The 107731-nt window shown below is 40.7% G+C and overlaps 11 protein-coding genes across 28 annotated transcripts; 5 read left to right on the top strand and 6 right to left on the bottom strand.

The window, feature by feature from the left end:
* Positions 1–2643: 2643 nt before the first annotated feature.
* Positions 2644–16605, bottom strand: kdm1a (lysine (K)-specific demethylase 1a). Of its 7 annotated transcripts, none has more exons than XM_086274359.1 (22): positions 16336–16403; positions 15606–15657; positions 14752–15036; positions 14256–14424; positions 13984–14117; positions 13828–13906; positions 13642–13734; positions 13416–13522; positions 13193–13274; positions 12784–12878; positions 11223–11240; positions 10229–10371; positions 10057–10147; positions 9831–9965; positions 8378–8451; positions 7161–7272; positions 6845–6977; positions 6554–6741; positions 5453–5567; positions 5148–5275; positions 4580–4726; positions 2644–4167 (listed from the first exon to the last, which is right to left on the bottom strand). In XM_086274359.1, exons 2-22 carry the CDS (start codon positions 15648–15650, stop codon positions 3967–3969), a joined length of 2574 nt encoding a protein of 857 aa, XP_086130485.1. In that variant the 5' UTR covers positions 15651–15657; positions 16336–16403; the 3' UTR covers positions 2644–3966. The 7 variants fall into 7 exon arrangements, with proteins under 7 accessions (XP_086130485.1, XP_086130486.1, XP_086130487.1 ...); XM_086274360.1 differs by having other exon boundaries at positions 14256–14421; XM_086274361.1 differs by having other exon boundaries at positions 15621–15657; positions 16336–16401.
* A 454-nt stretch (positions 16606–17059) lies between these two features.
* tmem30b (transmembrane protein 30B) lies at positions 17060–21468 on the top strand. The gene is made up of 8 exons (XM_086274367.1): positions 17060–17189; positions 17576–17774; positions 18923–19030; positions 19154–19261; positions 19420–19510; positions 19591–19728; positions 19841–20050; positions 20660–21468. Exons 2-8 carry the CDS (start codon positions 17586–17588, stop codon positions 20836–20838), a joined length of 1023 nt encoding a protein of 340 aa, XP_086130493.1. The 5' UTR covers positions 17060–17189; positions 17576–17585; the 3' UTR covers positions 20839–21468.
* A 6029-nt stretch (positions 21469–27497) lies between these two features.
* On the top strand, positions 27498–53848 carry dync1h1 (dynein, cytoplasmic 1, heavy chain 1). 3 transcript variants are annotated; one of them, XM_086275672.1, is made up of 78 exons: positions 27498–27878; positions 28964–29051; positions 29153–29326; positions 29451–29706; positions 29859–30045; positions 30147–30418; positions 30543–30770; positions 30877–31530; positions 31658–32080; positions 32189–32368; positions 32509–32658; positions 32791–32937; positions 33120–33260; positions 33430–33606; positions 33773–33883; positions 33982–34101; positions 34191–34430; positions 34603–34758; positions 34918–35031; positions 35137–35247; positions 35342–35551; positions 35656–35802; positions 35930–36096; positions 36290–36463; positions 36610–36964; positions 37066–37260; positions 37352–37634; positions 37724–37824; positions 37941–38100; positions 38333–38573; positions 38653–38836; positions 38981–39193; positions 39303–39541; positions 39646–39802; positions 39911–40135; positions 40224–40454; positions 40570–40710; positions 40805–41038; positions 41182–41388; positions 41493–41614; positions 41719–41884; positions 41985–42148; positions 42260–42389; positions 42577–42710; positions 42819–42933; positions 43013–43174; positions 43332–43546; positions 43642–43846; positions 43981–44154; positions 44264–44383; positions 44507–44627; positions 45224–45419; positions 45756–45873; positions 45961–46176; positions 46286–46498; positions 46657–46784; positions 46873–47026; positions 47220–47366; positions 47495–47645; positions 47756–48009; positions 48144–48278; positions 48368–48462; positions 48557–48731; positions 48817–48892; positions 49008–49168; positions 49251–49362; positions 49471–49531; positions 49616–49739; positions 49841–49954; positions 50045–50215; positions 50365–50582; positions 50666–50769; positions 51749–51957; positions 52222–52375; positions 52467–52609; positions 52736–52904; positions 53192–53316; positions 53435–53848. In XM_086275672.1, the coding sequence occupies exons 1-78, from the start codon at positions 27629–27631 to the stop codon at positions 53561–53563; spliced, it is 13923 nt and encodes a 4640-aa protein (XP_086131798.1). In that variant the 5' UTR covers positions 27498–27628; the 3' UTR covers positions 53564–53848. The 3 variants fall into 3 exon arrangements, with proteins under 3 accessions (XP_086131798.1, XP_086131797.1, XP_086131799.1); XM_086275671.1 differs by lacking the exon at positions 45224–45419 and adding an exon at positions 44848–45043; XM_086275673.1 differs by lacking the exon at positions 45224–45419 and adding an exon at positions 44848–45043 and having other exon boundaries at positions 53192–53321; positions 53440–53848.
* An 84-nt stretch (positions 53849–53932) lies between these two features.
* On the bottom strand, positions 53933–56647 carry LOC147307136 (uncharacterized). 4 transcript variants are annotated; one of them, XM_086275675.1, is made up of 5 exons: positions 56392–56647; positions 56132–56187; positions 55960–56031; positions 55660–55752; positions 53934–55570 (listed from the first exon to the last, which is right to left on the bottom strand). In XM_086275675.1, exons 1-5 carry the CDS (start codon positions 56429–56431, stop codon positions 54929–54931), a joined length of 903 nt encoding a protein of 300 aa, XP_086131801.1. In that variant the 5' UTR covers positions 56432–56647; the 3' UTR covers positions 53934–54928. The 4 variants fall into 4 exon arrangements, with proteins under 4 accessions (XP_086131803.1, XP_086131801.1, XP_086131802.1 ...); XM_086275676.1 differs by having other exon boundaries at positions 53935–55570; positions 55960–56034; positions 56132–56201; XM_086275674.1 differs by having other exon boundaries at positions 53938–55570; positions 55960–56034; positions 56392–56646.
* Positions 56648–57688: 1041 nt separating this feature from the next.
* wdr20a (WD repeat domain 20a) lies at positions 57689–64605 on the top strand. The gene is made up of 4 exons (XM_086274644.1): positions 57689–58038; positions 59959–60141; positions 60575–61918; positions 63480–64605. Exons 1-4 carry the CDS (start codon positions 57775–57777, stop codon positions 63531–63533), a joined length of 1845 nt encoding a protein of 614 aa, XP_086130770.1. The 5' UTR covers positions 57689–57774; the 3' UTR covers positions 63534–64605.
* On the bottom strand, positions 63643–71313 carry mok (MOK protein kinase). 3 transcript variants are annotated; one of them, XM_086274647.1, is made up of 12 exons: positions 70968–71313; positions 69159–69273; positions 68727–68816; positions 68586–68656; positions 68419–68497; positions 68286–68334; positions 68010–68188; positions 67679–67780; positions 67120–67293; positions 66812–66971; positions 66542–66739; positions 63643–66306 (listed from the first exon to the last, which is right to left on the bottom strand). In XM_086274647.1, the coding sequence occupies exons 1-12, from the start codon at positions 71149–71151 to the stop codon at positions 66229–66231; spliced, it is 1479 nt and encodes a 492-aa protein (XP_086130773.1). In that variant the 5' UTR covers positions 71152–71313; the 3' UTR covers positions 63643–66228. The 3 variants fall into 3 exon arrangements, with proteins under 3 accessions (XP_086130773.1, XP_086130774.1, XP_086130775.1); XM_086274648.1 differs by lacking the exon at positions 70968–71313 and adding an exon at positions 70542–70678; XM_086274649.1 differs by lacking the exon at positions 70968–71313 and adding an exon at positions 70504–70629.
* Positions 70788–80909, top strand: nemf (nuclear export mediator factor). Its single transcript, XM_086274643.1, has 32 exons — positions 70788–71542; positions 71654–71722; positions 72552–72654; positions 72955–73080; positions 73198–73346; positions 73465–73532; positions 73628–73717; positions 73806–73879; positions 73951–74021; positions 74115–74190; positions 74285–74425; positions 74536–74744; positions 74837–75010; positions 75089–75152; positions 76051–76139; positions 76225–76328; positions 76409–76471; positions 76585–76697; positions 77616–77673; positions 77760–77818; positions 77904–78024; positions 78107–78350; positions 78441–78483; positions 78571–78620; positions 78727–78874; positions 79053–79130; positions 79241–79456; positions 79685–79720; positions 79849–79955; positions 80032–80075; positions 80161–80240; positions 80650–80909. Exons 1-32 carry the CDS (start codon positions 71484–71486, stop codon positions 80725–80727), a joined length of 3204 nt encoding a protein of 1067 aa, XP_086130769.1. The 5' UTR covers positions 70788–71483; the 3' UTR covers positions 80728–80909.
* klhdc2 (kelch domain containing 2) lies at positions 80906–86593 on the bottom strand. Of its 3 annotated transcripts, none has more exons than XM_086274651.1 (14): positions 86367–86593; positions 85477–85758; positions 85303–85382; positions 85082–85199; positions 84829–84941; positions 83627–83711; positions 83353–83436; positions 83063–83143; positions 82853–82911; positions 82549–82658; positions 82387–82459; positions 82206–82293; positions 82068–82120; positions 80906–81989 (listed from the first exon to the last, which is right to left on the bottom strand). In XM_086274651.1, the coding sequence occupies exons 2-14, from the start codon at positions 85738–85740 to the stop codon at positions 81866–81868; spliced, it is 1332 nt and encodes a 443-aa protein (XP_086130777.1). In that variant the 5' UTR covers positions 85741–85758; positions 86367–86593; the 3' UTR covers positions 80906–81865. The 3 variants fall into 3 exon arrangements, with proteins under 3 accessions (XP_086130777.1, XP_086130778.1, XP_086130779.1); XM_086274652.1 differs by lacking the exon at positions 86367–86593 and adding an exon at positions 86133–86253; XM_086274653.1 differs by lacking the exon at positions 86367–86593 and adding an exon at positions 85894–85974.
* A 591-nt stretch (positions 86594–87184) lies between these two features.
* pole2 (polymerase (DNA directed), epsilon 2) lies at positions 87185–94422 on the bottom strand. 2 transcript variants are annotated; one of them, XM_086274645.1, is made up of 20 exons: positions 94264–94419; positions 92900–93061; positions 92488–92588; positions 92323–92398; positions 91982–92059; positions 91733–91826; positions 91564–91638; positions 91361–91444; positions 91146–91202; positions 91012–91060; positions 90844–90916; positions 90089–90261; positions 89918–90007; positions 88538–88592; positions 88390–88449; positions 88222–88299; positions 87964–88072; positions 87611–87787; positions 87444–87511; positions 87185–87336 (listed from the first exon to the last, which is right to left on the bottom strand). In XM_086274645.1, the coding sequence occupies exons 2-20, from the start codon at positions 92968–92970 to the stop codon at positions 87318–87320; spliced, it is 1587 nt and encodes a 528-aa protein (XP_086130771.1). In that variant the 5' UTR covers positions 92971–93061; positions 94264–94419; the 3' UTR covers positions 87185–87317. The 2 variants fall into 2 exon arrangements, with proteins under 2 accessions (XP_086130771.1, XP_086130772.1); XM_086274646.1 differs by lacking the exon at positions 92900–93061 and having other exon boundaries at positions 94264–94422.
* LOC147307130 (kelch domain-containing protein 1) lies at positions 93961–101699 on the top strand. 2 transcript variants are annotated; one of them, XM_086274654.1, is made up of 14 exons: positions 93961–94077; positions 94354–94508; positions 94976–95046; positions 95284–95401; positions 95811–95923; positions 96518–96605; positions 96722–96805; positions 98438–98518; positions 98609–98667; positions 98783–98892; positions 98998–99070; positions 99172–99256; positions 101000–101052; positions 101419–101699. In XM_086274654.1, the coding sequence occupies exons 2-14, from the start codon at positions 94401–94403 to the stop codon at positions 101561–101563; spliced, it is 1188 nt and encodes a 395-aa protein (XP_086130780.1). In that variant the 5' UTR covers positions 93961–94077; positions 94354–94400; the 3' UTR covers positions 101564–101699. The 2 variants fall into 2 exon arrangements, with proteins under 2 accessions (XP_086130780.1, XP_086130781.1); XM_086274655.1 differs by lacking the exon at positions 101000–101052 and having other exon boundaries at positions 101419–101561.
* A 103-nt stretch (positions 101700–101802) lies between these two features.
* Positions 101803–104312, bottom strand: LOC147307129 (uncharacterized). The gene is made up of 3 exons (XM_086274657.1): positions 103362–104312; positions 103142–103209; positions 101803–102775 (listed from the first exon to the last, which is right to left on the bottom strand). Exons 1-3 carry the CDS (start codon positions 103869–103871, stop codon positions 102673–102675), a joined length of 681 nt encoding a protein of 226 aa, XP_086130783.1. The 5' UTR covers positions 103872–104312; the 3' UTR covers positions 101803–102672.
* Between the last annotated feature and the right edge of the window lie 3419 nt (positions 104313–107731).

The raw sequence follows: 107731 nt of genomic DNA, 5'->3' as shown, positions 1-107731 counted from the left end.
ACATCTTTCTCTTAAACAGCTACGCCTTGCTTTGTGAAAGCCAGCATTTCTTTTCCTGCAGCTGTAGGTTGCTTTGAAATAGCCCCGTCTTACTCAGTAAGTCACTCTTTTTATGATGATTACCATAAAAAGACCGAGTCTCAGTTATTTTGGAAATCATGGGTAACACTGGCTGAATCCCAGAGGAGTTGTAATTCCTATTCCTTTTCCAGCTTGAGCTGCATGGTGCCAGTTTTTTGCACCTCCAGAGTACAAGCCTCAACACGTTCAGTCGAGCTGCCAGACTTTCAGGTGCAGGACTGAACTAAAGATGTCTCATATAATGTACCATAGACCAGGGATATCAAACTCCTTTTACATCACAGGATACATACAGCCCACTTCAGATGAATGAAATTCCCATTTCTGTCAATGTAAAGAAGTGTGACTACACATTTAATCCCTGCATAAGAATATATGTTAGCAAAAGAAAAAAAAAAGTGATTTCAACAATCATCTCAGTTTTTCTACCTGACAATGATATGCTGCTGTATTAAAGAATTAATATAATATATATATAATAATAATAATAATAATAAAATTCAATAAAAAATACACTTTTATAGTAGATAGTGAAAACTGGAGTTTTTCTCTCTTATAATTGCTTATTTATTCATTATGCTCATTGGTGTAGTATGAATGTGTATGGGGCATCCCTTTAATCAGGAGGAAAAGCTGTGAAAGTTTATGAAAGTGCAGTTAAGTTCCAAATTTATGCCCTCCTTCACATTTTCCAAAGCCATCGAGTGTGCGGGGCCATTTCTGGCCCCCTGGCCTTATGTTTGACATCCCATAAATTTGTATAGATGGTGATTATGTAATATTGCTTTAAGGTTCAATCGTTCCATCAGCCACATCATTGGGTTTAGTTGCTTATTAATGCAAACATCAGCTGACATGGTAGCATCACATGACACAGGAGGGTTGTTAAACATCTTTGAGCTGATGGGAAAGCAACAGTAACTCTACAGACACTCGTTACAACAAGGGCATGCAGAGGACCACACTGGTTACTATTCCTGTCAGCTAACAATAAAAAACTGAGGTTACAGTTTACATGGGAGAACAGATGATAGGATCGGAATCTGCCCTACTAGCTCTGACCAGAGTGCACACATCTTCTGATGACTGCTTCCAACACGATAATGTACCATGAAGGTGTTGAGTTCACTGTACTCCGATGCACCTTTGGGATGTGGTGACTGTGCATCCAGTAAATCAAAAGGGGGACCAGTTAAGTACTGGTGAGATGTACCTTACGTGTCCAATGAGTAGGTGTTAATTGTGAAGATATTTTAAAATGTTTGACATGTCACAGTTGAAAAAAATAGTAACAGTTGCTTATTTCCATTCAGTTTCATAGTCCTAGTGTTAAAGAGTCACTGCTATTGTCGGTCACACCTGTGGTTTTGCTTCTGCAATGTGAATAGAGACAAATAGTCACATCTAGCAAACCCGCAGGAATCAAACTCGTTGAAAGTCATGGGTTAACCTGCTGTTGTGGTTTTAATCTGCCCCACATTCAGATGGATGGGAGGTGGTGCCTGTTTGGACCCTGGTACTTCTGAGCCTCAGCTCTGATGGCTGACCTGAATTAGTGCTGTGAAGTCAGCCGTAGAAATGACTCAGTGGCACTCCAGGCGAGCGGAGGAGTGAAGCAGGATAGAGATCACACATTACAGCAGGTGTGAAAAGAAAACCGAGTGGGATGTTTACTGAGTGAACATGCAAAGGGTCAGAGGTCAATTGTGCAGAATTATATAAGTTTTAGAAGTGGCACTAGAGTGATTTTTATTTATTTATTTTTTGTACTTAATTTAGACAACCATGAGTGATGGGAAGATAATTCGTTGTACTGGTATTTAGTCATAAAAGTATACTAAAGGAGAGATATGATGAACAGCACGTGGGAGGTTTTGTACCTGCATTAGCACACATTCCACCCAGCGGCTATGGAGCTGTAGTTACTTAAAGACTTTTATAATACTTTCTGCCTCTCTATAAACCAATCAGTTGATGTGGGCTACAGGCTATTATAAAAAATAACCTCACCAGTCAACAGTTACACACTGCTCTGAGTCTATGGTTTACCAGGGAGGTGAAAATATCTGAGTGCAGCAGTCCAAAACCCCAGCTCAAATTACTGTTGTTACATCAAACATCTCCTTTGGTCACGATAATAATAACCACAGCTCTGAGGAGGGGAAAAAAAGGCCCATGACGCTCAAGAGTGCATGGAAACAGAGGGGCACCGAGCCCTGAAACTTCAGAAAAAAACCTCATAGCTCAAGGCTGACCATTTTAATCTCCCCCTTCATTCATCAGATCCCCCACTATGTGGAGCTGCTGCCAGGGACCCTCATCTCTCTCTCAAAAACACAAACAGTACCACAGACCCTGGGAGGCAGCCAGACCTGCAATGAAGGAGGGTCACCGAAGGGTCAAAGCAGATGCAGCCATGTTACATGCAAATGAATGTAAAAGCGCAATCACGACACAGTTGCAGGTAGTAGAAGCTCAAGAAAAGGGGGGGATGAATCCTGAAATCTGACAATCTACACATTTAAATCTAAGATTTCCCCCCCCAAAAAAGAGTCTTTAATATATGTCTTTTCTTCTTTTAATAAAAGAAACTGACAATACAAAAGTGTTGATCACAATAAACAAAAAAGTTAATTCTTTGAATAGCTCTCTTTAACTTGTAATACAAGTCTTTTTCAATACACTTTCCAGCCTAAACAAATGAAATTTAACAGGCACACAGTTACAGTATATAGTAACATGTTAAGCTTTAAGACAACAAGACAAAAACAAAAGTCTTCTGGAGGAACAAAAGAACACATAAATAAGACATTCGGCTCTGATAGCTCCACATCGAATCACTCCAAGTACCGAAAGTAATTCCATGCCGGCAAATCTAAAACAACAACAACAAAAAAAGATTTTTCCCCTCACGGTTCCCTAGCAACCCAGTCTATGTAGTAGGTCATATCCTATTCTGGTAGTAGTTTGTAGTTGTACTATCTGCATATTTTCACATTTTTCTGGAACCTCTTAAGAGCCAAACTATGTCTGAAGAAATGGTCTAAGGCAAAAGAATCTTAATTAAACGCATGTCCAGAAAACTCTAGAAGTCTCATTATTTTATTCTAATAGCAAAACTTATTGGGGGATTTAAAAAAAAAAATTTCATGAGCCCCCTTTTATTTTATCCACTACTTTCTATCAATCTGACGGCATCCGCACATGTCTGGTCACTTTTCTGTAAAACTCTGTCATAGTCGTCTATCTCACTAGGTCTGAAAGATTATTATGATAGATCCTTACTGGGGAAGTGTCTCCTGCATCTTTGTGATTTTATCAGCTCAGTGGAGACTATCCCACAAAGAAATAGCATGTACATAATGACCCTGTACCTAACACCGTTTCTAATGCAATTGAATGAATTTCACAATTTCCAAATACAGAAGAGAAATTTCTGTCTGTGTGGACAGGCACAGACACAAATCACCATCACTCTGGTAGGTTTTGAATGAAGCTGTGAGGAACATTAAGGTTTGCCCTAAGTTTGAATGCCATCGTTATTTATCTATCCATGTCTAAAAGGGACTTTAGACCTTACAGAGCTTTGACCAAGAGATTTATCTAGAGTGTGAAGGGAGAATTCACAGCAGATGGGTGTCACCTGTCCTGCCTGCTGGATGCTATACCCAGACACCACCCCTCATCAAAACCAACATTTCCTGTAGTGAGAATGCATCCGTCCCTGCTGTGTGTGACTAGATGCTGTCCAGAGTTTGTGTGTAAAAAGACCAATCCAGAAATGTCACCAGTTTATGGGTTAAACCTTGTTTTGTTTTTACATTTTAATCACAAATTGTCTTAGTAGATCCAGTCCTGAGTAGGAAGGAACTCAAGAGAAGCTTTTCAAACGGTGGCGGTGGGCGGAGTTTGCTGAGGGTTGCTGGTGCCAGTGGGAGTGGCTTGTCTGGGAAGTGTGTACATGGCACCGAGGAACTGATCTGCGATGCGGCCGGCCTCTCGAAGACCACTGAGGAGTGCCCCGTGAACTGTAGCGGGATAGTTTCTGATGGTGTGCTCACCAGCGAAGAAGAGACGAGGGACAGGCTGCAAAAGAAAAAAAAAAACGCTTTGAGATAAGCTTTAAAATGTTCCGCCGTTAGAGTTGGTTAAAAGTAGACGGGATTGGGAGGGTGGGGGTGGTAGTAAATTGTTGTGGCTCATCAGTCAACACATACATGCGACTTGTTCACATCAAATCAGCACACCAACATCAAAACAGCCCAAAAACATCTGTGCTGGGAATAAACCGCTCTGCTTTGGTTTGGTTGAATATTGTGGGCAACTTTTCCTCATTACTTTCTCGCTCTCACTCACACACACACACACACACACACACACACACACACACACACACACACACACACACACACACACACACACACACACACACACACACACACACACACACACACACACACACTCCTGAATAATAAGCAGCCGTCTGCTGAGCACTTACCTGGGAGGCTCCTGGTATCGCTGGGCCAGGCGTGATGGGCTGCGCCATCAGGTCATAGTCATTGCCTGAAGAACCTGCTGCTACATATGAGTAGGATCCTCTCGCCCAGGGGTCGGCACGCCAGCGGGTGACCACAGTTTCCTTCGGCTGCCATGACAACACACAACAAAAACAGCACACGCTTTGTAAGAATTTTCCATGATGATATTAGAGGGACCTGTAAACAGCTGGATGGTGCACAGCTCCAACGCTGGCATGCATGCATGTGATTTTATCCCATTTGAAACCATAAGCAAATGATTTATAATGAAAGGTGGTTTGGATGCGACTCCCCCCCATTGCGGGCGCTTTCACATATGCTCGCTCTGTTAAGTTTTGCTGGTTATGGGGTCAATTCAGGAATGAATTTGACATTCCACTTAAAGTATTGGAAAACTGAGAAAACCCAAATGTTTGAGCTTGAAAAAAGCCCCAACCACTACTTCACTGGAGGCTTCAAACATAATATTAAGATGTGTCTGATCAAAACTAGGGGACAGAACAAAAGACGACACACAAAAGGCTCTACCTGTGGCACAGCGCTACTTCCAAATATTCCTTTAAGGATGGCCAGGCAACGTCCGACTATAACGTCATCACTGATGTTCTCCATAATGCCAGCAGCCTCGCCAGCCATCAGAGCGAGCAGGATCGGGGCTAAAAGAAAGAGTCACAATTCGTTATTTAGACCAAAATATGGTTGGGGTTTTTTGGTTTGTTTTTAAAGAAACAAATTACTCATATGAACAGCTCTTAAGTAAACGTAAAAGCCCTCAAGAAAGTACTGAAGCAGTAATAGCATCAACGGCTAGAAATATGTGATGTGTACACCACCTTTGTAGAGGTTCCAGAAAAGGAATAGTTCGCCCCGACTTGCAGTGGTGGAGCCGACGTGACCGAACAGGTTAACGCTCGGATCCCAGAACACGCGGTCAAAACACAGCACCACCTTCAGAAACAGGGAGGGTGATAAATTAAGAACAGTCACCTAACAATCAGGCAGCTTATTTAAGACAAAACTCAATAATTTGTGAAGTACATCTAATGCTCAGCACATTGACAGCTCAGAATAGGTTGGGCCATGTGAATGGTAGAGCTCCTCCTGCTGGAGTAACTGCGCTAGTAGCAGCTCAGATTGCATAATAATGCAGTACTCTCCTCTGTGATGCAGCAGAATTAGAAAATAAAGTACTCTGCTGCGGATGATGCACGACAACAGAGGGAGTAGAGGAGCTGGTGGGGGTCAGGAGTGACGCAGAATGAGCACTCTGATCGGATTACTAACACGGGGCAAAAAGCATCTTTGGTGTGCACGCCATCCAGCTTTGTTCCACCTACACATACATGGCTCTCCTCTAGTCACCACTCATCATCTTCCAAACTAACACGAGGAATAGAACAACAATAGCATAGACATATATAGAGAAAATTGGAATCCTAGACTGATTTATGAAATTAAATAAATAAATAAATAAAAAACACAAAAGAAATCAGCTCACTACAGCAGAAGTGCAAGCTTAGCAATTTGAGTGCAGAATAACAAACCCCTCGGGACTACAATCAATAAATCCTGAATAATGATTTTGCTTTAAATGCAATATCCCTCCAGCAGCTGAAGGTCAGGTTTTCAGCATAATTATGCTGCAGCAAAAACAGAGGGTCATCTCCCTGAGAAACCAGCTCCTCAGTCCTGCTGAAAACACGCTACATGATTTAAAATAGCTTGAGCGCTGAAGCTGAACATGACAACATGTGTTAGGAGTCAAGCAAAAGTTGGGCACATCACATGTGTTACCCCACTGTGAATGAGTTTAAAATTAAAATCTTTGGACTCCAGCATAAAAATGCGACTCCGTTTTTATGAGTAGAACCTAAACAATGCAGAGTTTATCCTTTTCACTTTAACAAATGCTTATCCATATATTTAAATCCAACCTTGTTGAGGTTGCCGAAACCCATCCTCTGTATAGCTGATGTCTTCCACTCTGGCAGCGGGGGAACAAATTGGACTGCAGGGGGCTGCTGCTTCAGCACCCCGAGGGGTAGCGTGCACAGCACAGCGTCACACTTGTAGATGAATGTCTGAGTCGTGGAGCGAGTGTTCACAGCTATAACCTCACAGCCTGCAGAATCAACAAGAGTGCTCCTTAAACATTCTGCATTTATATGAACTGCAATACTGAGTTCCTTCAGTTCCACTTTTGCCAAATGACATAAGACACATACCAGATGCTGTATATCGGACCTGCCGCACCGCTGTGTTTAGTTTGATGTCCAGGCCCTCAGCCAAGGCCACAGGAACACACGAGTAACCATTTCTTACTGTTAAGTGGCTGCCAGTGAACTCAAAATCATCATCCTGTGGAAACATTAATTTAACATTTTATGTCAGCACAATAATAAACTTCCCCAAAAGTATTTCAAAGCAACAATAGCTTATTGAGCATATGAAAAAGCCAAGAACCTCGATTGTCTTCATTAAAACCAACCGCAGTCTTGCATTGCACAGTTAAGTCTTTTCAAAATGTGTTCGTGTACATACCTGATCCCAGTGTTTGAGAGAAAGGGTGGAGAGGGGTGTAGCGTTGGCAAACTCCAAGTTGGCAAAGTGCCAGTCTAGGATCTGCCGATCCCTGGATGACAGGTAAACATCACTGTGGGAAAGAAGGGGAAGGCAATGAGAAGTGAGGTACACTGACAGCTCACGCTAACTCAACTCAGGCTGCTCTTTCAAATGAAATTCTGAAAGAGTTGGGATGCTGTGTAAAATACAACTAAACACAAAAATATAACTAAAAACACAAACCCGTTATCTGATAAACTGATAACAGATAGAGCCCTTTCTACCACCGTGTCCGTTGATTTTTGGTCTTGTCTCATGCGTGCAGAGACGTTTTGGAAACTGCTGAACCTTGTGGTGCTCATTTTTACTTTTCTAACTCTGCCTCTTTAAAAAGCTCTTTTTATACCCAGGTTACTGACGCGTCGCCAGGTAACCCAATTCATTTTCTTTTTAGTAACACTTACTTTTCCCGCCTTTTGTTGCCCTTTCTCTTATAAATACTGCTTCATAAAATCAGAATCAGAATCAGAATGGGTTTATTGCCAGATGTTGAGGTTTACAACATTAGGAAATTGCTGCGATGCTTCAGTGCAGACAATAAGAATCAAAGTGCTATGTAGAAAGAAAGATATGTGCATGAGATATACATGAGATATATACATGAGAATAAGAATTATGAGTGCTACGTAGAAAGATATAAAATGCAAATCAGTGTAATCACTTTTTATTTATGTCTTGGAAAGCGTCCCTTAATTTTTCGTGACTGGGTTTGTATTTTTAAAATATTTCTTTAAACACACAGTGTTGTTTATTTAACCAACAAATTTCACTCAATCCATATTTAGCAAATGATGCTTCAACATAATCAGTCCAGTATTTTTACTTGTGAAAGCCGCTGAAGATTTACATCAGTAATGACATCGCAGGTTAGTGTTGCAAACCCAACTGTGACTTTCATTAAAGGACCAAAAAACAATTGCTTAATAATAAATCACCACTGTAAACCTGGAAACAGGATTTACTTTGCCACTAAACACCAAAGTGGTACAAAGTACAGCCAACTCTGGGTATTTGTTCTAGCTCAGAACTCAAATGTAAAAACAACATCTCAGTGTTTAGAATCGTTTTTTTATAACCCCCCCCCAAAAAAATCCAAATCCTGTTGGGGTTCTTTGGGATGGAGGGTGGGGTCTTACCTGGGTGGATTTGCTTCCAGCTCTTGGAGTTTCTCTTCAAGTTTGACCTGCATCTCCACCAACTCATCATACTCCTACAAACAAACAGCACAGTCATGTAATGTAGATTTCATTCAGTGTCACAAGGGATCACAATCACAGTGTAGGAAACTTCTTATGCTTCCAGATACTGGGAATATTATCACAAATACATGATTTTTAAAAGTGTTTTTATAGTCTGGCCTCGATCACTATCTTAATAATTTTTTACTTCAGCTTGCATTTAGTATGCACTTCAGGACCCAAAATTAGCAATACACCAGTACTTCTGTCAAACAACAGACTTTTGGAGATTGAGTTTCACATGCATGTACATGTGTGTACACGGTACACACCCTGAGGGTTTCAGGTCATGCAGAAAGGACACGCAGCTTTGACAGAAAGAGCTGACTTAACCTGTTCAGTTCACCACAAGAGAAAAAACTAGGACAGTGCAAAGTCTGGTATTACCACGTAGCAGTCGAAGCTCCAGGCAAAGCTACATTAAGTCTTAAGGATCCCTCGCCTCTAAACTAGCTGACCTGAGGAAACACAAAAAGTGGCAAGACTACCACAGAATCTCTCAACAAAAAGAATTTCACTGGCTTTAAAATCTTGTTCTACAGTGCAGTCATAAAAGAATATAATGTGCATAAACACACACACACTCTCTTAAAAGCCAAGTCTGTCTTGCTAAAAGTGTATGTATACACATGTGCAGACAGAAAGACTGTAAGACAGTGATTCAAACCCTTGAAGTGGTCTCTCAGAGAGCGGATGGGTCGCAGACAAATCCAGTTCAGATACCAGCTGTGTTTAAACTAAATCTTCCCCTTTAAATACACACACAGCAGTAGTGGAGGTGATTTATCCTCACCAAAAATAAAACAGCGGCACTCACTCTAATATTACGTCCAACTGAGGCATTAAACCACTTAAACACAGCCTGTCTGGTTTACTTAGACAGCACAGCATTAAAATTCTGCGAGGCATCCACCCTGAACTAGTGGTCCATAAAATATCCCCTTCAGATGATAGTACTTCTTTAGCACTATAATACTCTTAAAATCACTTGTTAAATATTGAAAGTTCTTTCCTACACACTGTGGTGGGTCAACTTCCCGACCAATGAATGAACCTTATAATAAACCTAGAATGTCTAATACTGCCTCATAGTAGCTCAACCTACAGAAAATAAAAACAAAACACAGACACTATGTGACACTAACAAAAGTGTAGGATAGTGTAAGGAGTTGTAGCTATAATGCTCTTCTATGACACTGATTAGTGATTTTTGGATCATATCCAACCATCCATCCTCTTCCCCTTATCCCATGTGAAATACATTTGCTTTTGATCTGAAATAGTGTTAGACTGGCGATCTGTCCAGTGTCTATTTTCCATTTCTCAAAAAACAAACAAACATCGAACTTACTTTGCAGAGTGCGGTGAGGTCTCTGTGCTTGCTCTTCACCAGGAATTCAGCTGTGATATCTCTGGGGGGTTTTACTTCACTTGCTTCTTTATACTGCTGATGGAGCTCCTTAACACGTTCCTTAGTGGATACCATCTGAAAGGTGGAGAAAAGAGTTGAGGTAGGTAAGCAGAGCGAGGGGAAGAAAGTGGCAGCTAAGGAAATTGATAAAGTAATTTATGCTCACCTTATTAAGAAGATCCCTGAGCTCTTCCTGAGTCTTCACAATCTTCTTCCAGTGTTCTATCTGCTCATCTTTTACATGCTTCTCCTGCAGCCTACACACATACAGACACATTAGAGGTGTATTCAAGTACCTATAAGCATCTTTGATACTGATACCAGATTCTGTTACTCACTGTATGACCACCTCCAAAGCCTGACCCAGAGACACTGGTTTGTTATTGAGGAAGTTAAAGTCCAGCTGGTGGCTGAGGTAAGAGGTGGCCTCCAGCAGTCGGTTGAACTCTTGCTCCACCATCTCATCTTTTTCTTTTGGTACCTGGACACCCAAGCAATCGCATGAGGAGAATTTCTCATTGGTGGCATTTAAAAGACAGCATAATAAAAGTACAGGCACACGAGACATGGCACTAGTCAAATAAACAAAACTACACTTAACTCTTTTGATGTTTAGGAATAATGGAATCAATACTGACAAAAAAACTTTGATTCACTAATAAAAGTTATTCATGTCTCCTTAAAAAATACTTAGAAATATTACAGTATTTGATGCCTTGATAAACATGCAGAAAGAGCTTTATGACATGTTTCAAAATCACAGAACACAGACAATGCAAGAAAAGAGTTAGATCTATGGCTAAGCATTAGTAGAACACATTACACATTATGATTGGGGTGAAACACATGAGGATGCTGTACATTTATCAAAGAATGGAGCTTTCTTTATTTGATTTGATTAATGCATTGAATATTTTTCACAGCCAGCCTCGTCTACTGCAATTTAGTAGAAATATAGCCAATGATATAACTAGATTTTCTGCATAGCATTGTTATTAAAATGAGCTAAAATATCGTGTTTGTAATGCGTTTTTTGCTAACCAAAGTTACTTTTTCACAAATTGAAACCAGAAACATTTAAACTGATTTCGTATCAACTCACTACTTTAAAAAAATAAAGGCTAAAAATGTTAAATATAGTGTTTTGTCATTTTTTATCCAAACACAAAAGTTAATGACACTTTGCTTATTTGCTGTTCTCTTTAACTACTACAGGGATTTAAAAAAAAAGTTACATGATGTGAAGCTCAAATGGATGAGCAGCAATATTTAGTTCTAAAATTGGTTAAAAAGGAAGTAAGAGAAATAGTATGCAAATAAACAGATACATACACTTGTGCACCGTTCACCCTTTAGTAGTTCACCAAAAAGATGAACATGGCAGGAGAGAGGGGAAGAGAGAGACAACATATTAAGTAAACATTTTCAAAGTCAAACGGTTTTGCACAAAAGTAAATCATGTACACTTAATTTGCCTTTTCCTGCAGGGGGGGAATTAGTTACATGTGATGTGACTGCTTCAAAAGATTTCAAAATAGAGCCTTGAAAAGGATCCTAAACATCCTACTAATGTTGCTGCAGTTTAATGGGCAGAACACAAACTAAAGGGGGAAAAAACAATTTAATGACATTAGGCTAGATCCGTTTCTAGGCTGTTCAGTTCCTAGAGGAACTAGAGCTGTTGTTGATCAGACGCAACAGTATGTAGTTAAAAACTCTACCACCATGTTTCGGTGAATCTTTGAAAGCCATAAAAGGGACAAGTACCAGCTAGGAATGCAAACACAGCACTTTAATGCCAAGAGTTCACCTTTTCTGCAAGCATCAAAAGAAAGAAAAGAAAAGAAAAGAAAATCCTAACAGAATGTTCTGGTTTACACATCTGTACATGTTAAAAGCAGACTCTGTGGCGCTTCCGACATTTATGCATGAATGTGTCTAAAAGCATGGCCATACCCTCGTTTAAGTTACAAGTGCAAACACACAATCAATTTCAACAAACTCAGAAACCACTGACTTGTTGTTGGACATAATAAAAAGACTTATTCAAACATTCAGAGTGAACCACCAGACCCACAATCAGGAACAGAAATCAAATAAATAAACCAGCATGGAGGTGGGTTTTGAGCAGTGGTTATCAAACTGTGGGGGATGATGGGGAACAGCCAGGTGAGAAAAAAAACATAATAAATTGACCCTGTGATGCACGGTGAAGCTACTTTGTGATTTGAACCCTTTTGTTAGTAACTGATAAAAATTATGGCTTCCCACGTGTTTGTTTTCACGAGACATTTGCCAACTTTAACCACATTTCCACATCAATTACTAAATGATTAAAGCTGCAAACGATTACAAAATCATCTCCTAGAGTTAGGTAACCCAACAGAAATCATGTGAAATGACCCCAAGAAAGGCATTCATTGAAAACATCTTCACAAGACCACTGAGCTGAAACAGAAAACACAGACTTTAACATGTCTACTGAACATTGTGTGGGTCTGGTCTGGAGCTATGGCAAACATAAGTTGTACATGGAGGTTATCTGTGTTATTAAATTAAATGGTTCACATAGTTCTGTTACCATCACTGGGAATGTTTAATGGGTGTGTCAGTATGAACAGCAGCATGGTTGAAGCAAGCAGACATATTTCACACATCAGCATGCATGCCTCTATTGCTGTTAGCCTATTGCCACATCGTGGTTTTGTAACAAAATTTGGAATTTTACAAAAAAAAAACAACAAAAAAACAACAAACACACACAAAAAGTTTGTTATTAAAATTAAATCAAATATATATTTACAAATATCTTAGGAGCCCCACTGAGTTTTGCTGCAACAGGATAATAGACAAGAGGCACCTCAGTATTATTAAGATCATTCATTGTACTTACAGCCTGTCCATTGGCTTCATATAGTGGACACTTCTGTTTGATCTTGGCTAGCTCCATGTTAACCTGCTTACTGACAACTGCCATAGGATTTCCTCCTGAACAAGTGCACACACAGACCCAAAATACAATGACATTACACAGGCTGTTATCACCCTCTACAGGTTAATCAAAGTAAAACTAAACCAATATAAAACTATAATTAAAAAATAGCTCTCTTAACACTGTGATCTCAGATCATGTGACACTAAAAATTATTTGCATCTTGAACACATGAACGCTTCTGAGTTTTGGAGTATTAGGAATTGTATACTAAAATATATACACCTCTACAGCACACAGATGCTAAACACTTACTAAATGCAAAAAATGATTAACTTCAGCATCTCAACAAAAAGAATCTGATTCTTACCCAGCCCTGTCACTACCATGGCTCCAAGATCTGCAACATAGTTGCCCTTCCTGAATGTGGCCACTCTGCCTCCAACACGGTCCTGCATGAAAAGATTAACATTTCAAAAAGAAATTTAAAAGTATACATGAATAGAATTTAGAGGCTTGTTATAGTGAGCATTTTAAAATCTCAAATGACTTATACCAACATCTGATTAACAGAAATACTGTTAGTAATGTACCCTGGCTTCCAGCACAGTAACATCCATCCCAAAGCTCTGCAGCTGCCGGGCTGCGGCCAGGCCAGACACACCTCCACCAATGACTATAACCTTCCCAGTCTTCTTTGCTGCAGGACAAGGCAGTATTTTATTTTTCAACTCAAAGTCATGTAGAAAACATAAAATGTACCAAAATTAGGTTAATTGCTAGTGCTATTTCAGCAGTAGAATAACTGGATGAACTTACTGGGTAAAGGCTTGACCCTCTTGTAAATACCAAAGTTAATGAGACCATGCCTTTCCAAGTAACTGTGTATCCTGTGGACCAACACAGCATCACCTACAAAGAGAACAAATGGACATCAAATTTCTCTTTCTGTATGAGGACAAAAATAAAAATAATGGGGAAAAAGTGTTTTATTTAATTCCTCACTGTTATATGGAGCTTCAAGCTGCTGCGCTGTGGCCTCAAAGGTCAGCTGTATTTTAGGGTTGTCTAGCCACAGTTGGAGCTGGATGAGAATAACATGAATTACAGTACTGCCCTTTATCTAGAAACTCAAATTAATCCATTTATATGAATACATACCGTGCGGTTGCGAATGTACAGAAAGACCTTCTGAGTCTGTTGGGGACCACTGATGATGTCAGGGAAGCAGGCTGCTTCCTGGGATGTCATACGGTCATGAGGAAGACGGCTCTGGAAAGCAGCACCTTCCAAACCTAAAAATAAACACGCATATTTCTTTTCTGTTGAAATGAAGTCTAAGATCAGTTTAACACGCCACTCAGTTAAGAATTGCAACCAATTAGCAGAACATGTCTTCTTTTACTGCTCTAACATGCAAGTGTTTCACACACCAGACGGTTCATCTGGTTCACTGTCATTCTCTTCCTCCACAGGTGGGGGTGGAGGAGGGATGACCTGCTTCCTTTCTTTCTCTGCTTTGGCATTCCTCTCCTCCTCTGAGTAGTATTCATCCTCCGAAAGATTAGCCAGGCTTTCGTCCATCTCGCGGTACTCCACCTGCAACAGTAGGCACAATAAAAGCATCATTAAAACCGGCGTTTGTGTAAATCGTTCATTTACTCCCACTTCTCTTAGAAGTGCTGAAACATTTCTCAGGCATAACCAACAACTGCCAGAAATATCACACTGTAAACACTGGGAAACAACTGCCACTTCTAACTTTTCACGGAGGTGCAGACGCAGAAAAATACCTGTGTCTTGGGATAATGAACACTCCTCGGATAATGAACGCTCCTGAAGCACAGAATATAATCAATTCTCATGATGCCACAATAAACTTATTTCCTTTCCTTCCCTCGTGAGCATCTATAAACCTAAAATATTTACTTTTGCTCGCTTGCGTCGACTCGTCCTACGGACTTCAGCAGAGTCCTGATCTGCCCCTCCGGGGCCTGACTGGTGTGACAAAGAGGCTCCTCCATGTTCCCCACTAGGGGAAGACCTGTCCTTTTTCTTTGAATCCATAGCTCCAGCCACTGAGGCTGCAGATCCCGTCTGGATGTCAGAACCCGGGACCCTATCACCTCCCGCTGCAGAAGACGAAGAAGAGGAGGAGGAACCCGCATCTGATTTCTTGCTAGACAGCATTATGGAGGATGTTGGAGGCCTCTCCTAAACAAAAAAGGGAACAGGAATGAGATGTACTCCTTAATGATGATGCTTACAACAACAAAAAGTGAAATGGTTGAAATTTAGATGTTAGCAACAGTGTAACCAATAATAATAATAAAAGAAAATATTGGATGAACATGATGATGTGGTTTTGAGCACTGGGTAAATAACTGTGTGCACACATTACTGCACTTATACTACTGCAAAATATATGAAAATTAAAGATTTACTTTAAAGCAACATATAAAAAGTACAAAATCCATAGGGATAAGAAACAATGCACAAGGGCCTGCAAGTCTTTGCACCGTCAGTCCAAATGCCCTTGTAAGTGTAATTCTCAGTAATTGAAGGTTTGGTTAACAATTATTTTTCATCATAAACATTTGAACATCCTCCTGCCATTTGAAGCAAGAACTGCAAAATACTGCCTGGTGTTTGAAAATACATCATCCCAAAATAAAGACATTAATTCGTTTTTTTTTTTATTTCTATAACTGGATGATTTAAACAATGTTGCGTGTGCATGGATGTCATGACTTTATGAAATGAGGGCACCAAGGTACAGTAACCTTGTCTTGTTTTACCCATTTCTCCGTGCACCTGGTAATATCCATTCAAACACTAAGAAATAAAGACAGAACCAGAAATATGGTTACGAACAGGACTGTTTGATATCGGCCTTTTGTGTAATTTTAAATTGATTTTAACTTAGCTAAATTACTTCGTAAAATACTGAGACCCTGCGTGGGACGAAGGTCTTTCACAATGTCTGTCGATCAAGTCGAGATATCTCCTGAAGAAAACAGGAAATGGCTTGCCGTTTGCCCGTCTGTATCCTACTTTCTGATTAAATATGCCCAATCCCGTTAGTCAGGAACCGTCTTTCTCTGACTTGTTTCAGCTAGCAAGCTAACGACAAAACTAGCTTAGCAATCATTTGCCAACAGCAGGTTTTCTTCTGTTCAAAGCCTTAAATGCACCATATGAATTTCATATCGTAACCATTTAACGCTACTGCTAAACACGCAATGTACTGCAGCCATATAGATTTAACTGAATTTAATATATTCCTTTCTAATTTCTCATTGGCGACCATGCTAGGTTAGCCAATGCTAACAATAAGCTCCGGCTAGCACCAATGGTAGCATAAGAGCACGTACGCCGGTTTGTTTGGAAATTAATGCGTATTGATACACTGTTCGCGAAATCGTTTGCAAACGTTCTCACACTACTCTGCACTACACTGCTACTGTTTTAAGGCAACCGGAAATTATAAAATACTGAAAATATTAATAATACCTCTCAATCCCCCAGAAGATGTCAACACAAAGACTCCACACTATTAGACCTTGCACAACGAACTTCTCTGTGATTGGTGAATGGAAAACGTTACGCAATTGCCGCCCTGTGTAGTTAATGGTTGAGATAACTGCCAATCTAAAACAATGCCGAACCTTTGAATAGCTCCTACTGTTACTGCCATTACTCGAGGGCGCTTTTCGTGGTTAAATGGATCATAACTACTGCAATGGATGAAATATTGTTTACCTTTAGATATGAACACTATGTTGGTGCTCTGGAACAGCTTCTGAATCCAGCACGGAAAGAGCGTTTTAAAGAAAAAAAAAAATCATTTATTACTAAATTACAGCATATGTTATACTGAGTCAAAATTACAAGTCAGTTTATCATTTTTTTTAATTAAGTCAGCCTTGTAAAGCCTGATTCAAAAAATATTTGTTGAATAAAAGTAAATCATATCAGTTTGCCCATTTCGGTTTTAATTTGCATAATTTTTGCTACTTACGGCATTTTTTGTGGAGTTTATTCACACAAATCTCAAATATGATACCCTCGGAGTTTCAAATTTGCATAGGCCTAGTTGACATAGTTCAACCCAGTATCACGGCTTTTTATTTATTTTTTAGTGGCCAAAACAAGCCTGCAAGTTCCGCGTTTCCGTCCTACTTTCTGTCCGCAAAACCCCGACCCTGCAAACAACTGACGTCATCCCTAGAAAAGAAAAGAGCAGTGGCAGAGTAGGCGGGGTAAGCAGGTAAAGGTGTTCCGCTCCGTCGGGCTCACGACTCAGGGAAGCAAATCGATGTTCTGCTTTTGAGGCTTTTGTGTCTTCGTTTTAGAGCTGATTGCACGTAAGTGGCTAAACATATAAAAACAAGTGTTAGGCGTGAATATAATGATAAAGCATTTTGTTTGGGGTAAACTATGTATCTGAACAAACCCATTTAAAAGTGAGCGAAAACTCAGTGGTGTACTTTTAACAATCTGTATACCGTTGGGGTCGGGGTTTTAGATTTCGTGTGTACAGTATTACAAAGGTTTTCGCTGTGTTTTATGTCGAGCTGTGCTACAGTGTTTTGTGACGTCAGTTGTCAACACACCGTATAAATCTTTGGTGAACAAATGAGCTAGTATACTTTTAGTAGGGGGTTCATACATTGCCGTGGATGTGATAGACACATTTGCAATGCTATAAACTGGATCATACTTGTAAACCTATAATGATTCAATCTAACAGAAGCGAGAAAATGGTGAAACAAGAGTCAGAGTCAGCCAACCGGCCAGACAACACCGCCTTCACCCAGCAAAGGCTTCCGGCATGGCAGCCTATACTTTCTGCTGGAATTGTAATCCCAGGATTTGTCCTCATTGGGCTGGCCTTCATCGGCATTGGAGTCGCTCTCCTTGTCACTTCCAGGAGCATCCAGGTGTTAGAGGTATGACCTCCACACTGAAAGCATATGCCTAGGATGAACAATCAAATGACAACTTTTTAAAATAATTATAATTATTAAACAGGGGCGGATCTAGAATGGTGCCATGTGCCACCCTAAAATGATCTCTTGCCACCCCAAGTGTCACCCTAGTTTTGCACATGACAGTGTTGTTTATTAAAATAAGATACCATTAACTTTGAATTTATTGAATAGTGTTAGCCCCCTACACCAGCGGTCCCCAACCTTTTTTGCGCCACGGACCGGTTTATGCCCGACAATATTTTCACGGACCGGCCTTTAAGGTGTCACGGAAAAATACAACAAAATAAAACTAGTACCGGTACCGAAAAAAAGAAGATTTATTCATAACACACGTGAAAAGACCCAGGAAAACCGAGTTAACGATAAAAACGATAACAAAATAACGCTGAAAACCGATTAAAAACCCTGAAAACCATACATTTCACACCCGAGCCTCAACTCTCGCGGCCCGGTACCGAACGACTCACGGACCGGTACCGGTCCGAGGCCCGGGGGTTGGGGACCGCTGCCCTACACCATTAACAAATGGTTCAGCTCATAGCAGGACCGGCTTTTTTCTTGTTTTCACCAGAAAGCCATGCCTATGATTGTGCCAGAGCACATTTTGAACAACACCGCTCCATGTTGTGTAGCTTTCTGAATTTTATACATATTGTGCTATATATTTATTTATTAAACTGGCTATAGAGTACATAGAATCAAAATTCACGTGTTTTATGTGGATTCTATGTGAAACTAACATGTTTAATTATGTGGGCTACAGAAAATAATTAAGTTATAGACAATATTTATATGAAAAGCATGTATATTTACTGCATTTGAATCATTTTAACCATATGTCATCACCTGCATATGTGTTTGAAAAAAAAAAAGGCTTTGATTTTGCAACCCCATTTGATTTCTCTGCCACCCTCATGCCACCCTAAGAAAATTTCTTTAGATCCGCCCCTGTTATTAAACAGTCTTTAAACATTAAAATTGATATATGGGATCATTCTTATAAACAGTTACTGACCATGCTGTCTGCTTACAGACTTGATTACAAGAATAAAAATAGGTGTTTTTGAGAAGTAAGAATTCATACTTTGATGTTCTTTCCCACACAGTTGGACTACACTGGGGATAGCAACGGATCACCATGTTCTAGCTGCTCCCAGTCAGTTATAGCAAACTGCAAGTGCTCACTGAACTTCACCCTCACTACTCTGTTTCAGGTTGGGATGGATCCTTATTTTATATAATTTATGCCAGCATAACTGTACTCCTGCCTCTCAATTCAGTGGGGTTTTTTGGTTATTGCTTTTTTTTTTATGTGGGTTTTGTTTTCCTTAATCCAGGGCCCTGTGTTCTTTTATTACGGATTGTCAAACTACTTCCAAAACTACAGAAGATATGGGGCATCCAAAGACGATAATCAGCTATATGGAGACCTGAGTTCCTTTACAGTGAGTTAAGAACACACAGTATTTCACAGACATGCACAGACTTGGATGTGTAAAAACATGCAGTTTCTAAAGCTGTGCTGAATTTACTTTTACAGTTCTGTAATTCATGTAAATCTTACAGACCATGAATTTAAAAAAAATGTCTGTATCTCTTGAAGAGCCCCAGTCGTTCCTGTTCCCCCTATGACTACGACAGCAGCAAAAAACCAATTGTGCCATGTGGATCAATAGCAAACAGCATGTTCAATGGTTTGTATGGGATCTCTAGTAATTGTGGAGATTAAAGTATCTTCTATAAAAGGAAGTGTTAATTTTTTTTTCTTTTAAAGACACTTTCACGCTGACTCGGACCGTCAATGGGACAACAAATAGCGTGACCTTGGATGGAAAAGGAATAGCGTGGTGGACAGACTACAACATCAAATACAGAAATCCAAGCGTTACACCTCTGAAGAATGCCTTCAATGGTAGTACCTTTAGTTTAATTTTATCTTAAGTTGTGTTTAATAGAGGGTAATAAAGTGCACATTCCAGGAACTTAACATACTTTGGTAAATGTTGGCCTACTTTGACTTGCAGGTACTGTGAAACCCATAAATTGGGCCAAGCCTGCTTATGAGTTGGACGCATCAGACCCTAGTAACAACGGGTTTGTGAATCAAGATTTCCTGGTGTGGATGAGGAGGGCAGCACTGCCAAATTTCAGAAAGCTGTATCGACGAATCGATGCAAGCGGGGATTATCAAAAGGGTCTCCCAGCTGGAAACTACACGATTGACATCACCTACAGTATCCTTGTACTCATTACAGAATATACGATGATTTAAAGGATGATGCATATTTATAATATATGTATTTATACACATGTATAAATGATGATATGAAACCAATGATATTTAACACTTACAAAATAGCCTGCTGTTTAAAAAATAAAAAATTCCACGATTTAAAGATTTACGAGGCTCCAGTGTCGTGTTACAGCCACAGCAGTGTATTCGTAACCTGTTCAACGGGTTGGGTGTGTCTCTGTTCACCAGAGCACTGGCTTGAGCACAATGACTCAGGAGTTCTTTAAGGTGACCAAAAAAACAGGCAAATCTTCTGACATAGGTAAACAAGCTAGGCAAATAGCTTTTGATTGTCCTGTGCCAAGGCAGGACTTATGTAAAGTTCTCCATATCGCCCACTTTAGAAAACAGGGCTGTAAGTTTGAATACTTTCAATACAACATTTAAATATATTTGTTTGTTTGCAATACAAGCAAGACAGATTTTTATGGAATGAAAAATGTACTTTTTGATATAACTTATGTCTTTTCTGCTTTAGTGTTATTGTTTTCCACAACTGGTATCCATTTGTATCTATTCTCAGTGTATATCCTTAACACTTGTGCCCCAGACTATCCTGTTCGGGCTTTTAATGGGGCGAAGAAGATTGTGTTCAGCAATGTGTCCTGGATGGGTGGAAGCAATGAATTCCTCGGCATTGCCTACCTCGTGATTGGTTCCCTGTGTGTCGTGATGTCCGTAGTTATGCTCATCGTCTATGCTAAATTCAAGTTCCCCGATGAGGAATGAGCATCTTGTCATGGACTTCAGCGGATGTATCGACTCGATCAACGTTTTCAATTATCCTTTCCGTCTTTTTGGCCTTCATTCGATGAGGTGATCAAGGTGCGGTTTAGTCCTCATGTGAAATGCTCAAATTACGTATTTTATCCTGGGTATGAAGATTTATCTCCGGAGGTGCAGACAAAGTCTGTTTTTAACTTTCAAAGGACTTGATGCTGATGTTACTGTATTGATTCCATGCAACTAGTGAGCTAGCATAATTTATTTTATTTTTTTTAAATGTTGGTATATATAGTTGTCCACCGGCACATCTGTAAACTAATCCTTTACTTGTCTAGCCAACAAATAGTCATTGCCAGCAGACCTCTTAAAAACATGCTTTTGTCATCAAAAACTGAGCTGCATTCTCACTTTAACTCAGTAACAATATTAAAGCCATAAATCATTGAAAAGCTATTTAATCTGTGGGGTGTGTAATAGAAGTTGCAAATGTTGCTGTTACTCAGGGATGCGGTGTATAGGCTAAGCCCCTAATTATATTTTCTCTTAACTTGTTCCAGTTTGAACTGTTTACTCTTTGAAACTCATGCTTTACTTTATGTTGGTATTTATTTAAATAAACATGACCAGAACGATTGTGTCCTACTTCTTATTCTGCATATATAATCATACTCAAAAAGCTCAATTTGGTACATGACATTTTATTTTATTATCAAATGTGTAATATCATGTGCTGGTGGGTCTGCCTTCTTGATGAAAAGGCAAAGGGAGATTGAGATGTGATCTTTTTTTTTTTTTTGTCCTGTGGGTTTGTGGGTGGGGTCTCTGTAGAAGGGACTTGTTCCGGCTCTTTGTCCTGTTCTTCCAGCAGTTTCTGAAAACTTTTTGGGGCGATACTTCTCACATTGTCCTGCCGGGGTGGGGCCCACTCATGACACTTGATTTAAATGTGATCCCATGGAGTGCCGATAGAGCACATGTCCAGAGGCCCCATTCCCACCATGCCACTATTACTGTCTAACAATGGGATGGAAAGAGTACTTTACTCAAACACACTTTTCATATAGTTAAAAATATGCTAGGCTACTTTCTTTTTCTGCTCCATTTTGAATGCACATGCTGTACCTTGTACTCCATAACATTTATTTTAAAGCTTTAGTTATTATTTTACAGAACTTTAGATACAAATCTACACACAAAAGGAAAGAAAGTTTAGCTAACTTGTATCTGCAGTTAAAGTATATAAGTTAAAATCTATCAACAGGGGCACACATACACACACACACACACACACACAATTTTAATCACATATATACAGAATTACATAAAAAATTAAGCAGTCATAATGAAATGAATGCTCACAAGACGAAGTCCTCAAAATCATTTTTTTAATATATATCATGACTAAAGATAGAAATCTATACAAGTTTTCAAATTTTGGGGAAATATATTCCAGTCATTAATTGCTTATTAGGAGAGAGCTGACTGCGCAAAAAATGATGCATTACTTAGGCACACCTACATGGCGGACCTTGTTGCTATACTCATTTGCCCAGAACAGGCTGGATAAATCTCGTATTGTATTCAGATGTACTAAATGCATATCTGAATTCAATAGTAGAATGTGTTTGTAAAGTGATCTGATGAACTTTAAGTCAGTCTTATTCACCTGTGAGCAGCATGACATGCAGAAATGAGAAAGAAAGAAAGATTCATTGCATTCAGATTTCCTGTCTGTCACCTTATTTATGGAATTACCACAACAACTTTCATGTGCCAGGGAATATACTTTTCTCGCTTTTGAGTTTGATAGTGTTGAGAGAATCTGATTCATTTTCACATCATCTGTGTGGTTAAAAGTCAAAATATTTGTGCTAGTTAAAACCAATCTGGGACTGCATTTCTGGAGGACTAGCACTAAGCTCTAAAAACAAATTAATATGAGGTTATATATACTTTTTTACATTTATAACATTTTGTATTGTCCCATTTATGGGTACACTTTTGAGTTCTCTTTTCCTAAGAGTTAATCAGTCCTTTTATAGATCTGTTTAATATTTTCTTTCGTCTGTGTTATGATCTCAAGGAACAAATTTTCTTTGGCCTTCCCGTGTTGTCCTATGACTTTATTTTGAAAACCTTCAATTAATTCAGTCAATTGTATATTTTAGATATTGGGCAAAGAATGTTAAACATGGAGCTGCCGTGCAGGCGGAAAAGAGGAAGACCACATTGACAAATCATGGATGTAGTGAAGGACAACATGCAGATAGTTGGTGTAACAAAGGAGGATATTAGGGATAGGGTGAGAGGGAGAATAGGATGACCAGTTGTGGCGACCCCTAGCGACAATAACCTGAAAAGAAGAAGGGAGTATTCACTTTTTATATAGGTGTAATATAGATTATTAAATATAAGCAACCAATTTTTTTTAAAGTATTACCTAACAAGGATTATAACTTTTTCTTGAGTAAAGACTTTAACACAAGTAATTCAACACAAAACAATTCTCCACGTTTCACGTACTGATAATAAATATGTAGTAGGTCACAGGGTTGCACATTATGGAGGGCCCAGAGTGCCAAAGGGAATTAAATAAATGCATAATTAGTATGTGAGAATGCTGTTTGTAGATTACAGCTCAGCATTCAATACCATCGTTCCCTCGAAGCTGGACAGGAAACTGCAGGATCTAGGACTGAGCAGCTCCCTCTGCAGCTGGATCCTTAGCTTCCTGTCTGACAGACGCCAAGTGGTCAGACTGGGCAGCATCACCTCATCCCCCATCACACTGAACACTGGTGCTCCACAGGGGTGTGTACTGAGCCCTCTCCTGTACTCACTCTACACCTACGACTGCACGGCCACTAACAACTCCAACATCATTGTGAAGTTTGCGGACGACACTACAGTGGTGGGTCTTATCACCAACAGTGATGAGACAGCTTACAGGGAGGAGGTCAGCGCCCTGACCCACTGGTGTCAAGACAACCATCTCACCCTCAACGTCGCAAAGACAAAGGAGTTGATAGTGGACTTCCGGAGGTGCAGAGAAGTACACACCCCCATCACCATCAACGGCGCTGCTGTGGAGAGAGTGAGCAGCTTCCGGTTCCTTGGTGTACATCTGGCTGAGGATCTTACGTGGTCAGTACACACAAACAAAACAGTGAAGAAGGCGCAGCAGGGCCTCTTCTTTCTCAGGAGACTGAAAAGATTTGGCATGAGCCCCCGCATCCTCAGGACCTTCTATCACTGTGCCATTGAGAGCATCCTCACTGGATGCATCACCACCTGGTATGGCAACAGCACCGCCTACAACCGCAAAGCTCTCCAGCGAGTAGTGCGGTGCTCTGAACGGATAATTGGAGGTGAGCTTCCCTCCCTCCAAGACATCTACAGGAAGCGGTGCCTGAGGAAAGCGGGGAGGATCATCAAGGACTCCAGTCACCCCAGCCATAAACTGTTCAGACTGCTTCCATCAGGAAGGAGGTTCTGCAGCATCCGGTCCCGTACCAGCAGACTGAGAGACAGCTTTTTCCATCAGGCCATCAGACTGCTGAACACTTCATAGACACCTCAGCTTCACTACTGGAACTTTAACATTATGCACTCCACACTGTATATAAATGCCACTTGTTTTGCACATATTCAACTCTGTATATTTTATTTTATATATTTTATTTATTGTTTACTCTATTTAATTTGTAAAATATGTGTACACACACACACACACACACACACACACACACACACACACACACACACACACACGTAGAAAGATATTTAGTATACACATCCAGAAATGCATATACTATTATATATTGTACATATATTTATTAGTTTCAGATGTAGCCATTCTTGTATTTTGCTTGTTTACATTATTGTATTTTGCACAACTCTGTTGCTTGTGAAGCTCGCACACAAGAATTTCACTCACATGTACTGTACCAATGTACCTGCACATGTGATGTGACAATAAAAGTGATTTGATTTGAATTAAATGAATATTAAAGTGTGTCATTTAATAATTAAAATAGGAAATAGTTAATCAACTAAATCAAATCAAATCAAATCAAATCAAATCACTTTTTATTGTCACATCACATGTGCAGGCACACTGGCACAGCACATGCGAGTGAAATTCTTGTGTGCGAGCCCCACAAGCAACAGAGATGTGCAAACACAACAACACAAACGAGCAAAATACAAGAATGGCCAACCTGAAACTAATAAATATATGTACAATATATAATAGTGTATGCATTTCTGGATGTGTATACTAAATATTTTCCTACGTGTGTGTGTGTGTGTGTGTGTGTGTGTGTGTGTGTGTATGTATACACATTTTTACAAATTAAATAGTAAAAAAAATAAAATAAAATAATAATAATAATAATAAAATATATAAAATATACAGAGTTGAATATGTGCAAAACAAGTGGCATTTATATACAGTGTGGAGTGCATAATGTTGAAGTTCCAGTAGTGAAGCTGAGGTGTCTATGAAGTGTTCAGCAGTCTGATGGCCTGATGGAAAAAGCTGTCTCTCAGTCTGCTGGTACGGGACCGGATGCTGCAGAACCTCCTTCCTGATGGAAGCAGTCTGAACAGTTTATGGCTGGGGTGACTGGAGTCCTTGATGATCCTCCCCGCTTTCCTCAGGCACCGCTTCCTGTAGATGTCTTGGAGGGAGGGAAGCTCACCTCCAATTATCCGTTCAGAGCACCGCACTACTCGCTGGAGAGCTTTGCAGTTGTAGGCGGTTCTGTTGCCATACCAGGTGGTGATGCATCCAGTGAGGATGCTCTCAATGGCACAGTGATAGAAGGTCCTGAGGATGCGGGGGCTCATGCCAAATCTTTTCAGTCTCCTGAGAAAGAAGAGGCGCTGCTGCGCCTTCTTCACTGTTTTGTTTGTGTGTACTGACCACGTAAGATCCTCAGCCAGGTGTACGCCAAGGAACCGGAAGCTGCTCACTCTCTCCACAGCAGCGCCGTTGATGGTGATGGGGGTGTGTACTTCTCTGCACCTCCGGAAGTCCACTATCAACTCCTTTGTCTTTGCGACGTTGAGGGTGAGATGGTTGTCTTGACACCAGTGGGTCAGGGCGCTGACCTCCTCCCTGTAAGCCGTCTCATCACCGTTGGTGATAAGACCCACCACTGTAGTGTCGTCCGCAAACTTCACAATGATGTTGGAGCTGTTAGTGGCTGTGCAGTCGTAGGTGTAGAGTGAGTACAGGAGAGGGCTCAGTACACACCCCTGTGGAGCACCAGTGTTCAGTGTGATGGGGGATGAGGTGATGCTGCCCAGTCTGACCACCTGGCGTCTGTCAGACAGGAAGCTAAGGATCCAGCTGCAGAGGGAGCTGCTCAGTCCTAGATCCTGCAGTTTCCTGTCCAGCTTCGAGGGAACGATGGTATTGAATGCTGAGCTGTAATCTACAAACAGCATCCTCACATACGTGTCTCTCTTCTCCAGGTGTGACAGGGCAGTGTGTAGTGTCAGGGCTATGGCATCATCAGTGGACCTGTTGTGGCGGTATGCAAACTGTAGAGGGTCCAGTGAGTCGGGTAGTGCAGAGCAGATGAAGTCCCTGACCAGCTTCTCGAAGCATTTGCTTACGATGGGGGTCAGGGCTACAGGTCGCCAGTCGTTCAATGAGGAGATGGTGGAGGATTTGGGTACAGGGACGATGGTGGCCATTTTGAAGCAGGCTGGGACTACAGACAGAGAGAGGGAAAGGTTGAAGATGTGCGTGAACACTCCAGCCAGCTGAGCCGCGCATGACCTGAGGACGCGGCCGGGAATCCCGTCCGGACCAGTAGCTTTGCGTGCGTACACCTTCCTGAAGCACTTCCGCACATCCTCCTCAGACACAGTGTGCGCACTGACGTCATCCGCGGTGCGCACACTGTCCGGTCTCATGGTGTTCGCTGTGTCGAATCTAGCGTAGAATACGTTTAGATCCTCACACAGAGAGGCCGTGGTCTGCGGTGTGCTGGTTTTCCCTCTAAAGTCTGTGATCGTGTTTAGTCCCTGCCACATACTCCGAGGGTTGTCAAACTGTTGTTCCACCCTGTCCCTGTACTCACGTTTGGCTGCTTTGATCGTCTTCCGGAGTTGGTAATGTGCGTGTTTGTAGTCCGATGTGTTCGCGGAGGCAAAGGCGGTGTTCCGTGCCGCCAGTGCCGCGCGAACATACCAACAACTAAATGAGTAAATAATGAATTAATGTCAATTAATTTCTTTAAAACATTCCATAAATTCATTTATTCATTTTTTTCAATTATAATTTATTAATGGTACATTTAATTCATTAATTATCTATTTATCAAATTTATTTTGGTACTCGTAGTCCCCAATAGAACATGGGCCTCAACATGCCTTTGATTTTTTAAAATTACATTATTATTGAATTAACAATAGCACAAATCAAAGTTTGTATTTTAAAAGCTATTTCAGCTGCATCATTCGAGACAACTCCCTTTCTCCCCCTATTTGTCGCACATGGTACTAACAAAAGGACAGAAAAAAAACTGATTAATTCAACTGCATTATGGGTATTGTAGTCTTTGACGACCACAGCTCGGTGAACTCCCCATTTAAGGAACGACAAATACCATAATCCTTTGCGCATATAAAACAGATTGCGTCGGTTGCGACGTTTTGACAGCGGCAGTCAGTCAACCTATGACCCGCTGGTAGAAGCTGCAGTCAGCTTGTTACCGTCATCCTTTTTTCTTTGTTCACTTTCACACAACACCTAGTCGTCGTTGACGCTCTTAGAAGGATGTCCGACGGCGGGGGGACGGAGGAAAACTCCGGCACTATGGAGGTGTCGGCCGTTCAGACGGTGGCTGATACCTCGGTGCTGCAGAAGCACATTCGGAAGCTGGTACCGCTGCTTTTGGAAGATGGCGGAGAGGCCCCGGCCTCGCTGGAAACCGCCCTAGAAGAGAAAAGCTCCGTGGAGCAGATGAGAAAATTCCTGGCCGATCCCCAGATTCACACCATCCTGGTCGAGAGAAGCGCTCTGAAAGGTACGTCAGAGAACTCGACTAGCTCACAAATATGATTTTAATAGCAACACTGTTTGTTCACCCAGTTACTTTAGAATAAAGTCGGCGTCTTTGCAAATTAGCTTTTCTTGTTAACCACCTGCCAAATAGTTTGGAAACTCATCGTTAACTGCTGCTTTTACAACGATATTAACAGATGTCGCTAAAGCTGTCCATCTACTTACTAAGATAACTGCGCCGCACTGGGTGGGGACGATAAAACAATCAATCACAACAATAAAAAAATGGAGCTGTATGTTGACGTAACTCCGTTATTTTTGTGTTCCTTCTGCATTTATATAAAGCTATTATATATGCATATCACGTTGAGGCCTGGTGCACAAATAACGAGACAGATACACAGTCATAATAAAAACATGAAGCATAATTATAGGAATTCAAAGAGAATGGCTCCTTTGTCATAGCTGTAAGTCATTTTATCATGTGAACCAGCTTGTGTCAATAAACACATTATCTTCAGTTTCCCCAGGCAAATTAATCCTCAGCTTCTGAGCTGCTTTCCTACTATATCTGTGCTGAATCTTGATCCTTTGATACCACACATGACCAGTCTTAGCCTGGAGGTTTTGGATTCCTAGCCCAAAGAGTCACTTCCCCAGCCTATTCGCGGTTTTGCATTAATAATACTGATACTGCAATGCAGCCCACTCATCACTTGTAAGGGAGGGTGTGGACATGAATAGCTGCACCATCATCTGCTGCAGCATTTCTCATTGTGCACATCTATCTAGAGTCCAAATAGTTTAATTCTTTTTTAGCTGCATTGCAACTTCACTGGCCTTAAGGAGTCAATCATGCATGTCTTTAAATAGTTTGAAATAATTTAAAAATAAAAGCAGTCACATGCCCTACCTTATTGTACATGAGGCAAATGGAAATGTAATAAAGCAAGACTATTTGCACTTTGGTGTCCTCATATTGACATAGACAAGGTATTAATGTGCTACTTTGACCTTGTTTTACACCTAGTATGAAGAACCTGATGCACACATTCAATGATGGGTCATCTGTTTAGTTAATTAATATATGTATTTGTTTCCTCACAGAGGAGGTCGGAGATGAAAGTGAGGAGGAGAAAGAGTGCATCACTTATAATGTTAACATTGACATCCACTATGGGATCAAGTCCAACAGGTAAATAATGCACTGGAAAAAGTAATACTGCATATGATCCTTCAGTTATTTAAATTCTGGCTATTCTGGATGAATACATTCACCTTTTCTTTACTCTGTAGCTTGGCTTTGATCAAGAGGACAGGCGTCATTGATGCAGACAAACCGATATCAACCCAGGTGCGAGTGCTGACTTTGAGCGAGGATTCTCCCTACGAGACGCTTCACTCTTTCATCAGCAATGCTGTCGCACCTTTCTTCAAGTCCTACATTCGTGAGTCTGGGAAAGCCGACAGGTAATGTTACTTGCAAAGCCTTCCTTAAATAAACTAAATCCTGAACTTGCATTGAATTGTAATGGATGGAAATGTAATGGAAGGAAAAAACATTGTAACATTGTTATCTGTTACAACTTTCTAGAGATGGGGATAAAATGGCCCCCTCTGTCGAGAAGAAGATTGCTGAGCTGGAGATGGGCCTTCTCCACCTGCAGCAAAATATTGAGATTCCTGAAATCAGCCTGCTCATCCACCCCATCATCACAAATATCGCCAAGCAGTGCTATGAGCGTGGGGAGAAGCCCAAAGTCACTGACTTTGGCGACAAGGTGGAAGATCCTACTTTCCTGAACCAGCTGCAATCTGGAGTTAACCGCTGGATCAGGGAGATCCAAAAGGTAAGAGGAATTTCTCTATATTTGTCCCAATTTAAAAGTCCATGATGGAAGTATATAACAAAGCAAAACCAGTCTTTGGAAAAAAAAAAAAACCTCTCTAATAAAAAACCCTTGATTTATGGTTGCTATCATCATTGCTCGCGCCCTTCTAGGTGACTAAGCTCGATCGTGACCCGGCCTCGGGCACAGCCTTGCAGGAAATTAGTTTCTGGCTGAATCTGGAGAGAGCCCTTAACAGGATCCAAGAGAAGAGAGAGAGCCCAGAGGTTCTTCTCACTCTGGACATCCTGAAACACGGGAAACGTTTCCATGCTACTGTCAGTTTTGATACAGACACTGGTAAGTTATAACTTTGCTGTTTTTACTTGGCTGGTTCAACACATGTTTGCATTTAGAAAAGCGCGAGTAAATGTTCACTTCTCCTCTACTTCTTCCTGCAGGTTTGAAACAGGCAGTGGAAACCGTCAATGACTACAATCCTCTGATGAAAGACTTCCCTCTTAATGACCTGCTTTCTGCCTCAGAGCTTGATAAGATCCGCCAGGCTCTAATGGCCATATTTACTCACCTGAAAAAGATCAGGAACACAAAGTATCCCATCCAGAGAGCACTACGCCTAGTAGAGGCCATCTCCAGGGACCTGAGCTCCCAGCTGCTCAAGGTGTTGGGTACCAGGAAGCTCATGCATGTAGCCTATGAGGAATTTGAAAAGGTTGGTGTGGTTTTTTTTTTGTCTCCAGCATAAAATAACACCCACAATTACACACAAACACACACACCTTGGCCACTCACAGTATTATACATTTTCCTGAATGCCCTTACGCTTCTCTGTGCAGGTGATGGTGGCTTGCTTCGAGGTGTTCCAGACTTGGGAGGATGAGTATGAGAAACTGCAGGTGCTTCTTAGGGACATCGTGAAGAGGAAGAGAGAGGAGAACCTGAAGATGGTGTGGCGTTTGAGCCCTGCTCATAGGAAACTTCAGTCCCGACTGGACCACATGAGGCGTTTCAGAAGGCAGCATGAGCAGCTGAGGGCTGTCATCGTCCGTGTGCTGAGGCCTCAGGTAAACCTTTAAATAGTGTTGGTTTTTTTTTTTTTTTTAAATCACATCTTGACTAAGAGATTTAATGTTATTCTTCTGTTGTTGTTGTTTTTTTGTTTTTTTTAAGGTATCTGCAGTGCCTCAGCATGCCCCTGGAGAGACAGTTGAACCTCAAGATATGAAGGTGGCTGGAGTTCTCTTTGATGCTGCTGATGCCAATGCTATTGAGGAGGTCAACCTGGCATATGAGAATGTGAAAGAGGTTGATGGCCTGGATGTGTCCAAGGAGGGCACGGAGGCCTGGGAAGCCGCCATGAAACGTTATGATGAGCGCATTGACCGCGTGGAGACCCGTATCACGGCCCGCCTGCGTGATCAGCTGGGTACTGCCAAGAATGCCAATGAGATGTTCCGCATCTTCTCCCGCTTCAATGCTCTCTTCGTGCGCCCCCACATCCGTGGTGCCATCCGGGAGTATCAGACACAGCTCATCCAGCGTGTGAAAGATGACATCGAATCGCTGCACGACAAGTTCAAAGTGCAGTATCCTCAGAGCCAGGCCTGTAAGATGAGTCATGTCCGGGACCTGCCTCCGGTGTCTGGCTCCATCATCTGGGCCAAGCAGATAGACCGTCAGCTGACTGCGTACATGAAGAGGGTTGAAGATGTTCTGGGAAAAGGCTGGGAGAACCATGTGGAAGGGCTGAAGCTGAAGCAGGATGGAGATAGTTTCCGGGCTAAACTCAACACTCAAGAGATATTTGATGACTGGGCCCGGAAGGTATTTTATTCAACACCGATTCAGACATTTGGAAGAATATTAGATTGTAATTCTTACATATTGCTTCCTTTGTTTTGGGCTAATTGCAAATTCAAAATATTTGTTATCCCTTTCTTTTCTAAATCAGGTTCAGCAGCGTAACCTTGGTGTGTCTGGTCGGATCTTCACCATTGAAAGTACCCGGGCCCGTGGAAGGGGAGGAAACATGCTTAAGCTTAAAGTCAACTTTCTTCCTGAGATCATCACCCTCTCCAAAGAGGTCCGCAACCTCAAGTGGCTGAGTTTCCGTGTTCCTTTGGCCATTGTCAACAAGGCCCACCAAGCTAATCAGCTGTACCCATTTGCCATCTCATTGATCGAGAGCGTTCGCACCTACGAGCGTACTTGTGAGAAAGTAGAGGAGCGGTCCTCCATCTCCCTGCTGGTTGCTGGACTTAAGAAAGAGGTTCAGGTTCTCATAACTGAGGGCATTACTCTCGTCTGGGAGTCTTACAAGCTGGATCCCTATGTTCAGAGACTAGCTGAGACGGTCTTCAACTTCCAGGAGAAGGTCTGTGTGAAATAGATGTTACAGATATGCACGAACACAGACTCCAAACTGTCATTTAACTTTTAAATGACAAGTTGTATCAAACAATTTTGTCTTATTGTTTTTCAGGTGGACGACCTCTTACTGATTGAAGAGAAGATTGACTTGGAGGTTCGTTCTCTGGAGACCTGCATGTTTGACCACAAGACCTTCTCCGACATCCTGAACCGTGTGCAGAAAGCTGTGGATGACCTTAACCTCCATTCTTATTCCAATTTGCCCATCTGGGTCAACAAGCTTGACATTGAGGTCTGTACTGAAAGTTACATATTGTTCTGTAACGAATATAAAGTAATAGAAATACTTGGAATGTTTTGGTGTATAGTTGAACCTTTGTTTTGTTTTATAGGGTGCTTGTTGCTATGTTATTAAAATGGATGTTCTTTTAGATTGAGCGTATCCTGGGAGTGCGTCTTCAGGCTGGTCTTAAGGCTTGGACTCAGGTCCTCCGTGGCCAGGTAGAAGACAAAGCTGATGTGGACATGGACACAGAGGCTCCACAAGTCAGCCACAAACCAGGAGGGGAGCCCAAAATCAAGGTGAGAGTTGTGAAGTGGTACTGTGTTGCTTTGTCACGCTTTTCAAATGTTGATACACTTCTTTTAACATCTTGGAAAACCATGAACATCTAAGCACAGCTTGCTGTTTTATTATTATTTCTTTATTCTTAGAATGTGGTCCATGAGCTGAGGATCACTAACCAGGTGATCTACTTGAACCCACCAATTGAAGACTGTCGCTACAAGCTCTACCAGGAGATGTTTGCTTGGAAGATGGTTATACTTTCTCTGCCCAGGATCCAGAGTCAGAGATACCAGGTAGCCATCTTAAAACAGTTGTTGTTTGCACTGGTGAATATCTGGTGTAGGTAATCATGTAGTGTAAAACCACTTTTTAGACAAAATGTCTTTATTTTACTCAGGCAGGAATGATATTTGATGGTTTGGCCTATTGTACTTTGTACTGTTTTTATTTAAGCCACTCTGTCCCTCCTTGTTAGGTGGGTGTTCACTACGAGCTTTCAGAGGAGGAAAAGTTCTACCGTAATGCCCTCACAAGGATGCCTGATGGACCTGCGGCCTTAGAGGAGGCCTACAATGCTGTGGAAGACATCGTCAATGAGGTGGAGCAGTATGTTAAGGTAAGGGGCACCTATTTTAAAATAAAACATTACCTTACAAATTGATAGCTATTGATTATTTATTTTTTTTATTGTTTGTCTTTAGCTTTTATGACTCTTCGGACATACAGGATATACATTTGTGGTTATTTCACTGTTTATATGCTTTATTTTTGTTACTGCTGTTCAGGTTTGGCTGCAGTACCAGTGCTTGTGGGACATGCAAGCTGAAAACATTTACAACCGTCTTGGTGAAGACCTCACAAAGTGGCAAGCCCTGCTGGTCCAGATCCGCAAAGCTAGGGGAACCTTTGACAATGCTGAGACTCGAAAAGAGTTTGGACCAGTGGTCATCGACTATGGCAAGGTAGTAATGACTGATGGTTCGCAGTGTTGTGTTTAAGTAGGAGGAGGAGAAATACATTTCCACATTAAAATTTCCCTTATTTGTTTCGTGCAGTTGTATTTTTGACAATCCAGAACCCCCATGTGTTGGCTATACATTAAATTTTCATATTTCTATCTGATAACAGGTCCAGTCTAAGGTGAACTTGAAGTATGACTCCTGGCACAAGGAGGTTCTCAGCAAGTTTGGTCAGATGCTGGGACAGAACATGCAGGACTTCCACGCTCAGATCTCCAAGGTAACGTATGGTTTTACCAACATAGTTGGATGGATCACTTTCACACAGGGTAATAGTTATTCAGGACAGATGACTCATGCTTTGCTGTTCCTCATCAGTCCCGTCAAGATCTCGAACAACATTCTGTGGACACGGCTAGTACTTCAGATGCTGTCAACTTCATAACATATGTCCAGACTCTGAAGCGAAAGATCAAACAGTTTGAGAAAAATGTGGATGTAAGTACTCCAAACTATGTTTTTTGTTTTTAAAATCGGTTAAATTAAAATCATTTTCTAATCACAATCTCCCTCCTTTTTACCCGTAGTTATTCCGTAACGGACAGCGTTTGCTGGAGAAGCAGAGATTTCAGTTCCCTCCTTCTTGGCTCTACATTGACAACATTGAAGGCGAATGGGGTGCGTTCAGTGACATAATGAAGCGCAAGGACACCGCTATCCAGCAGCAGGTGGCCAACCTGCAGATGAAGATTGTCCAAGAGGACAAAGCTGTGGAAAACCGCACCACTGACTTGCTTAATGACTGGGAGAAGACCAAACCAGTTGCTGTAAGAAATATTTATCTTAATAAATTTAGTTTTCTATTTATAGCACATTTAATGCTAGATGTAGTTAATATTTTTAGATGCATAACTTCATGATGCCTTAGTTATAAAGAAATGGCAGATAAATTTGACTTACATTTTTTTTTTTTTTTAAATGTCTGATCTGTTCCCTTAGGGTAACCTGCGTCCTGAAGAGGCCCTTCAGTCTCTGACCATCTATGAAGGCAACTTTGGTCGTCTGAAGGTTGAAAGGGAGAAGTGTGCCCGTGCCAAAGAGGCCCTGGAGCTTACTGATACTGGTCTGCTCAGTGGCAGTGAGGAGAGAGTGCAGGTAATGCCAGCGCACATTTACATAAATGGTTAAATTACAAAATGATAAATGTAAAATTCATTCATTATGTTTTCTGGCTGCATTTCATTATCCATAAACTAAAAATTAAACCATTAACTGAACATTTTGAACCATTTCTGTCTTTGTGGTGACCTGTAGGTGGCGCTGGAGGAGCTGCATGACCTGAAAGAGGTGTGGTCTGAACTGTCGAAGATCTGGGAGCAGATTGACCAAATGAAAGAGCAGCCATGGGTTTCTGTACAACCACGCAAGGTACCAAAAGCAGAGCAAACATTTAGATTAAATCCCTGTGCCGTTCTGTATGATCCTTAAATTCTTCACAGAATATAACATTAGTTGATTTATTTGTACATGTAGCTCCGTCAGAGTCTTGATGCACTTCTGAACCAGCTGAAGAACTTCCAAGCAAGGCTGAGGCAGTATGCTTCATACGAGTACGTACAGAGGATGCTTAAAGGTTACTTGAAGGTCAGTAAACTAGTTTCACTCAAACTAATCAAAAGTTCTAACTTACACGACAAATTTACATTTTACATTTCCTGTGGTTTCCTTTTCACTCCAGGTCAACATGTTGGTGATTGAGCTTAAATCAGAGGCTCTGAAGGACCGCCACTGGAAGCAGCTGATGAAGCGCTTGCATGTGAACTGGGTCCCGTCAGAGCTGACTCTTGGACAGATTTGGGATGTGGATTTGCAGAAGAATGAGATGGTGGTGAAGGATGTTCTTCTGGTAGCCCAGGGAGAAATGGCTTTGGAGGAGTTCCTGAAACAGGTAAAGAAGATTTGCAAGAGATGGGCAGTTATAGCCTACATCATTAGAAATAGCTCTGTGGTTTGTTATGCTATAATTGTACTTATGCTTCTTTTGGTTTTCAGATCCGTGAAGTGTGGAACTCCTACGAGCTCGACCTGGTGAACTACCAGAACAAGTGCCGTCTGATTAGAGGTTGGGATGACCTCTTCAACAAGGTCAAAGAACATATCAACAGTGTGTCCGCCATGAAGTTGTCTCCTTACTACAAGGTAAACAGAACTATACGTTTAGTTTATTAAGGTGGCAGTTGAGCTTTTTTTTTTTTTTTTCCTTTATATTTCAGCCAGTCAGGATGGCATACATCAGTACAGTGTTTTTCTTTCCGTTTTCTCCCAGGTGTTTGAAGAAGATGCCCTGAGCTGGGAAGACAAGCTGAATCGAATCATGGCTCTGTTTGATGTCTGGATTGATGTGCAGCGTCGCTGGGTCTATCTGGAAGGTATCTTTACAGGCAGTGCTGACATCAAACATCTTCTGCCTGTAGAAACTCAGAGATTCCAGAGGTAAGTCTTTCTAAATGCTGCCAAATCGTGTCAGCATTTTAAAAATATTAAAAAAATATAAGTAAAAAAAATATAAGTAAACTTTAAGAATCATAACCTGATTTATTTGGCGCACTCATGTTTAGTCCCCATTTCCTTCCATAAAAATATTTTCTACTAACTTCTTGTGTAATCTGTCTCTGTCTTTTTCCAGTATCAGCACTGAGTTCTTGGCACTGATGAAGAAGGTGACAAAGTCTCCTCTGGTGATGGATGTCCTGAACATACAGGGAGTGCAGAGGTCCCTGGAGCGACTGGCTGATCTTCTTGGAAAAATCCAGAAAGCCCTTGGCGAATACCTGGAGAGAGAAAGATCCTCATTCCCCAGGTATGAAGGGCATACTAAAGCTGAGCAAACAGAAGGAGGAATGTGTAACATGTCTTCAAATGTATTTTAAAAGTGAAAGAGTGTATCGGATATTTTGAATGCATTTATTAATACAATGATTTGATCAATTACTTTCTTGTTGGCAGGTTCTACTTTGTGGGAGACGAGGACCTGCTTGAGATAATTGGCAACAGCAAGAACGTGGCCAAACTCCAGAAGCACTTCAAAAAGATGTTTGCTGGTGTCTCCAGCATCCTCCTCAATGAGGACAACACTGAGGTGCTGGGAATCTCATCACGTGAGGGTGAAGAGATTATCTACAAGACACCAGTCTCCATCACAGAGCACCCGAAGATAAATGAGTGGCTGACACTGGTGGAGAAGGAGATGAGGGTGACCTTGGCCAAACTGCTGGCAGAGTCTGTCACAGAGGTCACTACTTTTAACAAGGGCACAGCCATTGACCTGAGCCAATACATCAACTGGATTGATCGCTACCAGGTTGGGATTTAAATAATTAATTCCATACTGTTTTAATTTCGATACACTCTTGAAATCTGGAACTGTGTTAATGTCGCCTTATCTTTATTCTCGTTTCACAGGCCCAGCTGGTGGTCCTGTCCGCCCAGATTGCCTGGTCTGAGAACATCGAGTCTGCCTTGACCACCATCTCTGGTGGTGGGGACATGACGCCACTGCAGGGAGTTCTGTCGAATGTGGAAGCCACACTCAACGTGTTGGCTGACACTGTGCTGATGGAGCAGCCTCCAATCCGCAGGAGGAAACTGGAGCACCTGGTGAGTTTGGACTTTTTTTTTTTTTTGATATTTGTGAAAAATTGTTGTTGGATAAAAATTGTCTAAAATCCATTTCGCTCTCCATTCTTAGATCACAGAGCTGGTGCACCAGCGTGATGTAACCAGGACTCTGATCAAGAACAAGATCGACAACCCCAAGTCCTTTGAGTGGCTCAGCCAGATGCGCTTCTACTTTGATCCCAAGCAGACAGATGTCCTGCAGCAGCTGTCCATTCAGATGGCTAATGCCAAGTTCAACTATGGCTTTGAGTACCTGGGTGTCCAGGACAAGCTTGTTCAGACCCCACTGACTGACCGTTGCTATCTCACCATGACCCAGGCCCTGGAGGCTCGCCTTGGTGGATCTCCATTTGGTATGGAACTACTATTTAACTTTTTGTTTTACAACATGGCAAAGAGGGAAACAACCCCCCAACCTTGACTGAATTTGTCCTTTATCTAGGTCCTGCTGGCACTGGGAAGACTGAATCAGTGAAAGCCCTCGGTCACCAGCTTGGACGCTTTGTCCTGGTCTTCAACTGTGATGAGACTTTTGACTTCCAGGTAAATTTATCATTTTAGCAATTTTATAACAGGACACCAGCATACCATCAGAGATTAAACACTGTGCTCTGTTATTGCTTATTAATTCAGTGACCATTTTTCGTTTTCTCCTTCAGGCAATGGGCCGTATCTTCGTGGGTCTGTGCCAGGTAGGAGCCTGGGGCTGCTTCGATGAGTTCAACCGTCTGGAAGAGAGAATGCTGTCGGCCGTCTCCCAGCAGGTCCAGTACATCCAGGTCGCCTTGAGGGAGCACAGCAACCCCAACAGAGACAGAAGTATGCATAGTATTTGTGAAAGATGGCTGTCCTTTTAATGAGAAATATCCAGACTTAGACATTTGTGAGAATAAAACGCAGCAAAGCAAATATTCTTCAACACTTCATGCTGCTGAGGAAAAATATCACCAGAATATGCCACTATATTCATCACCAGTGATTAGGTTTTTCCAGGGGAGTGTATTATAAGTAAGTCTTTTTTCCTTCTTTTTCCTTTTGGTCACTTTCCTAGGCGTACCTGTCACTACAGAGCTCCTGAACAAGCAGGTCAAGGTGAGCCCAGACATGGCCATCTTCATCACCATGAACCCTGGCTATGCTGGCCGTTCCAACCTGCCTGACAATCTGAAGAAGCTCTTCCGTAGCTTGGCCATGACCAAGCCTGACCGCCAGCTCATTGCACAGGTCATGCTCTACTCTCAAGGTTTCCGAACAGCTGAGACCCTTGCCAAAAAGATTGTGCCCTTCTTCAAGTATGTATTGTTTTAGTTAGTAACTTTGACAGGACTTTAAGTCAGAGGTATGACAACTTAATCTTTTGCTTCTTTAAAGACTGTGCGACGAGCAGCTCTCCTCCCAGAGCCATTACGACTTCGGTCTCCGAGCACTCAAGAGCGTGCTGATCAGTGCTGGCAATGTCAAGCGTGAGCGAATCCAGAAAATCAAGAGAGAGAAGCTTGAGCGTGGAGAGGATGTTGATGAGAATGAGATTGCAGAGAACCTTCCAGAACAGGAGGTATGTAAAGTAGACTCTTGGACATGGAGGTCATGTTTATTCAGGGCAGAGTTTTTGCAAGTATAACAAACTTATTTTAGAAAATGAGTTGTTTTATTCAGTCTGTCTGTCATTTTTTTTTTTTTTTTTTTGTTTTTGTTTTAGATCCTGATCCAGAGTGTGTGTGAGACCATGGTTCCCAAGCTGGTGGCAGAAGACATCCCTCTGCTGTTCAGCCTGCTGTCGGACGTCTTCCCTGGAGTTCAGTACCATAGGGGAGAGATGACTGCTCTGAGGGAGGAGCTGAAGAAGGTCTGCGGAGAGATGTACCTCACTTATGGAGATGGGGACGATGTAGGCAGCATGTGGGTAGAGAAGGTATGAAGCTGAGTGGAACTGATATACTTTAGTTCAATGGGCTTTAAACATTTTCCTGTTATAAGATTCATATATACTGACATTTAACTTGTCGTTCAACCTTTTCCAGGTGCTCCAGCTGTACCAGATCACACAGATCAACCACGGTTTGATGATGGTGGGACCTTCAGGAAGTGGGAAGACCATGGCATGGAGGGTGCTGCTCAAGGCCCTGGAAAGGTTGGAGGGTGTGGAGGGCGTGGCCCACATTATCGATCCCAAGGCCATCAGCAAAGACCACCTGTACGGAACCCTGGACCCCAACACTCGTGAATGGACTGATGGCTTGTTCACACACATCCTCAGGAAGTGAGTTCTGTAATAATTGAGTAATTACACATCTTCCAAGCTAGTCTAATTGTTGTAATTAATTTCTTTTTAATCTTTAAATGAACGATTTCTTTCAATTTCAGGATCATTGACAATGTCCGAGGTGAACTACAGAAGCGTCAGTGGATCATCTTTGATGGCGACGTTGACCCAGAGTGGGTTGAAAATCTGAACTCTGTTCTGGATGACAACAAGCTGCTCACCCTGCCCAATGGAGAACGTCTCAGCTTGCCACCAAATGTAAGAGCATGGCAGTTTATACACAAATTTATTTTTCTCTTTTCTTAATGAAGTCTGTCCTGGAGACTTCATTAAGTATTCAACCCAAATTATTCTTTTTCTGTCCAGGTGCGTGTGATGTTTGAAGTGCAGGATCTGAAGTATGCCACCCTAGCCACTGTGTCCCGGTGTGGTATGGTCTGGTTCAGTGAGGATGTTCTCAGCACTGACATGATCTTCAACAACTTCCTGGCTCGCATTCGCAGCATCCCATTGGACGAGGGAGAGGATGAAGCTCAGCGGAAGAGGAAAGGCACAGAGGATGAGGACGAGGCTGCGTCACCAATGCTGCAGGTAAATCTAGAGAAGAACACATGCTGTATTTAAAAACAAACAAATAAAAAACACACTAATGCTGTCCCCACTTTCTGCTTTAAACTAGATCCAGCGAGATGCTGCATCGGTCCTTCAGCCGTACTTTACCTCCACCGGCCTCGTGATCAAGGCCTTGGAGCATGCCTCGAAGATGGAACACATCATGGATTTCACCCGCATGCGATGTTTGGGCTCATTGTTCTCAATGTTGCACCAGGCCTGCCGTAATGTGGCTCTGTACAACAACAACCACCCCGACTTCCCCATGCCCATTGATCAGCTGGAGAAGTACATGCAGGTAATGTTCTCCTTTTCTTGCTCTGTAATGAAAGAAGTATAAATGCTGAGGTGTTGCATCAACATGATTACTGTGCTTTCCTAAAACTAATTGTTTTCATGGAATTTCTTTGCAGAGGTATTTGATCTACGCTGTGCTCTGGTCCTTCTCTGGTGATGGAAGGTTGAAGATGAGGGCAGAGCTTGGGGAGTATATCCGTCGCATCACCACTGTGCCACTTCCCACTGCACCCAATGTTCCCATCATTGATTATGAGGTACATCCTTTCTTTGTCAAAGAGTTGCTGCTGCTATTAATTCCCTATATCCACTTTTTTAGAGATTAATTATTATGTTTTTATTTGTGTTTAGGTGTGCATCTCAGGGGAGTGGCAATCCTGGCAGGGCAAAGTGCCCCAGATTGAAGTGGAAACCCACAAGGTGGCATCCCCAGATGTTGTTGTTCCTACCCTGGACACTGTTCGCCATGAAGCTTTGCTTTACACATGGCTGGCCGAGCACAAACCACTGGTGCTGTGTGGACCACCTGGCTCTGGAAAGACCATGACCCTGTTCAGTGCCCTCAGGGCTTTGCCTGATATGGAGGTACTGGGCTATGAAATCATTTTCACGTTAATTGCCTGATCTTTGAAATATTCACAATCAGTTCTAATCAGATATTGGCATTATTGTTGTAACTAAGCTGTTCCCATCTAATAGCTAAAATGTCTACTGCTGCTTTCTACCAGGTTGTTGGTTTGAACTTCTCCAGTGCCACCACACCAGAACTGCTGCTGAAGACGTTTGACCACTACTGCGAGTACCGGCGGACTCCAAATGGTGTGGTCCTCGCCCCTGTCCAGCTGGGGAAGTGGCTGGTGTTGTTCTGCGACGAGATCAATCTGCCAGACATGGACAAGTACGGCACACAGAGAGTTATCTCTTTCATCAGACAGGTATGACAAAATGATTCTGTGTTAAGCCCTTTGTACTTTTAAGTATGTCTAAGCACTTCATTTAAGTCATTGCTGCATCAAATTGGGATCCTATGTCTGTGCAGATGGTGGAACACGGAGGCTTCTACCGCACCTCAGACCAGACTTGGGTCAAACTGGAGAGGATTCAATTTGTTGGAGCCTGTAATCCTCCCACTGACCCTGGCAGAAAGCCTCTCACACACAGGTACAGCTCTCAGACTGAACATCTGATTAGAACTGTAGTATAATTAATGTTTAATGCAAAAGGCAGGCTCTAACAGTGGTCATATTACCACATAATCTTTCTAGGTTCCTGCGTCACGTCCCTGTGGTGTATGTGGACTATCCAGGCCCAGCCTCCCTTACCCAGATTTATGGAACCTTTAACCGTGCCATGCTGCGCCTTATCCCCTCTCTGCGAACCTACGCTGAACCTCTTACAGCCGCTATGGTTGAGTTCTACACCATGTCTCAGGTAAAGATGATTACATTTCTCTTAATATGCATGTTTTATTGGAGACTTTTTTTTTCCATATAAATAAAAATATTGAATATTATTCTTTTTTCCACTTCAGGAGCGCTTCACCCAGGACACACAACCCCACTACATCTACTCTCCCAGAGAGATGACCCGCTGGGTGAGGGGTATCTTCGAGGCCCTGCGGCCACTTGAGACTCTTCCTGTAGAAGGGCTCATCCGCATCTGGGCCCACGAAGCCCTTCGTCTCTTCCAGGATAGGTGGGTGCTCACTGATGTGAGGCTAGTTGTGCTTGCTCTGCATCAGCTATAAAGTGTAACATTTTTGATAGTAACGTTTAAAATGTGATCATATCTGATTGTGTCATTCAGGCTTGTAGGTGATGAAGAGAGAAGGTGGACAGATGAAAACATTGACACGGTCGCTCTCAAACACTTCCCCAACATTGATAAGGAGAAGGCTCTCAACAGGCCTATCCTCTACAGTAACTGGCTCTCCAAGGTACATATGTGGCCATATGTACTCAAATATGATGGCCAAACTCTGATCCTGCTGCTGTTAATTTATGACAATAAATAAATAAATACTAAATACTAAAATACTAAGTTACTAAAGAGTTGTAAGAATTGACTTCATCATTAATGGCTCTAGTAAGAATTTTACTGAGTTTGTGTTTTTGTGTATGTAGGATTACATCCCAGTGGAACAGGAGGAACTGAGAGACTACGTGAAGGCCCGTCTGAAGGTCTTCTATGAGGAGGAGCTGGATGTTCCTCTGGTGCTCTTTAATGAGGTTCTGGACCACGTCCTCAGAATTGACCGGTGAGTAAAGGCTTCTGAGCGTTGTCATCTCAGTGTTACTTTAATTATAAATGACAAAAATAAATATTAATTTTGGATTACATTTTTAAAATCTTTATCCTTTGTTAGAATCTTCCGTCAGCCTCAGGGACATCTACTGTTAATTGGTGTGAGTGGAGCAGGAAAGACCACGCTGTCCCGCTTTGTAGCCTGGATGAACGGATTGAGCGTCTACCAGATTAAGGTAGATACAAGTGATTTGTAGTCATAGAACATTTCCCTGCCTTTTGCATGGATTGTTGAGCGTGTTTTTGTGTTTTCAGGTACACAGGAAATACACTGGGGAGGACTTTGATGAAGACCTGCGTACTGTGCTGCGTCGCTCAGGTTGTAAGAATGAGAAGATCGCCTTCATCATGGATGAGTCCAATGTGCTGGATTCTGGTTTCCTTGAGAGAATGAACACACTTCTGGCCAATGGAGAGGTAACTTACAGCTAGTTTCTTATTTGTGGTGCTTTATTCATTTGAGTGTAAAGACAACACCGCCCCTAGTTTTCTGAGGTTAATGTATGTCCATTGTTTTCTGGCTTTTATTGTGTTAATGTTACCCTTCTTTTTTTTCTTCTTTTTTTTTTAATAGGTTCCTGGGCTGTTTGAGGGAGATGAGTATGCCACCTTGATGACTCAGTGTAAGGAAGGAGCCCAGAAAGAGGGTCTGATGCTTGACACACATGAGGAGCTGTACAAGTGGTTCACCAGCCAGGTTATCAGAAACCTTCACGTGGTTTTCACCATGAACCCCTCATCAGAGGGCCTGAAGGACAGAGCTGCCACATCTCCTGCCCTGTTCAACAGGTACAGACACTTAGAGTGGATGATTGTAATAAATGTGAGGAAAAAGAAAACTGCACTGAGTTTCCGTGTTTACTGAAAACATTCCTCTGCGTCAGGTGTGTGTTGAACTGGTTTGGAGACTGGTCCACAGAGGCCCTATATCAGGTGGGTAAGGAGTTCACCAGCAAGATGGATCTGGAGAAGCCCAACTACAAAGTGCCAGACTACATGCCCATCGTCTACGACAAACTGCCCCAGCCACCATCTCACCGAGAAGCTATCGTCAATGGCTGTGTGTTTGTACATCAGACACTTCATCAGGTAGAGCTGTTTCCAGCAAATGAGCTACTTTATTGTTATTTCAACAGCAGTTGCAAATTTGCAAACGTTCTTGGATACAAATGATTGTAAAATTTACTGAGACGTACATAAATAATACTTTTAACTTCTTTCAGGCAAACAACCGTCTGGCCAAGCGTGGCGGTCACACAATGGCCATTACTCCTCGTCACTACCTTGACTTCATCAATCAGTATGCCAACCTGTTCAATGAGAAACGCAGCGAGTTGGAGGAGCAGCAGATGCACCTCAACGTTGGTCTCCGCAAGATCAAGGAGACTGTGGATCAGGTGAAGTAGCCTTTTCGTTTCATGAAATCTTAAAAAGCCATCAGATTAGTTTCTCTAATGAAAATTTTGTCAGCTTGTTAGAAGTGCTTGTGTTTGTCTCCTTTCACAGGTGGAGGAACTTCGTCGTGACCTGAGAATTAAGAGCCAGGAGTTGGAGGCAAAGAATGCTGCTGCCAATGACAAGCTGAAGAAGATGGTGAAAGACCAGCAGGAGGCCGAGAAGAAAAAGGTAGGAAGGCTGAACTTTGAAATGACTAGTTTTTAAAGACTTTAGACATTGTTGCTTAGGCCTGCAATTACGTGTTTAAGTGTTTAAGATTTTAATTTATTTACTCTGTCATTGTGATTCAAGGTGATGAGCCAGGAGATTCAGGAAGCTGTGTACAAGCAGCAGGAGGTGATTAAGGACAAACAGCTGAGCGTCAAACAGGATTTGGACCAAGTGGAGCCAGCTGTTATTGAGGCTCAGAATGGTACAGTGATTCTTGTTCATTTATTCATCAGTGTCTTTAAAAAAAAAATTAATTTAAGATTATTCTTTCAGTCATTTGATGTCATAAAACCAGCAAAACCAGTACAACAGCACTTGAATTGTTATGTAGACTTTGTTAACATCTTCTGCTTACATCCTCCCATCATCATGCCCCCTTCCCTCATCATAAAACCTCATCCTTGCTCACCTGATGTTGATAGCTGTTAAGTCCATTAAGAAGCAGCACCTGGTGGAGGTGCGTTCCATGGCCAATCCACCCGCAGCGGTGAAGCTTGCTCTGGAGTCTATTTGTTTGCTCCTGGGAGAGAGCACAACGGACTGGAAGCAGATCCGTTCCATCATCATGAGGGAGAACTTCATCCCCACCATTGTTAACTTCTCTGCTGAAGAGATCAGGTGACATGAGAGAATCTTTGTTTATAATTGTTTACTAAAAATTTCCCCTTCTGTCTCCCTCTCTCCCCCTCCTTCATGTTTTTCTGTCTTTGCCCCCCTGAACCTCTTTCCAAATTCTTCCCCCCCCCCAAACACTACTATTTGTATCTTGCAAACACATTCCTCCTTTCACTTAACTAGCCGTGAGTTCTATTAAGCGGCAGCACCTAGTAGAAGTACGGGCTATGACCAACCCCCCAGCTGCAGTCAAACTGGCCCTGGAGTCTATCTGCCTTATGCTGGGCGAGGAGACAAATGACTGGAAAAAAATCAGACAAGTTATTATCAGGGATAATTTCATCAGCAGCATAGTCAACTTTTCCTCTGAGGAAATGAGGTATATGTGTCAGTGTGTTTTGTTTTTGTTTTCTAATGGAAGCACAAATGCCATTTAATCAGTACAAGTGGCACCTGTGATTAGCAATCAGTGTTAATCTACTGGAACAAAGTGTAATCGGCTGGTTTTAAATCTAAGAATAAGCTGATGGTAAAAACTACTGTGCTTGTGATTTCTTTCAGCCAGAAATTGGTAGAAATTGTTCCCATCCCCACCTCCAAACCCAATTCAAAATAATCCTCCACACTGTTCCACAAGTTTGATTTTCTCAATGATTATTGACTGCACAGAGTGCTGCTGTATTGTAACTCCTTGGACTATTTCAACTATTTCCAGCGACTCCATCCGTGAGAAGATGAAGAAGAACTATCTCTCCAACCCAAGCTACAACTATGACCAAGTGAATAGGGCATCATTGGCCTGTGGACCCATGGTGAAATGGGCGATTGCTCAGGTAGAGAAGCCTGAACAATATGAAAATAAGGACTATAACTGGGTAATGAGGGTTTTCGTCTAATGTACACTTCTACCACTCCTCTAGCTTAATTATGCTGACATGCTGAAGCGAGTGGAGCCTCTGCGTAATGAGCTGCAGAAGCTTGAGGATGATGCCACGGACAATAAGACGAAGGCAGAAGAGGTGGAGCAGATGATCAGAGACTTGGAGGCCAGCATTGCTCGGTACAAGGAGGAATACGCTGTCCTTATCTCTGAGGCCCAGGCCATCAAGGCTGATCTGGCAGCAGTCGAGGCAAAGGTAATTGTCCATAAAACATGCCTGGTTCTGTTCAGATCATCTGTTCAGGACTAAACAGAAGTTTCTTGGAGGAAAAAAAAATCTCATTTCTTATGTTCTTTACTCCCAGGTGAACCGCAGCACAGCCCTGCTGAAGAGTCTGTCAGCAGAGAGAGACCGCTGGGAGAAGACCAGTGAGACGTTCAAGAACCAGATGTCCACCATCGCAGGAGACTGTCTGCTTTCTGCAGCATTCATCTCGTATGCCGGCTACTTTGAACAACAGATGAGGCAGAACCTGTTCACTACATGGTCTCATCACCTGCAGCAGGCCAACATTCAGGTATTTCCTACTCCAGTCCACATGTCCAGTCATTTTTGATCAACACGTCTCCAAATGTCAGCCTCATTGTGATTACTAATATAAACCATAGTCACCAGCAAGAGTGCTGTCAATAGATCAAATTTCAAGGTGCTCACTGACTTGATTTTCTCCTGCAGTTCCGCACAGATATTGCTAGAACTGAGTACCTGTCCAATGCAGATGAGAGGCTCCGCTGGCAAGCAAACTCTCTCCCAGCTGATGACCTCTGTACTGAAAATGCCATCATGCTCAAACGGTTCAACAGGTCCGCAAACCTCACCTATCTCCTTTAGGCTGTGTGTTCAGTTGAACTTACTTCTAAACATCTTTGATCTTTCTTTATCTCTTATTAGGTACCCACTAATAATCGATCCATCAGGCCAAGCCACAGAGTTCATCATGAATGAGTACAAAGACCGCAAGATCACAAGAACCAGCTTCCTGGATGATGCCTTTAGGAAGAACTTGGAGAGTGCTCTGCGTTTTGGAAACCCACTGCTGGTTCAGGTAAGAGCTACCTTCTCCAACTGCCAGTGTTTTCCTTGTGTGCTTGCTGCTTGATAATTTTCTTAAAGCTGCCATAATCAAAGGACTAGTTTGTTTAGAGTTTTTTTGGGGGGGGGGGGGGGTAATAAAAAACAACTTGGAAAATAGATTTTAATCTCAAGGGAGATTAAATTTGAAATATTTATTTCCAAAGGACGTAGAAAGCTACGACCCCATCCTAAACCCAGTGCTGAACAGAGAGGTCCGCAGGACTGGAGGGCGTGTTCTCATCACCCTTGGAGACCAGGACATTGATCTGTCACCTTCGTTTGTCATCTTCCTCTCTACCCGAGACCCAACGGTAAGGGCACTGTTTATTGTATCAGTATTGATCAACTAACATTGTTATTTGCTTTGTTTAAAAAGTACAAAACAAAACAGTTATACAAAAGTGTTTATCTGCATTGTTATGGTCTCTTGTGTCTGCAGGTTGAGTTCCCACCAGACTTGTGCTCTCGTGTTACCTTTGTCAACTTCACTGTGACACGCAGCAGCCTTCAGAGCCAGTGTCTCAACGAGGTCCTAAAGGCTGAGAGACCTGACGTGGATGAGAAACGCTCAGACCTCCTTAAACTGCAGGGTGAGACAGAAACATTGAGATTCTGTGATAAAATGATAAGACACAGGTGGTGGGAAAAGAGATTGGTGAAATTTTAATGATTCAACTCTTATATTATGACTGTCTTTCAGGCGAGTTCCAGCTGCGTCTTCGTCAGCTGGAGAAATCTCTGCTGCAGGCCCTCAATGAGGTTAAGGGTCGCATCCTTGATGATGACACCATCATCACCACACTGGAGAATCTGAAGAAGGAGGCAGCTGAGGTGACTAGGAAGGTGGAGGAGACTGATATCATCATGGCTGAGGTGGAGGCCGTGTCACAGCAGTACCTGTCTCTGTCCTCTGCCTGCAGCAGCATCTACTTTACTATGGAGGCTCTGAACCAGGTCTGGGCACATCTCATTTGCTCTTTAAACTAGTACTGTTGGTAGTATTGTCTTCTTTTCTCAAAATTGCTGTAACATCAATGCACACAGAGATAGGAACTCAGAAATAAACTGAGCAAATGTTCTCCCTTCAGATGCACTTCCTCTACCAGTACTCTCTTCACTTCTTCTTGGACACGTATCACACAGTGCTGTATGAGAACGCCAACCTCAAGAACATTAGTGATCATTCACAGAGGCTTGCTGTCATCACCAAGGATCTTTTCCAGGTTTATAACATAACTCCTATGAATAAGGGTTGTTTTGGGGGGGTGAATGTAACAGTCATGAGCTTTATATGTGATTTGTGTGGCATTAGGTGGCGTTCAACAGGGTTGCCAGAGGTATGCTGCACCAGGACCACATTACATTTGCCATGCTGCTGGCTAAGATCAGCATAAAGGGCATGACCAGGTAAGAGAACACCTGAGTTACACTAATGGAGCACAAGCAGTCATGGCATACTGCATGAAGCACCGTTACTTATTTATTTTCTCCTTTTTTCCAGTGAGCTGCCATATGATCCAGAGTTCCAGCACTTCTTACGTGGTAAGGAGATCGTACTGACAGGCACACCACTTCCCAAGGTGAAAGGTCTGACCGCTGAGCAGAGTGAGGCCATGGTTCGACTCAGCCGCCTGCCAGCTTTCAAAGACTTGGTTGAAAAAGTCGAGGCTGACGAGGTGAGTAATGGTAGGCCGATGGGTAGTTTGTAGTTTGACTCTTAGAAACTCTATTAGTAATCATTTGTTTTGCTTGTTACTTCAGCAATTCTTCATGTGGATTGAGAGCAACACTCCAGAGCTGGCTGTTCCATACCTGTGGTCAGAGGAGAAGCAGTCCAGTGAGTATATACATTGTGTACAAACATTAAGGCCAAGCAAAAAACAAAACAAACACACTACAGTGTATATATTTGTATAAATTATATCTGCCTGAACTGTCCATTATATGTTCAGCTACCATTGGCCAAGCTCTGCACCAGCTCCTGCTGATTCAGGCCTTCCGTCCCGACCGTCTCCTGGCCATGTCACACATTTTTGTATCAAAGGTGCTGGGAGACACATTCATGAGCATCATTGAGCAGCCTCTTGATCTAGCTAATATCATCGACAGTGAGGTAATGATCACTTATTTATTTCAGATCAATGACCTTCCCATTGTCACTCTTGCTGATAATTCTTATTTTTTTGTGTCTGTAGGTGAAGCCCAGCACTCCAGTGCTGATGTGTTCTGTGCCAGGTTATGATGCCAGTGGGCTTGTCAGAGATCTGGCTGCTGAGCAGAACAAACAAATCACCTCAATTTCTATCGGTAAGAAGGAAATAAACGTAACTTTTGGTTTACCAGTAATGTAGATCAAGTGCTTAATGAGAAATTTTGAGGATATTGTAAATAACTGCTTACTGATGTTTTCCACAGGTTCTGCTGAAGGTTTCAATAAGGCTGACAGAGACATCAATACTGCTGTCAAGTCTGGCAGGTGACTAATGTGGTTTCTTTGTGTTTGTGAGACTGTACAGTTTGTGTTCTTGTACTGATATCCTGACTGTTCCTTGTCCTGCAGGTGGGTGATGCTGGAGAACGTCCATCTGGCCCCTGGGTGGCTGATGCAGCTGGAGAAAAAACTTCACTCTATGCAGCCTCATGCCAGCTTCAGGCTGTTCCTCACAATGGAGATCAACCCCAAGGTATATCACATCATTCATTAGATTTGTCATTTAGACTTGGATTAATTCATTGTCAGTTTTCACTACTTCCTGTTTTTCATGCCGCTGTGTTTTACCACCAGGTGCCAGTGAATCTGCTTCGTGCTGGCCGTATCTTTGTGTTTGAGCCTCCTCCCGGCGTCAAGGCTAACATGCTGAGAACTTTCAGCAGCATCCCAGTGGCTCGCATGTGCAAGGTAACATAATGGACACACACAAATGTGAAGAATAAACGATCAGTGCTGTCCAAACATTCTCCATGTAAATCATGTCCCATATCCACGCAGGCCCCCAACGAACGTGCGCGTCTCTACTTCCTGCTTGCTTGGTTCCATGCGGTCATCCAGGAGCGCCTGCGTTACGCACCACTGGGCTGGTCCAAGAAATACGAGTTTGGAGAGTCTGACCTCCGTTCTGCTTGTGACACGGTTGACACCTGGCTGGATGACACTGCTAAGGTTGGAGAATTAACACTTTAAATGTTTTCTAGTTTTTGTATGACTAATCCTTTCCTCCTTGTAGCTGTTGCCTAAATCTATTAGATAATGGTCAGTTTTAAATAATATGACCTTGCTCCACTCCAATCGTTACACTCATGCACACACAGGGTCGTCAGAACATCGCTCCAGACAAGATCCCCTGGGCAGCTCTGAAAACCTTGATGGCCCAGTCAATCTATGGAGGTCGGATCGACAACGAGTTTGACCAGCGGCTGCTCAACACCTTCCTGGACCGCATCTTCACCAAGGGAAGCTTTGACAGCGAGTTCAAACTGGCTCTCAAAGTTGACGGACACAAGGACATCAAGATGCCTGATGGCATTCGGTCAGTATCTGATAAGTTTTAGCTTTTGTTGTTCTCTGATAAACATTCTCTGTTAAGCGTCTGATCATTTTGATTTGTTACAGACGTGAGGAGTTCATGCACTGGGTGGAGATGCTTCCTGACACTCAGACGCCATCTTGGCTCGGATTACCGAGCAATGCAGAGAAGGTCCTGCTTACCACTCAGGGTATGCTGCTGTTGCTGTTACTGAACGACAGCTTGTTTTTCATCTGTGTTCCATTTATACTTAACAAGTTGAGATTGAATATTCTCACTGGGTAGCTCATTAACCAACTCTCTCTCTATTCTAGTGTCATAACTCGTACTTTGGCAGGCTGTCGCCGTGCAGTGAGAGGTCGAAATCTTAGATTTAGTTGTTTTTTGCGTCTACTTTGGACAGAACACTGTGCCGGGTGTCAAAAAACATGTTAAGAACATTCCTTTTCCTCATCTCTCATCCTTCCATCAGTTCTCTTCCCTCTTTACCAGTTAGTTTTCAGAAGCAACCTTCTGTAGCATAGCTATAATGTGCAGCGTAGCTGTAGTCATAGCCATTTTACTTTAAAGGTTTTCTTCCCAAAGGATGGGTGTGGGTCTCCTCACCCTTCAGCAGCTGTATTTCACAGCCATCATGTTGCTTTGCTTAGATGTTATCTTGTCCCACCTGCAGATTAGGACTTCAAACATCCTACCATGCCTGCTTCCCATCCTTTCACTCCCCCTCTCTGACCTCCACAGTCATGGCTGCCAAAGCATCCATCCCTTGAGCACATGGTCCAGTCTCCCCTTCCTTCATCCCCACTCCACCACAAACTTTCTCCCTTAAAACCCGCCCCTTTTATTATTTATTTATTTTTTTGGGGTTGTGCTGATTTCTTTTACAGATCCAGTCATTCAGAAATGTGGATCGTTATCCACTTGGCAATTTCGTTTAAGGTTACATGTGTTGGAATTATTGCCTGAAGCCTTGTGTATTTTGTCTGACCCAGTGTAGTCCTATTTTTATTTTTTTTTATTTTTGATAAAACAAACCCTTTAACCCATCCTTGAGGTAAGGTGTTTGTTTCTTTTCTGTGATTAATTTCTTCTTCCCTTCCTACATCCCACCATGGCCTTGTCTTCCACCTCCCTCCTTGCCCAATCACTCCCTCTGCCGGGCTGCGCAGGCACTGACATGATGGGTAAGATGCTGAAAATGCAGATGTTGGAGGATGAGGATGACCTTGCCTACGAGACTGAGAAGAAGGAGCGCACTTCATCCACATCTGACACCCAGCCAGCCTGGATGAGGACCCTCCACACCACCGCCTGCAACTGGCTGCAGCTCATGCCGCAAACGGTTAATCCTCTCAAACGCACAGTGGAGAACATCAAGGTAATGACAGAGAATAGAGGACTGGCAAGCAGGCTTGTGCTGACAATATCCTTCTTTCATTTATAACCAAGGAATTGTTTCACCGTCGGGTGATTTTCAATCTTTGTGCCTGAAATGTGAGGTAATCGGGTATAACGGACTTTAAAAAGTTTGATTTTCAGTAAATGAACAATTTTTCTTTTTCAGTTTCACCAAAGCACATCTGTCTGGCTTCTAATTTATGGTTTTGTTTTGGCATTAATATTATCTTTGTCCAAATACCAGGACCCCCTGTTCAGGTTCTTTGAGCGTGAAGTGAAAATGGGAGGTAAGATGCTTCAGGAGGTCCGTCAGGATCTGTCCGACGTGGTACAAGTGTGCGAGGGCAAGAAGAAGCAGACCAACTACCTGCGAACACTCATCAGTGACCTTGTCAAAGGTTCTTCACTCAGACTATTTGATGTACTTTAATGAATTTGTTTATTTGTTTGAATACTTTATATACCTGTGGTATACACCTGTCTGTTCAGGAATCCTCCCTCGCAGCTGGTGTCGGTACACAGTCCCCGTCTCCATGACTGTAATCCAGTGGGTGTCAGACTTCAGTGAACGTATCAAACAGCTGCAGCAGATCTCCCAGGCAGCTGCCAGCGGGGGTGCAAAGGAACTGAAGGTACTGTTTGTGCACACATTCAAACAAGCTTTGGTTCTTAAATAGTTTGGTTAAAAATGAAAACAAAATGTGTTTTCATTTTCTTTTTATTTCTACTCCCTTGTCTCTTCCTCTCATCATTTCCAGAACATCCATGTGTGCTTGGGCAGCCTGTTTGTGCCAGAGGCTTACATTACCGCCACCCGCCAGTATGTGGCACAGGCAAACAGCTGGTCCCTGGAAGAGCTGTGTCTCGAGGTTAACGTCACCACTGCTCAGGGCGCCTCACTGGATGCCTGCAGCTTCGGCATCAAAGGTTAGACTTAACACATATCATCTGATCTAGTTGGCGGCAAAAGCACTGCACAAATCAGATAACAATGCGGCCTTTAGACTGAACAGACAGCGTTGTAATTAAATCATATCCATATGAATTTAACATGTTTTTTTTGTTTGTTTGTTTAATCTGGACTGAAATCTAACCTAAAAAGGTGTTCGCAGGACTCTAAAACATGCTACTAACTGTATTTGTGGTCTAATGTAGTGAGTTGTTAAGACATGAATTTCTTTTTCTCATTCCAATCTTGCTTGCTGCACCCTCAGGTCTGAAGCTTCAGGGAGCTACTTGTGCCAACAACAAGCTGTCTCTGTCCACCTCCATCTCCACTGAGCTGCCTCTCACTCAGCTCCGCTGGATCAAGCAGAGTAATGCTGAGAAGAGACACATGGTAACCTCCCCCCCCCCCCAAAAAAAAACCCCAGCCCCATTGGGATCTAAAAAGCTAGATTTTGAAATATAGCTATGGAGTTGTCCTTCTCACCTTTTGTGTTTTCCTTTCGCTGCAGGTCACTCTACCCGTGTACCTGAACTTCACCCGGTCTGACCTAATCTTCACCGTCGACTTCGACATCGCCACCAAGGAAGATCCTCACAGCTTCTACGAGCGTGGAGTTGCCATCCTGTGCACAGAGTAATTGAAACGAGACGTTTCCTCACTTTAAGTCTTGATTATAATCAAACCACATTTAATCACTTACATTCATTACCCCATAATAGTAGTTGTAGTAGAGATGTTTGTGGAACTGCAGTGAACATGTAACAGTTCTTAGTGTTTAGAAAGTGTTTTGGAAGGTTGAGACGTTGTCTGATGGTTAATGAAAAGAAAATGAAATTTGGAAAGGAAAGTTGGAAAAAAGATGTTTTAATGGAAGAACCAGCACGTTGTTGTATTTAGATGGAATAAAGCTCATTGGAATGAACTGCTTGGTCTTTGTGTTTTAATTAATGTCGTGCATGGTTGTTGCTATGGAGCTCTTTTCTTCTTAGGAGCCTGTTCAGACTGGGAAGTATTCTAAAGGAAATGTTTAAGTGAATCACACACACATGCCAAAGGAAACATCAGTGACATAATGTTCTTTCTTGTGAAGCTGCTATGGATTGTCCCAAATGCAATATCAGCATTGTAACTTTAGACAGTTTTTTCCGGAATGATTTTTTTTTTTTCCAAATTATATAATGATTTTTTTTTTTTTCCAAATTATATAAAGACATCTGGACTGAACATGAGACAAAAGCAAAGTTCAGCAAGAAATCTCAAATGTAAACTTGTTTTTTGCCCTCTGTCACAGTCCTCCTTTTAGTTACTTTTTTTTAATGAAATGTAATGAAACCTTCACTGAGCTGCCAGGCACAACTATATAATTATCCATTACTGCCACCTGCTGGTTGGAGGGGTAAGTATATTACCAAAGTTTCATGACAATATGCATAAAATATCTGTTACAGCAATAACTGTTTGGCAAAACCATTTTTATACACTCACTCTCTTTTAGAGGGTCAAAAGTAGAAGACAATAGACTGACAAGGCCAGGTGAGCCTAGTTTCCCTGTTACTCAAACCTAAGGAGTCAAATCAACATAACCATCTGGTTAAAAGGAAGGAATGCACAGACCAGCACAACACCAAAAGGCCATGTTTTGCTAAAACCCTTTAAGTAAAGCTAAAGGTTTGCACTTAAAATCACATATTAACTGTTTGAGGTAACATTACATTGTTCAAATGCTTACTGACCTAACTGCAGACACTCATTGAACCTCCATGAACCACTGGAGACTTAAATATTTTACTTTATTCATTCATTTGGATTTAAGCAGCTCATTTGAACAAAAATTAGGTTTTGATGAGTCACCTGTGACTAAATTTTAAGCAAGTGATAACCAAATGCCACCTTAACGATCAGGAGGTGCTCAAAGTTAACTATTCATGAATAAACAGAGTGCAATTCCAAATAACTATTTACAGTATTTCAGTCCACCTTAAATCTCAACTGTTAAAGAACTCTAACATGGTTCAGATGCAGAATTGTTTCCTTCTTGTTCATCGTCCATGTTGAAGACACACTGCTTCTTCCTGTGTCCCAACTCAATCATGTCTGTTCCAGGGAGACTCAGCTTTCTCTTGTACAGAGATCCAAGGTTACACAAGCAGGGAGATCTCTCAGAGGAGCAACCCAGCATGTGAGATGAACTCCCCTCCACTGAGCTTTGAGGTTTAGGTGGGTGAAGTGTGGAGGATCTTGTAATACGCAAGCCTGAATCATCAAGCTGCAATTCCATATCAGAGATTTGTCTGTGTGTTACTGAATCAGTTACCCTTTCTTCTGGAAGATTTTTACAAGCATCCCTGTCACTGTTAGAGGGAAGAGTGTCCAGTTCGCAGACCAACCGGTCAGAGTCACTTCCACATTTCATCTGGACATCCAGAAGATTCGGCTGTTCTCTCAGACAGTCTCTCTTGTCATTTTTTGTCCCTTCTCTGAGGGCAACAGAAGCAGAGTGATTACAGATACATCGCCTGCTTCGGCCCGAGAGTCGACATCCTCCTTTTCCACCACCTTTTGCCTGCTGCCTCGATTGCCTGCTGGAGACATTGACATTTGACTCGTCAGAATCCTCAGAGCTCCCATCGTACGGGTCCAAATCCTACAATCATAACAAGCGCACACATTTTAATTCATGATCAGCAATGTGCATTTTCAACACAAATGGATGAATGAGAGGAGAGTGCATACCAAAGAATAACAGCCATGCCTTTCTGCAGGCTTAAGCGTTAATGGCAACGCCCTCCTTGAGGCACCACTCTCTGGTGCACTGCTCACACATCCCTAAACACAACCACCAGAGGTTCAACATCAATAAGTTGGCAGTTATTTTTACAAAGATCGGTGCATGTCTGGCTTTATATGTTAAATGATCACTAAAACTGTTTTTCCCCTACTATTTGAAAAATGCTTAAACTATACTATATACTTCCAAATTTGCTTATTATGTCAGTGTGCATGTATTGCCCAATTGATGAATTCAAGCAGTACCATGGTACTGGTGTCGGACCATCTTGGACTGATTTCAGAGTCAGAATCTGTGCTGGACTCCATGTTGCACATCTCCTAACAAAAAACAAAGGTCATACTAGTCCAACAGTATGCAAGTGGTCTAAGAAGAATGCAGAGCACCTGCAGATGGGCATTGGGTAAGTATTCTTACCATGTAATTTAAAGTAAGCTGGTCCATACTGCTGGGTGCTTGTCTATCAGTGCTGTCTGAATGTAGAAAACTATATGTAGGTTACATTGCAATAATGATTAAATCAAAAGACAGCCAATAACATATACAGGTGATTTATTTATTTTATTTATTTGGAAAAGATTGTGCACATGTTACGTTGACACCACAAATGAAAATGAATTAACTAGGAAAATACCACGTCTAAGGAGAAAAAACAATTAAATAGTAATCACTGATACCTGGAAGTGGACGTTGTGTTCTTCTTCTTCTGTGTGCCATGACATTTGGCGCGTGAAACAAATTTTCTTTGGAAATAACGCAAATAAGTCGAGATAAGATGGTCAGGAATGCTGGCAGCTTAATTAAAGAGCAGGTGCCTTGAATAAGAAACAGCCAAGTGTGGCCACAGTCAGGTGAGCAGTCTACACAACTGCACTGTCACAAGTTTTAAACACCACAGACTTGGCTAATTTCAAGATTGTGACAAAATAATACGTCCGGTTGTTGCTTTTTCAAAATAAAACGTGTACCGGTCCTGCGTTTTTTTAAGTTTTAAAGCTTATTCTAACTAAAATGTAAACATATATTTTTTTTGTATGAAATATATATTGTAAACTGTACTTTAAGAAAACAAAAACAGCAACTTGATCATAAGCTTAAACGTGTGGTTGATCGAGTAGTAACTTACTATATATTTATATATAAACAGTGCAAATATCTAAAACTTGTATTTTTTTATTTTTCAAAATGTATTTTTTTATTTTTTTTTAATACAATCAAGCCTAGTTTATGGGAGCTTGTTTCCGTCTCTGAAAAAAACTAAAAACAACAAAAATAAATAAATAACATAAATAAACCTCCTTCCATCAGGAAAGAGGTTCTGCAGCATCCGGTCCCGTACCAGCAGACTGAGAGACAGCTTTTTCCATCAGGCCATCAGACTGCTGAACACGTCATAGACACCTCACCTTAACTACTGGAACTTCAACATTATGTATTACTGTACAGTAATGCCACTGTTTTGAACATGTCTCAACTCTGTATATTTTTATATATTTATTTATTGTTTACTCTATTTAATTTGTAAAATATGTGTACACACACACACACACACACACACGTAGAAAAATATTTAGTATACACATCCAGAAATGCATATACTATTATATATTGTACATATATTTATTAGTTTCAGATGTAGCCATTCTTGTATTTTGCTTGTTTACATTATTGTATTTTGCACAACTCTGTTGCTTGTGAAGCTCGCACACAAGAATTTCACTCACATGTACTGTACCAATGTACCTGCACATGTGATGTGACAATAAAAGTGATTTGATTTGATTTTGATTTGATAAATAAACTTATTCCTGAGTATTTGAAATTTCGAGATATGTAAATGTTCACTCACGGGCGAAAATTAAAATCAAAATTAAAATCTGTGGCTGAATCAAACTTCTGTGTTAAGTTGATAATGCAAGGTCTTAGATAAAGCTGTCACAACTTGTTGAAACCAGTCGCATCCCTTCCACCAGTTCCACCGTGAGCCGTTGGGGGGAACGGGAGAGTCGGAACGGCCGCTCACATCCGTGCGTAAGATCCGGCCTGGGGGAAAGGGATGAATGTTAATTTCAAAGATGGCGGCGGAGGGAGGAGGGAAGGAGATGAACGAAATTAAAACTCAGTTCACCACTCGGGAAGGCGTCTACAAACTTCTCACTCACTCCGAATACAGCCGTCCTAATAGGGTGCCTTTCAATTCACAAGGCTCCAACCCCGTCAAGGTCTCTTTCGTGAACGTCAACGACCAGTCAGGCAACGGCGACAGGATCTGTTTCAATGTGGGCCGTGAGCTCTACTTCTACATCTACAAAGGCGTTAGAAAGGTAGCATGCTAATGTGGCTTATGCCTGAGGAAATTCGCTATGCTGCAAGTTAAAATGCCACAGTGCTGTGTGAGGTGTTGCAGGAGTTTAGGCGTGTCAAGTCACTCTGACAGGTGCTTGACTTTGAAATTAGCTGGCAGCTAGCTACTTAGCTCAAAGCTAGCCTATTAGTTAGCTAGCCAGCGTAACTGGCTAACGTTAGCAAGCCAGTAGCTACCCCGAGGCCAGGGGCTAAAACTCCCGTCTCCTATCCGTCACTCTCTTTACACTTGATGGCGGGTTTTTGTAGTTTTGCAAATATCATGTTGGTGAAGTTGACCTACTGTAACGGTTCAAGTTGACAGAGCTTAAATGGTGTTTATAACGGGCTTGGTTTGTAATAAAACTGTCCGTGTCAGCATTGACAGATTTACGTTGCCACCCTTGACACCTGTAGAAGACCTTTTGACTGACAGATATCGACAATCACGGTGATGCGGATTCATGTGGCTAACTGCTGCCGTAATGGCACTCTGATTTTGGCTTAAGAATTCTTCTTGAGAGGCTGAGCTAATCAAACTGAGCTGATTTGGTATATTTTTGGTATTTAATAACAATCAATGGGCACATAGTGTTATTGTGATCTGCTACCCCATAGTTGAGCATAATGTGGAAATCACATAGCAATTAATATGAATACAGGTCTTCGCTGTCATTGAGTATCAAAATTAACTGTCCACGTTACTGTTGATAAAAAATATGTTGTCGCACCTTAATGTGGTTATTAACGGATACCTGATTTGACATCACAGATTGAATGAGCTCTTTGTTCAATTGAACCTGCGTATAAAAGCATTTTCCATATTTACACACAAACATGTCATGTGTAGCCATTTTTTTTTCAGAGGGAAATAGTTGTATCCTGGTTGAAGGTCTGCCATATATTTGAGCTGTTTGAAGCAATTGGGAAAAGGAAAAAACTCGTGTGACCTCAGGGTTTTTAATATGTGCAAGTTAACATAGTTAGAAAATGTTAAATGCCAGGTTACTACACAGTTGGCAATTACTTCAAGTCATATATTTTGGAAGGCTTGGTAAGTAAGAAATGTATTCTGATATATTGTAGCAGACATACTTTTTGAAAACAAAAAACACAAACTAGAAATGTACAGTAGCTAGAGTTGTACAGTAGCCATCACTGTTGGCACATACTGGTTTTTGGAAAACATCTGCATGTCAGCCCTCAAGCCAATGTGTAATACAGCAGGTATGTTTAGTTGTATTGTAACATGATGAAGTTTTCTTTCAGCCTTTGTTTCTGCCATTGTGAGGCAGAAGTCTTGTGATTTTGTACTTTTTAGTGGACTCTTGATCAAGACCTCCATTGACACGTTTGCTCTTTGAGGCAAGACAAAAACAGTCGCATGTCATGGAAATGGAGGAACCCCTGAGTCATCACCTTACCCTGAAAAGAATTTTCCGTTCTACCAGTTGTTCAAACTGTTAATCATTAACAAATTTAACTGTTGTGTTATATTAACTGTCTGCAATGTATTTACTGCAGCTTCTTTACAGTAGTATAATACTGTTTCCTTAAAATGGCTAAAACAACTGCTTTTTGATCAGTTTCTCTATAGAGAAAAGGCATGCCCTTGCTCTTCATGCTCTTCTGTGTGTTTTTCAATGTTTAGTATTTTGCTTCCAGGCACTTGTCTTATACGCGGTTCAAGATGCTTGATTTAAAACGCACTGCCTCAGTCTTAAAGGTTTGATAGTTTGATATAAAACACGGCACTCTCAGCTGCTATGGTTTATTACTGGTAGTGTGACTAAGTATAGACTTTGCCATGCAGTAGAGTAGTTGGGCATTTTAGATATTTGAAGGTTGCTGCAATCTGTATGCATTCATTCCCCCCTTGCAATCTCGGTCTCTGTTTTCAGGCCGCTGACTTGAGCAAGCCCATAGACAAGCGCATTTACAAGGGAACGCAGCCCACGTGTCATGACTTCAACCACCTCACAGCTACAGCAGAGAGCGTGTCCTTGCTGGTGGGTTTCTCAGCAGGACAGGTACAGCTCATTGACCCTATCAAGAAGGAGACAAGCAAGCTCTTCAATGAGGAGGTAAGTCTAAAGGACACAGGTTGGAATAACATCTATGTACTATTTTTGTAGTACTGTTTAAGGTTGCACCTTACCGTCACCGTACATATTTTTTTTTAGGAACCAGGAAGTGACAATATGGTGCTTGCATGTCATCCAATCCCACAGAATTGATTATCTTCTACTCCACAATTAATTTACAACTGATAAGATTTTTTGTGTGATTAATGCATTGATATTCTTATGTATTTAATGCATCTTAATGAAAAAAAAAGTCAAGTAAAAATTACTAATAACATTACCAAATGGCCCAAAGCTTGTTGTATTAAAAACTTAAAGCTTGTTGAGCATACCAACGTCAATTTTACTGTATTAAAATTATTATTTTTTGTCTTCCCCTTCTCTTCTGCTCTCTCCTGCCTCTCAAACCTCAACCTATTTTTTCTCCTGACAGAGATTAATAGACAAGTCCAGAGTAACATGTGTGAAATGGGTGCCAGGCTCAGAGAGTCTGTTTCTAGTGTCTCATGCCAGTGGGAATATGTACCTGTACAATGTGGAGCATACCTGCGGCACCACAGCGCCACACTACCAGCTACTCAAACAGGGAGAGAATTACTCTGTGCACACTTGCAAGAGTAAATCCACGAGGAACCCTCTCCTTAAATGGACTGTAGGAGAGGGAGCTCTGAATGAGTTTGCCTTCTCTCCAGATGGGAAGTTCCTCGCCTGTGTAAGCCAAGACGGCTTCCTACGGGTGTTCAACTTTGATGCTGTTGAGCTTCACGGCACCATGAAGAGCTATTTTGGTGGTTTGTTGTGCGTGTGCTGGAGCCCTGATGGAAAATATATAGTTGCGGGTGGAGAGGACGATCTAGTGACTGTGTGGTCGTTCTTGGACTGCAGGGTCATTGCTCGAGGTCACGGCCACAAGTCGTGGGTGAGTGTGGTGGCTTTTGACCATTACACCACAAGTGTGGAGGAGAGCGACCCGATGGAGTTCAGTGGCAGCGATGAGGACTTCCAGGATCAGATGATCCACTTTGGACGAGACCGGGCCAACAGTACACAGTCTCGACTTTCTAAGCGTAACTCCACAGACAGCCGGCCTGTTAGTGTTACATACCGGTTTGGCTCAGTGGGGCAGGACACTCAGCTGTGCCTATGGGACCTCACTGAGGACATCCTTTTCCCGCATCTTCCCCTCTCACGGACACGGACACATACTAATGTGATGAATGCTACCAGCCCTCCTGCAGGTGCTACAATAATCACTAACACCTCTAGTAACACTACTAATGGAAACAACAGTGGTGCCAATACTCCTGGCATTAACTCCATCGCTACTACTTTACCACGTTCCAACAGCCTTCCCCATTCTGCTGGCACCACAACAACGACGGCAAACAATACCAACAAAGCCAGCAGTGGCGGTGGAATCAGTAGTGGTATTATGGACAGCGCCATCGCTACAGGTGTGAGTAAGTTTGCTACACTGTCACTCCATGATCGGAAGGAGCGCCACCACGAGAAGGACCACAAACGCAACCACAGCATGGGTCACATCAGCAGCAAGAGTAGCGACAAGCTCAACCTGCTGACAAAAACCAAAACAGACCCTGCCAAGACTCTGGGCACTCTGCTGTGCCCGCGCATGGAGGACGTGCCCCTCCTCGAGCCCCTCATCTGTAAAAAAATAGCACACGAGAGACTGACTGTACTCATATTTTTAGAGGACTGTTTAGTGACTGCTTGTCAGGAGGGATTTATTTGCACATGGGCGAGGCCAGGCAAAGTGGTAAGTTCTTTTTAATGTAGGAAATGGGAGGAAATTTGAAATGATGGCGCTTATGAGTCGATAAAGCAGTTAAGAAACTAAACTTATTTTGAACGCATACGTTAAACTGTGGATATTTGGAATACGATTTATAGCTTTTATAGTCAAATTGCCACTGAAGTAATAAACATAAGTTATAAGACTTGGTTTAATGTACACCTGCTTTCCAATGCCCAAGTTTCAGTGGGAGAAAAAAAACATCCTATGCTATGACAATACAGTTTGTGGTTATATAATAAGATAGAATTTTCTGTGGACCTGTCAGGTGAAGGAAGACATAAGATGTATTCATTGGTTCGCCATAATGATCTCGCAATGCATAGCCAACAAGTCATTTGCATATGTGGTCACATTCAGAGGGTTATGGTTGGGTTCTTGTCATCAGATGCATTTCCCGTTCAGCAAGATGGTCAAATTTCATCAAGCTCAGACACTCTCAAATCTCGTGCACACTTGTTTTTGCTTTTTTCGTTTTTATCTCTTAGAGTTTTTATTTCCCATTAGCAAAGCAATGATCAAATCATGCAGGTGATATAAGCAGCTTCTCCGTTATTGCTAGTGCTGTCTGTTGATTTCTCCAGTTAAAATGACTTGCCATTAGTGACACTTACTTTGTTAATTCTGTAAAGGCTCCATTTAAGCTGTCTCTTGGTTAATGTGCTTTCTTCAGTCCACTGACTTTTTTGTGATGAAGACATTATCACTCTGCAACCACTATTTATGTTGATTTTTGTTGCCCAGAAGACAATTATCTATCAAATTAACATTTTGAGCAAGTGAATTTTGTGGTGTCGGTATGTTTGAGCTGTGATATCAGTTATCAACATTAGATCTTATTTTCAGGTTTGAGATGCAGGTTGTGAACAGGTTGGCTTAATCATTGTTAGTCTTCATTAAAGCTGCGACCAGTTTAGGCCAGCTGATCGGAGACCTAAACTGAAACTGTTTGGATTTGATAAACTGCTATTGAATCCCAACCCTGCTCATATTTCACCCTTTATGCTAATAGCTCTGTATTTGCCCAGGCTCTCTGCACTTCCCCACACGCTTACAGCAAAATATGTTTGTGCACACTTGCATATCCAGAGTTGCACATATAGTCTGGAATATGCAGCATAACTAAAAGTCTACTTTGTATTGAAAAGACATATGGTTAAAAAATGCTTTAATGCTGAGGCTGTGGAAAAGTTATTTTTTTAATACAAAACCCACGGCTACAGAGAAGTGTGCTGTGTTAAGGATCCAGGTGCATTGTAATAAAATGTCAAATGTTCATAAAGGTCCCATCAGGAGGGTCATAAGGCTAGTTATAAAGTGAAGTGCCTTTATCGCGGATGTTATTACACCAAGCATTTATTTAAACCGCTGTGCACAGGCTCTTCATTTCTTGCATCGGTTGGAATATGGAAAGATGGGACGCATTTTCTAATGAGCTGTTTGTTGTTTGATTTTTTTTTTTTCCTTTCTTTGCTTCAGTATGTGGACTTTCCCAATGCAAATCTCCTTGTTTTCCTTTTTTCAGGGTTTATTGTCATCCCAAAACCAAGCCAGCTCTCCCAGTGGAACAGTAGTATAGCCACAATATTTCTGCTGCTAAAGAACCCTGCAACCCAGAGTCTGATGCTGCTCTTCACCCTGCAAGCATTGCAAGTTTTCCTTTTCTTTTCTACCCCTCCCTCTCCCAGTTTTGTTAATGGCTTTTCTGTTGTTTTTTGTTTTATCACTCACTCGACCTAGAGAAGGAATGGAACAGGAAAAGGTGTGGTGCAATTGTGGACTATTGTGCTTTTGTTCTCGAGTTTTAATACATTTTAGAATTCTTTTTTTTAAATCTTTTTTTTGTTTGTTTGTGCGTGTGTGTTTGCGTGCGTGTGCGCGCGTGTCAAATCTCATTAGGCTTTTCTGGAATTAATGCTTGGCTTTGTTAGATGCAAACCAGACAACTGTGGCTTGAGACTAAAGGGATAGTTCATTTAATTTTCATAATCATCTTTTTTATTTTAATGTTGTCATTTAACCCAACTTAGGGTTACTGACTAAAATATGAACTTTAGAAGAACTATCCTTTTATGACCAAGTGCGTAAGCATCTGAAATTTTTGCATCCATCCACATTCACCCACTACTTCTCTTTTCTTGAATAGAATCTCCCCGTTGATGACTTTGCACTGATTTTTGTTAGCTACTTTGTCGTTTTTTTGTTTTATAACTTCTCTAATGAAACAAAAAAAGAGAGTTGAGGATTGCCTGGTTCCACTTGGCTTTACCATCCTCAGTCTTGAATTCTGAATCTATATAGCTGGATGCTGCAATCATAGTCTTTTTAAAGAAAAAAAAAAAGGTTTGCACTTAAATTAGTTTATAGAAGAATATGGCTTTACATTTTTTGGGTGTGCTCAGAACTCACAGATGGCTAACAGTAGGTCAAGAAAATGATAAAAAAAAATACAATTAAAACCTTTATCTATTGAGCATTTATTTTAATATTATTTCAGATTTAAATCTGCTCTGTATCATAATGTGTATATTGTAATTAATTGATTTGATGGGGGCCTAAGCAAACTACCATTACTCCAGTGGAAGTTTTGTCATTGATAGTTATATTTCTAAAGTATACATATTAATAATATTAAAATAATCTTGAATACACTGTTTGCCGTTTTCATTCATTCCTGCACTCACGCCTAATTCATTTGGTATAACAAAAAGCTGTAATGTGTGTTGTGTGGAATTTCCAGTGGAAGTCTGGCAGATACTTGAATCTTAATGCTGCTCAACTTCAGAACTGCTGTTTTTAATTTATTTTATTATTTTTCTCCAGATTGAAATTTTAACTAATGAAAGACGAAAAACAGACAAACACAACAAAGGAGGAGGCTTTTCCATTTGACAGTTATGCATTTTTAATGCACTGATAATAATGCCATAAGTGACCCCTGCATTAGATGGAAAGCTGATGGAGCTTAAATTACCCACTTTCTCATCAGTTTATTCTGTCAGCACGTCAGGAGTTTGTCGATAATATGCGAGCTTTGAGCAGTGGTTAATACAACATTATACAAATGGTGCTTGATGAGTTTTTCTTTTTACTCCAGTAATGTTTCACAATGATGTGCAGACTGAGTCACAGTCTGATTTAAAGAGCTCACAGCTCTGAGAGAAATGAAAAGCAACAGTCCCTCGAGCGAAGGGGTATGGAGGTACTGGCCAAGCTACATTTTTGCATCCAACAAACATTCAAATATCCTTTTTAAACCTAATCTGCAGTCAGTTTCTAAGCATAACTGTGCAAAATCTGTTTCCAACCACAACACTGATGCTGAGGACTGTTTTAAGTTCTTGTTCTTGACATTTGTACAGGAAGACTGGGCTTTTTAAAAAATTGTTTATTTCAAGGACTTCCATCACATCTCTAGAAATAAAAAAAAAAAAAAAAAAAATTAACACCACCTCTGAATGTTTTCACATTTATTACTTTTTACAACTTTGAATCCCAGCAGATTAATCAAAGCTACTGTGTGGAATGTGAAGATTTCCAGGTAAGGTAGTGCACTCTCCAACTGGACCTCTCCTATCTTACTGGGGGGGAATTCCCTGATCTCAGGTTTTCCTCAAAAATATTTATGTCAGCTTCTGGAAAAATATGAATCAACAAAGTTAGTGGAGATTTGTTTGAAATGTCCCTTTGTCTTTAAAAAAAAAAAAAACCCAGCTGTTGAAACTTCCAGAGTATTACAGTGAAGTCAAACTATAATTATATAGAGGCAGTCTCAGTCTCATTCAAGTAACGTTTTAAACTTCTAAAAGTGGTTTTTGTAAAAATAGCTGGGAGGTCAGAGCAGGGTAGCAAATTGAAGACATCTGTGTGCACTTTTCTTTTTTTGGGGGGGGATGTTAAAATTGGCTTAATCATTTGATTCAAAGTTGTACAATAATAAAGCTCAAGCCCAAGTGGCTGCTTTTTGCAGGTGTCGTATTGCTTTACAAGAAGTTCCCACTGTACAGTGTGTTCAATTTTTAAGAGTAAAACTAAACCTCCATGCTCTTAATCCGCGGCATTAAAGAATATGCCGTTTATGAATTTCAGTTGTCAGTTTGCAGTTGAGATAACAGGTTTTATGGTCTTCTGTGACTCGCGTCTCAAGCACAGTTGTGATGTTTTACAGACGTGTCTTCTCAAGTTATCCATTTCAGTACAGGTCTAGCCAGTAGCTTTATTTTTTCTTTCTTTTTTTTTTTCTTCTTAATGTAATACTTCCTGTTTTTTGGCTCTCAGCAGCCTCCATGTTTTCTATCCAGAGGTGGCATATAGTAGGTCTTGAAAGCTGCATGGTGTGAGTCATCCCGGGGCTGTGAAGAGAGTAGATGCAGCCAAATGAAAGGCCATATCAAAAAGCATCATCAGGGCACTTGGTTAGTGGTATTAATTTGATTCTTCACATTTTTTTCTAGTGACCATTAACATGCCTTTTGTTTTTTTATTTTACTGCATTTGTGTAATGCTCTTGGTAGATGTTATTCCCAGAAGGTATAATGAAGAATTCAAAAATGTGAAAATCCTGGTGTCTGTCATACTGGTGTTTACCTTGGCCAACTGTGACTGGCACTTTTTGGATGTGATAGTTGGCAGTGTGCCTCTGTGAGTGACTGTAAATGCAGGCATAGTGGAGACTGGGAAGGAGATCTGCGGTCCCGGTACAACCACGTTGAGCTTGGGCAGCTCTGCTGGATAATGAGGGATGTTCCGTCGGATGAGGGTGTCTGCTACATGCTTCATGTTGTGCTGGAAATAGAGAAAGTATCAGATGTAATTTGGTGGATTTTATTGGAGCCAACTTTTAGAGCTTTAGCTTACACTCATTAAAGGTGTTTGTCTTGTGTGTCTCCCTCTCAGTTGTTTCCCAACTCGAGCTGGTCGACAGATATGGTCAACTGAGTTTTGTGTCACACAACTTCCGATTACATCCATAGTCCCAGAAACTCTGTGAAGACTCTCGGCCTTCTTATCTGCCATCCTAGGAGAAGAAACACAAGAGCATATTTATTTAAAACCCTTAAGCAATACACTCAAACTGTGACTTTGACACTAAGGAAGGCTATAATTTAACTTCTGGAAAATATTAGTTATCAGTTAAGATACATAAATACAATTAAGCACTTCACCTTATTTCCCTAAAGTATGTGTGCCTTAGGGCTGTTTCAGCAGCGATTCGTTCATCGGGGTCATAGGCAAGCATTTGATAGAGGAGAGACAGAGCTGGAGCTGGGCATCTGGGGACTAACCGTGAGATGCCAGTGCCTTTTTTTGGAGGGAAGTTGAAATGCATCGCTCTAGACCTGCACAGACATTACAACACCGGGACAAGCATAGCTGAGCACATTAAACTTCTGTACTGATTAGCTGATTTTTTGTGTAATAACCTTAGCATATTTAATGAAGCCATGCAGAATTTTGTGATAATTGGAGTGGGTATAAATTTGTGTGTGTAATTTGGATGAAGTTTGTAACAGAGTTTAAATGTATTTTCAGCCCTAGCTCCCACCCTAGTGTACTTGGAGTACTTCATTACATTTCTTAAAGTTGTAAAAAAAATAAGCTGAATCTAAAATATTTATACAGTTCAAGCATTAATGGAAGGACCTGTATTCACAATTTATTTGTGCCGCTTTCGGTCACATGTAATTACCATAATGAACTGTAATAAACATAATGACCACCTACTGCTTGAACTTTTGGAGCAGACTTTGATCTGGTGTTCCCAAAATATCATGAATCTTGGCAATCTGGTCCAACTCGTTGGTTCCAGGGAAGAGAGGATTCAAGCTGAAACACACAGGTATTATTGACACAGCAAAGCCATTCACACAGGTTTCATTTCACATTTGTTTATGCTGGGGGTGGGAAGACAGGAGGTCGAATTACACAGAAAGCTGAGAATGCAAAGAAGGGCAAAGGCAATGCTCTTGTACAAGGAATGAAGTTTAATTGAAATGCAATGTCCTCTAGCCAAACTTCAAGTATTACAGGTGAAATTCTGTGCTGCACAGGATACCTCATGATTTCAAAGAAGACACAACCGGCGCTCCAAATGTCCATCTTGAGGCTGTAATACCCGTCAGTGAGCAGGCACTCTGGGGCTCTGTACCAGCGTGTGGAGATGTACTCTGTGTGCGGGGGCTTCGAGTACACGCTCCGACACGAGCCAAAATCGCCAAGCTTCAAAATGTTTTGCTGCAAGTTGCACAAATATATGTTAAAAATGACACTGAAAATAAAAGTGCAACTATTACATTCTTGTAAGTCTGATTACTGCAATGATGCATCTCACCTTTATAAGAATGTTTTCTGGTTTTACATCTCTGTGAAAGATCCCACAGCTATAAAAGAGAACACAGCCTCAGGATACCCAAATAATGCCTTTATTTAATCATTTCATGTGAACTTGAGTGTTTCCTTTTTACCTGTGCATGTGTTCAAGCGACTTGCAGAGCTGGTACATGTAGTGCTTTACTGTATGTTCGGGCAGAGGTGTTTTTCTTCCTGCAAGGAATAAAAACTGTTTTGATCCTTAAACAGCTACAAAGTGAGCCTAAAAGTTAAAGTGACTCCCTGCCAGATTTAAACTTACCTTGTATATACTCATAGATATTCATTTCCATCAGCTCACAAATCAAAGATACCCTTCCAGTTTCCTTGTCACTGAAACATTTTGTTAAATTAACATGACGTACCATATCATATATTTAACTACGTGACAGGCAACACTTACAAAATCAGTTCATGTAGCTGGACAATATTTGCATGAGGGCTCAGTCTCTTCATTGCCTGGACTTCCCGCAGATTGTTGGCCTGCTCAAGACTTAACAACAGCGTAAACCATTAGCACATTTAATATGACAGAGGATGTACTTTTTTTTTCTTTTCTTTTTTTTTTTTAGCTTTTATTGCGATAATACAGGAACTCTGGGAGGGAGTGCAGAGGAAGACACTCAGTAAATGGCCTTGGGGCGATACCCCTACATATATGGGTTGCTTTCTTAATTCAGTGAGCTACACCAGGCTTACCAGATTTAATGACCGTAATTGGTGCATTATTGTGAACAGAATACTCAACTGCTGACTTATGTATCAATTGCCCTTACAAAGCAGAGTATGGGGGAACTGCACATTACTAACTGACAGCTAGTTCCAGAGTACATACCTGTTTATTGTCTGCTTCATGGCTTTACATGCATAAAACTTCCCATCTTTTAAGCTCTGAGTTTTCAGGACCTCTGAAAATGTGCCTTCCCCAATTTTCTTGATTATTTTGTAGCCTGCAACAATTCATAAAAAAGACATATAAAAGGTTTTCAAAAAACAAGAATACATTATTTCTCATATTAATATTATGAATAATTTAAATTGTGTGTGTAATTGCACAGGAAAAAAACAAGTCTGCCTAATCTAGAGGGGAATCCTGTGCTCCACAGACAGTAAAAACTAGAACACGCCCCATTGGACAATAAAGCCCATGATAATTTTGGTGGGAGACAAGGAGCTGTCATTCTCTAATTTATAGCCCTCAACATCCAATTGAAGACATTTTGTCTTAAAACTGTGAGAAAACAATGAAGACTATTAATTTATCAAACATGTAAGTTGGTATAAAATCTTTTTTTTTCATACATCCAACAGTCAAAAACCCAAAGATAGTCAGTGTGTTATGAATGCAGAGGTCAACCTATTACCCATATAGAAACTAGGGTCTTTCAGAATTTGTTACTTACAAATGTAGCTTTAATTTTAATGATTTTAACTAACTGGTAATAACTATTTTACTCCTTCTATCACTTCTCTCCACCCTGCCTGAACTCTCTTGGTCACCTCTTGGTCACTGCTCCTTGCTTTGGACGCTTGATCCCAACTCATCTACCTTCACTACCTCTACTCCTTGCATCCTCATCTTTTGTACCAACTCATTTTGTATAACAAAAGCTGTAACGTCTGTAGTATGGAAATGTCAAAAGTGGAAGTCTCGCCTTTTGTATCTGTCTTTTTCTAATTCACACACATAATAAATACACGAAAGAACCCACAAGAGCAAAATCACTTCGTGTCGTCTATAAAGGAGATTTACTTTTGTGTGACTGCAGCTTTGACAATCTGTATAGCTAAATTCAAACCAGATAACATCATTTTTTAATGCTCTTTCTTGCTAAGAAAGCTGATTTTTAATGTCTTAACTATCCAAAATTAATAAGAAAAGTATTTTTTAATATATAGGCTGTCTATTTTTATTTTTTTATTTTAATTACTGACTACTGTTTATAGTCTCTCTCTCTGTCTCGCTGCATGTCTGGCAATAGAAATGGCAAATACGGGCGGGCGTGTAGGTCAACTCTAACGTTACCAATTATCGGTATAATGCTGATTTAATGTATGGGGAAAAACATATAACTAACAATAACATTTACTTAGTCAGTTACAGTTAAAACAGCTCATAGTTAGCAAATACATAAAAGACATTTGTAAAGAAACGTAATCGATGTGTAACCCAGACAGACCTGTCATCACTCCGCTCAGCTCCTAACTAGTTACTTACGATGCATTCCTTTGAGTTTTAGACACCACTTATGCGTCGACTATCCACAACATGCATATGTGGATGCTTCATTTCGCTCATAAGTTAAAAAAAAAATAAAAATATATATATATATATATATATATATATTTTTTTTAGCGTACTGTTGCGTCAAAAGGACATTGAAGTCGCATTGAGGGTGCTAGCCTAGCGCCGTTAGCGTGAATCCTGTTAGCTGACCGTCGCCCTGGTAACGGAGCACGCCTTCGCCCTCCACTTTGACCTGAAGGAGGAAACTGGAAACTCTAGCTGCTTCCCTCACATCAGTCCGAACATGGTTTGAATTAAAAGAAACAACAAAATATGGCCTGTCACGTATGAAAAGTGCCACTCGAGCTGAATTATTCGCAGCAGGCCCAGATATATAGCTGCAAATCGATTTCTTACCTTTTTTCAAGAGATGAATGGCAGCTGCTAGTTCGGATGCTTTTTCGTTAAGATGCGGGTTGTTATTCTGCATGTCCGCAATATTCCCCCTCTTAATCCAGTCGGTGTTAGGTGGTGATTTGTACTCATTTCGAAAGCTTGCCCTGTTTTTTACGTCAATGAGCCAGTTTGAGTAGTGCATCATTGTTGCACATTTATTGGTAAAATCTAGACCATTAGCTTAAAAGCATACAGAAACAAGTCCCGTTGGAGCAAAGCAGCCGCTTCACCTACATTCATATAACAAGAATAACGTTACCAGATAAGAGTCCTATTCACTCACGACCACTGTGCGCAAAAGGCGTGGACCTGATCATTTTTGTGCCTTACCAGTTTCCGTAAAACTGCCATATGTGCGCATGTTCAGGAATTACTTGCATGTTTTCTTTGCCGATTTTGCTGTAGAAATGTGAATATTTTCCCTATCACTTTGAACAGTTCTTTTTTGTTGTTGCTGTACCCTGAATTAAAATCACGATGAAAACACGATTTACTACTGTGGATATCAGGGCCGTTATTGCCGAGATCAATGCCAAGTAGGTGCTTGTTGTTAAGCTAAGCTAAAATTAACTCTCGTCTGACTGGCTGTCCACTGCATATTCACACACTTTTAGTTATTCATGAAGTTTTACCTCTTTCTTCCGCAGCTACATTGGCATGAGAGTCTATAATGTGTATGACATCGACAACAAGACGTATCTCATCCGTTTGCAAAAGTAAGAAAACTGTCCTCTGAAAGTTTTTCTCTTTTATAATGAATAAAGCTAGTAAATACAACAGAAACATCACAAAACTAGCTATGCAGCAGAATGACATTGTTAGGTTTTGCATTTCATTTATGCTAATGACAATTGATGTATTCATACACAAGTTGCCACATTTCAGTGAATGCATCGTCTTCGGAAATATGTTTCAAGTGTGTCCCAGTCAGTTGCTGTTCATCTGCTGTAGATAGTTTTTTTTAGACTTGTCAATTCTTCTTTTGTTCTTTTGACTAATAGTTCCTTAGTAATCACCTTGTTAGTGGAAAAACACAATTTTATGCCCGTCAAACTGTGATGTCTGTATTTTGCATAGCTTCAGCTACAGAAATGGGGACAGATGTGTGCTTTTGTGGCAGGTTGCTAGTAACAGAGTTAAAAATAGAATTTAAAATTGATTTTAGACACATCACTCATTTATCCTTTGAGTTATGTGTTGGCCTGTTAGATCAGTGTCAAGTGCCTAAAAAAACAACAACAAAAACCAACATTCTTGTGAAAATGGTCAGGTACAAGGACTGAACTGAAAATAAATAACAAGGCAACCAGTCTCCAAGGGAAACTTTGAAAGAGCCTTAGGTCAGTCAGTAAAGTCTGATATACTTGGAAAAGTATATAGAAATTAGGGACGGCGCAATACATTTGCACACTTATGATATTTTCCTTCCTACCAGAGCAGGAAATGGAAGTACTCAAGTAAAGTACTTTAAAATTAAACAGTAAATTTACTGAATTGTTTCCAGCACTTTGAATCAGTGAGAATAACAGAGTGTTGCATCGGCAGGCCTGACAGCAAAGCTGTTCTCCTGATCGAGTCTGGGACTCGTATTCATTCCACAGACTTTGAATGGCCCAAGAACATGATGCCTTCAGGATTTGCGATGAAAGTAAGACTATTTAAAAAACATAAAATAATATAATTGTGTTGATATTTTAGGATATTTATTGTGATGTAATGAGTTTATTGTCCCTTTGGCTTCACTGTGGATAAATAATTTAATTAGTATCCTTACTTGCACAAATTCAGTGACTGTATTGATTTGCCTGTCCCTAATAGATGGATCTGTACAGTAAATGTCATTACAATGACTTGTGGTTGTTGTGATTTATTTATATACTACATTTGTGTTTGTTTGTTTTTGGATCACTTGTTGTGATGAAACTGATGTTAAAGAGGTTTTTTTCAGTGTCGAAAACACCTGAAGACACGCCGACTGACTCAGATTAAGCAGCTTGGGATTGACCGGATTGTCGACATCCAGTTTGGCTCAGATGAAGCTGCCTACCACTTGATTATCGAACTATATGACAGGGTCAGAAAACATTTCAGATGCTTTTTACATTTCATGTTCATATTCAAAACCTGTTACTTACGTGCAACCGCATATCTGTTTATGCCTATTTGTCGGGGTGTTCATCTCCATTTTCAGGGTAACATCATCCTTGCAGATCATGAGTACACCATCCTGAATCTGCTGCGGTTTCGGACAGCAGAGGCAGAAGACGTTAAGATTGCTGTGAGAGAGCGCTACCCTGTGGAAAGCGCCAGACCCCCCGAACCTCTCATCAGTTTGGAGCGGCAAGGACCTCTTTACTAGTTTCTGGATAAACTGAACATGGTTCAAAATTTAGTTAAAAAAAACAAAACAAAACTCAGAACCTTATATCAGTGATTTATTGTTGTTTTTTTTATTTAGGCTGACTGAAATCCTTAGCAAAGCACCAAATGGGGAGCAAGTGAAAAGGGTCCTGAATCCTCACCTTCGTAAGTATCCAGGCAAAAGATACACAAGTTTAATCTTTTGTTTCAAGATGTAGAAAGACTATGAATCTTTTTTTCCTTTCCTAACGCATCCACAGCATACGGAGCCACTCTGATAGAGCACAGTTTGATAGAAGCAGGACTGTCGGGCTCTATCAAAATTGACAGTCAAGTTGATTCTGCCCAAGGTATAGTAGGGCAGTTAGACTATTTTATTTCTCTTATATTTTTCTATAAATCTCCAACTAAATTTGGTCTCCCTGCTTTTTTCTTCAGTTGCTCCTAAAATCCTGGAGGCTCTGCAGATTGCAGAAACTTACATGGAAAAAACTGAGAACTTCAGTGGCAAAGTAAGCAGTTTTTAGATTAAGATTCTGTAGTTGTCTGATTGAATTCACTAACTCTTCTTTATTATAACAAGGGTTACATCATTCAAAAGACTGAGAAGAAACCAAGTTTAACTCCTGGCAAACCCAGTGAAGAGCTTCTCACGTATGACTCTGCTTTTACATCAAGGTGTACCTTTTTTCATCTGGTTGTGAAGTAAAGGATTGTTTAGCTCATGTGTATGATGTCTACTTGCAGATACGATGAATTCCATCCATTCCTTTTTGCCCAGCATGCAAAAAGCCCCTATTTGGAGTTTGATACCTTTGACAAGGTACATGTTAGCGCAGCTACATACCTGGGGGATCATAATTAAGTTATTTTTTCAAGAAAAATAAAGACTAATCCACCACAATAATCTGACACAGGTGGTAGATGAGTTTTTTTCCAAGATGGAGAGTCAAAAAATTGACTTGAAGGCCTTGCAGCAGGAGAAACAGGCTCTGAAAAAGCTGGAAAATGTTAAGAAGGACCATGAGCAGAGGTTGGAGGCCCTGCACCAAGCACAGGTTAGCAGCAAAGGCTTTACATAATAATTCTTGCTTGTACGCACAAGGAGATGTTGAGGACAATAACCACTCAGCTGATCGTGACTGAAATCTCGTTCTGTGTGCTGCAGGAGGTGGACAGAATAAAGGGTGAACTAGTGGAGATGAACCTGCCTGTGGTGGAGAGGGCGCTGCAGGTGGTGCGCAGCGCACTGGCCAATCAGGTGGACTGGACTGAGATCGGTGTTCTTGTCAAAGAAGCACAAGCTGCTGGAGACCCCGTGGCCTGTGCCATCAAAGAGCTCAAGCTGCAGACCAACCACATCACCATGCTTTTAAAGTGAGATCACCCCAAAAAGCAATGAACTTAAATGTCGTAATTTTTATGTGAAGTCAGATTGATATACGCGTGTTGTGTTGTGTCACATCCAGGAATCCATATATTTCTGAGGAGGATCAGGAAGAGGAAGAAAAGAAAGAAATTGTGGAAACGAAAGGGAAGAAAAACAAAAATAAAGACAAAGGACAGAACAAGAAGCTGCAGAGGAACAAACCCATGTTGGTGGATGTGGATCTTGGGCTGTCTGCTTATGCCAATGCCAAAAAGTAGGTTGATGTGTGATGTGCACACAATAATGCATTCTGTGGGGAAAGTTGATAGACTTTATTATTGTGTTTTTTTAGGTACTACGACTCCAAACGCAGCGCTGAAAAAAAGGAACAGAAAACCATTGAAGCAGCAGATAAAGTAAGAAAACTGTCTTTTCATTTTTCCATATGCCATGATGTGACTGTACGATCAGCAGGAAGCAAGATCCAGATCTGTTCTTCTAAGGAACGTTGTTTTCTTATGCATTAAAAAACTCTCCTGTGGAACAAACTCCCAGTTTTTTTATGCGGGGGAGCCAAGACACTTTCTCTATTTTTAAGATTAGACTTAAAACGTTCCTGTTTTAGTAAAGCTTATAGTTAGGGCTGGATCAGGTTACCCTGAACCATCAACTAAGCTTTGTCCACACTGGAAGCGACCACTGACTGTACAAAGCGCATGATACCACTGGTGATGGGAGGTAGGTGTGAGATACATTTTTATCTCTTCTGAGACGGGGCGACTGAAGCGACCACCACTAAATAAAATGCTACCATTGCCTGGCATATGACCTGGAACTAATTGCAGTGGAGAAATGAATGTACTCAAGCCGACTAGCCGTCACCTTCAGCTCTTCTTCACTCATCTCTTTTTGCTTCCCACGTGTTTGTACACCACTGCTGTATTTAATCATAAGTTATCACTAAACTCTGGGGCTCTCTCTCACAGTTTCTCTCTTGTCCTTTTTCTGTTTGCTCTTTTTATTTTCCCCCCATACCCCCAACCAGTCACGGCAGATGGCTGCTCTTCCCTGTACCTTGTTATGTTGGCGGTTTCTTCCTGTTAAAAGGGAGTTTTTCCTTCCCACTGTGAACAGTGCTTGCTCACAAGGGGTCAACTGATTGTATGAGTTTCTTTCTACTACTGCCAGGTCTTCATGTTACAATAAAATGCCTTGAGGCTACATCTGTTGTGAAATAACAGAATAACATACTTTATACTCTTATACTTAAATTTAGATTTTACTGATAATTTTTCTAACTTAATGTCACTAAAGGCCATGAAATCAGCTGAGAAAAAAACACAGCAGACCCTGAAAGAAGTCCAGACAGTGACCACCATTCAGAAGGCCAGGAAAGTCTACTGGTAAGACATGGATGTGTATGTGTGGGAACTTTATAATGTGCTTGATCTGTTGAGTCTGCTTTAACTGTCTGTTCCCGTTTGGCAGGTTTGAAAAGTTCTTGTGGTTCATCAGCTCCGAGAACTATCTCGTCATCGCAGGAAGGGACCAGCAGCAGAACGAGATGATTGTTAAACGGTACCTCCGGGCTGGTAAGGAAGCTTCTACACACTTCTCTTGGAAAATAAATACCGTCAAAATCTGGTTTATCACTTGTTCTATACTTTCTCAGGTGACATCTATGTTCATGCTGACCTCCATGGAGCAACTAGTTGTGTCATCAAAAACCCCTCAGGTAAACTTAAAATGCAGCTTTCAATGCATTTCCCCCCACTAAACTAGTTTAGGTTTCTCTGAGTTAAACTAGTTTCTCCTTACACCCTCCACTTGCTCATCGTCTTGCTCCAGGGAATCCCATCCCTCCCCGTACTCTGACAGAAGCTGGCACCATGGCTGTGTGCTACAGTGCTGCTTGGGATGCCAAGATTGTCACCAGTGCTTGGTGGGTTCATCATCATCAGGTGAGTCTAGAAAACTCTTCATGTTTTTTATGTATGTATCATCATTGAGGAGAGTGATACGATTCATCCCAATGAATCATGACGTTATCATTTTGGAATATACAGGCGCTATCAGAGAAGGAAAAACGTGGTGATTCAGTGCATTTAGATAGTCAGCTGGCCTCATTGGTGAATCTAGACCTGACCAACTGAAACAGCCTCAGATCATAACATTTTCCCACAAGCTTCTGTGGTAGGCACTGGGCACGATGAGTGGATCACCTCATCCGCCTTGCTTCTTACCTCGACGCACCCATCACTTCAGGACAGGTCTTATCAGACCACATGACCTTTTCCTCATTGCTCCAGAGTCCAATCTTTATGTTCCCTAGCACTCTGAAGACTCCTTTCCCTATTAGCCACACTGATAAGTGGTTTTCCTACTTTAATTCTTTAGTCTCCAGTTGTCTTTGCATTGTCCGCATGGAAATGTTCTTACTTTCACTATTAATCAAAGCTGTGAGCTCTTCTGTTGTATTTTTCTGATTTGATATGCGATCACTGATTACAATCCCTCTTCCTAAGAGATGGTTAACCACTAATCTCTCCAGGTTATTGTAGTTTCTGTAGTTTCCTTACTTGTTTCCTTTGCTTGAAGCAGGCCAATAATTACGTCTTTTGATATATTTTGATATGACTTTGGACATGGCTGTTTAAGAAATGAGAAGCTACTCACAGATATGTTAGTTTTAAAGCAGCCATCCTGTTAGCAGTCAAAGACTGCAGTAATTAAATCAGGGATACACTCACAAAATTGCTCCATACTAAAGTCTAAACACTCTCTGGGACCTTTGAACTTACAGGCATGTGGTGTTTTTAATAGTATAATTGTTTATTAATAAATTGATAAGTGGTATTATGTGTTTTGTTCTCCCCCAGGTGTCTAAAACCGCTCCCACTGGCGAGTACTTGACAACTGGAAGCTTCATGATCAGAGGTATCAAAGAGCAGAATTCGAATGCACGAAAGACCGACTACAAAGAGATACGATGGGACTCATTTTTGTAATTTTTTTTCCCTTAGGAAAGAAAAATTTTCTGCCACCTTCTTACTTAATTATGGGCTTTGGGTTCCTCTTCAAGGTGAGTACCATCACTAGCTGTGAGTGTATTTTCAAGCCTTTATCATTTTTAAAGAATTCGCTAATGTTTCTTCTGCTTTTTACAGGTGGATGATCAGAGTGTGTTTCGGCACCAAGGGGAGAGGAAGGTGAGAACCGTAGAGGAAGACATGGAGGAGGCCACATCCAGAACTGCCGAGCTATTAGATGAGGGAGAGGAGCTCATAGGTAGGAAGAAGCCATCAATGATGTAATTTCTGTCTATATCTATCTATATGCATTTGTTGAGCCATTTCTGCTGCCTTTCTAGGGGATGACAGCAGTAATGAAGATCAGGGTGAAGAAAGAGCAGACGATGGAGAGACCAAGGAGGTGGAGGTGAAAAAGGAGGATGACACAGAGGAGGAGGATGATGGCGCGAGTGGAGAAGTAGACTCTGCAGCAGATACAGGAGCGAAGGTGTCAGAGCGGAGTGACAGTGGTATGGAAGAAGAGAGTGAAGAATTCAGCTTTCCAGATACGACCATCACCCTCTCTCATTTACAACCCAGCAGGTAGTACCACTAACCAAGCAAAAGAAAAGCCAAACAGATGTATATTTGCAGAATTAAAAGTACTTTAATAACATTTCTCCTTATTTCTAGGAGCTCCCAGAATTCCGGCTTCAAAAAAGAAACAACTGCTCAGGCAAATATTACCATCTTTGGACATTTAAGTTTTTTCCATCTCATTTAAAGTACAATAAATAGCAATTTTTTATTCATTGACTTTCAGGATGACGTAGATTCACAGGGGAAAAAACACATGACTGCCAAGCAGAGAAGGTGAGCGTATAACCCAAATGAAAATCCTGTTTTATATTACAAGCGGATGATGACAGCATGAGCAGAGAAAGATGACCGGTTGCTGTGTTTTTGCCTCCTCCCTTAGAGAAGAGAAGAAGAAGAAGCAGCAGCAGAAACAGGAGGGCTGTGAGACTGAGGAGAAGCCTGACAAGTCATCCGGTGGACCGGTGGGGGATCAGGGGTCCAAAAGTGGCAGTGGACCCTCTCAGCAGCCGTTAAAGAGAGGTCAAAAGGTGAGACGGACGGATGAAGTTGGCATTTTTTGTGCTGTGCAAGCATCAGAGGTCTTAAAACCTTTTAGTATTTTTTTTTAATTGAGAGCTGAAGTTTTACTAAATGAGAAGATTATAAGATTACATTTAGTTTAAAAAATGGGCTAAAGGTACCAGCCACACTCTTCTGTCATTACAGAACAAACTGAAGAAGATCAAAGAAAAGTATAAAGATCAGGATGAAGAGGACAGAGAGCTGATGATGCAGCTGCTTGGGGTGAGAATGAATAGAAAAACCCTTACATGCAGCTGGCACTAGTACTTGCAGCGCACGTGGTTCTCGATGGTGTCGCAGTAAATAACATTTCAGCTGCTTTGCTTCCTTAGTCAGCTGGTTCCACGAAGGAGGAGAAAGATAAAGGGAAGAAAGGAAAGAAAGGGAAGGGGAAAGAGGAGCCCGTCAGGAAACCGGCCGCTCAAAAACAACATCAGAAAGCTCGTAATGTGGAGACTGCTGGGAAGAAAGCAGAGCAGGGTGCAGGGGAGGAGGAGGAGAAGAGGCAGCCCGGAGAGGAGGGAGGTGCTGCAGAACAGGAGGATAAGGTAATGAAAGGATTCAGTATGTGTATGTATAATAATGTTTACAAAGTTATCTGCATAAAAAAAATAATCAAAGTCTGCCTCCTTAGAAGAAACATATAAAGAAATTAAGAGTAGCTCAAGACTTTTACACAATACTGTATTTAGAACAAACCTATCTGTGGCTGTTTGGTGACTCATGGCCACAGACCGGTACCTGGAAAGGTTCAACAAAGCTTTCTTCTCTTTCAGGAAGATGAGGTGGACCAGGACAATCCTGGAGCAGAGGTAAGTTTGCAGTATAAATATTTAAATATGGATTATTAATCCTAAAAAAGAAATCTGTATGCCCTTTAAAAATACTACTAAAAAGAATAGCTTGATTTTAAAGGATTTCTTTTTGTCTGTTACTTTAGGAAGCAGAGAATCTGCTCACCTCTCTAACAGGCCAGCCGCATCCGGAGGATGTGATGCTGTTTGCAGTGCCAGTCTGCGCTCCGTACACTGCTCTTTCCAACTACAAGTGAGTGGTATCAGCTTTTCCTTGTATTAGTCAAATTGAAGAGACCAAAGCCTAACTGCTTGCTTGTCTTCTGCAGACACAAAGTGAAACTGACACCAGGTTCTCAGAAAAAAGGCAAAGGTAATTCGGAAAGCTTTTGACTGACATTACTGTAAAGATAGTTTCTTTCAAGCTGATGGTAAATTCTTGTTCGTGCTCCTACCAGCTGCACGCACTGCAGTGTTCAGCTTCATGAAAGCCAAAGAGGTGTCACCAAGAGAAAAAGACCTGTTCCGCAGCGTCAAGGTACAAAAAACCTTCTTGCCTTTAAAGAGTGCTTTCTGTTAATTTGTGTTGCTAAATTTACATAGTTAGTATCCATTAGAAAATAACTACAATCCAGTCATTTATCAAGGAATGCTACACAAAATAAGAAGCATTTTAATAAAGTCGCCTCACTTGTAGCCATTTCATGAGATTAAAATGAATGAACTTCAGCACAGTCATCTCACCTGTTGCTGAATCTTTCTTGGATTACGTTTAGGGTCAAACAGATGTTTCAGGGTTTTTTTTTAACTTCACATTTTCCACCCAACAAACTGTAAAAATAGAATAATCTTATCGAAAACTGTTTGAAACTGTTACGGCATGGAAGCACAGTTTTCCCTTGTGTTACAATTCAAACTGTCCCTTTTCTCACGACGCTCTGCCGCAGGATTCTGACCTATCCAGAAACATGCCAGGAAAAGTCAAGGTGTCTGCTCCAAACCTGCTGGCTGCCAAGAAAAAATGAAGGATAGAAGACACGAGCCGGAGAGACTTTTGAAATTTACAGCATTTCTTCAGCACGGAACTGCACCTCAGTCCGGTTCACTGAGACTCTGCCGACTTCACCTATATTTCAGACATGGGTGGTTATTTTCTCAGAATTCTTGAGATTGTATTTGGTGAACCACAACATGTAACAAAGCTGAATATGTCATGTGTTTATTTTCTGAGTACAAATTATGCATTGCAGTAATAATATGCCTTTTTAATCCCACACTTAAAAACAAACAAACAAACTAAATCAATCAAGGGAATTTTGTGCAAACCAGGCAATTCCAAACAAAGCCGCAGCCCCAATAAACTTGCAGTGAGTTATTGATTAAATTAAGTTCGTATGCTACAGTAGCCACTTTCAACAATTTATTTTCTCCAATTTCAGGCTTTAAAAACCTCTTTGAACGTACAGAATCTCTCTCTCACACACACACACACACACACACACACATATAAATAATCATATATACACATAAAAACTTAAAGTTAGCATTTCTGTGCCTTAAAGTAGATAGTCATGTGTAGCATCAAGCACGAGTTTTAGGTCTGTGAGAACTTCGGAAAATCATTCAACATCAATAAACACTGTATTCAAGATATTCTCAAAAATTATAGTAATAATTACAACAAACTTATTTTTAATTTGTTGTTTGATACAGAATCACTGTCTTAATGAATTTAAGTTTTGTTTTTAGTTCACGTTTGTCGTCATAAGACTCATCTAATCTGGACAGAAAACGACGCCATCATTTAAGCTTTTCATCACTACTGTCGAAACGACTCATCAAAATTAAGATGGGCAAAGAATGTTTAGAGAGAAAAAAAAAAAAAGCTAATCCCAAATGTAGTGAGAGGTTTCTCCTCTGTGCTATCGCATCACCACCACCACTCAACAATGATGGTTGTCCCGGCAACATCTATAAAGGTGATTAACAGTTTTGAGGATGGCCTGTGAACCATCATGCGTCAGGCGGGACCCATTTCTAACAAATCCGAAGCCGTTCAGCATTCCTTGGAGAGGTTTTTATGTATGAAAGTATCCACTGACATGAAAAGGACTACCTGCTTTCAGAAAGCATGTATCCCTTCCACGCATACATATTGTCCTCTTAAGAGCCCAGTGTGTTGACACGTGCCATTCTCTGTTTGAGGCTGTGCAGGAGGTGTTTAGGCAAACAGTCCCAGTAGCTAGACAAACGCTCCCTGTGCTGAAGGATGGTCTCCATGCAGAACCTGGAAATTGGAGAGTTAGATGAACACGACGTGATGGCAAAATAAATTGAAATGGATTTCAAATCTGTATGCACTCACCGAACTAATGATTTGGGCTGAACATTGAAAACCAGCAGGTCATTGCTGTGTGCCTGTGAAGTGGAGGAAAAAATCTAATTCACCAAGTGAAAATTTGCATTAACTGCAGGTTAAATTGAGATATGATGACCATCTTACAGCTCTGTGCTGCGACAGCAGGTTGTTGGCACACCCTCCGAACGCAAACACTTCGCCATCTGGACCAGCGCACGCTGTGTGCCACAGCCTAAAAATCACAAAGTCAAACATTGTCCACATTTTAGCTCAGGAAAAACTGCCAGCGCACTGCCAGCTGTTCACAGTAACGTGAGATGGTCACCTGGGGCTCTCTGTGTGACTGTGTTTGAAAGGCTTCCATTCATTTTTGCTCACACTGTACAGCCAAGCATCACCTAAAAGACAGAAAAATAATCTCTTTGAGATCAGGTATTATTTTAGGACCTCTGATTATTTGCTCCTTGAGGTCGAGTGTCTGACTCACTCAACGTCTCCCTGTCTGTGGTGAAACCTCCAAATAGCAAGATGTGGTCTGGTGACACAGGAGTGAAGGAGTGCCAGGAACGGCCCACTGGACCCTGCTGGGGAACGCTCCTAGAACAAGGCAGAGTGGGTCACAGGGGAATAATCGGATCAGATAGTCTTGCAATTAGAAACGTGATATAAAAAAAAAAGAAAAAAAGATTCAATTCAAAACCTTTGCTATGATCCGTATAATATGTATAATCTGATTAATAAAAACCTTTATAGTGTGGATTACATACCACAGCACATTAAGAAGCACTTACATTTCATGCCACTCCCACGTGTCCAGGTCAAGATAGTACAGGTCATTTAATCTGTAGTTCTGTGAACAAAACAAAAGTACATTTGTTTATTTTGAAAACATCTTCATCTTTAAATGAGTGCACACACTTATGCACATAATTTAGGAGTGGAAGAAAAAAAGAAGAAAAGTGATGCTTTGATTTGAAATTTCACGTTTTGCCCATGCTTACCTTGTATCGGCCACCAAACACATAGCCTCTGTTGCCAACTGTTGCGCAGGCATGAGCTGCTCTGGGTGAAGGGGTGTCCCCCTGCATCAGGCCAAACCAAGACAAATTGAAAATACTGTTTAAAGATCACTAAGATCTCTCTTTTTTTTTTTTTTTAAATTAGAAGAAAAAGGGAGAGGCTGTTTGATTACAGAGGATGTTTCCAAGTTTTACTGCAGGGCAATGTGACACACGCATTTGTGTGTATGCATAAAATCGAATGTGCTGAAGTTGTAAGGAAGTGTTTTTACCGTGGTAATTGGCTGACTCCACGTTGACGTCTCCAGATCCAGGATATGGATGTGGTTGTTCCAGCCTCGCCCAGGGCTGTCCCACTGTAGCGGTGAAAACAAAGAGGACAAGGCAGAGGGATACATTTAGATATTAAGCCGTAATTATTCAAGAAGCTCCAGCTATCAAAAGTACATTTAATTAGCAAAAACAGCATCTAATGGATTTCAAAACAATTTTATAATAGTTTTGTTTAAATGCATCATTTGTCATAAGATTTTTGTTTTTACAGACCACAAGAGAAGAGGATTCATCATATTCAAAAGTCCCTCGATGAGCGCCCTGTGCAGCGTAGCCATAGCCCCCAAAGTAGATAATTCTGCAATCATTCAGACAAATTACTTACATATTTAAAATCTTACAGAAATGATCTCTCTTATGCATTTCTCATTGTGTTGTGATCAGAAATGACCACAGATTTATCATGAGCATGAACTCTGGACTTTTAATGATTTCTTTGGACTGTTTTTCCAGCGTGGAAGGATTGTACATGTGTCTTTAATGACTTAAAAAACAAACAAATCTCTAATCCACACAGTGTCAAAAGCATACATACAAGCTCAAACATATATATAAACTCACTTAAATCTTTTAATAAGTGGCTCTGAAGGCAAAGGCCTCATTAGTGATCGTGATTGACTACAACGGGTAGTTTCTATGTGCAGCATTGAAAAGGATTTGCCTGACAGCAGTCATTGGATTGACCAATACTCAGAACAATGTGAAACTTCAAGAAGATATAAGAAGGAAAATTTTAGATTCACACACATTCAGATGTGTCACCACTTTGTCCAGTGTCTAGAGGAAGAACCAAACTGTCACCTTCAGATAAGAGGAAATTGGTTAGGATGTTTACGAACAACCCAGGAACCACCAAGGCTCAAGCCTGCCATGAACTGGAAACTGCTGGAGTGCTAGTGTCACCAACCACAATGAAGCAAGTATTGATGACTAGAAACAGCATCTAGTCAAAGGAGAGTTTATCAAATTTTAAGCGGGGGTGTATGTATGTATTTGACCCTGTTTGGATTAGAGGAAATCCAAAATAAATTCAAACTTGTGCACTCAGTCATTAATGATGTCTGCCGTACAATCATTCCATCCTGGAAAAAGAAATCATTAAAAGCCAAAAATTACCACAACATTCATTTCTACAATTAGAGTATGTAAACTATACAGTAATAAAACTTCTAAAACAACGACCATCATTGTGTCAAAATTAATGCCATTTTACTTTCAAGTAAACTCAAGATCAATCTATTGTTTTTACTCTTTTTATAGGAAAAAAAACCATTTCACAGTTAATCTAAAAACATGTTTGTCAAAAGAAATGAAGGATTGGTGAAACTGAGCCTTATTTTCTCAAGCACAATGAGTAACTACATTAAAAAAAACCTCCAAAACAAACATACAAACAAAAACCCTTATCCTGTTACCGGTTTTTCTGAACCCAGCAGCCCAGCTTGTCCTTGGATGATGGCGGAAGTCCTTTAAGATCCCTCATTTCCTCCCACACAAGGCTGGGAGTTCTCAAGGGCAAGCGGTAAATCTATACGAGCAAAGACGTTTTGTAAAGACTGTCCGCTCGCACAGCTGGCTGATATGTTTTTAAGGTAATGTGATGCAAGCACCTATTTAAAAACACCAGAAGCAGATAGGAAATTTAGTCTAACCCTAGTCACACCCTACCTTGTTTGTGTTTCCCCGGGCGTGATGCCCCCCGAAAAGGTAGAGAACTCCATCAACACACACCCCACAGCTGCCTGACATCGATGTGTGGAGGCTACCTCCAGCTATATGCTTTGTCCTGTAAATAGAAAAAAATAAATATATATATATATGTTTATATTCATTTTTGTACACAATTACAAAGTAGAGGTATGATTGGCTTGCAAGCCAGATGCCCTCACCAGACTCCTGACTCCATGTTGTAGGTCCAGATCTCGTTTCTCGGCAGATACAAGTCGAAGAATCCATGGTTTTCAGCATTCTTGTTCAGGAGGATGAACACAGTGAAATTTAGACAATTATGGAGACGGCAGAAAGATACAGAAACATAATGGCAATGCAGTTTAGGAGCATACCTTGTATCCACCCCACACATACATGATGTTTCTGTCAACCACTGCTATATGACCACTGCGCTCAGCTGGGGCGTCCTGCTCAACTGCTTCAGCGTCTAATAACTGCTCATCGTCCACTTCCTCATCTTCCTCGTCCTCATCCATATCTTCATGTAATATCCAACCAACTAATCTGTTATCTTCATCTCTATCCGAGTCGTTGTCATCCTCTCCGTTGGGCAGATCTCCCCTGTCTTCTTCCATCTCTGCCCTTCCCTCTGCCATGCCAGCCTCTTTTGTTTCCTATCAAAGCAAGACTTACGTTACTGAGAAATCGACTAGGTTATTGCCAATAGGATTATTCTATTAACGCATTAATCCCGGGCCAAAAATAATCTTTAAAACAAGCAAAAACAAACAATCAAGGAAATGACCCACATTTAAAACAGTGGAGGTGAGCAAAATTAGCCATAAAAATAGAACATGCTCTCTCTGTGTCAAGTAGAGATTTGCTTGTTTCTAGGTCAAAGTCACATCATCATTTACCATGGCAGCGGATTGTATCATGTTAGCAAGTAGCACGACAAATGCTGACCTACTTTTCTACCTTAACTATTTAGGCTACTAGCCCAACACTGGCATTTAAGCATACCTCTAATATTACATGGAAGACTTACAGTGAATAACAGCTTAACAAAATGCTGTTAATTCATATATTTGTCTAAAATTCTCTTCATTGCTTTGCTGTAATTCGTGCTAGCAAGCACCAAACAGTTATTTCCCTCTGCAGAAGAAAAACACACCGAAAACTGTGCGCTAAATATCGCTCAGATATATCTACCTCGTTTGTCTAAACTAACCAGAATTCAAATATCCTACACAAAATCTAGCCAGTCCTGTCATCGCTTTACCTTATCAGATACTAGGGTTCCTTGCAAATTTCAGTAGCAATGCGCCATTTATGTAAGGTCATCACAATCTTCTGGGGGGCACGACCGGAAATGACAGACTTTTTAAATCCACCATCTTTATAAGGTCGGAATTAACGGGCTAGGCCGTCCTGCGTTGTATAAAGGTTTTATTATTTATATTATTATTGTTATAATTACTACTACTACTACAAAGTCACTACTGCTACAGGACAACTCTCATATAAGAAACAGGTACACACAATTAGGTCAAAATCAAATGGAGACGTTTTTCTTTTCAAAATAAAAGTCTCCACATTTAATTGTTTTCATTAATAGTAGGGTGGAAAAGTACCCCCAAAATTTAAGACTCCCAAACGCAGAACAAAGCGCAACAACGCTTTTCGTTTCGTTAAAGTTTCATATGAAATGGATGTTATATAAAGATAAAATTATAAAAATAAATAAATAAATTGCCAAGCTGAATGGGAGAGGCTACAGCAGAACTCAAAGCTCTGACTGTGCTGAATCCAACAGCATATATGCCTGTATCAGGGACAGGATGCATCTATCACAAGAGCCACTCTTTGGTATTTACCTTGCACATTAATTGAGTAAAATTGGTTGCACATATAAAAATGTGTCGGTCCTTTTGAAACAATTTTAGAAAAACATATTTCACAAAGCTACGATATAGTGACTATAGAGGGTAAAACAGATAGGAGTTGATAATGTTATTAACTTAATGCTACTGACTACTAAGGATGGTTCAAGTTGCAATTCAATGCATAGACACAAAAAGGTCAGAAAGTTCAGTACAAAGCATAAAAACTTTATTATTCCTCATAGAACAAAGACTCAAAGACCATAAAATTATTTGATTACCAGTCAATTTTCAACATCTAATATCATACAAAAGTAATGTACAGTCAAATTGCAAATCCGGGATTTTCTTCACAGCCCTTGAAGTTTGCTGTGAAGAAGAAATAAGAAAACTGTTTAGTTTGAGCACAATCACCATTAAAACCACCATTGTCACTGTTAAATACACCAAAAACAAAGAGAGAGGAAAAACCCCACCTGTCCTCAACTGTCCTGTTGGATGGATAGTACACCTTGAAACTGAATCCACTTTTTGGGAAGGAACCCTGACAAAGTAAACAGGTTAAAAAAAGATATTGCTTACTTATAATAGAAGAAAGCATCCTCTACGATTTTCTGACAAAGAATCTGTCATTCATTCATACCGGGTTGACACAGAGGCAGTCTGTGTTAGTGATGCTGAAGGGGTCGTATTTGTCTGCGAAGACGATGACGTCAGGTACCGGGTAGACTCGTAGGGAAAAGTCATAGGCCCAGAATACAGGACTGACATACAGAGGCAGTGGAGTCAAGTGACCCTGGGATAGGATTGTCCTAACAAACTGAGAAGAGAAAGAAAAAGAAAAATACTACTATCACTACTAAAAGCTACTTTTTGCTTTAAAAATATTAGCAAAAAATGATTAACAAAGGCTTATAAACCTCTGACAACATGATAAATGCTGAAGTGATGATTCTTCCTGTATGAACAGGTTTGTTAAGAAAAGTTGAAACTCACATGGTTTGGAATGTCAAGATTGTTATTGGGCAATCGGACACAATTCCTACACATCTTGTTGACCAGGTCCTCTCTGATAATGATAATCTCCTGGCTGCAGTACTGAATCCTGTCAGAGAAATATGCATCATTACATTATGTATCTGCATGGTTTTAACTAAAACTATTCAAAATCATATCTAAAACCTGTACTCCAAGCTTAATTAAACACACTAGCAGATACTTGTGCATCAAATAAGAGCCACATGTTTGTTTCACCTGCATGGATTAGTTGTGAACACAGAAAATGGCACTCTCTGTCTGAACTCCTCTGTGATGTGGTCTGCCAGGGGAGGTCTGAAACATAGTTTACCCACATTTGTTCAAACCACTCGAATCAAAATCTCACAGAATAAAGTTGAAATCTAAGCGTCTATTAAGGTTTACCGTGGCAGGATGGTGCCTGGACCAGGGTCTTCAGGACCGGGAACAAACACAAAGCGACTACTGCGGGTTTAAGATGAACACACTGAAACATGAGTAAGTAGAAAACAAAACAATAGCAGAACAGAGTGAAAAATCTATTAGAGCTTACCTGCTATGAATGCTGGGGTATGAGCATATAGCATCAGCAAGGGCTTTCAGTGACTCTAAAAAACAATAAACAAAATTAATAATAATAAAAAAAATGAGTAAAACCTCTGAAAACCTTTGTCTTTGTCCCTTTATTAAATTGTTCAGATGTTCTACAGATTTTAGCATTGACCGATTATATATGTATAGCTATTCAAAATATCCATCTAATCAGCCAATCACATGGTAGCAACTGAATGCGTTTATGCATGTGGAAGCATTTAAGACTTAAACCATACAACAGAATAGGGAAGAAAGGTGATTTAAGCAGATGTGATTGTTGGTGCCAAAAAAGCTGGTCAGAAACTGCTGATCCACTGGGATTTTCCCACACAACCAACTCTGGACAAAACTGGCTTGTTTCCTGATGGGCAGTCAACAGTAACTCAAATAACCACTTGTTACAACCCTGTATCCTTAAGAGCATCTCTGAATGCACTACATGTCAAACCTTAAAGCAGACGGGCTACAGCAGCAGAAGATCTCTCTGATTGCTACTCCTGTCACCTAAAAACTGAACTGAGGCTACAATGGATTAAAATTGTATAACAGAAGATTTGAAAAATGTTGCCTGGTCTGTCGAGTCTCGATTTCTGCTGTGGCATCAACTTTAAATGCCACAGCCTACCTGAATATCATGCTGATCATGTCCACAGGGTATCCATATTCTGATGACTGCTTCCAACAAGATATGACTATGAAAGTGAGTTTACTGTACTCACATGACCTCCACAGTCACCAGGCCTCAATTCAATAGAGCACCTTTGGGATGTGGTTGAATGGGAGATGTCCAGCCAACAAATCTACAGCAAGTGTGTGATATTATCATGTCAATATGGACCAGAATCTCTGAGGAGTGTTTCCAGCAGCTTGTTATTCTTCTTATCGTTTTAAACAAATAACACTGGCTTGTGGCTCTTTATTCACTCTCTGTTTCCTATAACAGTTAATGACTTGCACAGCAGCCATATTTGCTCCATAAATAACGTGCACTGAAGTATGAGATGGTCAGAGTATGCAGTATGTCAGGGGCACTAATGTTTTCATTCCACGGAGGAATTTTTTGAGGACACACACCAGGATTCAGACACCAAAATAATAGCGGACAGCAGAGGACACGTCGTTTCACAGCTGTCTTGTTTAAATAAACATTCCTGGAATTGTCACAGGACATACGTGACAGGAAATCGCTGTGCTTACGTTCAGCGTGAGCTCCATATCACGGCCAGTCAATTGATCCATACAGTGTTTACACAAAAAACTATGTCAATAAAATTTTAGAGCATCTGTCAAAACTCACAAGCAGAGATTTCAAGATGTTCAGTGTGTTATGAGACTTTACCTTTGAGTGATTTGAGCTGTGTCTTCCCATACGGGGCAGAAGAGAAGTTTCCACAGAAAATGAAGCAGGTGGGGGGCATGGCAGCATATCCTGCAATTTAGAAATGACATCAAAAATGTTACTGGTGTCACGCAAAAGTGTACTGTTGACTTGTAAAGTTCACTATCAGACCTGAGAACATGATGTTGAGCTTTTCCATCACTTCCACACTGTCCAGCCAGACATCGGAGACGATAACAAACATGGCGTCTTCATTCTCCTCTTCCAGCTGCTTCAACTTTGTGGACGTTTTCACTGAAGTGGCAGATGGACCTCCAAAAAAGTTAATGTTTCCGTAGTATGCTCTGGAAATAATATAACAATTACACCAAGGAATCAGAATCATTTTCTGGGGACCTCATATAATAGAGCCGTAGTTATCAAGGAATTCAAGTAAAACATGAAATAATACTGTGGACCCAAGCAGGACAGCCCAAATCCACAATTGCTCATCGTGTTCTCATAAGATGCTGTTTCTTAACAATCCCCTGATGGTAACTGAATTAAAATTATACACTTTAAAAGTTTCCTAAAAAAACATTTTTAAGTCCTGCATTCTGACTACAATAAGGCTGGGGAACTAAGCCCTCCTGTAACATACTGTGACTGTATTCAGTCTTTATAGTCTGCTGTTGAGAAGTGTGATCTTGGCATGTCTGTGTAGCTTATAATGACGATGATCTCCAACTTAAAGAGTATTTGCCTTCATATTAATTCAGTGGCATTTTCACAAATTAACAAGGAAGACAAGTTAAACTGACTTCACTTCACTGGAAGCTCCTTAACTTTTAGTCTGAACATGATCTCACACACACAGAAACTCATACTTTATACTAGAATGTAATGTCAAAATGTATATTTTGTAGTACAACTACTCTTCCTCTGACCTTGTGGCTGATGAAGGCTCTGTTGGTGGGAACCCGAAACCATTGACGTGGAACACAGAGTCCTCGTACCAACCTAGAAAACAAACCGTGAGTTGCAAATTCACAAATAGGCTTGGATGTGTGTATAAAATCCACATTTTGCCATTTTTACTAGAGTAATTATCTTACCTTCTGCCAGTACAAAGCAGGATTCTGTGTAGAGGCCATTATGAAACTGGTGAGAGTGGAGCTAAGGAATTTATCTTTTATATTCCATGTGATTTTGCATAATATGAAGGACTTTTATTAACATCAAAGGATATTGCTTTGGACAAGTCCAGCTGTATTGTTCCACTTGGGTCCTCCAGGTAAAATTTACCCTGAAAAGAATGGTTTTCAAATGTTAAATGAACCAGAATAAACAACAACAACAACAACAAAATCCTCAAACTGAACATAAAGTCACAATTTTCATCGCATTCAGTGAAATGGAAAACAAAACAAAACATAATCTCTTATATTTATCTGGATCACTAACCTCTTTCAGTTGTGTGATCATACCAAGTACAATCACCTCTCCCAGTTTAGCTGTGCTACCAAGCAATGCTTCAACCGTCTTCAGCTAGGAAACACAAATAATGCTAAAAATGGTTAGTTAAATTTGTTTTGTTTTTTTAAATAGCTGACATGAGGTAATACACGTTTAACACAGTGTCCATTACAGTAGCTTAGATGTGATACCTGAAATTTGTTTTGACCCTCTTCAACAGCAGCTCCTATCGCTGGCGGGGTGAAGAGTTCATGGCGATGTGTTCGCTGCAGAAATGAATACGACATGCACACTATACATATTAAAAATGGCAGCAAAGACAGCAGGTCAGCCTGGAATCATGAGACAGATTTTACTGACTTGCTGAAGGATTGTATAGCGCTCCCTGAAGAGTTCAGCTTTTTCTCTGGCCAGGCCACACAGACTGGGGGCTGGATGACTGGTCATACTGATGCTGGATGGAAGTCAAAAGTCAAAATAAAAGCTTTACAATCTTTGCCAGACACACTGCGGTCTGCAAAACGGCAGAAACATTTATATTTAAACAATAATTTACATTAACTTTAAAACAAAAGAGAAAAAAAAAAAAACCAAAGTTGTTTTACTCACGGTACAAATTTCTTCCTCTCCACACTGTAAATGTATCTGGGCACATCAAAGGCTCCAATTATGTTGAAAACATTATCTCTGGAAGGGACGACTCATATAAGTAAACAAGTTAATCCCAACCTTACTCTACAAAGAACCTGCAACTGAATGATTTCTGTCCCAGCATTTAGTTTTTACCGGCATTCATTATATTAAAATGCTTTATGATCAATTAATTAAGCATACTGTGTCAGCTTCTACATGAGTAATAAGTCCAGTGGATATTTCATTTCAGTCGATGTACAAAGGACACCCAGAGTCCTTCCAAAAATATTAGAACAATGCTATTTTTTTAAACTTACATTGTTTCGTCACAAGTTTGAGTGCAATCCTGCACGGCACTTTCCACCACGGACATCTCGATCATGCTGGAGGACACTGCGCGAAAAATCAGTACAGTCACAGTCTGAAAAAACTCACATGGGAGCACAAACATAGGAGCACACAACAAGCTGTACTGCACTCACATGGCTGTTTTTCCACTGCATCCAAGACCCTTTCAATAATATCATCAAGTTCAGAATGACTGACGGACTCCAGCACCTCTACAAGGTACCTGCTGGCCTCACTGGAGCGCAGAACAAGAAGAAGCCAATCAACAAATAAATAAACAAAGATAACAACTACATGACTAAACACGGTCCAACTACATCGAATTATATGTGCACATCCAATAAAAATGAAGTCTAACAAAAGTGTAAAAAGCTTTCTTTGTTCGTTTTTAAAAACATTTTTTCTGTATTTAATAAGGCAAAATACAGAAGGCTTGCACAGCGAGCTGCCTGTTCGTAACTTCAAGATGAAACAAAAGACGTCGTTGTGTTTTCGAAAGTTTTCAAAGCAGAAAAAAAACATTTTTATCTACACAAGAATACATACGGGCGCAGTATAAGTCCTCTCATCTTGAAGCCAGAAGACACTTTCGTCTTTATTCTGCGTGCAACATCCATGATTATTTCTGCTCCGACTCAAGCTTTGGCGCTAAATGTCAACTTCCGCAAACTTCCGCAAGTGTCGTCACTTCCGTCTTAGGGGCCGCCTCTATTTTATTAAAAAAAGCGAACTTGAAAACAAATCTGCCGAATCATTTTCACAAAATTATGTTTTTTTTGACTGTGAGTTTCTCTTTTAAGTCTATTCTAATTTCCATTATTGTGTTTTTTAATACAGGCTAAAGATGCATAAAACATCACCTAGCTTTTTAAGGATAAATTATTTATGAATAACAAAAATAATAGCAATAATAACAGAAGTTATCAAAACGAAGCGCAAAAGGTGTTACATTGTTTATATTGTATATTTCTTAGCATGTTAATAGTGATTTGACAAAACAGAATACAATTACTCTATCACGTGTCACCTTATATTTTACTGCCATTTATAGACTGTGATAATTATATAAAACATAGTAGTTTCATTATTTGTCAGTAAGCTACCATAGTGAACCATACGTTAGTAATTGTTTATTGCCACAAATTAACTGTATCGATGACACAAACAATTCTGCTCCAAAACTGTAGATTTGTCTCATGGTATTTTTTGATTTCGAAATTGATTTTGGAAAATATTTGTTTGTTTGGCCTTAATTCAAGTTTATAAAAAAAATCCTTTTGAATATATTACTGACTATATAGTGTAATTAGTCATAAGTACTGGTTATTAGTGCTTATGAATGGATGGACAGAGAAACTGTCCATGTTGTACAAGCTGAACAACTGTGCCTTTCTGGGTCTTCTTTTGAAACAAACAAAACCAAAACAAAAATCTATACAAAAATAAATAAATAAATAACAAGACAAAATGCTGTCCAAGAGTAAAATTCTTGGCTTAATATCTCGAAATTTTGACTCAATAACTTCAAAATTCCGAGTTATTGTGAGATTAAAAAAAAAAAAAAAAACAAATAGAAATTTTATGCTGGAAGAGGTTCACCGGAAGTAGTATTTTATTTTGTAGCTGTGTTTACAGTATTTGGCACCGAGGCTTTCTTGTCCAAAATATGTAGGTTTAAAAACATGAAGAAATAATATCCGACAGCTAACAGCGCGTTGCGTCCCGTGAGTATGCACTAAGTATGGTTATTTAAACGTTAGTTTTTCAGTGTTTTTGTACTGTGGTTATGTATTAACCTGTTCCGAGCTTTTGTCGGTTGAATTAGTAGACTACCATTTTTTTCTTTTCGCATACCCAAATAATATTTAGCATAAACCGAAGACAGTAGGATGGTTCGAGTTTCTACTCACAGTTAGCTGTTGCCTTTGTTCTCGTAAATACATATAGTTGAGCATAGGTGAGACATTTAGACATTTTTTCCTTTTTTGTGTGATTTTTAGGTTCAAGTGCATGCCTTCACGTCTCTGTGTGTAAATAGCAGTCAGTTATGGATTCCGCCTTTGAGAGGCACTGCTCGGAGCTGGTCGCCCGGGAACGAAGCGGACATACTGCTGTGTTGCATGGCAATCTCCTGTATGTGTGGGGAGGCTATATGGTGAGAAAACACTGAAACATAAAAGACACAAATGACAAGGAAGAGAAGGGAAATTTCTCCAGTACTGTATTAAACATGTGATATTTAAATGGTGGCATTAACTGTATATGCCAATTTATACCTAGTAAAATTAAAAATAAAAATACATTCATAAATAAATGAGGACTGCTGTGCATTATTATATGTAACAGCTTCTTGCTTTTTTTTTTTTGCTTTCATTTCCCAAACCACATGACCTAACTCCACCGCCTGCACCTGTATTATAATGCTTCTTATATGTTAATAAGTCAGTAGTGATTAAACATCTGTTAATATAAAATATTTTTTTTAGTTTAATTTAATTTCGTTTTGTTTTTCATTTCTGACTCAAACACCTGACACTTCTCTGGAGACAGATGAAAATATAAAAATGAAATGAGACGTTATGCTAAAGTGCTTAATTTATTTAATTATTTTGTTCTTTCCAGTCTGTTGCTGAGGAAGAAGTTTTCTTACCTAATGATGAAATCTGGGTGTATGAACTAGACGCAGGTATTTGGTAAGAAGACTGAAAAAATTCCTGCTTGCTTCTGTTTGCAAAACAAAAAATACCAATGCCTGTTAAGCCCTGACTTTCACTCTGTTTTTCAACTCGTGGAAATTGTGTTGGAGTCATATGACATTTCAGCTATGTTTGAACTTACAAGCACTCTCCTGGGGCTGTTTGACTTCTGAGTTGTGAGTGAATATAAGCAGTTTTTCTGCATTTTTCTTTTCTTTTTCCATTTTTCTGAAGGAAGGTGTGTCACATGGATGGGGACGTCCCTCCCCCCATGTCTGGGACCTGCAGCTGCTACATGAATGGACACATGTACATATTTGGAGGTTGTGATGACAATGGACAGACCAATCAGGTTTGACTAATATCTGAGGAAGTGACTGTTAATGACACGTGTTTTTTTTGTAAACATAGTTATGTTTACATTGTGTGAATGCTTAAGGTTTAGCAAGCACTCCCGATGCTTTCTTTCCTTATGTAAAATTTGCAGAGATAGTGTTTTAAAAATAATGTACATTTTATGTTTTTTGTGTCCATGATCAGTAGCTGGAAGTATTGATCATTTAAAGATTACTCTGTAGTGCCTCTAGTGGTCAAAAACTCCACATAAACCTTATAATGTTGTGCGAAACAGAAGTATCTATGGGCATGAACTTAAGGTGGAAAGACCGGAAAGACGCTGAAAGAAAATGTTAAATGTTGATAAATAAATGCAGCAAAGAGATAAAGGAATGAAGATTTGATCAGTGTTTCTCATCCTACAGATGTACGGCGTCAACCTGGAAGATGGGAAATATACATGGAAGAGGATAATGCATGAGTTTGGCTCAGCCCCCTCTCCCCGAGACAAATTGTCCTGCTGGGTTTACAATGGACGGTGAGCACAGTGAAATTTTAATCAAGTTTAATTTTCAGCATTTTGTTACCACATAAATCACTACAGGAAATCAGTAGTTGTGAACTAAAATCTATTTTTAAGATTACTTGTCAAAAACTGGTACTAAAGAAATTTTGAGGATTAGATACTGAATTTTCCCCGCATGACGCTGGTTTGGAAAAGTGAAAGAAAATGGACAGATAAATAGATAAATTAGGTTTCCGTGTCTTTTTCATTTTTTAAATTGAATGCTGGGTGTTTGATCTTACTTTGATACATGAAGTGAAGAGGCTATCCATGTGTCTTTGTTTCCTGCACCAATTTCCGAGCAGATTTGGATGTCCACACAATCAACATTTTTTGTTAACAAGTTAATCTTGTAATCTTGGTTTTACTGTTTTTGGATTTGACGTTAAATCCAGGTTTTGTCAGGCTTTCAACATCTTTTTAGCATTCTTTATCTTAAAGTCATCATCCGAACAAAAACACAACCTGTGTTGAGTTTTGAAAACTATTCAGCGTTACGTCTGTTCTTGATTGGATGTATAATTTTATGTTAATTGGAAATTATTTTTTTGTGTGATATTTTTCCAGGCTCGCCTACTTTGGTGGTTATGGTCACAAACTACTGAGTGATCTCGACCGGAGGAGTGGAAGCTTTATTGTGGATGAAACTTCATGGGTAGGTTTTTTGTTACTCACTACAAGTCTGTTAGCTGTCTCTGTGAGATTTTTTTGAAGGTTTTTGTTAGAAAAGTTAGCTTCTTTACACCTGCTTAGCTCTTTTGTTATTGCCAGGTGGGAGATGTCTTTTGGGGATGGAACAATGAAGTTCACATATTTGACCCCATGCAGTCCAGCTGGAGTGAACCGCGGACCCACGTGAGTCAGTTTGAGATTAATTCATGCTGGTATTGACTGAAGTCAGGAATTTCATGTGTGGGATTTTTCCCCTGATGCTATAAAACTTTAATTAGTAACTTCACAAGTGGAAATATAAATAAAAGATAATTATTAAGACCTAAGGCTAGGCATGTTTGACTGTTGCTCTCAAAATGTTCCAAAATTGAGCACATGCAATCTTTATACAACACTTTGATGAGACAGTGTATAAGAAATGTGGAACATCTTTGACTGCAGCTCCTGCAGGGCATGCTTACACAGCTGAACAGAAACAGCTGATGCAATATTTCATCATCACCTATGCGTGTTGTTCTTATCCAGTGCAATCTGTAAGAAATGCTACCATGTACAGTGTGAAAAAGGGTTTGCCCTTTTGCTGGTTTTTTTGCATATTTGATTTACTTTCATATTACATGATCGTCATTACAGATCATCAAACAAATTGGAATTTCAGACAAAGATAACCAATGTAAACGCAAACGGCAGTTTTTAAATTATGATTTCATTTATTAAGGGAAAAAGGCTATCCAAACCTACCTGAAAAACAGAATTTTCCCCTTTTTAAAAAGGAGTTAACTGTGATAAACCGCAATCTGAGTTCAATTTCACTATCAAACCCCAAGACCTTTAGACCTGTTGGCTCAAGAAATCACTGAAATATAGTCTGTCTAACAAAGTGAAGTTGGCTAAAAGATCTCAAAAAGCTACAGAAACAACTGAAAAGTCAAATTATTGACATATGTCAGTCTAGAAAGGGTTGAAAAGCCATTTATAAGGCTTTGGGAATCCAGTGACCCACGATGAGAGCCATTATACACAAACGGAGAAAACTTGGAACAGTGGTGAACCTTCCCAGAAGTGGACAGCTGACCAAAGTTACTCTAGGAGCTCATTGATGACTCATCCAGGAGGTTAGAACAGAAGTCACAAAAACATCTAGAGATCTAGAGAGAGAGGCCAGCCTCACTAGCCTCAGTTAGGAGTTCATGATTCAACAATAAGAAAGAAACTGGGCAAAAACAGCATTCATGGGAGACCTCCAAGGAGAAACTTGATGAGCTCAAAGATGTTTGGTAAAATATTCTGTGAGACAAAAGTTTAACTTTTTGGAAGGTTTGAATTCCTTTACATCTGGCATAAAACTAACACAGCATTTCAATACAGAACAGTCAAAAATGGTGGTGGTAGTGTGATGGTCTGGGGACTGGGATGACTTACCGAAATTAATGGAGAGCAGATTGAGTAGAAAATGTCAGATCATCAGTTTTGTGCACCAAAGCTCAAGCATACTTGGGTTATGCAGCAGGGACAATGATCACATTAGAAAGTCTATCACTGAATGGCTAAAAAATAAGTAAATGAAACAAAATCAGGTAGTACATTTCTGTGTTCATAATGTTATCTATTTTGAAAACACCATTGGTTGAAATGCTCTTAGACACTCAATGTTGTACAGAAAAGGTAACTTTGACTTTCAGAAAGTCTGGAGAACTCATCAAGAACTTTAAAAACAATTCCAATAACATCTGGGTCCCTGGAAGCAAAAAAATAAAGAAATGTTGGAGTAGCCTGAGACTTTTGCACAGTACTATACACTGTTTTTGCTTGCAGGGCCGAGCTCCTGCTCCAAGGGCAGCCCATGGCAGTGCTGCGCTCGGTTACAGAGGATACATTTGTGGAGGTAGAGTTATGGTAAGAGTCCCAGTTGGTTTTCGATGTAGTGTTTATGGATGCATGTTGTGTTGATCAGAGAAAGTTACTTGTGCTGTTTTTTAAATGCAGGAAACCAGGACAAATGACATCCATTGCTTAAACCTTGAATCATGGACATGGTCAGAAATGTATGTAGCCATGTGTCATTGCTATACTGTACCTTGTCATGTGGTGTATGCAGAACCTGAGCTCACAGTGAGTTTTTAAGTTAACTGTGTGTATCATGCCAAATCGGTTTTCCAGAATCCCGTTGTCCCCAACTCCGGTGGGGAGATCATGGCACACACTCACAGCAGTATCAGACAACACCTTGTTCCTGTTTGGAGGTCTGAGTGTTGACTGCAAACCAATGAGTAAGAAAATGCATCCTCTTATTCAAGTTTATTTCCTTTGCTGCTTTGGTCCTTTTATGTCCTCTAGTTGTTTTCTTCTTAGTAAAACAAACCTTGCTCGATTAGGTGATGGGTGGTTGCTTGATGTCGAAACAAAGAAGTGGAAAGAGTTAGAGCATCCCTTTAAGAATAAGCCAAGGTAACAACTTATGAATGTAATATTTATTACTCTGAACAAACGTTATAAAGCGTTGCTGTAAACTGTGATCAGATTTTAAGTGGTACCTTCTCCTGTTTAAGGTTGTGGCACACAGCTAATCCAGGCAAAGATGCTGATGTGATTGTGTTTGGTGGAAGTTGTGACTACATCTTGCTTGTCGACACTGTAAGTATCAGAGGGAGACGCATGTAGAAGCTAAAAACAAAGGTGAAGTTAGTTTAATTTTCCACGTCTTTGGAAATCATGACACAGGTGCAACATGAAAACTATGTTTTTGTTTACATGTATGTTATGTAAAATTTAAACAGGGTTTACTCTATACTGCAGGGGCTTGTACTTCGAAGCAAGTTCAACGTGCACAGTTATCATTTGCTTATCTGGCTTCACTTCCACTGACACAAACAAAGGTGGTAATTAACTAAGTCAACCCAGCGCTTCCAAGCTATGACATGAAAGACAACAATCGTAGACATGGACAAGTCTGCTGGTAGCACAGTGGCATATTTCAGAAAGAAAGGGCAAACTTTTTCTTCATATTAGGAAAATATGAAAAATCTGAACATATAATATCGGCTAAAGGTGACACAAATGCAGCCGAAGCAGCACTGTGTAAGTGGGTTTGAATGGCTGCAGCCAATGCAAATTAGAGCTTGTTTTTGACGATCTATGTTTTTTATTAATGCTTATAACAAAAAAACATAGACTTTAAACAGTCTTTTTAAACTATAGATCTGCCTTTACATGGGCTCTTCCAGGAATGGTGACACTGTTTTCCAGAGAATTGATTTGTGATCAGGTGGTATTTTTGTACTGTTTATCTCTTAACTGAAACATAACCTGCAGAGCAGGTCAGAGTGCTATATGAGGTAGCAAGTTCAACACAGCTATATCAGAGGTTAGTTAGTTTGTCTGCAGATCAAAGTGAAGCAGGTTTTATTGATTGAATAAGTGTTCCTGGTTATAAAAAGCCTGAACAGTTTCTGCTCTGTGTTCTAGTAGCTGCAATTCCAGATGTGTAAACGAGTGTTAGCAACTGATTAAAATCGAGTATAAAATATTTGTAAAATTTCAGAATCACCAGAATTTACATTTCATTTAATGCTTTATTACTTTGAGGCTCCTGTATTTTAATTCATTATTATCAGGTTGCCCCAAAAGCTCCCTGAAAAGCCAATTGATCCAAAGTGGTGCAGAGAGTGTACTGACAGGGACTTGAAAGAGAGACCATATTTCTCCCTTATGAGCTGCCCTATATTGGCTCCCTTCTAAATTTCCCCTCTCCCTCTTCTGGTCATGGTGGAAGGGTCACCCCTCCCTACGCCTGGTTTCTGTCTGAGATTTCTTCTTCTTAAAAGGGAATTTTTCTTTCCGACTGTCGCCACATACTTGCTCATAGAGTGTTGTGGGATTGTTTCTAGTACACTAAGTACTTTATATAAATAAAACTGAAGCAAACTGAATTAATAGAATAGGGAAAAAATTGGAACTTTATGATGATTTCAAACCGAACATGTTCCTGTCTGGGTGTTTTCAACATAGATTACTAAAAAAGTCAGCCCATTTCGAGACTTCGCAAATTAACCCATTAATCCTGATTTGTAGTACTCCCCTTAGGTCTGAAGTACAAGTTACCCCAGCAGTGTACCCTAACATGAAGTGAACTGCCTTTCTAACACTGAAAACTCAGCGTTAACCATGAAGTTAACTAAGCCCTTAATCTTGCTTTGTAAGGCATCAGGTCTCTTTCTCTCTACAGAGCAGTCTACACCTGACAATGAGGCATTAAAAAACCTACGGAGAATGTTTGCTAAAGGAACTGATCTAATGAACATAGTTTTGTGAATAAATGAAGACTACAAATATGTCTATGGATGTGAACCTATGTAAACCTTGTGCATTTCTTTTCAGGGTCACTGCAATGATGCACTTGTTTTTCAGACGCAACCATATCCCCTGTTTAGGTAAAAAAACTTTCTGTGATACCTTTACCAGCAAGATGTCAAAAAACTAAGGCAAGAAAAGTAAAAGCGAGATCCCTTGTACGACACAGAGCATTGCAGCACTTATTAAGTCCGATGCAAAATGAATAGGATGTAAAGTGGGATGGAGGCGGAGTTTTCACAGGCGCCATCAGCCTTGCCTGACCTACCGTGATTCTCACTTTATTGCTACAAACAAGTTTGTCCTGCAGCAGCTCTGTTAGAGACAAGTAAAATATCTGCTGTCCTAAGTATCTGCTGCTTTGTAGGGCACGTTACTTTAAATATGCATTCGTCTCCCAAAATAGAAATGAGAATTGACAGGCTTTTTTTTCCTCCTCCTGACAGGATTTGTGAGGATTACATTGCAAAGAATGTGAGAAACAACGAGGTGCTCCGAAATCAACTTCCTCTCCTGCCTCGCAAGCTACTGAAGCTCTTACAGAGAAGGATCTCTTTCTACAGGCCTTCGAAAAAGCAAATGACTAGCTAAAAAGACCTTGAATGCCATGCTGTTTAAAGTGCTATATTTCTCCTTTATTGTTTTACAAATTAATATTTTATTTTGTACAGTCTGCCTACAGTCCCTGCGATGACTGCGCTGAATAAATGACAGATTGACACTTTGATTTGCCTGATGCAGATTATTACAATACGCAGATAACTCAGTCAGCAGAACAGAGCAGCTACAGACACGTTTTCTCCCAGAGTAGTCACATGACCAACAACTCGACATTTTCTGCTTTTTTATTTCAAACACACACAAATTTTTTTTAACTCTGCTTCCAAATTTTCATATTGGAAATTTCCTCTAAAAAGTTTGATAAAATTTCACGTTTGTATTCATGCACACAACTTCTGCATTCTGCCACTAAGTGGCAGCAGGCTTTTATTTTGAAGTGTTTCAATGGCTGAATTGTGTCAGCAGAAACAGACTTTGCCCAACTAAAAGTCTCTCTGTAGCCACATTCTCGCAGGGTGGAGAAAGTGCAGGAGCTGCGGTCAGGAAGGAAATGTTAGGTAAACATTCTCTGCTCATACCTTGGCAGGGTTTGCTACATGAGAAACTAAAGCCCTGAACACTTTATGCTCACACAAAACCGCTGGTGGAAACAAGTCCATCTTTACTGCTAAAAGATCACAAGCATGTACCTCTCCTGCTGACAATTACAGAACTGGCAGAAAGGGTCTGTGTTGTCTCATTAAACAGACATGTTAAACCATGTTAGTAATAGGTAGCAAATGAGTGCTCAGTAGGAGTCGAGCTGGACAGTAACACCCTACCTGCTTCAGAAACCCAACCCTTGTGAGTGTGAGGAGAACTTCCTGGCACATATTCAAGCTGGTGTTTTAACTCTGCAATTACTGCTGCATCTTGTTAAATAAGACTTGGCTAAATGCACAGACTGGGAGTGATGCTGTTTTAAGTTCAACACAGACTGTGTTCATTATTTTTTTCCTGGCAACCCTGCATAAATATAGATTGTGCAGCCTTTCCAGCAAGCAGGAAATTTGTCAGAATAAACCCTGGTTCCCTTTCTTTGAATACAAACGGTTTCCTGTCATGAGAGCTTGCTAAAAGAGCTTTCTTAGCTCGGAGGGTCAACTAAACTCTCTTTCAATGGTATCCATCAGCTCCTCTTCTGATCCATCGTACAGGATGACTGGCGTGGTGAGAGAAGAGCCATGGCAGCTATCAAACGTCCTGGGAAATGTAGAGACCCACATCAGGAAGGTGAAGATTACAAACAGAAAATGTGACACATATTTAAACAGTTTAACCCAACGCTCAGAGTGTAGAGGCCCAAACAAAACAAAACTAACAAAACAAAAATGGCGCTGTGAGAAAGTTGGAATAAAGTTGGAAATATGAATGTTTTTCTTTTTGGCATTCTTCAACAATAGACACTTGTCTGTTTCTCCCCTGCTTGCAAACATCTGGCGTATCTGATACGCTCTGAGAATAATGGATTTGGTATTTCGATTCCTTTAAGGTGAATTTGATCTGGCTCTGCGCATTTTTCCTCCACTGAGGTCAGGAATGAATAATTTATTTAAGTTGCCTACTTACGGTTGTTGTTCTGATGTGGGGACGTCTTCCGACAAAGCCTCTGTTGTCAAACAGCCCTGTGAGGAGGACTGACATAAAGCAGAGAGGGAAGGATGGATATTATGTGTTTCATTCAATAATAACTCGCGGTTATTGTTACTTTAAAAGCATACTTTTGTTCTCATAAACTGGATTACAATCTGGCAAAAGTACTTAAAAGTAGAAATTTAAAAGTCCTTACATTGTGCTCGGTGGTACACCCAGATGTGTGCTTTTTAACGTGTGCGAAGGCAGAGTTGCCTTTCTTGTTTACATCTCTTGACACACTGTGTGCGACACGTGGCTCTTGGTCTCTTCCTGACGCTCGGAGCCTCGGAGCAGAGCTGAAGTCGTCTTCAGCGTCCTCCTGGCTGAAATGACACAGTCCGTATGTTTTGGATCTGATGAACGTCTTCTTCGGAGGGGTCTTCTTTACCGAAGCGCTCTCTCTTTCTGTGTAATCTGCCATAACTGTGTCCAGTTCTCCATCAATATCCTCCTCATTCCCAGAAAAGTCCGAATCCTGCCCTTCGCTGTGGCAGTCAGGTTGCGCGCGGTTACGCACATTGCGCAAAACTGAGTGAATTTTAAGAGGCTTGAACAGACGGCTGTCCTTTTGAGGTGAAGCGACATCGGTCCCCGTTTTGGTCACGTTTACCTCGCTGACACAAGCAGGTGCGACTCTTTTTCCTCGGCTTGTACCCGAGCCCATGTCCGTGTGTCTGGGCTGCTAGTGTAGTCTCATTTCCAAATTGCTCCTGAGGCACGGCAAGCGCTTTTGCAGTTGAATATTAACCAACAAAAGCGTGGTCCTTGGCAGTGGTTAAGGTCAGTCTTCAATTAGTTTTACGATAGGAAGGCAGTTCTTTGGCAAAAAACGAAGCTTTTCTTTAAAATGTTTCTACAGACAGGTTGTTAAAATAAACGGCAGTAAACTTTCGAGTAACTCCAAATCAAGATGAGAAACTGTGTATCCCTTACATAACCAAGTTTGGCTCAGGACCCCAGGGAGAAAACTCCGCCTTCTTATAGGGGGAAACACACATCCTCCATTGTGTCTACTGCTAAAAAAAATAACATCTGCCTGTGTATTCTCATGGATTTAAGCAACCAATCCCCAAAAAAGGGAAATATACGTAAATATTCACGTGTTCCCTTTAATGATAGGGAGTCATTTTGAAAGGCTAACAGGAAGAATTAGTCCAATTTGTCTGTATCAGAAACATGACCAGCCTATTTCCCTTCTTCACCTAATAGATTTTATTGGGGCCAACAGTGAGTGAATTCCTGTCACCCTGATGCAGGAGCCCCCCTCCTCCAGTGAATGATTAAGATTAAAGTGCTGGACCATGAGAGAGGGCATTCCTTTCCAACAGCTCAGGCTTCCCAGAGATTCCTCAATAAGCTTTTGTTTGGTCCACTTGCGCATACAAAAGACATGACAGGAGCACCTCAGTGCCAAAGCTGTCCAACAAAAACCCAGAGTGCACCAAAGCAAAGAAAAAAAACTTGTTTGCCATCTTTCATTAAATGCCTCATTTTCTCTCTCTCTTTTCTTACTTGTGTGTGTGTGTGTGCACATGCAAGTGTGTGCCAGACAGCTGTGCAACCTGTTCTCTCTGGAGGCTGACCAAGTCAAAGACACCTGTCGTTTAGGAAATTGGCAATGTGAGAGTAGAAAAAAAGCAAGTCGGCCTGCAGGTCTCAAATGTCTCATTGAGGAAATTCCTGTCTTGGTCACTGATTATTAGAGAACACACGCAGCATGTCGGCAAATCTTACTTAACCTGCAAACTTTTAAAAGTAAAATGATACTGAAATATAAAAATAGCTCTTCTTCCATACACTCTCAGCTGCAGTTAGCTACATCTCATCATGACAGAAGAGCCTGTGTGGCATCCTGATCACATTTACAGTAGTATGAAAACCTCCTACTACTGACTCTCTCCATTTCAGTGATGCTGTCCAAAGATTGGATAATCTCAGAGATTGCCTTTTAGGGGAAAAAAATGGAGATTCAGAGCTAAGCTGGAAAACTGAGACATCTTCCCGATTGTGCAATAAATTGCATGTATACTGCAGATGTTGCCTCTCTCTCCCAAATGTAAATTAAATCTCCTTAAATGAAAATAAGTCTTGTTTTTCGACAGTAGTCAAACATAAAACTTAAACAACAAGCTTACTTTCCAGCCCTGCTTCTCGAGCAGTCTCGTTTATGTTATTTTCAACCTCTACTTCTGTTAACTCTCCGCCTGCACTGCACTCTGGTGTATCATTAAAGAGATCGGGCCGCCACATCTGGAGAAAAATTCAACAGCTTCCAGATGAGGGGGAGGATCTGCCACAAAATAGAAGCCACGGCCCAGCTCGCTACATAACTGTGGTTTTTCTTACTTCTTCCAGATTCAAGAATATTTCTCCAGTATGGATGAAGTTTAAAAGACTGGGAAAAGCATTTATGAAACGCTGACCTTGGATTTAGTTTAGCTTTGTACATCATATCCTATGCAAACTCTGAATCAGCAGACATGTGAGTTGTTTTTGCAGTGCTGTGGAAACAAACGTCCTTTGTTCCCTCCCAACAACAGAACATCATATGTGAAAAATGTTAATTATTATGACTCAGCTGCTCCATTTGGAGGACAACAAATAAAAGCATTGTTGTTGTGTTTGAGTAAAAAAGGAAACAAACTGCCATATGTTTGTAAAAAAACAACAACCCCAAAACCAAATCTCTGGAGAGTATTTAACAAGCCAGCTGCCCGCTGATAGGCATTCCAGTAAAACTGCCTGGACCTCTTTCCTCAGTAGACAAGCATTAATAGGACAGGGTCAACAGGATCTACACACCACAACATTGTAAAGCAATTTATTCCTTCTTATTTTTTCATAGCCTAAATGATGTCTTAATGGGGACCACATTGAATCAGACCCTTTTCTTTAATAGAAAAAAATATGATTATATAAATATTTCCCTACAGCCTCACAAAAGACCACACCCGTCTTTGGCAAGACCACGTCATATAAATTGATTCATCATCACGATATAAAAAAAAAAATCCTCTTTTTTATATAACTTCAGATTTTGCCTCACAATAATCAGATCCAGACTTCCTTCAGTGACAGAAAAATCCACATGTGTATATGGGATTTTATGCCAACATTTCCAACATAAGCAAAATACTGAGGCACTGTTATGCTTTTACTGTTTTAGAAGTAAATTTAATAGGTTTAAAGTATAGCCTAAACAAGTGAACCAAACGCACTTCTTAGTTGGATGCCTAGGACTTGGTTAAGGGGCTAGAAAATATATCACACTGCTGAATGTTCTCACAAAGATAGACAAGAAAATGTGTGTGTGTGTGTGTGGTGAGCAGGTCTTACTCATGTTGTGGGGACCTCATTTTGTTTACATTGTTACATTCTGGGCACATGGCTTCCTTTCATGAACATAAACAAGTCGCTATAACATAAATCCTTAAATTTAAAGGTGACGGCATGCCTTAAGGTTAAGGTTAGGGATGTAGTAGTTCCCTAGATTAGAGTAAGTCTGCAGGAAATGAATCCAAGGCCATATAATGCCTCTGAAGTCATGGATAGATTACAGATTTTCTACAGGGAAAGGAAGCCAAATTGGTTCACAGTCAGATAAAAGGGCCGTTCAGGGTCACATACTGTAGACGTAATCAGCTGAGCAGATGAGCGGAGCTGAGACAGAGGGATATTGTAACTTTCACAGGGTGACATAAGGTTGTCAGGGCAACAGTCAGTGCAACCAAGAGGAGTTGAAGTGCAGTAAAAGAACAAGGAGCGTCTGTATTTATCTTTGAGCTCTTAATCTGCTACATTACCAAGCATAAATTAAAGCGTTTGCTTTTGTGATAGCGGTAAAAGTACGTCACAGAGATGAAGCGGCGACAAGCCTGCAAACCTTTAAAGTTAACGAATTCTCCTTAACATAAGAGTCTGACAGGTCGCTGTAAGGGAGGACTGCCTGCTGATATCTAGAAGTGGTGAAACTGTAACCAGCAGATGGAGCTAGTATTCAACAAAAGCAAATTAGGGTGTCTTCCATGCCGATCCATGCACAGGACAAGTTGTTACTCTTCATGAGCTAAATGCATTTTTTATTTTTAAAAAGAACAAAAAGAAAAGCTTAGAGCTCCTTCTATGGGATTTCACAAAATTATACCTTTAGTAATAGTATAGTTATTTAAGAAAAACAATGCATTTCACACTATTTTAAACAAAAAAGCAAAATTTTACCACTGAAATACTGAAGCAGACACAAGGAAATAGACAAAAGAGAAAGGAAAGGACAAAAAAAGAACTCTATAGTTTAAAGTGAAAGTATGTGAGTGTAACAGTGACACAAGTAATCTGTCAGATTATTATAAATACCAAACTATTGGTCATATGAGAGCAAATAACAGCAAAAACCATGACTTTAATAAATATGAAAAAGTATATAAGTTGCATAAATGCTACTTCATGTTAAAAGCAAAGCATGTTGGCACTTTATACAGCCACGTGTTTTACATGTGGACGTGAAATCAGCTTTGGAGATCCTCT

Source organism: Aulonocara sp. 'chitande type north' Nkhata Bay, linkage group LG19 (assembly GCF_057382095.1).
Source record: "Aulonocara sp. 'chitande type north' Nkhata Bay isolate Kocher_YH1m ecotype deep benthic linkage group LG19, A_spYH_male_GT1.1, whole genome shotgun sequence".
Taxonomy (NCBI): domain Eukaryota; kingdom Metazoa; phylum Chordata; class Actinopteri; order Cichliformes; family Cichlidae; genus Aulonocara; species Aulonocara sp. 'chitande type north' Nkhata Bay.
The sequence above is the reverse complement of the archived record's forward strand: the minus strand, read 5'-3'. Positions and strand labels throughout refer to the sequence as shown.

What these genes read in the sequence shown, in the direction of transcription:
- klhdc2 (XM_086274651.1), bottom strand. Translation starts at nt 85,740, where the DNA reads ATGGCAGAGGGAAGGGCAGAGATGGAAGAAGACAGGGGAGATCTGCCC. An exon ending in TGCTGGGTTCAGAAAAACCG is followed by an intron (nt 83,712 to 84,828) that starts GTAACAGGATAA and finishes GAATGATTGCAG; the next exon opens with AATTATCTACTTTGGGGGCT. An exon ending in ACGTGGGAGTGGCATGAAAT is followed by an intron (nt 82,659 to 82,852) that starts GTAAGTGCTTCT and finishes GCCTTGTTCTAG; the next exon opens with GAGCGTTCCCCAGCAGGGTC.
- LOC147307136 (XM_086275674.1), bottom strand. Translation starts at nt 56,431, where the DNA reads ATGGCACACAGAAGAAGAAGAACACAACGTCCACTTCCAG. An exon ending in AGCTTACTTTAAATTACATG is followed by an intron (nt 56,035 to 56,131) that starts GTAAGAATACTT and finishes GTTTTTTGTTAG; the next exon opens with GAGATGTGCAACATGGAGTC. An exon ending in GGTCCGACACCAGTACCATG is followed by an intron (nt 55,753 to 55,959) that starts GTACTGCTTGAA and finishes GGTTGTGTTTAG; the next exon opens with GGATGTGTGAGCAGTGCACC.
- nemf (XM_086274643.1), top strand. Translation starts at nt 71,484, where the DNA reads ATGAAAACACGATTTACTACTGTGGATATCAGGGCCGTTATTGCCGAG. An exon ending in AGTTTGATACCTTTGACAAG is followed by an intron (nt 74,191 to 74,284) that starts GTACATGTTAGC and finishes AATCTGACACAG; the next exon opens with GTGGTAGATGAGTTTTTTTC. An exon ending in ATGACTGCCAAGCAGAGAAG is followed by an intron (nt 78,621 to 78,726) that starts GTGAGCGTATAA and finishes CTCCTCCCTTAG; the next exon opens with AGAAGAGAAGAAGAAGAAGC.
- pole2 (XM_086274645.1), bottom strand. Translation starts at nt 92,970, where the DNA reads ATGGATGTTGCACGCAGAATAAAGACGAAAGTGTCTTCTGGCTTCAAG. An exon ending in GAGCCTTCATCAGCCACAAG is followed by an intron (nt 90,262 to 90,843) that starts GTCAGAGGAAGA and finishes TATTATTTCCAG; the next exon opens with AGCATACTACGGAAACATTA. An exon ending in TTCACAACTAATCCATGCAG is followed by an intron (nt 88,073 to 88,221) that starts GTGAAACAAACA and finishes TTTCTCTGACAG; the next exon opens with GATTCAGTACTGCAGCCAGG.
- wdr20a (XM_086274644.1), top strand. Translation starts at nt 57,775, where the DNA reads ATGTTAATTTCAAAGATGGCGGCGGAGGGAGGAGGGAAGGAGATGAAC. An exon ending in TCTACAAAGGCGTTAGAAAG is followed by an intron (nt 58,039 to 59,958) that starts GTAGCATGCTAA and finishes CTCTGTTTTCAG; the next exon opens with GCCGCTGACTTGAGCAAGCC. An exon ending in GCAAGCTCTTCAATGAGGAG is followed by an intron (nt 60,142 to 60,574) that starts GTAAGTCTAAAG and finishes TTCTCCTGACAG; the next exon opens with AGATTAATAGACAAGTCCAG.
- tmem30b (XM_086274367.1), top strand. Translation starts at nt 17,586, where the DNA reads ATGGTGAAACAAGAGTCAGAGTCAGCCAACCGGCCAGACAACACCGCC. An exon ending in GGAGCATCCAGGTGTTAGAG is followed by an intron (nt 17,775 to 18,922) that starts GTATGACCTCCA and finishes TTTCCCACACAG; the next exon opens with TTGGACTACACTGGGGATAG. An exon ending in CCCTCACTACTCTGTTTCAG is followed by an intron (nt 19,031 to 19,153) that starts GTTGGGATGGAT and finishes TCCTTAATCCAG; the next exon opens with GGCCCTGTGTTCTTTTATTA.
- mok (XM_086274647.1), bottom strand. Translation starts at nt 71,151, where the DNA reads ATGATGCACTACTCAAACTGGCTCATTGACGTAAAAAACAGGGCAAGC. An exon ending in TCGCTTGAACACATGCACAG is followed by an intron (nt 68,335 to 68,418) that starts GTAAAAAGGAAA and finishes TCTCTTTTATAG; the next exon opens with CTGTGGGATCTTTCACAGAG. An exon ending in GTCTTCTTTGAAATCATGAG is followed by an intron (nt 67,781 to 68,009) that starts GTATCCTGTGCA and finishes TGTGTGTTTCAG; the next exon opens with CTTGAATCCTCTCTTCCCTG.
- LOC147307130 (XM_086274654.1), top strand. Translation starts at nt 94,401, where the DNA reads ATGGATTCCGCCTTTGAGAGGCACTGCTCGGAGCTGGTCGCCCGGGAA. An exon ending in ACATCTTGCTTGTCGACACT is followed by an intron (nt 99,257 to 100,999) that starts GTAAGTATCAGA and finishes ATTTCTTTTCAG; the next exon opens with GGTCACTGCAATGATGCACT. An exon ending in CAACCATATCCCCTGTTTAG is followed by an intron (nt 101,053 to 101,418) that starts GTAAAAAAACTT and finishes TCCTCCTGACAG; the next exon opens with GATTTGTGAGGATTACATTG.
- dync1h1 (XM_086275672.1), top strand. Translation starts at nt 27,629, where the DNA reads ATGTCCGACGGCGGGGGGACGGAGGAAAACTCCGGCACTATGGAGGTG. An exon ending in AAGATTGTGCCCTTCTTCAA is followed by an intron (nt 38,574 to 38,652) that starts GTATGTATTGTT and finishes GCTTCTTTAAAG; the next exon opens with ACTGTGCGACGAGCAGCTCT. An exon ending in AGGAGGCCGAGAAGAAAAAG is followed by an intron (nt 44,384 to 44,506) that starts GTAGGAAGGCTG and finishes TTGTGATTCAAG; the next exon opens with GTGATGAGCCAGGAGATTCA.
- LOC147307129 (XM_086274657.1), bottom strand. Translation starts at nt 103,871, where the DNA reads ATGGGCTCGGGTACAAGCCGAGGAAAAAGAGTCGCACCTGCTTGTGTC. An exon ending in GGTGTACCACCGAGCACAAT is followed by an intron (nt 103,210 to 103,361) that starts GTAAGGACTTTT and finishes GCTTTATGTCAG; the next exon opens with TCCTCCTCACAGGGCTGTTT. An exon ending in CCCACATCAGAACAACAACC is followed by an intron (nt 102,776 to 103,141) that starts GTAAGTAGGCAA and finishes TACATTTCCCAG; the next exon opens with GACGTTTGATAGCTGCCATG.
- kdm1a (XM_086274359.1), bottom strand. Translation starts at nt 15,650, where the DNA reads ATGGATATTACCAGGTGCACGGAGAAATGGGTAAAACAAGACAAG. An exon ending in AATGGGTAAAACAAGACAAG is followed by an intron (nt 15,037 to 15,605) that starts GTTACTGTACCT and finishes TTTTTTGTTTAG; the next exon opens with GAGAGGCCTCCAACATCCTC. An exon ending in TTTCTGGAACCTCTACAAAG is followed by an intron (nt 5,276 to 5,452) that starts GTGGTGTACACA and finishes TCTTTCTTTTAG; the next exon opens with CCCCGATCCTGCTCGCTCTG.